This window comes from Phyllobates terribilis, unplaced genomic scaffold, assembly GCF_046119375.1.
Source record: "Phyllobates terribilis strain yellow unplaced genomic scaffold, ASM4611937v1 Scaffold_2__4_contigs__length_985480577, whole genome shotgun sequence".
Lineage (NCBI taxonomy): Eukaryota > Metazoa > Chordata > Amphibia > Anura > Dendrobatidae > Phyllobates > Phyllobates terribilis.
In genome coordinates, this window is record NW_027362762.1 from 848,645,090 (window position 1) to 848,766,985 (window position 121,896).

The 121,896-nt window shown below is 45.4% G+C and overlaps 2 protein-coding genes across 2 annotated transcripts; both read right to left on the reverse strand.

Moving 5' to 3' along the window:
• Positions 1-26,314: 26,314 nt before the first annotated feature.
• Positions 26,315-45,777, reverse strand: RSKR (ribosomal protein S6 kinase related). Its single transcript, XM_073670771.1, has 12 exons — positions 45,665-45,777; positions 45,147-45,395; positions 43,275-43,358; positions 43,124-43,192; positions 38,994-39,063; positions 38,665-38,772; positions 35,078-35,118; positions 33,145-33,172; positions 32,965-33,054; positions 29,335-29,423; positions 28,634-28,744; positions 26,315-26,884 (listed from the first exon to the last, which is right to left on the reverse strand). The coding sequence occupies exons 1-12, from the start codon at positions 45,689-45,691 to the stop codon at positions 26,660-26,662; spliced, it is 1,191 nt and encodes a 396-aa protein (XP_073526872.1). The 5' UTR covers positions 45,692-45,777; the 3' UTR covers positions 26,315-26,659.
• A 9,433-nt stretch (positions 45,778-55,210) lies between these two features.
• On the reverse strand, positions 55,211-121,451 carry BLTP2 (bridge-like lipid transfer protein family member 2). The gene is made up of 39 exons (XM_073667875.1): positions 121,236-121,451; positions 114,269-114,401; positions 111,671-111,720; positions 111,269-111,428; positions 109,721-109,839; positions 107,801-107,861; positions 107,346-107,559; positions 104,310-104,418; positions 104,100-104,224; positions 103,953-104,020; positions 103,620-103,765; positions 96,153-96,271; positions 95,857-96,020; positions 92,420-92,705; positions 89,447-89,652; positions 87,312-88,521; positions 86,005-86,196; positions 84,958-85,160; positions 84,751-84,869; positions 84,240-84,460; positions 71,777-71,967; positions 71,565-71,664; positions 70,256-70,437; positions 68,077-68,371; positions 67,812-67,969; positions 66,485-66,691; positions 66,256-66,355; positions 65,966-66,148; positions 65,339-65,460; positions 62,751-62,906; positions 62,478-62,599; positions 61,835-62,015; positions 60,290-60,376; positions 60,102-60,212; positions 59,417-59,552; positions 58,990-59,120; positions 58,787-58,888; positions 57,563-57,697; positions 55,211-57,035 (listed from the first exon to the last, which is right to left on the reverse strand). The coding sequence occupies exons 1-39, from the start codon at positions 121,301-121,303 to the stop codon at positions 56,856-56,858; spliced, it is 6,852 nt and encodes a 2,283-aa protein (XP_073523976.1). The 5' UTR covers positions 121,304-121,451; the 3' UTR covers positions 55,211-56,855.
• Between the last annotated feature and the right edge of the window lie 445 nt (positions 121,452-121,896).

A 121,896-nucleotide genomic window follows, 5' to 3' on the forward strand; every position in this document is an offset into this window, starting at 1 on the left:
TAACTCTAGGAACTAATGTAATTGAAAATTGTCTTGCAGAGGTGATTTTCCTTTTACAGCAGGTTGCCAAGAATGCCAGCTCCGGCGAGCAGCGGGTGCTCCAGAAAGAGATCCGGGCACTGATGCAACGGCAACAAGTGGAACTCTCCGGCGGTGAGATTGGTAGCGTAAGAATGTGTGACCCTTTTCCTATTGCCATGCCCCCAAAAAGTGAAATGATGATTTGGTGCCGGGCAGCTATTGGTCTGAGAGGTAGAGATTACCAGGCAATGGTAGAACCAGTTTACTCAGACAGTAGGCCCACCATTTTGACAGCACGGGGGGTGGTCAATGTACGCCATGGGAGGGTGCCCGTTCGCATAATAAATATCGGGGAGAGGGAAGTGTACCTGCCCCGGTATGCCACGCTAGCCAAATTATATACCACTAATCAAAATTCTATACAATCTGTGGAACCCTTGCCTCCATCTCACCCGGAGGAAGGTAACGGCTCTAAGAAAGACATGGAGGACTGGTGTCAGCAACTACATCTGGGTACTGACTCCACTCCCTCACACCAGAAACAAGGAGTCTATCGGGTGGTTCAAGAGTATGAGAGAGTGTTTAGTAAACACCCGTTAGACTTCGGGCGAGTCAAGGGGGTAGAACACCGCATCCCCACGGGAGATCATCCTCCCATAAAAGAGAGGTATCGACCCGTACCCCCTGCACATTACCAACACGCCAAGGGGATGCTTAGAGACATGAAGGAGGCTGGGGTAATCCGGGATAGCTGTAGCCCCTGGGCAGCCCCACTAGTTTTAGTCAAAAAGAAAGACAACACCATGAGGATGTGTGTAGATTACCGGAAAATCAACCGTATCACACATAAGGATGCGTACCCCTTACCAAGGATAGAGGAGTCATTGGCTGCTTTAAGATCTGCTAACTTCTTCTCTACCTTGGATCTCACTAGCGGGTACTGGCAGGTTCCTGTAGCAGAGGCGGACCGGGAGAAGACCGCATTCACCACCCCGATGGGACTTAGCGAGTTCACCTGCATGCCGTTCGGACTCTGCAACGCCCCAGGAACCTTCCAACGATTAATGGAGTGCTGTCTGGGCCACAGAAACTTCGAGACGGTCCTGTTGTACCTGGACGATGTCATCGTATACTCCAAAACTTATGAGGACCACCTGAAACACCTGGCGGAGGTGTTCGAAGCTCTGGCGAGTTACGGCCTAAAGGTGAAACCCTCCAAGTGTCACCTCCTGAAACCAAAGGTGCAATACCTGGGACACGTGGTGAGCGCTGACGGAGTGGCTCCCGACCCCGATAAGATCACCGCAATCAAAGGATGGCCAAGCCCTTCCAGCGTAAAAGAAGTGCGGCAGTTCCTAGGGTTGGTAGGCTACTACCGAAGGTTTATTCCCGGTTTCACCAAAAAGGCGGCGCCTATGCAGGACCTCCTGATAGGCCAGTCCCGGAAGGCCAAGAACCAGAAGCCGCCCTTCAAATGGGAAGAGCTAGAGGAAGAGTCCTTCCGCCAGCTGAAGATGGCCCTCACGGGGGATGAAATCTTGGCGTATCCGGACTATAGCCAGCCCTTCATCCTCTACACCGACGCCAGTAACGTCGGGCTAGGAGCCGTACTGTCCCAGATTCAGCAGGGGAAAGAGCGAGTAATCGCCTATGCCAGCCGAAAACTGCGACCCACCGAAAGGAATCCCGAGAATTATAGCTCATTTAAGCTAGAGTTCCTGGCCGTGGTATGGGCAGTCACCGAGCGCTTTAAGCATTACCTCGCTTCTTCCCGGTTCACCGTATACACGGATAACAACCCGCTGACACACCTGGACACGGCAAGACTCGGTGCCCTGGAGCAGAGGTGGATGGCCCGTCTGTCCAACTACGAGTTCACAATTAAATACCGGGCAGGGCGCTCCAATACCAACGCGGACGCCCTGTCCAGGATGCCCAACCTGCCGGACGGAGGAGAAGATCCGGAGGGACTGGAAGAAGTTGAACTCCCTGCGTTCCACCGTCATGGGACTATCCAGTATTCCCACCGGGTAAGAAGTAAGCAGGCTGCTACGTTGAACCCCTTACCTCACTACAACTGGGCGGAAACGCAAGACAGCGACCCTGCCGTCCGACTGGTGAAGGAGATGCTGACTCGCCCGGAGGCTAGCCTGGAATCAGACGCTCCAGAGGAAGCCAAACAACTATGGGCAGAGAAGAGTCGACTGTTCCTTTACAAGGGGAAGTTGTGCCGCAGAATGGTTAACTCCAGGACGCATGAACTACTCTGGCAAGTAGTGGTGCCACGAAGAGACGCAGCCATGGTGATGGAGGCATACCACGACGGAGCTGGACACTTCGGGTGGAAAAAGCTGGAGTTCCTGCTGCGCGAGCGGTTCCACTGGGTAGGCATGAGGGGAACCATCGAGAAGTGGTGCAGAGACTGTGGCCCGTGCAATCTGAGAAGGAAGGACCGGGCCAGCCAGAAGACTCCCCTGCAGTCCATCGTCACCCGGCAACCGTTGGAACTGGTAGCCTTGGATCATGTAAAACTGACCCCCAGCAGAAGTGGCTACGTCTACGCGTTAACCATCGTGGATCATTACTCCCGGTTTCTGGTTGTCGTCCCCGTCAAGGACTTAACGGCTCGAACAGCAGCTAGAGCCTTCCAGCAGCACTTTTGCCGTCCACACGGGTACCCGGACCAAGTGCTGACGGACCAGGGACCTGCCTTTGAAGCGGAGGTCTTCCAGGAATTCTGCAAACTGTATGGCTGCCGGAAGATAAGGACGACACCCTACCATCCGCAAACTAATGGACTTTGTGAGAAAATGAACCAGGTGGTAATGGATCTTCTAAAAACGTTGCCCCTGGAAGAACGCAGTCTGTGGCCTGAGAAGTTGCCCGATCTGGTGGACCTATACAACCACATCCCGGTAGGTTCCACCAACTGTACCCCGGCTTACCTAATGAGGGCAAGACCTGGTAAGTTACCTGTTGACCTGGAAATGGGAGTCCTGACGCCCGAGGACACTTCACCAGAAACAGACTGGGACACAGAGAGGCAGCAGCAGTACTGGAAAGTACAGGAGAGCGTGGAGCGAAGTCTCTGTCAGGCTAGGGAAAGACAAGAGAAGACTTACAACCAGTATGCTCCCGCTGTTCCCCTGGTACCCGGAGAGCAGGTCTTGAAGAGGAAGAGACGGCTCCACAAGTTGGACGACCAGTGGGAGAAGGACCCGTACACCGTACTGCCCTCAAGCCACGAGAACCCGAAGGTCTGTACCATCAGTAAAGACGGAGGGGAAACCACAGCCATTGTATCCCGGGACCACCTGAAGAAGTGCCCCGAACAACTGAGGAACCCTGAGGAGGAACAGGAAGACCATCGACCCGTGGAAGAAAGGGAAGATATGGTTAGTACCGTGCTCGGGGACTTCCCTCGGTCTTGGACTCAAGTCAATGGTGCAGTTGTGGTACCCGTACTCACCTTCCTCCAACCATCATCCCAAGAACCTACGGAGCAACGGGTAGAGCTGGAAGAGCAGCCGGTCCAGGAGGCAGAAGACTCCACCCAAGCGGAACAGGAGAATCCACCCTCTGCTTATAGTGAGCCTGCCGTACCCCTAGTGAGACAAAGAGCCGGTAGACAGCTGCCCAGTTTACCCTTGACAGCTCCTACACCCTGTAGTTCAGGGCCAGACAGTCAGCTCCGTAGGTCCACTAGGGCCACTAGAGGCCAGTTACCCGCACGTTGGAGGATCTAAATGTTTAAGTTGTTTTACAATGTTTACCTGTTTATTGTTGCTTGTGTGTAATTTTGTGTTTCTAGTTGTTTTTAGGAGTCTTCGGTGGATTTGCCGGGAATCCTTTGTATATAGTTGGAGCGTAACCCAGGATGGACTAGAGACTGTTAAGGACTCGGGGTAGGACAGACCCCTACCTGGTTACGTCTCCCTGTGTTGGTGAAATGGACACCTTTGCTTTTCTTCAAAGACTGCACCCGGTTGCGGACATCCGTGACCATCTTATTGTGTTTCCTTATTGTATTTTATTGTTCTTTGATATACCTTGTTATATTTTTTCTAAAAAGTGTTTAGTCCCGGAGTACTAAATTTCACTAGGGGGGAGTGTGACACCCCAGGGGTCTGGTTGTCACAGTGATAGAGATATTACGTCTGAGAGCAGGTGGGAGGTCCTTTGGTCAGGGATCCTGTGCATGCCACACCTCCTGCCCAGCCTTGGGAGGGGAAGAACTTCCCCTGTATAAACCAGGGGCTGAGGCAGGGTGAGTGAGTCCAGGAAGAGTAGAGACAAGAGCAGCATAGGAAGCAGCAGAGTCACAAGGAGTCAGGGGCTGGCAGCTAAAGAGCTCGCCCTGACTAAGAAGATTCTTTACCGGACCCGGAGTCCGAGGCTGTGGGGACTAACTTCTACCCAGCAGCAGAATCCGTCAGGCAGGGGATTTCAGGTCCCCTGGCCCAGAAGCCCGAAGGCCCGGTCACACGCGTGGGACCAGCACCGCCATCGTGGAGCGGAAGCCATTAGAAGGCCCCGAGTCACCGGCCATACGGGTGAGCACCACACGGTACACTCAGGGACGTGAGCTACTTACATCAGCTTCTAGCAAGGTAGCCAGAAGAGTACAGTCAGCTTGGGAGGCCTACAACTACGCCTGGCCAGGGGAGATCCCATCTGCTCAAGGACTGACCAGGCCCCGTTCGCTAGCAAGTACTCCGGGAGGGTCTATCGTTGTTACCAGTAAAGACCCTGAACGCTACCATACCGTCTCTGAGTGGTTCCTGCTACCCCCATCATCCACGTCGGCTGCCCTGAGGCCATACCCCTCCCGTTGGGGGTTATACTATCACGCTGCACCATCCTTCCACCGGCCTCAGCGGTCTGCCCTGCAGCAGCAGCCCCCTGGCTGCATTCAACGGGTGGCGTAGTCATCAACCATTTTCTACCGCTAACAGACTGCCGTCCAGTTTGACTCCCTGGGCACGGACCGGGTCACCGCCACGAGACTACAACCCTAAACAGATCCGGCTCCGGGTAAGCTCCCGCGTGCGCAACGCAGCGCGACACAGGCCCAGGGGCGCGTCAAATACACCCCAAAAGGTGGACGATGATGAGACACAATAGCCAGAAAGTCAGGAGGAGGACAAGGGTGCGGAAGTGGAAGACGTGGTGGTGAATGATATAGTAAATGACTCAACTTGGCAGGAGGACATGCAGAGCGAGGACAGCAGCACACAGGGGGAGGGAGGCAGAGCACCTCAACAGGCAGGAAGAAGCAGTGTGGTGGCCGCAGACAGAAGGCGGGCAACCGTTCCCCCCAACACCAACACGACGGAAGTTGCCAGTACAACTGTTAGGTCTTCCCGAGTCTGGTTGTTTTTTAAAGACTGTGCCGATAGCCCCAAAAGGGACATTTGCACCACCTGCCAGACCACAGGAGATGGTCCTGTAGTCTGGCAGCTGTGTTATTGCTCACACACAGTAAATTATCTATTGTATTTTCCTAATTTCACTTAGATAGTACTATGATGCAACACATGGGCACTGTTTGGTGTTATATGAGATATGGCCTTTTATAGCTATATTTTAAAGTGTGGGAAAATAAATGTATTGTTATATACTATAGTCATTATATTAATACATTTGTGACTTTATATATGCTACCCCAGCACCCTCTGGAGACATTTCTGCTTTTTAATAGTGTTTTTAATATGTACTAAATAAAAATTATTTTTAAATTTATATTTGATAAAACTTCATTTTTTCCAGACTATAGTCTGGGGAAAGGGTTATTAACTGTAGTTTGAAGTGCCATAATGATTGGTGAATCTGGACTACTTTATGTGAATCTCCAGCATCAGCAGGGGTGACAAAACTACCAGCCTGACCACCACCAGCATGATCAGGCACATGGCAGCAAAGCACCCGACTTTGTGGGTCGAACCCCAGGGTCCAGGAACAGTGTCTGCGGGTGACACCACTGCTTCTTCCGCTGTTGTGCGTGCAAGCCAATCAATGCGAAGATGCCTCCTGTGTGTAAACATGAAAAAACCTCTAAAAAAATATTTTATTAAAATTTTTCTTAAAAAACACCAAAAAACCCTTGTAATACACAAGTAAGAAGCTCCACGGTTATATCAAGAACCATCCAATATCCTTTAAGGACTATTTAGCATTGAATCAAAAAAATGGAAGTAGATGACCACAAATGGGCCAGTAAAGTCTTAGACATGATAAATATTCATATACAATATAGACTTAAAACTGCCCTATCTCAAAAAGCCTCAACTGATACTCCCTGTCACGGAGGTTGGCACCCTAATATACGGTGGCTGTCCCTCACTTTCTCTGCTATACCCTGATAATGTGAGTTAAACAGGTAATGAGTGACTGCCTGCTCTAATACTATTTTCATACTATACTAATCGATAAATAAAGAGAATGCAACATGATGGCAGACTTATCTCATATTCTGGAATTCACCCCAATGCGTTTCCCCTTCCTGTGGGTTCATCAGGAGGCCAAATGTACAGGACTCCAGAACATCATGTAAACAGATGCAGCTCAATGGAGGATGTGGCAGGCTATGCTGGTATATGCCCCAGCTGTGTTTAAAGATCGTGCTCAATCGTAGCCCCGTGAATCTCATACATCTACTTACAATAATGTCCTCCCCACCTTATGTTGTCTCCTGTCTAAAAATTAGAACTGCGCATGCTCAGTTCCCCGGACACTAGAGGTTGCGTCGTCAGCGAGCAGAGCGTATCCCTTTCTAAACCGGAAGTGACGTTTGCGTTCCATCGATGACCCCCAAGGAAATGGAGTCGGCTAAGCTCACGCCTGTATCCCATCGTCACTTCCGGAAATATCTCACTGCTTGCGTTCCAGGGTGGGGCGCAGAAGAAAATTGCTGCGTACACACCACCCTCTGCGTTCAACCTTGCGGCGATAAGAGAGGACTCCCCCGCCTATATTTTTTCTCTCAGGGCTTAATAACTATGATAAGAAATAACTCCCCATAATCCAATTGTGGGGAAAATAATATACTTATCAAGTATATTCATGTATATAGAAACATACATATCAAGCCCACTAAGGACCAGGGAAGTTCTTGTCCCTTTGGTGGACCACATATATAAAAGGGAGGGAAGGAGAGTAGATTTTATTATAGATCCACACAAGGAGATAAAATTAATCGATATGTAAATTTAATATATAGATAGTCATCGCCCAATAGGGAACCTCCAGCTTGGAGGTATAGAGAAAACATCCTTTCAGCAATATATCCTCATAACAGGACATGGGTGGAGGCAGGCCAAACAAAAACCAGGTCAGGCACTGACATGTGGACATATAGAGAACCATACCGTGGGGGTCTACAGGAAGCATGTATAGGAAAGCTGCTCATTTGGTGCCTTAGGGGCCACAGATTTTAATCTAAAAATCCATTTGGCTTCTTTTCTGAGGATTATCTTATTCATGTCACCCCCCCTTGTTTTTGGTCTTATGCATTCAATCATAGTGAATGATATTTCTTTAAGTCGTCCACCATGTGTCCCATTCATATGACGTGCGATGGGGGTGTCACGCTTATTCCTAATGTCTCCTAAATGCTCACCCACCCGTACTCGTAGCTCTCTAGTGGTTTTACCCACATAGTCCTTTGGACAAGTACATGTCGCTTTATACACAACCCCCGATGATCTTCAGTTGCCAAAATCCCTCAAGGAGAAATGCCTGCCAGTAGTTGAGCTAGTAAAGGTTTTGCAAACATCCATCCACTCACATCTACTACAGCTACCACATCTGTAATACCCACAAGGCTTTCTATCTAGCCAAGTGCCTGGTTTGGTTGGTTTCTGATACAGGCTATGTACCAGGCGGTCACCAATAGATTTACCCCTTCTATATGTAATACTTGGGACAGGGGGGATTAGGTCCTTGACGTTTGGGTCTGCTAACAAAACCCCCCAATGTTATCTAAGAATTCCAGACACCCTCCCTGATTGATTATCAAAGGTGCCTATTATTCTCAAAATGTCCTTCCCCTGGGGTTTATCTTTTTTAGAATTTACAAGAAGTGACCCTCTGCTCCTGCCCAAGGCCTCCGAATAGGATATATCCAGGACTTGGGACGGATATCCCCTTTCATGAAACCTGTTGTACAGATCTGTGGCCTGTTCTCTAAAAATGCCGATATTACTGCAATTTATCCTCACACGTAAGAATTGGCTTTTTGGATTGCCACGCTTTAGAGCCTCAGGATGGTGGCTATCCCACTTAAGAAGGCTATTTGTTGCTGTCGGTTTACGATATGTACATGTACTGATCGATCCATCCTTCTCCTTCCTTAATCTCAAGTCAAGAAAGGCTATATTATCAATCTAGCATTCATATGTGAAGCTTAGTCCCAGTCCGTTGATATTAATGATACCAATGAATCGTTTAAACTCAGCCTCTGTTCCCGACCAGAATACCAAAATATCATCAATATATCTGGCCCAAAGGCCGATGTGTGGATGCCACCATTTGTCATCCTCTCCAAAAATTATCGTTTCCTCCCACCAGCCCAGGAACAGATTGGCATACGTGGGGGCACATGGACTCCCCATTGCCGTGCCCCTGAGCTGGTGGAAGTACTTGTCATTAAAGAGAAAGTAGTTGTGAGTGACAGTAAAGCGCAGCAAATCCTCTATCAATCTATTATGGTCATTACATTCTACTGCCCTTGTTTTTAAGAAGTGTCCCACCGCCTGAATTCCTTCTTCATGAGGGATGCTACTGTACATGGCCACCACATCAATTGAGGCTAGATAGGTAGTCTTTTTGGACTTTGTGGGCAGAACCCCAGGGTCCAGGAACAGTGTCTGCGGGTGGCACCACTGCTTCTTCCGCTGTTGTTCATGCAAGCCAATCCCCTGTCCATGGTGCATGCGAAGATGCCTCCTGCCCTGCACCTGTCGTTGTACACTCTCAACTAGCACCATCAGCAAACACGTCCTTGTCCCAGCAAGGTCCATACCCTAGTCCTTGGAACGCAAGCGCAAATACGGAGCCAACGCCCCCTAGGCCACACTACTAAAATCCCACATTTCGTGACTGCTTGCGCTTGAAATGTTGCCTTTTAGGCTCATGGAGACGGAAGCTTTCCGCAACTTAATGGTGGTGGCCATTCTTCGGTACTTGTTCCCCATCGGCCACTATTTCTCCCAGTGTGCCGTCCCTGCATTACACAAGCACGTGTCCCACAACATTAGCCGTGCCCTCAACAATGCAGTTACTGGGAAAGTCCACCTAACCACGGACACGTGGACAAGTTCTTGTGGGCAGGGACGGTACATCTCGTTGACGGCTCACTGGGTCAACATAGTGGAAGCTGGGACCCACTCGGACCTTGGGACGGAACACATCCTCCCGACGCCGAAGATTGTGGGCCCTAGGTCAACCAGGGTTGCACCCACAGTCTACAGTTCCTGCACTTCATCCTCTTCAGCCTTCTCCTCCTCCTCAGCCTCCATCTCCAAAATGACCACATCAGTCTCAACCTGGAAGCACTGCAGCACTGCCTCAGCCAAGTGGCAACAGGCTGTGATGAAGGCAATATGCTTAGGTGACAAACCGCACAATGCTGAAGAGTTGTGGACAGCTCTGAAAGAGCAGTCAGATTTGTGGCTGACGCCGCTGAACCTACAGCCAGGCATGGTCGTGTGTGTCAATGGCTGTAACCTGGTGGCGGCTCTGAGGCGAAGCGAGCTCACACATGTACCATGCCTGGCCCATGTGCTTAACCTCGTGGTTCAGCAGTTTCTCAAAACCTACCCGGAGTTGCCGAATCTGCTTCTCAAAATACGCCGCCTGTGTGCCCATTTTAGAAAGTCAGCTACAGTTTCCGCCGCCCTTGTCGTGCTTCAGCAGTGTTTGCAGCTTCCGGCTCACCGACTGGTATGTGATGTCCCCAAGCATTGGAACTCTACACTGCAGATGTTGGGAAGTATTTGTGAGCAGAAGAGGGCAGTTGTTGAGTACCAGCATCAACAAGGCCGTCGGTATTCAGTTCAGACTCCACACATAAGACCACAGGAGTGGACATGGATGTCATACATCCTCCAAAACTTTGAAGAATCTACCAAGATGGTGAGCGGCGATGACATCATAATTAGCGCACCATCCCACTTCTCTGTCTTCTGAAATGCTCTCTGCTCACAATCAAAGAGGATGCATTCCAGGCGGAGCACGATGAGATGGAGCAAGGAACCATACAGGGTGATTACACACTGCCCAGCCTCATCTCATCCCAACGTGGATTGGGTGACAATGAGGAAGAGGAGGAAGAACAGGAGCCAGTTTCATGCTCTATAGCCGGTACTACCTGCACAACTGTCTTACCGTCTGTTCATCGTGGATGGCCTGATGACATGGGGGAGGAGAAGGTGGAGGAGGAGGAGAGGATGCTCAGTCGTCCTCTTGGTGAGGACATGGAAGTCTTGCCTGTTAGCAGTCTGGCACGCATGGCTGAGTTTATGTTACGCTGCCTTTCCCGTGACTTTCGCGTTCTCAAAATTTTGGGTGACAGCCATTATTGGTTGGTGACACTTCTAGACCCACGCTACAAGGAGAACTTTATATATCTTGTTCCTGAGGCGGACAGGCTACAAAAATGGGGCAGTACCAGAAGGCCCTTGTTGCGGAACTATTAAAAAAATTAATGGTTCTCAATCTTTCATTGTAGAACTTGATGCGTCGGATGTGGGGTTAGAGCTGTGTTGTCTCAGGGTCCATCCTGGAAGCATTTCTGACTCCCAGGTCACTGCTGTCAACAACTTTGTCAGAGTATTACGCCACTTTTACAGACTCACAATAAAACATACAAAAACAAAAACAAAATGGATTTTCCTGGGAATATGTTAATGAACATCCTTTCCAGGGTAATGACTTGTATATAAGGCAAAATAAATAGCCAAAAACAAAAATGCTCCTCCACACCTTGGGCTATGTTTACACGTAGCGTTTTTGATGCGTTTTTGCACTTTTGCATTGCTTTCAACCGTGACAAATGCATTCACCAGGAAATGTCATTTTAAAATTTTACAACCTTATCTGGCCATGTGGTGTGTGACACATCATCAGACACATCCTGTTTCATTTATGAAGGAGGGACTCTGAAAGTCACAAAGCCTATTTTTATAGGGCCATCAGGCGGCCTTTACTATTCTTAAAGGGTCAGCAGTCGGCCCTCGCTATTCTTAGAGAGCCATCAGCCGGCTATGCTTTGTTGTTCCCATTACTAAAGAGTGGGTCTCCTATACTGTTATTGCGTATATGCAGTGAGTGGCAGGGCTGTCCAAAATTTGTACGCACCCCAATATCCCTTTGAAAATTTGGACGCACCCCAATACCCCTTTGAAGAGACTTAGAGGAGGGCCTCATGAAAACAATGTTCCCATTATTAGGAAGTGGGTCTCCCATACTGTTTGCCTATGCAGTGAATGCAAGGGCTGTCAAAAATTTGGACCTACTCCAATGCCCCTTGGAAGAGACGTAGAGGAGGGCCTCCTGAAAATGTTTTTTCCCATTATTAGGAAGTGGGTCTCCCATTGTGTTTGCCTGTGCAGTGAATGCAAGGGTTGCCAAACATTTGGAGGCACTCCAATGCCCCTTGGAAGAGACGTGGAGGTCAGAGGGCCTCCTGAAAACAATGTTCCCATTATTAGGAAGTGGGTCTCCCATAGTGTTGGCCTATGCAGTGAATGCAAGGGCTGCCAAAAAATTGGGAGGCACTCCAATGCCCCTTGGAAGAGACGTAGGGGGCCTCATGAAAAAATGTTCCTATTAGGAAGTGGGTCTCCCATAGTGTTGGCCTATGCAGTGAATGCAAGGGCTGAAAAAAAATTGGGAGGCACTGCAATGCCCCTTGGAAGAGACATAGAGGGCCTCATGAAAAAATGTTCCCATTATTAGGAAGTGGGGCTCCCATTGTGTTTGCCTATGCAGTGAATGCAAGGGTTGCCAAAAATTTGGAGGCACTCCAATGCCCCCTGGAAGAGACGTAGAGGGCCTCATGAAAAAATGTTCCCATTATTAGGAAGTGGGTCTCCTATAGTGTTGGCCTATGCAGTGAATGCAAGGCTGTCAAAAATTGGGAGGCACTCCAATGCGCCTTGGAAGAGACGTGGAGGAGGGCCTCATAAAAAAATGTTCCCATTAGAAAGGAGCGGTTCTGCTATACTTGTAATGCCCATGCACTAAGTGTATGGGCTGACAAACATTTACCCCTGGGGGGGTATACGTGAACATACTGTATAAAAATTTTTTTTTACGGGCATCATAAACACTCTTTAAAAAATTATGTGAGTGTTGCATCGAGGACCACGGTCACCCTGGTGATATGGTGGTGGAGGATAAGGATGAGGAGAAGGAGGCGGACAAGAGCAAATAGCAAAAATCAAGAAGCGTATACCCATATGTGGGTGTAAAATGGTGCATGGGAATACATTGGATTTGAGTTTATGTTACGCTGCTATCATTCAGTGATGTTGAGAAGTCTGTCCCAATCCAACCCTTGTTCATTTTTATGAGTCAGCCTGTCAGCATTTTCAGTTGACAGGTGGATGCGCTTATCAGTTATAATTCCATCAGCGGCATTAAAAACCTGCTTTGATAAAACACTAGCGGCAGGGCAGGCCAGGACCTCCAAGGCGTAGACAGCCAGTTCATTTCACGTGTCCAGCTTGGATACTCAATAATTATAAGGCACAGAGGAATCACGGAGGATGTTGGTACGGTCAGCAAGGTACTCCCTCAGGATCTTCTTAAACTTTGCACTCCTTGTGAGAGTAATCCGCGCCTCAGGGTTTGTGCGATGGGAGGGGCTGAGAAAACTCTCTCAGAACTTTGACAGTGTTCCCCTGCCTCTGTTCGATTAGAGTTGTGTTTCTCTCTCCTGTATTCCTTGGTTGTCCAATGAACTGTGACCTCTGCTGCCAGCGTTTTCAGATGGGAATTTTTTTAATAGTTCCGCAACAAGGGCCTTCTGGTACTGCCCCATTTTTGTAGCCTGTCCGCCTCAGGAACAAGAGATATAAAGTTCTCCTTGTAGCGTGGGTCTAGAAGTGTCACCAACCAATAATGGCTGTCACCCAAAATTTTGAGAACGCGAAAGTCACGGGAAAGGCAGCGTAACATAAACTCAGCCATGCGTGCCAGACTGCTAACAGGCAAGACTTCCATGTCCTCACCAAGAGGACGACTGAGCATTCTCTCCTCCTCCTCCACCTTCTCCTCCCCCATGTCATCAGGCCATCCACGATGAACAGACGGTAAGACAGTTGTGCAGGTAGTACCGGCTATAGAGCATGAAACTGGCTCCTGTTCTTCCTCCTCTTCCTCATTGTCACCCAATCCACGTTGGGATGAGATGAGGCTGGGCAGTGTGTAATCACCCTGTATGGTTCCTTGCTCCATCTCATCGTGCTCCGCCTGGAATGCATCCTCTTTGATTGTGAGCAGAGAGCATTTCAGAAGACAGAGAAGTGGGATGGTGCGCTAATTATGATGTCATCGCCGCTCACCATCTTGGTAGATTCTTCAAAGTTTTGGAGGATGTATGACATCCATGTCCACTCCTGTGGTCTTATGTGTGGAGTCTGAACTGAATACCGACGGCCTTGTTGATGCTGGTACTCAACAACTGCCCTCTTCTGCTCACAAATACTTCCCAACATCTGCAGTGTAGAGTTCCAATGCTTGGGGACATCACATACCAGTCGGTGAGCTGGAAGCTGCAAACACTGCTGAAGCACGACAAGGGCGGCGGAAACTGTAGCTGACTTTCTAAAATGGGCACACAGGCGGCGTATTTTGAGAAGCAGATTCGGCAACTCCGGGTAGGTTTTGAGAAACTGCTGAACCACGAGGTTAAGCACATGGGCCAGGCATGGTACATGTGTGAGCTCGCTTCGCCTCAGAGCCGCCACCAGGTTACAGCCATTGACACACACGACCATGCCTGGCTGTAGGTTCAGCGGCGTCAGCCACAAATCTGACTGCTCTTTCAGAGCTGTCCACAACTCTTCAGCATTGTGCGGTTTGTCACCTAAGCATATTGGCTTCATCACAGCCTGTTGCCACTTGGCTGAGGCAGTGCTGCAGTGCTTCCAGGTTGAGACTGATGTGGTCATTTTGGAGATGGAGGCTGAGGATGAGGAGAAGGCTGAAGAGGATGAAGTGCAGGAACTGTAGACTGTGGGTGCAACCCTGATTGACCTAGGGCCCACAATCTTCGGCGTCGGGAGGATGTGTTCCGTCCCAAGGTCCGAGTGGGTCCCAGCTTCCACTATGTTAACCCAGTGAGCCGTCAACGAGATGTACCGTCCCTGCCCACAAGAACTTGTCCACGTGTCCGTGGTTAGGTGGACTTTCCCAGTAACTGCATTGTTGAGGGCACGGCTAATGTTGTGGGACACGTGCTTGTGTAATGCAGGGACGGCACACTGGGAGAAATAGTGGCCGATGGGGAACAAGTACCGAAGAATGGCCACCACCATTAGGTTGCGGAAAGCTTCCGTCTCCATGAGCCTAAAAGGCAACATTTCAAGCGCAAGCAGTCGCGAAATGTGGGATTTTAGTAGTGTGGCCTAGGGGGCGTTGGCTCCGTATTTGCGCTTGCGTTCCAAGGACTAGGGTATGGACCTTGCTGGGACAAGGACGTGTTTGCTGATGGTGCTAGTTGAGAGTGTACAACGACAGGTGCAGGGCAGGAGGCATCTTCGCATGCACCATGGACAGGGTATTGGCTTGCATGCACAACAGCGGAAGAAGCAGTGGTGCCACCCGCAGACACTGTTCCTGGACCCTGGGGTTCTGCCCACAAAGTCCAAAAAGACTACCTATCTAGCCTCAATTGATGTGGTGGCCATGTACAGTAGCATCCCTCATGAAGAAGGAATTCAGGCGGTGGGACACTTCTTAAAAACAAGGGCAGTAGAATGTAATGACCATAATAGATTGGTAGAGGATTTGCTGCGCTTTACTGTCACTCACAACTACTTTCTCTTTAATGACAAGTACTTCCACCAGCTCAGGGGCACGGCAATGGGGAGTCCATGTGCCCCCACGTATGCCAATCTGTTCCTGGGCTGGTGGGAGGAAACGATAATTTTTGGAGAGGATGACAAATGGTGGCATCCACACATCGGCCTTTGGGCCAGATATATTGATGATATTTTGGTATTCTGGTCGGGAACAGAGGCTGAGTTTAAACGATTCATTGGTATCATTAATATCAACGGACTGGGACTAAGCTTCACATATGAATGCTAGATTGATAATATAGCCTTTCTTGACTTGAGATTAAGGAAGGAGAAGGATGGATCGATCAGTACATGTACATATCGTAAACCGTCGGCAAATCCACGGGTGGCATAGTCGGACATCACTTAAAACTTATAAAGGGACTACCACTGGTCTGACCACCCTGAGCCACGGACCGGGTCGCCACTACTACCCCCATCATTCCCCTATTGCCCGGATCCGAGTGCCCCACGGCCCAGGGGGCGAGTCAGCTTTGACATAGTCGGCAGGATTTCGTGCCCGCTAACAACGGGTACTGCACGCCTGAAGAGAAAGAGACTGTTTTTTTGAGATTGACTGTGTTGGAAAATGGCGCCCGCCCCAGAAGAACGAGCGCCATAATGTGCGCGCCAAAAGACCACAGGAAGCCACCTCCCATCGTGGGCCAGGTCCCAGAATGGCGCCAAAGAAGGAGCCCACCCCCGACAGCCATGGGTGCGGCTGTGGGAATGTCCATAAAGGTGGGGGGGCTGCCCCTGAAAGTGATTTTTACCAAGTTGCCCCGGGACCACCCCCAGTGGGGGTGGGAAGAGAAGAAAACCGTGGGGCAGGGCGCTGTCTGGATCAGCCTAGACAGACCGCACCCGGGAATGGACGCATTCAACAGCACCAACCTGTTGGCCCGGAGACTGCTGCAAGCCGAACCACCCTGCAGCCTGGCAGAGATCTTGGCGCAGCTCCCGAGAGACCCGGAGCGTCCGCAAGCTGCACTGGAGGACCTGGAGCGGAGGATGGTCCGAGCGCAGCGGGGTGCGCTCATCGAGTGGAGGGAGGAACAGGCCCGGCAGGCCGAAACCCACCAGCGACAGGCCTCAACCGCACCCCGGAGTCTGCCTGCCTCTGAGGACGGCGCAGGAGGAGAGATGACCGGAGGCGACGCCGCGGAGGGAGCCGTGAGGACTGAGGCAGGTACAGGGGACGTCACCACCCCAGGCCCAGCAACCGCAAGCCTGCCCCAGCCTCCCGTCGCAGAACCCGAAGCCCCACTCACCGCGCCTGTTGCCGCGCCGCCACTGCTCCCAGCTAGGCCTCAAGTGGCGAGCGCCGCGGCCGCGCCCCCGCCCGACGCCACGCCCCTTGACCCCGGGCGCCGTAAAGAAGGAAGCGTCATCGGCCCGGTCGCAAGGCCTGGTTAACCCGGGCGCCGCTACCCCACCGACACCCCCTTCCCGGGCTGGGCCGCCACCAGACGTGATCAGAAGACCCCCGGCCTGGTCGCAAGGCCGAGTGCCCCCGGGCGCTGCTCCCAAACCGGGTCCCCCCACTATACCACCGCTGGGCGTGGACCTGTTTGCCCATCATACCGGTCCGGATGGACTGCCGCTGGAGTGGCCGGCTGAACTGACCAGCGGTCAGCCATGGAAAACCCAGCCCCCGCGCGAGCCTCTGATACCGGCTCTGGAGCCTGTAGAGGTTACCTCGCTCCCATTAGAAGACGCCCAATTTGAGTGGGACCCCGCCGGCAAGAACTTGATGGGGTTCACTCAGGAGACCCGGGCGGTCGTGGTCCGTCGTCTGGAGGTTTGTCAGCAACAACTGGTGACCTTCGAACGGGAACGGCGGGAGAGGCGCGTCAGGGAGGAGCGGCTCCAGGCCCGAAGCGCGGAGCAAAAGCGCAAAGCCCGTCAGAACCCCCGGGCCGCCCGCGGTCCCCGAATCACCGGGACCATAATTAAATTCCATATGGAGAACGGTTGGCGCTTCATCAGGGGCCCGGAAACGGCAGGCGACGTCTTTGTAACCCGCAGGGACGTTGAAAGCCACCTACCGGAGGGACACCGTGGCCGTGACCTCTACCCTGGTGACGTGGTCACCTTCACCCGACACGAGGGCGCAAAAGGACCATACGCCCTCCATGTCCATCGGCTTACAGAGGAGGAGCTGCAGCACTATGGCTATGAGGAAAGCCAGGAGGACCCGGACGGGTCTGAAGAACCGTATGAGGAGGAGGAAGAAGGAGCATATGGAGGACACCGCTACTAGTAAGTAGCAAAAGCATGTGTGTAAATAGTTACCCGTCGGGGTAAAAGAACTGTTTCCAGAGAGTGTGTGGTCCCCGTTGGGACTGTTAAGAGACTGTTACCTGTGTGCCCCTCATCCCTAACCAGGCTGAGGACTGTGAGCAGCCATTCCCCTCCCCCTTTCTAACCGGCCGAGGACTGGGAACGGCCAATCCCCTGTAAATAGTTGCGCTTCCTAAAGCGCCCCCTACTGGTTTTATAAAAAGACTACCACGTCTACCTCGGGACAGCAAGTCCCTCGTGTTTTCAAGTTTGCCAAAGTTCCTGCACTTACAAGAAGAATGCACACCTGGTCGCAAGTTGCACCGCGGCCATGATCCAAGAATACAAGAATGTGTTTTGCCTAAAAATGTTTTATATGAAGAGTTTAATATGCTGCTAGAAAATGTTTTACATGATCTTGAAACCGTTTTATATGACAAGTGACAAAAGAGTTCCAGTAGTGTTGAAAATATTTTATAATGCCTAGTGAAAGAAAAGTGTGTCCCATAAAGGGAATTCTTCTGTGTCGTCCGTTTCTAAATGTAAAAGGTTATTGAAAAAGTTTTTGCATGTCCTGTACTTAACTGTTTTTGCTCTTTTCCAGGGGGGAATGTAGCGCCCCGAGGGCTCGGCCGCTACAGGGGTATTGCACCTCTGCCAGAGGTGTGGTATTCCACTCCCAGGTAAGGATGGAGTATGGACCAGGGCTCAGTTAGCTGCATACAGCACACTCACCCCATTTCCAAGGGACAGCTCAACGGTACTCCCATTAGACAGAAATGCAGGTACGACAGACCATGTCCCTGGCTGGAGTGGGGAGGGGGGAGGAAAACCCAGTGATGTAGGAGCAGATAGGGGTTGGTTCCTGAGCGTAGATAGGAGCCCATTGGTTGCTGGTCACCTGGGCTCATGGCTAGAGGGAGGTATAAGAGGTGAGCACCATCTTAGCACACAGGACAGTCTGTGCAGAGAGAGGAGAAGACAGGGAGTAGAGGCTCTGTAGGAGCTCTACTCCAGACTGGGCCTAGAGAAAGGCCGAGGAGGAGAGTGGAGAGAGAGAGGAAGTGAAGGGGAGCTGTGGTTCCTCTCAGCCCAGCTCCACGAGAAAGGAGAAGAAGGAGGAACAGAAAAGAGGAGAAGAAGAGACAGAGGAACAGAGGGGCTCAGGAACAAGAAGGTGGAATGGACCCTAAGAACCCACGAGAATACCGGGTGAAGGGTCAGGCTGATTAAGGGTACCGGATCCCAAGTTGGTGGAGGAGAAACAACCCTCAGCCAAAGACCGGAGGCTGTGACCATTTATTGGTGCAGCACCTCATCAAACCTGCTAGGAAGGCACCATAAAGGACAGCGGGGAACGGGGCCCACGTTTACCCGCGCAGATCTGCGGCAGCTGGACAAAAGTGGGTCACTGGTGAGGCAGGCCAGAGGAAGGATTGAAGGGGGTCCTGAGCCATACTTCTGAGCTGCCTGTGAGTTGACCGAGCCCCACACCTGGTGGACGCAGCACTGCTCGGGCGGTCACTGCTGACAGAAGTGACCCGGAACAAATGAACTGTGAGTAAAGACCCTGGACAGTAACTTGTTGTCTGTGTGCTCCTTCGCGCCTCCAGCACTACCGGTACTGGGACTCTCACCACCATCACTCCCACCATTCACTACACTGCCCTGGGGCTGCACTCTTCCCGTGGGGAGTCACACCACCTCAGCTGCACCCACCATCAGCCCCAGCGGTCTGCCCTGCAGCGGCGGTTCCTAATGACCGCAAATCCACGGGTGGCGTAGTCGGACATCACTTAAAACTTATAAAGGGACTACCACTGGTCTGACCACCCTGAGCCACGGACCGGGTCGCCACTACTACCCCCATCAATCCCCTATTGCCCGGATCCGAGTGCCCCACCGCCCAGGGGGCGAGTCATAATGGGACATACACCTTCAAAAAAGTCCAACTTTTGTCTCGTCAGTCCAGAAAGTATTCTCCCAAAAGTATTGGCAATCATCGAAATGTTTTCTGGCAATGCTGAGAAGAACTTTTATGTTCTTTTAGCTCAGCAGTGGTTTTGGTCTTGGAACTCTGCCATGCATGCCAATTTTGCCCAGTCTCTTTCTTATGGTGGAGTCATGAACACTGACCTTAACTGAGGCAAGTAAGGCCTGCAGTTCTTTAGATGTTGTTGTGGGGTCTTTTGTGACCTCTTGGATGAGTCATCGCTGTGCTCTTGGGGTAATTTTTGTCGGCCGGCCACTCCTGGGAAGGTTCACCACTGCGCCATGTTTTTGCCATTTGTGGATAATGGCTCTCATCGTGGTTCGCTGGAGTCCCAAAGCTTTAGAAATGGCTTTATAATCTTTCCAGACTGATCGATCTCAATTACTTTGTTTCTCATTTGTTCCTTAATTTTTTTAGATCGCATCATAATGTCTAGCTTTAAAAGATCTTTTGGTCTACTTCACCTTGTCAGGCAGGTCTTATTTAAAGGGAATCTGTCATCCCCTGGGACTTATCTGACCTCTAATATGGGCATACAGGTGATAGAAATTTAATAGAAAATAATAGATTGCTTTATTAGTTCAGATTGATTTCAAATTAGATTTATTTCGTTACACATTTGCTTTTAATTGTTCAATATTGATTCCTCTGTGGTCTGTAATTTTGCATATATTGTTAGCGGGTTTACTCAAGCCTTAGGCTATGCTCACACATGTTGGTTTTTTTCATTGCCACAAATCTGTATCAAAACCCAACTATGGCAGGAAATCAGCTGCGTCAAAAATGCAGGTTTTGCTGCGCTTTTTATGCGTTTTTGTGCAATTTTTCAGCGTTTTTTTTCACTGTCCTTCTGTTTCTATTTATGCATGTACATAAAGTTCTGTGAAAAAAAAAAATCTTATTCTGGTTTTGTAATAGTGGGGGAGGTGAATTGTTTAGACACTGGCAATGCATTGAGTTTGTATGACACTATTTACTTTCACACTATGGGGTTCATTCAGTTGCTCAGGGCGTTGTTCAATTTCACACCTCACTAGGCCACAGGTATTGTTTAATCTCACAGGTAGCTCAGCTAATGTTTACAATGTACACATCACTAATTTAATTAAACTCTCCTAATACAAACAATCATCTCAGTGACCAAGACAAGATGGGAAAATCACCAAAAATAATAAGTTTCACATACTGCTGTACTTGCTTATTTTCACTAAAAACACAGCAAAACCTGATAACTATATTCACACATCATGTTTTTTCTGCGTTTTTTCACTACCCATTACTTCCTTTGGGTGAAAAACGCTGAAAGAAGTGACATGCTCTATTTTCCAAAAACCCAATCAAGGCACAAATACGCAACAACAAAAAAACAAGATGTGTGAACAGAGAATTTTGGTTTCTCATAGACTTTGCTGGTACTGCAAAACGCAGCTGAAAATTTGCATAAAAATCTGCAGCAAAAAAACAATGAAAAACCCAACATGTGTGAACATAGCCTTGCTCTGGCTAAAATTCCCACTTTCTACTTTTTATATATTTGTTTTAATTCATTTTTTTTAAATAAAATTCATGTAATTTTATTCTGGTGGTTGTAATTACTTCCCTTCTTCTTTGGTACTCTCTATGCACAGAGCGGTGACTGAAACTGCACCAGCGCCACCCCTATGAATGGAAGCCAAACGTTGCCAGGAGGAATAAATTTCATTTTCTCCTGGCAGCTGGGCTCTAATTGCCGGCAGCGGAGCTCTAAGTGCCGGCATTGGGCTGGTTCCGAACGCTATTAACCTGCAGATTAGCCCAGTTTTTTCATCCCACAAGTTCCTATTTTTTTCCTTTTTACTTTTGTTAGTACCCATAGGGAATCTGAACCTGCAATGGTTCGATTGTTTATGCTATACTTACTGGCTGCCATTGTAACCCATCAGCTCACTGTAATCGCAATTCATTGATTGAGGCATATAAATGGTAAGCAGCAGCCACAGATGGGAGAGGGCTGCACTTGTCTCCCCTCTCCTCAGGGCCGGCTGCATTATTGTCCTCCACAGACTTAGCCCACCCACCTCCTTCCTCTACCTCCTCACGATGCTGTGCATTCGCTCTGCACATGCACGGATAAATCCTCTTCTGTAGCTGGTGCCAAAGAGGAGGACCAGGGTGTGTGAGGAGGAGCTACAAGGTGATCACAGGGCGGTGTCAGGCAAATCCTGCGTGTGTGCGTGCCTGTACAGATTATAAAGTTTATTTAAATTAAAAAATAAACAAAAACTAACCACAGATTCGGGGCGGTGCACTCATGATCCTGGCCCTGCATCTAAGAGCCTACAAACGCCCCTGGTGAGCGGCCCCGCGCCCCGACACTGACTGACAGTCGGATCTGTACTGGTGCACTGCTGAGCCAGCTGTCAGTCAGTGCCGGGGTGTGTGACTGAAGTTGTGCCAGAACCTTTAATGTTCTTGATTGCTGCACCCATTAAACTAAGTGATACATCGCTGGAATCAGGGTATCTTTAGACGAGCTATTGCATCACACTCCCTGTTCCACCCAAGTTCTGCCCACTTAGGTTGAGTTGGGACAAACTGGTGTGAAAATGTCAAAAGTTGTGAATTTTCAAAGCATTTTGTCGAAATTAATTTGATGAATCAGGGCCTAAAAGTTCACCAATGTTTATCAATAGTTAAAAAATATTGCTAGTGGATACTTTAAATAATGCTAGGGGAAACTCCAGCATTTTTTTTTCAGCTCTGGAGTGGTGTTGCTAATGTAAGGTCCTTTCCCCCGATCTTATACTCATCCTCCAGTGTCTTCAGCTTATTTGAGGTGCTGCTCCGCTCCCGCAGTGCCATTTTGTGAGAGCAGCTTCTGACCGGCCAATGTACGTCTATGAGAGCCAGAACAAGGCTGTCATAGACTTGTATTGAGTTGTGAACTCAGGCGTGCGAGATGAAGCACTGGAGCAGCCTGCAGGTCACAAACTACAGCCAGAGATCGACGCGAGCAGCGGTGATAACAGATGAAGACGACGGAGAGTGAGTATAAGATAGGGGGCAGGGGACTTAGACTTAAAGATTTTTAGATTTCATTTATGTCTGAGCCAGATGGTAAAGGGATCACATACAATCGGAGAAGATGATACCTTTAAAGCACCACTCCAGTGGATTTTTTTAATTGTAGCTCTGGATTGGTGCTTTAAAGGCATTGTCTTCTCCGATTGTATGCGATCCCTTTACCATCCAGCCCAGACCTCAATGAAATATTCTCCTGGCCATGACTTTTCTCTGCAGAATTTGCCATTGCAAATCTTAAGCTTCACAGACAGATCTTCATGTTCTCTAAGATAATAGTGTGTGTGACCACTTTTAAAGGAGTTAGCCTGCTGCCTCTATTACCTTAACTGTTTCTACCCAGGTATTGTGCCTGCTGCTATCCCTAATACTATGATATGTCTGTCCCAATGCTGCCGGTTCATATTTATATAACATTGCTATAGTTTCCCCCAAAATAATAGTACCACATAGATGGTGTCCCAAAAGTATTAGGGCTACATAAATAGCACAGTACATAAAAAAATGGAAAAAATAATACAATACAGTTTTTGTCTCCCACACCCCAAAGGAAAAAAAATTGCATACATATAGGGGATAGGGCTACATATTGTGCTCCCAAAAATAAAATTACACATAGGCCCCAATTCATCATAGTGTTTTTGCCAGAAATCTGATAATTAGCCAACTGGAGTAAGATGTGTGGCAAGGCACAGATATACCCCAAAAATAGTACCATATATGCAATGTCACAAAAGGCCAATGGAGAGTAGCAGGTACGTCTCCCTTATACCTGCCAATGTAAGACTTTATTAGTGTAAACTAAGTGGGATTCTGTCTTCAAGAAACATGTGTGGATACATACCAAACAGGTGACACTTACAGTACATATGTGCCACAAATGCCTCACTCACCTGCAGGGCACAAAATACTGTACATATATGCCACTCACACCGATGACACTACATAGCATAAACCTGTTACAATATCACCCTGTAGCTACCAGATTTCATTTTCCACTGCTGCCTACCCAACAGGAAAGTAATGGCCACTTTTTCTATGAGCACATACCCCCTTCCAGATGCCAAAAATCATCAGCAACTTATCCTCTACAACGCTTGTGCATATTATTGTTCAAGGCCAATTTAACTAACTTTTCATTTGGATTCTGCTCTTCAGGTTTTACAGACTGAAAGAGGCCTCCCAACCTTTGATACCTGTTGTGACCGTTTCTTGGCTTCTAGGTCGGGCTCGATCCCTTCCCTTATGGATGCCGCCCTTTGCTGTGCTCTATGTCGAGCTTAACAAATTGCCTGGTGTGTGTAACGGGTCTGGGAGGCGGAACCTCTGAGCAACTTATACAAGGGGGTGGTCCTTGTAAGGAAGCGGGTGGCGACCAGGGAAGACAGGCAGGCAGTCACAGCAAGTGACCGGGACAGTCTCTGGGTAAACGGGCAGGAGGTCACAGCAAGTGACCGGGACAGTCTCTGGGTAAACGAGCAGGAGGTCACAGCAAGTGACCGGGACAGTCTCCGGGTAAACGGGCAGGAGGTCACAGCAAATGACCGGGGCAGTCTCTGGGTAAACGGATAGGTACGACCTGTGACGGCTGAGCCTCCAGGTAGGCTAGCAGGCAGATGGCAGATGAGTGCTCCCAGGTGAGCGGGCAAGAGTCTCTGGACTGGCAGGTGGTCACAGCACGTGACGGCGGAGCCTCCAGGTAGGCTAACAGGCAGGTAGCAGATGAGCGCTCCCAGGTGAGCAGGCAGGAGTCTCTGGACTGGCAGGTGGTCACAGCACGTGACGGCGGAGCCTCTAGGTAGGCTAACAGGTAGGTAGCAGATGAGCGCTCCCAGGTGAGCGGGCAAGAGTCTCTGGACTGGCAGGTGGTCACAGCACGTGACGGCGGAGCCTCTAGGTAGGCTAACAGGCAGGTAGCAGATGAGCGCTCCCAGGTGAGCGGGCAAGAGTCTCTGGACTGGCAGGTGATCACAGCACGTGACGGCGGAGCCTCTAGGTAGGCTATCAGGCAGGTAGCAGGTGAGCGCTCCCAGGTGAGCGGGCAAGCTGGTCCCTAGACAGACTGACAGGTGTCGGAAGGCAGACCGTCGGACCTCAGGCTAGCAAGCAGGAAAGCGGATGACAGGCAGGAATCAGGCAGCAAACTGGCAGGAGACTGGCAGGTAACTGGCAGGTAACAGGCAGGTAACTGGCAGGTAACAGGCAGGTAACTGGCAGGTAACAGGCAGGTAACAGGCAACGGGACCTGAGGGCTGAAGCAGAGTAGTGAACAGTGCAACAACATTGCTCGGGCACCTCCATTTTGGAGGAGGTGCCTTATATATGGAGGGATCCTCCGGCCATTGGCCGAGGACTCCTTAGGGCGACGCGCGCGGCCCCTTTAAGAGAGGGGGAGCGCGCGCGCGCCCTAAGCACAGTGACCGGGGGAGAGCGGGCGCTGCAAGCAGAGCGGGAGGAAGCCGCCGGGCACGGAGCAGAGAGGTGAGGGGAACAGCGTCCCTGCCTAGCAGGAGGCAGGGACGCCGACGCTACAGTGTGTCTCAGTGACATTATCTCCCTAGACCTTTTAAGGCACAGTTTGACACACCCTTGTGTCCGAGTATTAACACAGTGTTGTGTTCTTCTCTCATGTGTTTGAACTCTTTCAACATTCATTTTGTTCTGTTGCTATTATCTTATCAGACTTTGTGTTTTCTGCAACTAGCACCTCTGGCTCCACAAGATCTGCTTGGTCACCCAATTGTTTGCTGTAAGCATTATAAAGTGATATTTAGTATTAATATTATGCTACATTCATGCTTTCAAAGTCCTGTATTTTCTACAAGGTAGACCTACTGAACCTCAGACCTTCAAGTTAACCGCTGTTTGCTACCTGTTTGCTACCTCTTCATCTGCTGTACTGCTTCTTAGAGATTGTTTGGATTTTGTTGCTATTAGCACTAAAGTCATCTCCTGTGGTCTCTACATCTTGCATATTTCATAACTTATTTCTGATATTCCTTTAAAGGGGACCTGTCATGTAAAATAACGCTATTAACTTGCAAATATGAGGTTAATCTGCAGGTTAATAGCGTTCTGACACCATGCAGTTCTGACAGTGAGAGACACGCTGCCGGGAGGAAATGAACTTTATTCCCCCAGAGCAGTGGTCGACTTCCTGTCAAAGGTGAGCCCACTGTCAGACAGTGCCGGGGCACAGTTACAGCCACCGCTCTCTATACACAGAACAGTGACTGAAACCATGCCGGTGCCACCCCTATGACTGAAAGCTGAACAGTGTCTGAGGGAATAAAGATCATTTCCTCCTGGCAGCGGGGCTCTCAGTGTGGCGCTGCACAGTGTCAGAATGTTATTAACCTGCAGATTAAACCCATATCTATAGGTTAATAGCATTATTTTCCATGACAGGTTCTCTTTAACCTTGCATCTGCTCTCCTGTGTTAGTAACTCTTGGTTCTATGGTTTCTGGTGAGTCCTACCACTCCTGATTGCTTGCCAACCTGCATTGCCCATTGTCTAGGTCCTTGCTTGAGTGCCATAGCCCTCAGTCCTTGTGTTTCCCCCTGACCTGCAGATTAGTGGATTCATCTCACCAGGTGAACCTAACACCCCAATACACTACACACAGTCCTCGTCTGCAGTGCATAAGTGCAGGATCTCGGACATGGGACCATGAAGTAACTGAACATCCTGCACTCCTTGTAGTCACAGCTTAGTTGAGCTCTGTGTAAAGCTGATCTCGGAGCGTTGCAGTTCTGAGCAAAGCATGGCAAACCTCAAATTGTTGGAACACTTGTGTGAAAGATCCATTTTATTCCAGCATGTCTATAAAAGTAAACAGTATACATTTACACATTGATTAAAAAAATCAATGGTGTGTGCTACAGTGAAATATACAGCTGGAGATCTACTATGCAATTCGGAACCACACAGCTGATTTTAATGGCAACATAGTAGAAAAACCAGAGCAAAGAGGGATAGGAAGATTTGGGACATTTGTAGTGACTAGGGTCTGTCCTACTTAAAAAGGGACATTTGGGAAACATGTAATCAATTGGCCAGAGCTTCTACAAAGAGCAATTCCTTCTGTGAAGGACACAGCATGTCAGAGCACTACAGGGCTATAGCCCATTGATTTTAATAGACATTATGTAACATTCATAATCAGGCCTGTTAACTACAATTGAAAGTTACTGGCCTCATTGAGGTGAATGTTCTTGGATTATTTCAACCCTTAGGCTGGGCAGGGAAATTGAAGAGTTTGTGTTAAATCGCGTTCAAAGTCTTCAAAACCACCAAAGTCTGTCGGTACGGCAACTTCTGATTTCCGCATTGTTATGACAAGGTCAACTGGGAATTTTTGGAGCAGTGCAGGATCAAAAGTCATTCCTCTGAAGAAAATGTGGCTCTTGAATTGATGGAGATACCGGAGCCTCTGTCGTGGAACTTTACACAAGAGCTAAAGAAATAATGATAAAATTGTATGAATAAACTCTCAGGATTTACTCAATTTTAGCCATTTTACCGGACTACAAAAGTCATGGCCTTCTGTCAGGATAGGTCATCAATATCAAACTGGTGTCTGATACTTGGCTGACTGAAGAGATCGTGGAGCTCCAGCAAGTGCCAAGACCCCCTGATGGTAACCAGGCACAGATTCACACTTTTGGTAGTGGCTGTGCCTTTTATTCCAGCTCAGTCCCATTAAAGGGAGTCTATCAGCATAAAATGACTGTTCAAACCAAGCATAGGAACTTGGTACACTCTTGTCATGGCCCAACAGTTCAGTGCACCCTCCCACATAATTGTTTTCCATCTCTCCGCTCTTCTTTAGCGCCTTAAAGCTGGAATTGTCACTCACCAAAGAAAGGCCAGAGATAGACACAAAACCAAACAGGGGGAAAGGTGCACTGAAATGATAAGCCATATCTAGGATGCACAGAGCGATTTTGCTTGGTTTGAACAGTCATTTTGTGCTGATAGACACCCTTTGAAAGAAGTTGTCCAGTGAAAACAAGCCATCACCCATATATACACAGGATACGTGATAACTTGTTGATTAATACAGGTCTGACTATTGAGACCCACATTGATCGGCAGAATGCGAAACATTAACACCTTGTAAGGATTCACTCTCTCTAGTAGGCATTAGGCCTAAGGAAGCGTTCATACAGGCAATGCAGTTTTGGTTCGAACACGTGCCTTTTTTATTACTTTCCACCAGTTGCACAGCATCAAAACAAACTCATATACATAAATCCCTATCCTTGTCCAGGCTCCAACTAAACAGTGTAGACCCTGGCTACTCATACAGAGCTGTGTCCCATATCAACCACTGATACTTGTGGTTCTCTGCACACGGCCTGTGCATTCTCTTCTCAGAGAGGGATTCTAGCCTTTCTTCAGTTCCAACATGCATCCAGTCTGGTGCCCATGGTCTGTGCATTCACAAGCCAACATATTTGCCTCTACTAGATCCAGCAGACTGACTGACTCCTCAGTCACTCCATTCAAAGAGAGACCCCAGCACGTGTCTCTCTCAGGTATAGCTCACATCTTGGCTGGTCAGCTTCTCTGAATCTACTTTCTGATTCTTAGAGAAACCATGCAGGTGCTTCTAATCAAACACTGCAGGATTTAATCCTGTCCTTTCCAGCTAGGTTACAACCTGTTAGAATGAAGTGGCAGTGTGCATGCTCGACCTGCCACTCCAGTCATTGCCTATAAGGCTGCCGCATAGAGAATGAATGGAACAGAGGTCGGGTGTCTGATCTGCCGCCCTATTATACATCAGGGATAAAAGTTCCCCATTGGGGATAAATATCCCCCTGTTTTCTGATCAGTGCAGGTCCCAGCGGTCAGACCCATCAAGTTATCACCTAACCTATGGCTATCACACTGCAAGAGCAGTTGTTTCACCTGGAGATTGTCTGTAAAGACATCACCGGCTGGGGCTCATCAGACAGGACTACGTGTGTGATTTGGATTCTACCAGACTATACTGAGGATATCTAGGGTACTCATTGGCCACCACACACATTATACACCGGGACAACATGATAAAGGGGACTACTGATGGACACTGTCGGTTTCGCCATAGCATTCCCTAAAATTGTCAGCACTATGTCGAACAATGAGTTACCAAACATCGCTATTGATTTATGTTATCGCCAATGATTGGTGGACTTTTAATATTTGTTTGTAGTACCTCTTTTAAAAGATGTGATAGAGATTGGCTAACGGACTCAGGAACGTCATATGATGCATCATTAACCCTCTCCAGCATGCTCAAATGGTCTGTGGTGGAGGCTACCGGAAACTAGAAGGTAGAGAAGAAGTAGGTTAGCAAGAAGTAGGGGACAGATGACAGTATAAGTGTAGAATCAGATGATGCAGGGTGTGCTTGTATTCTGTTAAAGTGGTCCATTATTTGGACAACCTCTTCTTCATTGCTATATTCTCCCTTATACAATAACAACTGCCTATTCTCACCTCTATGGCTGCTGCCATTCCAAGGATGACATCACTGGTTCTCCTGTGCTTCCCGTGATGTTATGTCATGCGAGCCCTGCAGCCAATCATCGGCCTTTTCACTCTCACTTCCTTCGGAAAAACTGTCACCCAGATTGGCAGCAGGGCTCACGTGACATAGCAACGTAATGCGAGCCCCAGGGAGAACGAGTGGCGACATTGCTGGAATGACACTGGCACTGGAGGGGAGTATAAGTGTTATTATTTTATAAGGGATAGTGCACCAACTGAGAAGGGATTGTCCAAGTAATGGACAAGCCCTTTAACATTGAGACACATAGACCTGCACAAGAGCTGTGGGCACAAAACTATCAAAAATTCTAAACCAAAACGAATTACAAAGTTGTTTCAAGTTTCATTGTAGATTAATTTTCTTACCTTTCCAGCTGCGAGTGCAAATAATAGGATTCCTAAGGAAAACCAGTCAGCCGAATGACTATAAGGACCCCCAGACAGAACTTCAGGTGCTAAGAAACCAAATGCAAAAATCAGTCACTGCACCATATACAGTATATTGTATAACGTTATAAGTCTTATAGATAATGTTTAGGTTTATGGATCTGATTTTCTAGACAGTTACTGATCAGCACTATAATCATAGTATACCCTATATTTCATATGCAACTTTGCTTTACATTTATATATAATGATGGTAGGGTATGAGATATTTTTTGTCTTTTGTAGGTTTTGCATCTTTTTGCTAGTGTGAACATGCTCCTATTTCTTGCATGTGTACCATCTTAGACCTCAGTTCATATTGCTTGTTTTTTTTGTCTTGTTTGCATTCTGTGCAAATTAGGGGTGTGGCATCCCCCTTGTTGAGCTGGTTAGTATATATGTAGCTTACCACGGGCTTGGGTGGTCTGATATTGGGACCCGGTTCTATTTGTCTACCCTTTTATATGCATTACTTCAACTTTGATATACAGTAAGGTTTTTAATATAGACAGTGTAGGACCGTCCCAATTTAGGGTCACCTTGTCGCTGGTGGGACCGCTTGTATACTTTTTTTGATCAAAAATAGTTCACTAAGTACCCTATATTTCATATGCAACTTTGCTTTACATTTATATATAATGATGGTAGGGTATGAGATATTTTTTGTCTTTTGTAGGTTTTGCACTATAATCATAGTGTATAAAGCATGTGAGCAGTACAGGGCACATGAAGCCTTCAGTGTAAACTATTCTCTCATGGAAGCAATACATAGAGCATTTGATGTATTATGACACTATATATTGTAGGTGGAATTTCCTACAAATTCAATATACAACCCTGTGTTCTGTATGGCTATTTATGAAAGTAGAGGGTTACGGAGATACAGCAAATATTTAACGCACTCTGACGGTGACGGCTATGTGCAAATGGAGCATTATACATCCATGTACAGGAGGAAATCTTTCCCTAAATATCTTGATGACCTTTTATTTGTAATTTTGCCTATACAGTAAATTAGGAGCATCTATACTTTAGATTTTTCTATACCATTAAATCTGCAGTTTGGGAATTAAATGGTTAAATATTAAACATGTTTTCTCAAATTTCATCTTCAGGAGCACCTGCCTCCCAGCTTCCTGCTTATTGGGGGAAGGTAATGTGGCGCCCCTGCGGGTTCAGTCGCCACAGGGGTACTGCATCTCACCCAGAGGTGTGGTAACTCACTCTCAGGTAAGGAGGGAGTACTACCCGGGACCATCCACCTGCATCCAACACTACACCATTCCAGACCAGCAGGAGGGGCAAGATGCACTGATCCGATGCTGAACCCTGTCCCTGGTTGGAAGGGGGGGGACCAAGAGAGGTAGAACCATGTAGTGGGTGTGGGTGGAGCAAGCAGCTCAGGGGAGCACCGTCAATAGAAGTATAAGAAGAAAGGGAAGCATCTAGAAAGGTCGAGTCCTGCTCAGGAGAGCAGTGTAGGAGGTCCAGGATCTTGGCTCCAGTGCTTGGAGCAGGAGTTGAGAGAAGAGAGGAGAGCGGGTCTAGTCTGAGATGCCCAGGAGAGAGAGTGAGAGAGGACGAGAGCAGAGGGAAGGCTCCAGAGACAGAGGAGATCCCAGGGGCACGGGGAGTGCAGGAAGCCACCCGTGCGCCCGAAACTACGTGGACGTTGAGGGATCAGGCCGCAGAGGGGACCGACCCCTAAACTAGTGGAGAATAATCAGGCTAAGCTAGATAACCGGAGGCTATAGTACTTGCAAGGTGCAGCTGCCAACCACCACGATTACATCGCCGAAAAGGTGGCCGCATAGGGTCCAAGGGACAGCACGTCGCCCGACAAGGCCTGAGGCCACTGGCTTGGGACACTGATTGTGAGGCGCAAGGCAGGACGGCGAGAGCCAGCGCAGGGAAGACGACCGAGAAAGGAACATAGAACGGCGTCCCGTTTAAGTACTCCTGAAATACTTGAGAGCTGATGAAACCCTTCCTTGGTGGACACAGGACGACGTGGGCGGTTATAATCTGGAAAGTGTAACCTGAGGAACTTAACAACTGTGAGTAAAACCTGAAGACTGCACTCCACTGTGTCCTTGAATAATTGCAGTGGATCTGCACCGCAGCAGCGGCTCCATATAGCTGCACACCACAGGTGGCATCACGAATAGTGTTGAGTGAGTATATTCTATTAACCCTTTCGGCGAGTATGCTCGGGCCGAGCTCCGAGTATTTATAGCTGCTCGGTGATATGGTTGAATCGCTCCCGTGTCCATGATTTGCAACTGTTTGACAGTTTTATTACATGTGAGGAATGTCTATTTCTTGCACATTCCTCACATGTAATAAAACTGCCGAACAGTTGCAAATCATGCACACGGGAGGGATTCAACCATATCACCGAGCAGCTGTAAGTACTCGGAGCTCGGCCCGAGCATACTCGGACAGAACATACTCGCTCAACCCTAGTCACGAACATTAAACTCTATAAAAACTTTATTCCCCGTTTACTTTTCCCCTTTTATTGACCGCCCTGGGTCACGGACCGGGTCACTGCCACTGTGACATCCCCCAGCATCGACTGACCCGGCTAATGAGTACCCCCCAGGAGGTGCGTCAGTAACACCTGAAGATTAAAAGTTCTGAAAAGCTGCATGGTTGCACTGATGGTACAAACTGTGCTCTCTCCAATGCTGCAAACAAAGGCAGTGTTAACTCTTAAATCATTGGAGGAGTGCAGGAGCACTAAAGTTGGCTAAATTGTGCACTCCAGCTATCCGGCCAGCTTTAGATCAGTGCTTAGAAACTCTATTAAAAAGAGCTGGACTGCAGCAGTGGCCGGTAATCTACACAATGAGCATTAAACAATGAGATTAAAAATCTCTCCTTGTTTAAGAGCGTGAAAAGGAACAAAATGCAGATGAAATCTGGGAATCAAGGTGGTGTCAGTCTCAAGGGATTAAAATGAAGGCTGAATTGTAGGAAAGTGAGTGCATATATAAGTGAAGTGCAGATATTGATAGGCAATGAAATTAGGGTTGCAGGAATGGGGAAAAAAATCACTGCACTGCTTCTTTAAACATTTTGGAAACAGCAAATAAGCCATTTCAGTGGTCTCAAGGTTTGGTGGTTGATTTAGTTTCTTTGGAAAAGTACTACTAATGATAGAATTCAATGTTTTGCGTCCTGGTGCATTTAGGTCAAAGTAAAAACAAGTTTATAAAAAATTAATGTGACTAATTTTACCAACCGTTTTAATCAGTTCATTTCTTACTAGTGTTGAGCGAGTATGTTCTATTAACCCTTTCGCCGAGTATGCGCGGGCTGAGCTCCGAGTATTTACAGCTGCTCGGTGATAAGGTTGAATCGCTCCCACGTACATGATTTGCGACTGTTTGACAGTTTTAATACATGGGAGGAATGTCTATTTCTTACACATTCCTCACATGTAATAAAACTGTCAAACAGTTGCACACGGAAGCGATTCAACCATATCACCGAGCAGCTGAAAATACTTGGAGCTCGGCCGAGCGTACTCGGAACAGAACATACTCGCTCAACACTATTACTTACCCATGTAATGAAGGGTCCCACAGATGGTGCATGCACGTTCTCCAAAAGTAAGCTGTCTGGAAAGTCCAAAATCTGACAATTTCAAGTGTCCTGAAAAAAAGTAACAATTTTGTGGCTACAAACAGCAGGAATCAGATATGATTTGGTAAATTATATTAAATGTTGCCTAGTTTTACTTACCTCTCTCATCTAGTAGTATGTTTTCCATCTGAAAAAGGATCAGGAAAATGTATAAGCTGAACCCACACATATGAAATATTACATTACAAGCTGAAACATCAAAGATACAAAACAATAATATGACTGACATATCTGATATTAGTAACCTAAAATGTCCCACATATGTGTCTGAACCTTTTGTGGTCAGCAGGATTGTTACACCAGATAACTTGCCACTAATGACTAACCATAAAGTGGCTTTCAAAAGTATTCACCACCCCTTTTGGCATTTTTCATGTTTTGCTGCCTCACAACCTGGAATTTCACTGTTTTTTTTTGAGGGTTTGCATCACCTCATGTAAAGAACATGCCTACGACTTCTTTTTTATTGTGAAGCAAACAACAAATAGGACAAAATAACTGAAAACTTCAGTGTGCATAGCTATTCACCCCCCCTAAAGTCAGTACTTTGTAGAGCCTCATTTTGTGGCAATTACAGCTGCAAGTCGCTTTGGATAACTCTCTATGAGCTTTCAACATCTTGCCACTGGGATTTTTGTTCATTCCTCAAGGCAAAACTGCTCCAGCTCCTTCAAGTTAGATGTTTCCTCTGGCGAACAGCAATCTTCAAGTCTGACCACAGATTCTCTATTGGATTAAGGTCTGGGCTTTGACTAGGCCACTCCAAAACATTTACACGTTTTCCCTTAACCACTCGAGTGTTGCTTTAGCAGTATGCTTTGGGTCATTGTCTTGTTGGAAGGTGAACCTCCATCTCAGTCTCAAATCTCTGACAGACTGAAACAGGTTTTGCTCAAGAATATCCCTGTATTTCGCACCATCCATCTTCCCCTCTGCACTAACTATTTTCCCTGTCCTTGATGCCGAAAAACATCCCCACAGCATGATGCAGATAGAGAGAGAGCGAGAGAGACCAAAGTTTGGGTCCACATTGACTTCTATGGGGTTCGAGTTCTTGCTAAAGTTCGGGGATGTGTTCTGGTAACTGAACCAACTTTGGACTAAGTTCCAACCCGAACTTCGATGGATCCACTCATCCCTACCCTGGAGCAAAAACTGAAGCAAACCACAGCTTTTCCTGCCGTAGCATGCAGCAATGGACTAGTGGCTATGGAGATTGCATTTTGAAAGAGAGTTTGGCCAGATTGGAAAATTCCTTTAATGAAATTACATATGCATTAGATCCATTTTTACCTTACATGGGTTGTTTGGGATGTAAATGGTTAGAAAAAAAGTTTTTACTTCTCAGACAATTCCTTTAAGAAATTAAAGGGGTGGTCCAAAGTCAAACTAAATTTCATTCTAAATCCCTATTTATTTAGTGCCATCATCTAACCTATTTTCTAATATACTTTTATTAAAAATCTCCTAACTGTACTATTATAATGCTTTTCTATTTTTTCCCCTATTTTCTGTGTGATAATGCTTCATTTGAAAATCATAGTGCATCCTGGGATACTCAAACAAAGCATCATCAGAGCAGGGGGCATCTGCACAGTGACAGTGTGCGCTCTGTTGTTGGCTCATATCAGTAATAATCAGTTGGCAACAGAGCGGTGTGGGAATACCCGGCGTGCAGGAGACTAGTGCCGCAACCGCTAGTGACGTCACTGGTCTCCCGCATGCCGGGTATTCTGACACCGCTCTGTTGCCGACTCATAATATCGCAGGGAGGGACACAGCAGGGACAGCGTCATCACACAGGAAATAGGGGGAAAAAATAGAATAACAGTTAGACAGTGTAGTTAGGGAATGGTGGGGAATTTTTAATACAAGTATATTAGAAAATAGCTTAGATTACGGCACTAAATAGATAGGGATTTAGAAGGAAATTTAGTTTGACTTCGGACCACCCCTTTAAGTAATTCAATGTGAGCACAATTAAGTCAAGTAATATGGACAATAAATCTTTTGTGATAGTTTGCAATCTTACCTTAACATCTCTGTGTATGATACCCAAATCATGAAGATACGCTGTGGAGTAAAGCATACAATTTAGTAGTTGCTTTCTACATTACAGGGGTAAAAAATGGACAATTGTCTCTGGACTCAGTTTTTTTGGGGACACCCAAGGACTGGAAACCAAGGAGCCATCTTAGAATGGAACAAGTAAACCTTCACGGACCTGAACCACCTTTAGAAAGGTAAATTTCTGCTTATATTAGGAGCTTGTAGAGACTATTGTGGGTCAGGTAAGTGTCAGGCCTGGTTCAGATGGCCATATTTCATCATCTGTATACGGACCTCAATGCCCGGAACAACTGCGTGTCTCCTATACCTAAGAGGTTGTTGAGTTTGGATGAGGAGACCCATGGTCAGTATGGGTATTGTGGTACAATATGGCCGTCTGAACCCTGCCTTAGTCCTCCACTTGTTTTATTTGGTAAAGGTTTTTTTCCTACTAAACACATCTATCACTGGGGGGTTGACCAATCCTTACCGAAATCAGGAATAGGGGTCCCAAAGTACCCTGTCTGTCACATAGAAGGGAAAAGAACAGTGCTTGAGCATTAGCCACCACAGCTACATTCACACTGGGGATTTCGGAAACCCCTGTTCTTAGAATTAATGGTAAAGCAGAACAGATAAAAGTAAAAAAAAAAAAAGGTATGCTCCATCACATACCATATTACATAGGTATTTACCTCTAGAAATAAGTACTCAGTGTCCTGCAAAATAATATCTGTGAATGTGGCTTTGCCATGTGCATAGGCCCTTGGGCAGGGTTCACCTGGATCCCCCCTCTACAGTTACAACAATCAAAGCAAAAAAGTGAGAGGTAAACATTCAGGCCCTGGCTCACATGTACAGTGGGTACGGAAAGTATTCAGACCCCTTTACATTTTTCACTCTTTGTTTCATTGCAGCCATTTGGTAAATTCTAAAAAGTTCATTTTTTTTACTTTAGTACACTCTGCACCCCATCTTGACTGAAAAAAACAGAAATGTAGAAATTGTTGCAAATTTATTAAAAAAGAAAAACTGAAATATCACATGGTCATAAGTATTCAGACCCTTTGCTCAGTATTGAGTAGAAGCATCAATTGCCCTTAATCTTTGGTGTACCCAATTGAACTTCAGTAATATATTTTTTTGGAAATATCGCACCTCAGTTATATATTTGGAGGGAATTACACCAGTGCAAGTTTCGCAGCATGGTAGTACACTTCCCAGTGTTAGAAAAGAGCAGAAGATCAATGCGTCAAATGTTGCATATTAGTGAAGTATTTTGTGCAAATTGTGCCATTTTATGAATGTTAGTAATTGTTGCAACGTAAATGTATTTGTTCCACAACTTTTCCTTTAAGAGAGCTATCACCTGTCTAGAATAGGCCACTTTTTTGTGACTTTTACATAGAAATCCACTCATAAAGAAGTCATTTTTCACTCCAAAAAGTCCACCACTTACTTTCTTCTTGACATTTTTAAGTTTTGGCATAAGTAGTAAAGTAGTGTATTAAATTAGGTGAAACAGTAATACATTTTTCTTATGCATTTATTATAAAATGTTGCAATTAGAAAATTTGGGGAGTGCACAATCACCATCATAAAAATCCACCTCATTGTGTAATGCCATTTTTTCCTACAAGACATAGGTAGGGAATCAACCCTTTTTCTAGGGGGCGTTTGTAAGACTGGTGGGTGTGGACCCACTGCACCATGGGTCGAGCTTACCTAGGAGAGGCAGTAGGCATAACTAGAGCCTCTCATGGTTAGGATTGGCTTTTCTGCTGGTAGTCAACAGGTACAACTCCTGGGCAGTCCCCGCGTCAGCAGTGGCTGACTGTAGGGTCAGAGGCACGTTGCGAGGTACAAAGGGGCGAGGCAGAGGCATAGTTAAACGGTCCGAGGTTGGGGCAGGCAGCACAGAATCAGTAAATGCATCTGAGGTCCTGAACAGAGAGTTCAGTCAGGACAGATATCAGGGCCAGCGTCAGCACCCGGGCAAGTGCCAGGGCCCTGAACCATCAGGGGGGCCCAGTCGCCATCGGGGCCCTGGCCGCTCCCCCAGCATTGGTGCAGGACCACTGGCGCTGCTTGATTGCTGTCACTTTACCAGAAATGGCCACGCGCAGTGCGCTGTGCAGGTGTGTCTGGTAGTAATGACCGCAGGATCGACACTGCACCTTTAATTGTGCTTGTGTGTCGCCCCTGCTGTGTCATTACTACCAGACACAGCCGCACAGTGCACTGCGCACAGCCATGTCTGGTATAGTGAAGCCCATCAAACAGCACCAGAGGTCCTTCATAGATGCTGGGGGAGCGGCCCGGGCCCCTTTGGCAAATGCCCCCCCCTGATGGTCCAGGGCCATGTCTGTGATGGCCATCAAACACACGCCGCCGGCCATGCACAGCCACACGCCTTCTCCAATCCCCATATTAAAAATATTTCTAATGTGTCTGTGTGCATGTATGATATGAATGTCTGTGTATGTCAGTGTGTATGACTGTGTATATATATTTATGTCTGTTTTATATGTGTTTTTAAGAATTTGTGTTCAAATATGTATTTGTACGTATCTGTGTACTGTATATGTTTGTGTATGTGCGTGTCTGCGTATTGTATGTGTGCATATCTGTGTACCATGTGCATGTGTATGTGTGGGCATGTCTGCATTTGTGTGCAGGTCTGTGTACTGTGTGTGTGCACATGTCTGCGTACTTTGTGTCTGCATGTCTGCTTTCTGTGCGTGTGTGTAAGCATGTCTGCGTACTGTGCATGTGCATGTCTGCTTACTGTGTGTGTGTGTCTGCATACTATGTGTGTGTGTGTGTGTGTCTGCCTACTGTGCATGTGTGCATGTCTGCCTATGTGAAGGATGAGGGGACAGCCTGGGCCCTGTGTTGTATACCCATATTTCTCCGCTGTATCTGTGCATCATGAATCGTGGTATGTGTTAAAGGGACCACTGAGACTCTTTTGCCTGGGGCCCACGAAAACCTGGAGCCGGCCTTGATGGGTATACAAGCCGGATCAGTAACGGTAAGCGGAATAAAACGGAATGCATGAATGAGTGCTAACAGGATAGAAAACAGCGTTCGGGCAGGGAATGGTAGGTAGTAGTGATGAGTGAGTTGTCTAACAGCAGTGACACTTGCAGCCGCAGCGACAATAACATAAGTGCCAAGCACGCAGCAAATACTTGGCAAGCACCTGAGCATGCTTGCCGAAAGGGTTAACAGTACATACTTGCTCATCACTAGTAGGCAGAGCTGCCTAATTAAGGCCCTGCTAGCACGGGATAGGCCGGGGAACCTAATCTGTGCAGGATCCAGCAGTGTTAAATTCCTGCAGAGAACAGCCACACACTCCTAAGGCTAAATGAATGACACAAGCAGATGCAGAATTGCTGCAAGAAGCAGACGCAGTGTGATGGCCTGACAAGGGGAGAAACCGCACGGTGAGTAGAGGGGCGCTGAGAAGGCCTGCGAGTTACTGCCATGACAGCGTTGAACCATTACCAGCATTGTGCCCCCTTTATTACTTCCTATATTCTATGTTCAGACTATAAAACTTACCTAAAACAGACACCAGTTCAGCAGCAAATAACCTTATTGTGTCTTCATCAATGTGCTTGCCAGACATCCACAAGGAATACAAGTCCCCGTAGCTACAGTAGTTGCACACTGTCACAAAGAGACAGAACGTCATGTCTCAAATCATCTTTTAGAATATATATTTGAAACATTATTATTAATGACTACTTATTAATTTAAAACAGATTTTTGCTGTATTAGATGCGACATTGGTCATAACCTTCTTTAGTAATTGCACAAATAGGCAGAATACTTCAGTGCACTAAAGGATAAAATGAACATGATTTATAAACTGCAAATATGGCACTCACTGATGAAAAGATGGTGCTGACCCTGCCAGCTCTCTCCAAGACACTGGATGAATGGATGCTTTACCTGCCTCTGGTACCAAAGGAAAGAGCAGAATCAACAAAATCTCAATCACATAATCGTACAGAAATACAGTAGAAATATTCAGCAACATAATACACATAGTAGAAACATGTATTATGTGTTCTCAGGTTTAGAAAATCCTATTATGACATTCTGGTATCACTATGGCATCACCCAAAGTGGACAGCGGCTACAAAGGTTATCTGTCACTATGGAGAACCCACTGTGTCCGTGCACCATATGGATAGCCTATTGATTTCAATGGTAGCCATGAAATGGGGATCCAAGAAACTAGGCAACCTGCAAATTTTTTTTTTTTCAGGCAACCCTTCAAATAAAAAGGGATAGTTAAAAGTGGCTATTCCCTGTGGCTGTATTGTGTTGTCTCTATGTTGAGCCATTTCGTTTTCCATCTGTAGATTCAGAAATATTTTTTTCCCAAAAAAATGAAGAATAAATTCTCAAAGTAAATATAGATAAAAACAAGGATGAGTGTATTCTTTTCTATAGGAAAAAATATGGTCTTAAGAAATAAAGAATATGCTGCATGATTGAAGAAGTCAAAATTTCAAGTTTAACATCTGTCTGATTTCAGATTTGGATGAGCTAAAAAAAAAAAATATGAAGGTTTCTGATTCATTATTTTATTTTGTTGATATTGTGAAATAAGAACTTCTATTGAGCTCAAAAGAACTTGTTCATGTTCAGCCTTATGCGAAGGCACTTTAAAGGGAACCTATCACCAGGTTTCCCAATATAAAGTAACGCCATCACTTTTAAGCCCTCTTTTACAGCATTCTGGTATGATGTCTATAAGTCTCCAATCTGCTCTGTAAGACACAAAAAAGGGATTTTTATTATACTCATAGACGGCGTGGTCCAGTCTGATGGGCGTCTCTGATCTTGATCCAGTTCCTCCTCTCTTCCTGCGATTGCCACCCTGCCAGTGGCGCACCGCCAATGGCGGCAGGCCACGCCACTGCTATGGGGCCCAAGGAGGATAGGTGAGTATTCTATTTTCCTGGGGGGGGGAGGGGGTTGCGGTGGCGGAGGAGCGAGGCACATGCAGTAGCCGCTGCTGTAGCTACCACGTGTGCCCGCTGCTAAAGGGAAATTAATATTCCCTCTTTTCCACTCCCTTGGCATGGAGAAGAGGGAATTTCATTCTCTTTAGTAGCGGGCACGGAGGAGCGTTGAGCCGCGGCTCCTGCTGACAGTGCCCGCTACTAAAGAGAATGCATATTCACGCTTCTCCATGCCCATTGTCCCGGCGTGGAGAGGAGTGAATATGCCGTCAGCAGCAGCAGCTCACCTCGGTATCTGAAAGCGCACGCTGCTCAGATGCTGACATGAGCTGCCTGGCAGACAGGACACAGCAGCGCTGGAGCAGAGGTGAGGAAGGAAGGTGAGTATAAGTGTTTATTTTTTTGTGTGTGCAGTGATGGGGCCACACATACCAGGATTGCTGGATGAGGGGTGCCACACATATCAGGATTGGGGGGTGAGGGGGGCCACACATACCAGGATTGGGGGGTGAGGGGGGCCACACATACCAGGATTAGGGGTTGAGGGGGGCCACACATACCAGGGTTGAGGGGGGGCACACATACCAGGATTGGTGGGTGAGGGGGGCCACATATACCAAGATTGGGTGCTGAGGTGGGCCACACATACCAAGATTGGGGGTTGAGGGGGGCCACACCTACCAGGATTGGGGGGTGAGGGGGCCACACATACCAGGAATGGGGGATGAGGGGTGCCAGGCGTACCAGGATTGGGGGATGAGGGGTGCCACACATAACAGGATTGGGGAATGAGGGGTGCCATGCGTACCAGGATTGGGGGATAAGGGGTGCCATGCGTACCAGGATTGGGGGATGAGGGGGCCATACATACCAGGATGGGGAAATTTACCAGTAGCTGCTGCATTTCCCACCCTAGGCTTATACTCGAGTTAAAACATGTTCCCAGTTTTTTGTTATAAAATTAGGGGCCTCGGCTTATACTTGGGTTGGCTTATTTAAAATCTACGGTATTTTAAAATCAATGAGTACGTGGTGCCCATAATACTGCAGGACTGTGGGGAGCATTATACTATATTGGGGCTACATTTTACCCTATGGGGTGTGTAATATACTGTATGGAGGACTATGGGGAGTGCATTATATTCTATGGAGGACCATGGGAAGTTCATTATACTATATGGAGGATTGTGGGGGGGCGCATTATACTATATGGAGGATTATGGGGGGCGCATTATACTATATGGAGGATTATGGGGTGTGTATTATACTATATGGAAGGCTATGTGGGGCCATTATAATATTTTGAGGGCTATGAGGGGGCCATTATACTGTATGAAAGCAATTATATGATGTGAATGTTTGTGTGGGGTCCATCATACTGTTTGGTGGGCTGTGTGGGGGCCATTAGACTGTTTGGAGGGCTTTGTGGGGCCTTTATACTGTATGTAGGCCCATTATACTGTATGGAGGGATGTTTAGGAGTCACAGTTGGGGGATCATACTGTGTTAGGGTCAGCATACTTTGCCTTGGGAGTTGAAGTGGGGTACAATAGGGTCGTTATATTGTGCATGTGGAGGCTAATCTGGAGGAATTCACCATGGGGGTATCATACTGTGTTTGGCAGGCCCTTTTGTTTGCATAATACTTTATGGGGTAATGAAAGAGGAATCTAGGACTTCAGCAGGAGGAAAATTACTGAGTAAAGGCTGGAAAGTTGTGAGATCTGCTCTTCTGTGACACCAATAATAATTTTTTTTTTTTTTGGGGGGGGGGGCCCAATTAGAGCTTCTGCTATGGGGCCCCATGATTTCTATGTACGCCCCAGCTTAATATGGATGACGCGTCCTAAGTCATCCACAGTGTCCTCCATCGCGCTCCTGCGCTGGCACTCTTCTCTGCCCTGCCGAGGGCAGAACAAAGCACTGTAGTGCGCATGCAACAGGAAAGGCCCAAGACCGCTGTTGACCAGTAGATAAAGATGGCGCATGCGCACTACAGTGCTTTGTTCTGCCCTCGGCAGGGCAGAGAAGAGTGCCAGCGCAGGAGCGCGATGGAGGACACTGTGGATGACATAGGAAACTGTATGGATGACATAGGACGCGTCATCCACATGAAGTAGGGAAGGAGGACGGCGATCGTAAGATGAGAGGAGGCACAGGATCAAGACCTGAGACGCCCATCGATCCGGACTGCGCAGTCTGTGAGTACAATAAAAGCTCTTTTTTTTGTGCCTTGTAGAGGGGATTGAGGACATACATAGAGCTTACTAGAATGCTGTAAAAGAGAGCTCAATGGCAGCATGTTTAGTCTATATTGGGAAAACCTGGTGACAAGTTCCCTTAAAAAAGGAGATCTGTTCAAATCTACCCTCTGAAATGTCATATACATAATTGTGAGAAGATCATGTTAGTGTGAACGCTGTGACCTCACATTACCACGACTCTTTAGAATCAGGGGGCTCAATAGACAGCTTAACCCCCCTTTCACACTGTACAGAGATTTCAATTTCAGAAAATCTGGCACAACCTTCTAAAGCAAAGTGCCATTCAGATCCACACGATAGGTGATAAATATATGATCTGTGGGGGTCCTGCTACTGGGATAACAATTAATCATGAAAATGGAGATCTCGCATCCCCCATGTAGAGGTAGTGAGAATATGTGACCACCGCTCCATTTACAGTTTATATAAACAGCTGACTCCATAGACTTATACAAGTGAATAGAGCGGTGATCACACATGATCACTACTGCTTCATTCATTCAGGGGACTCATAACCCCTATTCTTGGTCTCAATTGTGGTTCTAAGAATTAGACAACAATTGATCAAACATTTATTTCCTATCCTGTGGATGAGTGATCAGTGTCGTTCATTCGATAACCCCTTTTTTCTCTCTGCCACATTATTTGGGGCATTTTCTTTAAAAAGTCAGTGGCGGTCACAGACTTCAGCAATGTGACCTTGTAATAATACTAAAATATGATTTTGATGGATTTCCCTTCCTACACTTCAGTTCCCTCCACCCAGAGGAGTAGTCGTACCTGTATGCTGACCTCCTCTTTACATTGTTTCAGGGTGTTGCGTCGGAGAACCTCCCCTTTGGGTAATACCTGAGAATAACACGAGTTCATGTGTCAACCATGAACATCAAGGTGTCAAAACATTTGGAAAATGTGAAAATTGGTGTCTCACCTTTAAGGCAAAGATCTTTTGCTCGGTGCAATTTAACACCTTGAGTACTGGACCAAGGGATCCTTTAGCAACACAACCTAAAATCTGTAACACATGAAATATTGGTTATTTCACTAAAAGGAGTCACAAAACTTATAGGGGTAATTTCACAAACCCCTCTTTAAGTATTTTTTTGTTTTTGTTTATTGACTATAGAAAAGTCATAAAACTTTTCAATGTACTTTTATTTATCATTTGCAGTTTTTTTTTATATGGTGTATGAAAATGGCGCACATAGTTCATGAAGTTTGCACAAAGTCAAAAATAGTCATTTTTTTTGTCTTTTCCTTTTCTGCAAGTTTTTTTTAGCTCAAAAAGTCGCAAGTTTGATAAAATGGTATAAAAATTGCGTGAAATGGCCAGGACTTCTGGCATAGATACAAATGCATTAATTTTCCATGATGGCTTCAATGAGATATAAGACATACTGTCAACTAATTCATTTTGTTGGTTTTATTTATTTTTTTATTTTTTTCGTATGTACTCAATTATTAGTTACATTTTGAAGAATTCTAGCTTTGATTTTGATCTGTGAAGAAAGATATTTCTGTTATACCAATTAAATATGTGAATAGAGGTGTTATAGGCCCAGTCTGTGTACGGGCACCCTTACCTCTCTATGTAACATTTAATGGATCTTGTGTATTTGTGTCATGAAAACTCAAATAAAAATGATGTTGGAAAAAAAAAATTGCGATTGTGATTTTTTTTTTTTTAAAAAGTTGCAAATGAAGAATCAGACAAAAACATTTGGAAACCCGAATTTCTGCCCACAATAGTGAACTAAAAAAAAGTACAGGAGGACACCTAAAATAGACTACAAAAAAAGATGAATATCGTGCAAATGAAAAAGATGCTAAAAACACCAAAATCCCAACAGAAAAAAAAAGGCACAAATGCAACAATGAATCAAGTGGAGCTACGGACCCCAATCCCCAGTCCCCCCACAACCTCAATTCCATGATGATCAGGAGCTATTCACTCTGTAAATCTCTATGGATGGTATGGCAATCAATGTTTCGATGTTACCGGGGTTGTCCAGGACTTTGATACTGATGGCCTATCCTTAGGGCTCGTGCAGACGACTATATTATTATCAGTCTTAGTGCGATTCAACAAAACATCGGTTCACACTCGGACCAATGTTATTCTATGGGGCCGTGCACATATCATATTTCTTACACGGACAGAGCTTGCCCTAAAATAGTCAAGATTTACATCCAACATTCAGATTGCACTCGCCCATGAAAGTTAGTGAGTCTGTGGAAAACATCTGATTGCACTTGGATGACATCTGAGTGCAGTCTGATTTTCATGGGATGAGAATGGAGAAAACGTTTCCATCTTCTCCTTATCCAAGAAAATCGGATCACAATGTGATCAAATTTTGATCAGAATGTGATTAGCATACTCAGCCCGATTCTCTCGAATGAGAAAAAATACGCTGGTGTGACCCTACCCTTAGGATAGGTCATCAATATCAGGTCAGTAAAGGTCTGACAATTAGTACCCCACTGATCAGCCGTGAGCAGCTCTATGCTGCAATCAGGAGAGGAGCACAGCTCCGTACTCTGTCTAGTGGCCATTCTTGGGTACTGCAGCTAAGCTCCTATTGAAGTGAATGGGTGTTGAGCTGCAATCACAAGAATGGCCACTAAGCAGTGTACACGGAGCAGTGGTATTGCAGCTCTGTGCCAACAGTTGATATGTGGGTGCCAGGTGTGAACCCCTTCTGATATTGATGACCTATCCAAAGGATTGACCCTCAATATCAAAGTCCTGGAAATCCCTTTAAACAATAAATGCTTATTCACATTTACATATAATAGAGACCTTTAACTCTGGCTGTGCAGTCGGAGACCAAACTGGGAACTCTGGCAGGAATAAGGATATACATTGTGGGAGACTCCGCTCGGCCACCTTCTCTTCTGGAGGGCTAGCCTGGTGCGCTGTCTTAAGCCTGTTCTTTACTGTACTTCCAGCGTCCCACAGCTGGTTCAGTCGTGATGAAGTCTGGATTTCCCCATTCCACAAACCCTTCCAGGGAGGAACCCAGAGGTTGGGTGAAAAAGAGGTGTAACTCTGCGGTACAAGAAGGGACATCACAGAAGACAGCAACTACCAGCCTCTGTTATACCCAGCCCCGCTGCCGGCCCTATATCATAGATATATATGGAAGAACACATTGAACCTTTCACTTTGTAGAGATGAATCATATTGTCAGGAATTCTCTAATCAGATTCCCAAACATTGCCACATCCAGTGGAACTTTTGGAATTATCAGTTTCAATATCACTTTTATAAAGAAAAGTAATATGTCTCCATTGTATAACTCTGTGTTGTTCTCCTACCTTGGCGTCGCTGCTTGCGGCTCCCATTTCATTACTCCTGTCAGTTTACATGCTTGGATGGATGTGCTTTCATGGCCCCCCCCCCGGACATTTTGTGATCTGTGTGTTGGGTCACGTGAACGGCTAATCCGCTTTAGTTTGACAAACAACTTTAATCTTTTTCTAAGCGCTGGTCATTACTTATGCATCCCTCTAGATTGATAATTCATGAGTGCACTCCACATAGATATCTGGATATCATAACATTGATTTTTTGGAATCTATGATTCTTTTTTTGTTACAGGACAGACAATTAAAAAGTAACTAAACTTGTATTATTATTATTTTTTTTAATAATTTTCTCCAGCATGGAAAGTTATGAAACTTTACATATCACTTTATTAGGGTATCTGTCTACATTCTTGTAAAAAATTGCATATAAGTGTCATCCAACCCCTGTTTTTCTCCAGTCTATTTGGCTGCCTTTAGCTGCATTGATATCAGAATGTACTCATTTGGAGTACAGATGATGGCAGTGAAAGCGTCAGCGTCTGTGCCTCAATAACTTTGGGGATAAGCTGCTGAAGGAGATTGTTCTAAGGGTCACACGGCCATCTATTCTCTCATGCAAGAGAATTGGGTTGATTATGCTAATGACATTCGGCTCAAACTCTGAGAGTCGCATGAGAGACGTCCACAATGTGGAAAGACGGGAAAGTATCTACAGACTTAGGGAGGGCAGAGAAAACAGGCTATACATAAGGATGAAAGCACAATAAGAGGAAATAAGTGCAAGTAAAACTGCGCTCTGATATCGGAGCTAATGAAGACAGCTCACACATCTCGCTGTCCATCTTTACTAGGCTTATGCGGCTGAAAAGTAAGTTTGACAGAGCACACTGTGACTCAGTCTGCATCACTACAGTTAATGGTCCCATTCAATCAGTCAGTACATATGCCTGAATCCTGTTTTGCTGCACTTCGGACATAAGCCCCAACGGAGCCACTGAACGTATGCTAAACTGCTATGTGAACATAGGCTTACTTTGTGGGTAAAATAATGCCACAGTCTTGGAATTCCATCAAATTTAAGATATAACACTGGTTTATAAAGTCACAAATGTCATTTAAAACAAAACATTAATCCTGCACCAAAGCAAAGCTCCATTAAAACTTGACCTTTTTGTTTTCTTTAATAGTTATAATATGTTATCCAGAGAGAAACCACAGATGCTGTATGCTCAACATGTATAAGCAGATATGCCTGGTCATGAATAAGTCAGAACTGCCGAGACCTGTTGACTGGATCTGTAGTTTCTGTTTGGATACCATGTTTTAATTATTTATTAAATAAAAGTTAAGTTTTAATGGAGCTTTCCTTTGTTGCTGGATTAATGTTGTGTTCCTCCTCATTACAAATCTGCTGAGCTAAGCGGATATTCATTCAACCTGCTAGTCGCCAGAACATTAGTGGTGAGCTGATTTTTTTTTCTTTTGCTTTCTTTACAAATGTAATTAGGTACAATTCATTGCACATGCAATCTGTCAGAATGTTTTTGTTATGTAATCCGAGAGCAACATGATGTAGGGTCTGATACACCGATTCCAGTGATGTGTCACTTACTAGGTTGTGTGCTGAGGTTTCAATAAAATCAATGTTTTATCAGCAGGAGATTATCACTACAAGACTAGGTGTCTCATACCTCCTAGTCAACTGCTCTGTGTAACCCCACCCCCACCACTGATCTGCAGAAAGTGTATACAGGAAGCTGTCAATCAGTGGGCTTATATAGGGCTCAGCATTATGAGCTCTGCTAGATCTAAAGCAAAAAAAAACCTGTGACTGTATCAAAATGACAGCAGGCAGCCCAGCAAGTGACACATAGCTGGAATCAGGGTCTCTGCCCCTACATCATGCTGCTCTCAGCATACATAGCAAAAACCTGCTGACAGATTCCCTTTAAGTATTTTAGCTGGGGAAAAAAAACAGTTACTGAAGTTTCTGAAGCTCGATGTTGAAAGAAGTGGATCAGTGGTCTGAGATGAGGACGCTTAAAAGGGTTTTCGAGATTTACAGATCTGTTACTTTAGTCTTAAAAATCCAAAATGTTGTTGTATGTACAATATACAGAGTCTGTTCTGGTTCCGATAGACTGATGCGCCTTCCCCTTCTCCAACAACACAATCTCCATAGTAAAGACACAGCAAATATGGTCAAGGACGATCAATGGAAAGCTGAATAATCTACCCTGTATTGCATGGGGTCGTTTTCATGATCATGCTGTATTGAAGTATAATCTGGAGGAAGAGAAAATAATCCAGCTCCTGGGACGCCATGTAATGGTAAAAAAGTTTGTTTCTTTATTTCAAATAAAAGCCACTATCTCTGGAACATATTTACAAAAGCAGAAGACTATAGTCCATGCTGTAGAAAAAAGCAGGGAGAGCACGGGAATATGGACGATAGCGACAACCTGACGCGTTTCGAACGTCAGACACGTTCTTAAACTTGGTATGAATGTTGAGGAGAGCCAGAGGATCAAATACTTAATTAACCTCAAGACATAGGAGACTGAGAGAAAAGACCCATAAAGTGTATTATTTCACCTTACATAAGGTTGTTTAGATCAAAAGATGGCTGCCATTCCCTGTTTCATCACACCATGCTCTGTTATACAAGATGGCAACTGGACAAATGACTACATCCTATTGTACATGTGGCAAAGGTGGAGACTTTATTTATGACTACATCCTGTCGTACAAGGAAGTTCGAAGAGGAAGATGAATTCTATAGAAGGACTAATCAATCACAGAGCGACACATCGCTTGGAGACACCCACCCTGATGACCTCATGGACCAACCCAACCTGATGACCTCATGGACCACGCCCCCTGATGACCCCATGGACCAACCCACCCTGATGACCTCATGGATCACGCCCCCTGATGACCTCGTTGACCAACCCACCCTGATGACCTCATTGACCACACGCCCTGATGACCTCATGGACCAACCCACCCTGATCAAGGAGAGCTTACATCCAACTGTGAGTGTGTGTCTGATGTTTTTCTTTCTTGCATGCACTTGATCATATCCTTTAGACCAGGAGCAGGCAACTAGTGAACATAGCAAAGTGTTCACCCTAACATGAACATGTGTCAACCAAGAGGGAGGAAACCTTCAATGTTGGCATTAATTACTGAAAAGGGCATTTTCAATGCACAACACCATGGTAGAAGAAAATTAAAGGGGAATAAAAACAATAAAGGTAAAAAGACAGAACAATCAATAACAAAGTAAGGCTATGTGCGCACATTCAGGATTTGATTGCAGAAATTTATGCAGCATTTCTGCATCTCTTGGCAGGAAAAACGCTGCAGAAAAAAACACGCGTTTTGCCGCGATTTTGATGCGGTTTTTAATGCGTTTTTTTAATCCATTTTTGTACATCAATGAATGCTTTTGGAAGCTAAATAAAGATATTTGAAAAAAGAAACGTGGGACATTGCTTTAATCCTTGGATTACCGTCAGACCTGGGGTGAGTATATTGGTTAATTTAAATTAGCGAATTATTAAAGAATGGGTCTGTTGTATTTCAAATAAAGTGTTTAATCTATGTGTGTGTGTGTTTATTTAACTCTTTACTTTAGTTTATTTAAGTGTAGTAATGAAAGGGTCTGATTGACACCTTTTCATCACCACACAAAAGGGCTAGGTGTCAGCTAATCCCATATACCCAATCTCCTTAGCATTTTCATTCATGTAATTTCGGGGGCAGCTGAGAGCTGCTATTTTTAGCCTAGGAAGGTGCCATTAGACAAGCATGTTCCCTGGCTATTAATAACAGCTCACAGCTGTTTTGTTAGCCACTACGTCCCCTCGATCAGCAACAAGCAGTGCTTTGGACGCAGCGTATTTTTGCTGCTTCCAAAACGAAGTGTTCTAATGCTGCACTTTTGATGTCGGTACATGTGAATCCACCGCATGTAATGACATTTCAATCGGTTAAAATCTGCAGAGATTGACATGCTGCGGGTGAGTTTGGGTACGTGCCCACGATCAGGAGCCGCTGCAGGTTTGAAGCTGCGTATTTAGGCGTCAAACTTGCAGCGGCCTGATGTTGCAGCATAGTGGATGGGATTTCTAGAAATCCCATGTCCACTATGTGTGCATCTGAGGCTGCGGATCACCCGGCGACACTGACATGCAACGCGTCCTTCAGGACCGCAGCATGTCAAATTCTCTTGCGGAGTCGCTAATCTCCGCAACAGATATTTGACCACTAGAATGTACTGAATGCAGTAAATCCGCATAGTTCAGTGAACACAGGGGATTTACCTGCATTTAATAGAAAGCAGCGTTTAGGACGCAGCAAAAATATGCTGCATTCAAAGCGCTGCTACGTCTGGCTCGTCGGCACATAGCCTAAAATAAAAAAAAAAAATGGTGTGGACTCCAGCGGCATTTTTATAACCAGTAGAGGGAAAGCCGACTGCTGGGAGCTGATAGTAGCCGGGGAAGGGGCCATTAGCCAAAAATGTTCCCTGGCTATTAATAACAGCCCACAGCTGTTTGCTTAGCCTTTACTGGCTTGATTACAGTGGGTCACCAGAAAAAAATTAACGTAGGGTCCCCCTATAAAATTTAACCAGAAAAGGCTAGACAGAATGCTGCGGGCTATATTAGTAACCAGGGAAGGGGCCATGGATACTAGCCATGAGGGTGCTGCCGGGTGATCAGGACGCCGGGGGACTCGGGAGGACGAAGGGGGACGCTGGACAGGTGAGAATAGGTGTTTTTATTTATTTTTATTTTTTTTCACAGCATGCACAGCCGTCGGCTCGGCTGCGGAGACTACTTCAACTCTCAGCCGCACCGCTCTTGCTGTTATCAGTGGGAGTGGCGGTCGGATGATGGGAGAAGTAGTCTTCCCCAGCCGGCCCGGATACCACTCATTGTACGTTTTTGCAGCGTATTTGACCTATTGACTAGTCAAATACGCAGCAAACAACCGCAGCAAATCCGCAAATATATTTATTTATACCTGCGGGTCTGGTGCGGTTCAATTGAAGTCAATGGGCGGGAAACGTTGCATTTACGCTACAAAGAATGGACATTCTGCGCATTTTACCGCAATGACAATCCTGAGCAGAAAATTCCGCATCATGTGCACAGCACATCAGGATTGTCGCTGGCAGACGGATTACATAGCGGTTTTGGTGCATTTCCGCATGGAAAAAACGTTGCGAAAATGCATCAAAAACGCACAATGTGCACATAGCCTAAGAGTGTAACATAAATTCTCTTCTAAAGTTTAGAACCAAGGGAATCCTAGTATCCAAGACAAAAATCCAATATGCCTCCCTGTTACGGAGGGTTTTTAATCTATTACCACTCCGAATATGCCATGGTATATGTTCTATGGCATAAGTGGAAACACTATCCATTTGTATTAATGTATTAATTACTATAGTTTCTAGAGGCATTTGAAATGCTGCAGTTTGATGGATGAACTACAGGTGCTTCTCACAAAATTAGAATATCAAACAGTTAATTTATTTCAGTTCTTCAATACAAAAAGTGAAACTCATATTATATAGAGTCATTACACACAGAGTGATCTATTTCAAGTGTTTATTTCTGTTAATGTTGATGATTATGGCTTACAGCCAATGAAAACACAAAAGTCATTATCTCAGTAAATTAGAATACTTTATAACAACAGCTTAAAAAATGTTTTTAAAATCCGAAATGTTGTCCTACTGAAATGTATGCTCAGTAAATGCCCTCAATACTTGGTCGGGACTCCTTTTGCATCAATTACTGCATCAATGCGGCGTGGCATGGAGGCGATCAGCCTGTGGCACTGCTGAGGTGTTATGGAAGCCCAGGTTGCTTTGATAGCAGCCTTCAGCTCGTCTGCATTGTTGGGTCTGGTGTCTCTCATCTTCCTCTTAACAATTCCCCATAGATTCTCTATAATAGATTCTCTGTGGGGTTAAGGTCAGGCGAGTTTGCTGCCAATCAAGCACAGTGATACTGTTGTTTGTAAACCAGGTATAGGTACTTTTGGCAGTGTGGACAGGTGCCAAGTCCTGCTGGAGAATGAAATATCCATCTCCAAAAAGCTTGTCGGCAGAGGGAAGCATGAAGTGCTCTAAAATTTCCTGGTAGACGGCTGCGCTGACTTTGGTCTTGATAAAACACAGTGGACCTCCACCAGCAGATGACATGGCTCCCCAAACCATCACTGATTGTGGAGACTTCACACTAGACCTCCAGCAGCTTGGATTGTGGCCTCTCCACTCTTCCTCCAGACTCTGGGACCTTGATTTCCAAATGAAATGCAAAATTTACTTTCATCTGTGTAGCGTCGGCGTCCCTGCCTCCTGCTAGCCAGGGACGCCGTTCCCCTCACCTCTCCGTGCCCGGCGTCCTCCTCCCGCTCTGCTGGCAGCGCGCGCTGCTTCCCGGTCACTGTGCTTAGGGCGCGCGCGCTCCCTCTCTCTTAAAGGGGCCGCGCGCGCCGTCCTAAGGAGTCCCTGGCCAATGGCCGGAGGACCTCACCATATATAAGGCACCTCCTCCAAAATGAAGTGCCCGAGCAATGTTGTTGCAAAGCCTTTCAACTCTGCTTCAGCCTTCAGGTCCCGTTGCCAGCTTGTTTTCCAGTGCTGTCTACCTGCTTGCAATCCTGCGGTCCGACAGTCTGCCTATGGATCAGTCCGCCTGCGGACCAGGAAGCACCTGCCAGATACCTGCCTGATACCTGTCTACCTGCTTGCAATCCTGCGGTCCGACAGTCTGCCTACCAGCACCTGCCAGTCTGTCTATGGATTAGTCCGCCCGCGGACCAGGAAGCACCTGCCAGATACCTGCCTGCCTGTCCAGAGACTCTTACCCGCTCACCTGGGAGCGCTCACCTGCTACCCGCCTGCTAGCCTACCTGGAGGCTTAGCCGTCACTTGCTGTGACCACCCGCCTGTCTAGAGACTCTTATCCTGCTGTCACTTGCCGTGACCACCCGCCTGTCAAGAGACTGTCCCCGTCACTCGCCGTGACCTCCTGCCCTTCTACCCAGAGACTGTCCCTGTCACTTACCGTGACTGCCTGCCCGCCTTCCCTGGGAGCCACCCGCTTCCTTACAAGGACTGCCCCTTTGTATAGTAGCTCAGAGGTTCCACCTCCCAGACCCGTTACAATCTGAAAACAACACCTTGGACCACTGAGCAACAGTCCAGGTCTTTTTCTCCTTGGCCCAGGTAAGACGCTTCTGGCGTTGTCTATTGGTCATGAGTTGCTTGACACAAGGAATGTGACACCTGTAGCCCATGTCCTGGATACGTCTGTGTGGTGGCTCTTGAAGCAATGACTCCAGCAGCAGTCCTCTCCTTGTGAATCTCCCCCAAATGTTTAAATGGCCTTTTCTTAACAATCCTTTCAAGGCTGCGGTTATCCCGGTTGCTTGTGCACCTTTTTCTACCACACTTTTTCCTTCCACTCAACTTTCCATTAATATGCTTGGATACAGCACTCTGTGAACAGCCAGCTTCTTTAGCAATGACCTTTTGTGACTTACCCTCCTTGTGGAGTGTGTCAATGACTGCCTTCTGGACATATGTCAAGTCAGCAGTCTTTCCCATGATTGTGGAGCCTACTGAAACAGACTATGGTACCTTTTAAAACGCATATAGGAAGCCTTTGCAGGTGTTTTTTGTTAATTATTCTAATTTACTGAGATAATGACTTTTGTGTTTTCATTGGCTGTAAGCCATAATCATCAACATTAACAGAAATAAACACTTGCAATAGATCACTCTGTAATGACTATATATGAGTTTCACTTTTTATATTGAAGAACTGAAAAATTAACTTTTTGATGATATTCTAATTTTGTGAGAAGCACCTGTATGTCATATAGATGTTCTCTTAAAGGGAACCTGCCATAGCCTTTGTACTATTTAAACTGCCCCCATTGCCTTTTTAGTGATGCAATGTGCATCACTAACGCTTTTTTCATTAAAATCGGCGCTAATAAGCTATACTTATATCATACCTGCTCGTTTAGTCATAGGGGTGTGATTCATCGTATTTAGTCATGGTTGGCGCCGCACATGCCATTTGAATTCTGTTCCCGGTTTGCGCCGACGTCACTATGCCGTGCTTGCGCACTGTGTATATAGGCCAGCAGTGCTTGTTGCTCTGGGAGCAGCGCATGCGCTGTGACGAGCGGCTCACCGCGCATGTGCAGTATGTAGTTCCCAGCTTAACGGTGTGCGGCCGGAGCTGCTCATTACAGCGCAGCACAGCCCCGTAAACAACACAATGTAACTCCAAGTCAATCACACTTCTGTGAAATCTACCTGTCCAGTTATGAAGCAACACTGATCGTGAATTAATTTCTCCTGCTGTTGTGAAAATGTAACAGACAACCAGTAGAAATGATAGGCAGTTAGCAGGACACCCCCTTATAAAGGAGCGGTTCTGCAGGTGGTGACCACAGACCATTTCTCTGTTCTCATCCTTTTTGGCTGTTGTTTTGGTCACTTTTGCATTTTGTCATTGCTCTCATCCCTAGAGATACAGTAACATGAGCTGGTGTCTACAACCCACAGAAGTTGCTCAGGTAGTGCAGCTCATCCAGGATGGCTTATCAATGAGAGCTGTGGCAAAATTATTTTTTTTTCAAATAAAATGGAAAAATATTTAACTTTCACCTTCGGCTCTGTGATCTATGTTCTGTTGTGAATAAAATATGGCTATAAGAAAATTCGAAGTCGTTGCATTCTTGTTTTCTTTACATTTTACACAGCGCCCCAAATTGGGGTTGTAAACTTTTTTTTTTCAGAATTTGTACAGAGTATTCAAGCATAAGCATAAAGACTTCTTTACATTTAGATTTGTCTTAAATAGTATCGCAACTTACAATTTTGCCTAGCATGGAAAGTTGTAAAACCTTCCAAATCACTTTAAGGGGATTTGTCTTCATTCCAGTACAAAAATTGCATGTAAGTAGCTACCAAAACCCCTGCTTTTCCCCATTCGATTTCCCTTCCTTTAGCTGCACTGATATCAGAACGTTCTCATTTCGAGTACAGATGTTGGCAGAGAAGGGTCAGCCACCTGCCTCCTCCACTGAGTTTTGTGCTTGTGATCCTTTCATTTACATGCCAATTTTTTTTTATAAGAATTTAGACAAATCCCCTAATAAATTGATTTGCAAAGTTTTATAACTTTCCATACTGGACAAAATTATGAAGGAAAAAAAAAAAAAAGTTTAGTTAGCACCACTCACACAGGAGTGGTGCTTTAAGACAATCTAACTATAAATAAATCTCGGGATAGAACTTTCCTGCCCTCTTCCTTGTGTAATACAGTATGAACTATGGCTTAGAAGAATCTGACAAATTCCTAGTGTTAATCAGTGAATGAAAAGTGGTTCATGAGAAGAACCCCGGCTCCTCCCGTTTTGGATACAAGATCTGGCTTCTGGATTTAGCTTTCTCATCCCCCTCATTGGGTTTATTATAATGTTATATAATGGAATTAATAAACCACTCTAAACAATTTTACTCATGTGTAATCACATGAGATTATCAGATTTACTAGACCGAGAACACAACACACAGTTGTTGTAAAAGTAACAATTTGCATTTTAATCATTGTTGGTGGAGAGCAATCCGTACCAAAAAGTGCAAATGTCTGCAGATGAGAGCAGGATTTTATACACCTATGTAGCAGCAACAACTGCACCCAGCCCGCCTCAATGCATATAAATACATATATACATTTATAAAAAGATAAACGCCACCTCTAGGAATCATCGGACACCAAAATCAATAGATGGCTTGTGACCAAACAAAATTCATTCCCACATATGTGGCTGAAAACTACTCTGGGAACACCCGACTCAAACCTGTCAAAATAAAAACGAGGAGGAAGGTGCATAAAAGTAGGAAAAAAAGGCAAAGAATCGTCAACTGAACATGTGGATTATAAGATACAAATGAACGTCTGGAAAAATAAATATTTGCTTTGTTATCAGGAAGCAATATTCAGATTTATGAAATACTTCTCATATGAAGATTTATCTTGCAGCAACAGAGTTAATTGCGAGGTAAGAGAGTCAACGTAACAGTAGCAAAGTGGTTTAAGTAAGAGCTTACGGATCACATTTTGGGCCCAAAGTACTTGTGTATCCCGGGTTCTTTCTCACCAATGAAATGATTAGTCTGTTGGGTGACCAGGACAATATGCAGCAGATTCTGTTACCTAGACCCTAGGAGGTCTGCATCAGCATCACATAAGATAAAGACCTTGCCCAGCATTAGTAAATCTATTGTTAAGAAACCTTTCTTGTCCCCTGCAGTTGCCGCTAATAGTTTAAAGTGGAAAAATCACTGCAGTCTTAGGCCAAGCTCACACTAATACAGAGCTCTCTATTGAGCACTAACATAGAGTTTCTATCAGACCCCCCGTAAAACTGGATTCCAACGTTAACCCGGACAGAGTCACTGTCTGATATCCGTCCTGGCAGTATTTGTCTTTATCCGATTTGCACAAAACGTGGCCATGTTTTGTTTATGATGAAAAAACACATACTGTCCGACCAGACAGTGCCTCAATCAGCTTAATGTAAATGAACGGATCTGTTCGGGTTCCCGTCGGAATTCACTTTTTTGAGGATTCCGATAAATACTCCAACGTAGTGCTCAACGGAGAGCTCTGTACTAATGTGCACTGGCTCTCCTGACCCTATACCTATATATCATACACTGTCCTTGAGATTAGCCTCAGCTTTTGGTCGGACAGTTGCCACAGGCACATGAAAACGGTGTATTGCATCTTGTATGCCCCACATCTAGTGTGGTCTCCGGTCAACCACCAATATCTGACATTCACTGAATGTACCTTCTAATTTACACACCGGGCAGATACGTGAGCTCTAGTTGTACGGTCTCAAGAAAGGAGTAGATCTACAGTAAGGCGCTGTCATCCTGTACCACCCCCGTCATCAGTACTGCAGCATAGATACAGACTTAATGCCCTACATTTAATTCACTTTTTGCCCTAGAAAAGAACAAAATCCTCAATGTCTTCTCACAGACAGCTAATCCAGTGTCCTGCCGGAAGTGCAGCTTCTAGCACAAATGAACCTTGAAGCTACACTTTTCTAACGTCTTCCACAAGGGCCTGGAAAAGTCCAATTTTCACAATTTCCTCCTGCTGAATATCGATTTCTTTCCAGTGTTCTTATCGCCAATGCCGAGTCCAATCAGCAGCCGAGCTTTCTCGTCCTCCTCCTGCTGATTCATGTCCGTCTTTGCCTCACTTTTGCCTTTTGTTTCTGCACCAGCGGCCGGTTTAAGACGTAGTTTCTCTTTAATGACCTGCATGATACAATATAAAGTACATGAGCTGATAGAGGGTTAAAGGAAAGCTATTATCCGATTTTTGCATTTTATAACAATTTTTGCCACTTCTTCACATGATCTTTATTAAAAAAGTGATAATCGCTGCATTAATTTTCACAATGGCCACTTTCAGAAAGAGTTTTCAACAGTTTCCTTATCATCAGAGGCATGATTACAATATCAGTAACACCTCTATATATACATCCACCAATCACAATAGGCAATGTACCAGCTGACCCTTCTCCCCCTCCCGTCATAATGACCTTTGCACATGCTCATTAAATACTTTAGTACAAAAGATAGGGTAAGAATCTCAGCTATGTACATGTGTTGTTTCCTAAAACAAAAAGGAACTTTTAAGAGTCTAAAACCGCCCCAGTGGGCAGTGTGAAAATTGAAAGATTTCTATATATATATTTTTTTAATACAAATTGATATGGAAAAATTCAACATGGAATGTAGACTTGATAAATGTTTAGACCATTGTAGCAATTAGTTCTCACCTGAGCCACAAGAGCCTTCCGACTGTCTCTCTTTACTGCCATTGCAAAGTCCAGCCATGTCCAGGTATTGTTGTGATACTCCAGACAGGGTAACACCAGCGTCAAGTCTCCCCAGTCCACACTGTTTTTCTCGCCCTGGTGGCAAATGGTTTATATAAATTACATTTTTTGCTTTTGTAAAATAAAAATAACAATTAAATGTCTTCAAATTGTTAAAAGGCCACTCAAATTATCATTTTCTTTATACAGAAGGTTCCCACAAGTTGCCTATCGTCCCCTTTATCAAGACAAACCTAGCCTGTCTAAATATAAGGGTAAGTTCACAAAGGTTGGATACGCAGTTGATTTTTTTTTGGCATGCAGAAAATCCTTGTCAGTAAATCAGATGAGACTTTAAGAAACTTCATCCATGTGTTGCAGAGAATATTTGACCTGGAAATTGACAAACGTTGCGAAGCAGAAATACGCAGCGGGTCAATTTATGCTGCAGATTTACATTGCATCTTTCACCCTTTGCAAGTAAAAGGAGGTCTTCTCTGATAAATCTGTCTTTTCAGTGGCGAAATCTGCAGAAGATCAGTCCCTTATGAACGAAACCTGAATTACAGTTTAGGCAGCAACCACATCGCTTGTAGAAGCAAGAAACGGGAAGCGAGGGCAACACAGAAATAACATACAATTCTAGAGATACATGAATGGCTGTATGGAAATTAATCCTGAAGGATCTCAGTGACATTTCGGCTATGCTCACACTTTGCTTTTTTGCTGCTTTTTTACTGCAGCCAAAACCTGATCAGTAAAAAAAAGCAGGTTCTGATGGCTTTTTTGCTGCATTTTTGCACTTACTCATTGCTTTCTATGGGTGAAAAAATGCTGCAAAAATGCTGAAAGAATTAACATGCTGCACTTTTCAAAAAAGCAGCAGTTTTCCAATTCAGTCAGGGAAAAAAAAAAGTGTGTGCATGAGATTTCTGTAACTCCACAGCTTTTGCTGGTACTGTAAAAAACTGTTTTTAAATTTGCATAAAAAAATGCAGCAAAAAAGCAATGTGTGAACATAGCCTAAAACATTGCAAATAATGGCCACTGTCAGCCAAAGGACTGATGCATTTTACCAGTCCAATTCCAGGAAATACCTGAAAATACAGAGGGACAAAGGAACCACTGGCTTCAGACATCTTGATGTCAGGTAAGAACTTTATTCCTGAGATTTCACTCACGTACCTTGTAGCTGACACATAGAGGCACCTGTGGGATTTTAATGTAGATGAATGAATTGTTCATGGCCGCTCGCTCTTTCATCTTGTCCAGATCATCCACCGGATGCTACAAAATGAGAAGAATATACAGAAGTCTGATATTATATGCTCACTATTAAGAGATGTGATTTTTTTTTTGTTAAAGGTGCAAACACCCCTCCAACTAACCTCAGGCGCTTTCCGAAATGAACGTCTGACTCCTGTTGTCCGATTTAAGCCCTGTCCACTACCCTTGCCTGGGCCCAGAGACACGGTGTCCTCGGCCACGATGAGCTGCCTGGGCTTTACCACTGGCATGCCTGGAGCGGAGACATTTAGGTTAATTCATTTTCATTTGTCAGTTTAGTAACCAAACACAATTAAAGTGCACAATCAATCATTCAGACCGTCACATTGGGGCTTATGAAAAGGAGGACTGTAATTACAAGGCACAGTATGTAGATTCACCCAAAAGAGAAGAGAAGGAATTGCTTACAGCAATTAATTAGGCTTTTGATTAGTTACAATGGATAATGCAGGTTTTTTTTCTTTCAACCCTAAGGCCCATACTGTATACTCCGAATACAGTATACACACTGCACATCCATATTCTCACCTGTGGTCACAAGTTTTGATTTATCCTCCTCATCCCCAACCTCTTCTTCCTCTACGCTGCGTCCAGGGAAGAAGAATCCCATCATCCTATGGAAGAACTGATGTGTCAGCTGGATGGTTAGAGGAACCACATTCACCTGCAAGCAGAAAGATAAAGTATACACAGGAATATATACAGTAGGTGTGGGTTGCCAGGTACATGCTATATGGTCTGATTTTACTCGCAATAAATATTTAATTTAAAAAAAAATCTATAAGTTGCACAACTTAAGGTTGTAGTCTGACAGCCATATAATAAGGACAACGGTCGCATTGCAATGCTCGGACTGGCTGGCGGCTCTCCTGTCCTGAGTGTGACGGCATGTATGTCTATGCAGCTGTCACGTTCAGGTCAGGAGAGCCGACAGCCAGTCCGAGCACTTCAATGCGATCGTTGCCAGTGTTATACAGCCGTCTGACAGCGACTCCAAAGTTGCTGCTAGTGATCATTACAGGTAATTCCCGACATGCTCAGAATGGTTATTTCATAGTTATATCAGAACCCCCAGGATGCCCATCAGCATAGATTGAAAAATTACACGTATTGCAAAAAACAAGTCCTCACACAGTTTGATCTACAGAAAAATACAAAAAGCTAGAGATTTAATTTCCATCATGAAATAAAAAGGAAGAAGAACGACTACTACCTCAAAGTGCTCCTTTATGGAGATGCCTCCTACCGGCGGACGGACTTTGCTGTACAGTCTCAGTGCAAGCTGCCTGCCTGACTGAGCAGGGCTCTGTGGTCTCAGCGCCACCTGGGGAAGAAAAAGACATCCAGGTAATGATATGGTGGGATTTACAAAGCTGAACAATTCATCTTAGATTCCCTCACCTTGTAAATGGCGTTAGGGAGCAGATTGTTCATGGTAAACCAGCCCAGCTCCAGCAGATGCTCAGCCGTGTCATCAGACTTATTCACCTACGTTACATGGGAGAACAGTATTTATTGCTTTAACGTCATGTCCACATTATATAATATTTCCATTTGCAGAAGAATTGAATTTCATTGATATCCCCATTTAAAGGGGGTGTTTCGTCAATGCAGCCCCTCCTTTATATAGCTATACCTGGAGGAGTTTGGAGGAGTGTAGCTACACACTGCAGACATTTAAGTAATTGGTTCACCCATAAAATAATGAAAGAAATGGGTTTAATGGGATTTTTCAGAATTTTATGATTTACAACAATATCGAAGCCTCTAAACATGTTTCCCCTAACTGTACTGAAAGAGCCCCACAATTATATATTCTTCAACCGTACGTATCACACCACATCCAGAATGCACAGGGCACAACCTGAATTCCCGGATGAGTTCCCCAAATGCAACAGGGGCACGAGAACATTTTTTTTTTTTCACCTTCGGTGGGATTTCACAAAGATTAGGGGATACTGGGCCAAGTGGTTCAGTTCCTACATGATCACGTGGGAATGCCCATCACAGATGACCCCAAGACTTGTCTACTAGTTATTGACACTGGACAATACCAAACAACAGTAGATAGATTATTCCTGACTGAAGTCATATTTGAAGTTCCAAAAATGAGTGGCCAGACATTGGATGTCATCAAGAGTACCAACCATCTTGCAATGAAAATCGACCGTAAACCTCTCCCTCACTTTAAAAAACAGTTATCTATATATGCCATAGATGCCTGGAAAATTCCAAAAAGTTTGGGGTAGATGAATTGAACACGCCATGACTTCTTAACTGGTGGGTGGTAGAGGGGAAAGAGCGGTGGAGGAGGGCTTTTGGGGCTACACTTTCTTCTCTGGACTCTTTGATCTCACCTATCTCACTAAACAGAAAGAAACAAGCCGCAATGACGATTTTTTAACTTAGTTTATTTAGTAGGATTTTCTGTTTGTGGTCGGAACCCAGTGAGATATGTTTAGGAATATTCTATTCAAGTTCTCTATATCTGTTCTACAATTCCTTACATTCTTTCCTGGTAATGATTAATTGGACATCAAACCTTGTTAGTTTTCTGTATGCATTATGTATAGGTTATCAATATCAGATCAGTGAGGGCCGGACGAGGCGAGTAATGCACACTCCACTGTTCATCAGTGAGCTCCATGCACCACGCAGTGGCTGGCCTGGTATCAAAGCATGTCTAGGCAGCTCAATCTCATTCGGGTGAATTGGAAAGAGGTGCAATACCAGACTACAAAATGTGTGGAAACTGTGCCATGTGCCAAAGTGCTCCTCCAATCAGCAGATCATGAGGATGCCTTGGCAGCTAGATCCCCACTAATTAGATAATTATGACCGAGCCCAAGGACCTAAAAACCCTTAGTTCAAATTACCCTCTTTGGAGTACATTTGTATTATATGTTCAGCTTTTTCTATACATTTCAATCAACTTGTTGTTCCTACCTTGCTATATAGGAACCTCTGTAGTTCTAGCTCTGCAATGCCCAACTGTCCATCCTGCTCCGTGAGCCTCCATCGTGCCTGTGCAAAGTAGAATTCAGTCCGACGGACCACGCTGACATCTTCTGGCTGCTTGCGCAATTCCATCTTATTTGCCCTTTGTAGCTGGAAGTCCTTAAAGCATCTGAAATAAGAGTCAATACATTTTATCTGGACTGCCAACATACAACAGTTAATAAGGAAGGTCACTAAAGCCGGCCATAGACATCAGATTGCTGTCGGGCAAACTATGTTTCGGTCGATGATTCTTCTGACCACTATCTCAGCAGTCTCTCTAATATATCTCCTTGTTCGGCCAAGTGCTCCTGTGTTCTGAGAAAGCTCCCGGATGACATGTTGGCCAACAATTTATCTCTGACATCAGACATGCCCAACAATCAGTCAACCGGCGACCCGATGGACAGAGTGTTGGGCAAACCTGTTGGCATCGGTGGTCTAGGTCAATATTAGTCTAATGACGTAAGGACTACAATTCTTTTTGTTTTCTGTTCTGTATAGTTTACACACATTAGGCAATGTAATATTAAACAATTTGGCTTCCGTCTCCATAAGATGGTTGTACAGTGTCATGTACGCAGGAGGTTACCTAATGAGGATGTTCAGTTCTTCGCTCTTCTGCTGCAAGTCCATCTTCTCCTGGAAGAGCTGCCCTTGTAGTTTGAGGTGTTGCACGTTCAAAGACTCATTCTTGCTCTCATCGTGAAGCAACTGGAAGATAATGTAAATGTTACAAGTGACAATATAGAATGGAGGTGCATCCACTAGAGATATCACAGGGTACGACATGACTGGAACTCAGCAAGTCGTACAATGTACTGTAAAACCGAAGTGTAAAAGTACAATAATGAAATGATCAGACCTTCACTACAGAGTACATCTGCTTCTCCAGCTGTCGGATTTGCAGCACGTGCTGTCGGACGGCTTCCTGGAGATGTAGGATGCTGCTCCGCTGCTCCTCAGGATTACTGGAGATCTCCAACTGGAAACGCACTCGCTGCTTCTTCTCACTGTGCTCCTGGTGATACGATACAAGAAAACACGTTCCACCCATGAGGTCTGAGTGCAATAAGTAAGGGGACACATTCACAAAGACGCTCCATTACTGCTGGTAAGGCCTTATGATTTCCCTGTATATTCATTGACGATCTGTACACTATTTTGCACGCTCTCTCTATACATCTTTATTCATCTTGGACCTCTTATCTGTGCTGCATCCACCTGGACACTATTCCTCATGTGCCAGAACAAATTAATATCTCCAATCAACTAATCATATCTATTTCCCAATAAAATCTAACTAATGCATCTACGTTTTCTACACTTACTATATAGTAAGCACCGTTTTCTTGTATCACTCTCCAAAGGAAATAATGGACTATGCTTTACAATACAGAGAAAAAAGATAATCCAATGATATGCTTTTGACATTACACTGGGTGCATGGAGTCTATGGAGGTTCCGAGCATACATCACTGACAGTCAAAAACTGGATGTGATTAGAGCCTTAAAGGGGTTTTCCCACGATCAAAAGAACATTTTAATCAATATACAGTACAGACCAAAAGTTTGGACACACCTTCTCATTTAAAGATTTTTCGGTACTTTCATGACTATGAAAATTGTACATTCACACTGAAGGCATCAAAACTATGAATTAACACATGTGGAATTATATACTTAACAAAAAAGTGTGAAACAACTGAAAATATGTCTTATATTCTAGGTTCTTCAAAGTAGCCACCTTTTGCTTTGATGACTGCTTTGCACACTCTTGGCATTCTCTTGATGAGCTTCAAGAGGTAGTCACCGGAAATGGTTTTCACTTCACAGGTGTGCCCTGTCAGGTATAATAAGTGGGATTTCTTGCCTTATAAATGGGGCTGGGACCATCAGTTGTGTTGTGCAGAAGTCAGGTAGATACACAGCTGATAGTTCTACTGAATAGACTGTTAGAATTTGTATTATGGCAAGAAAAAAGCAGCTAAGTAAAGAAAAATGAGTGCCCATCATTACTTGAAGAAATGAAGGTCAATCAGTGCGAAAAATTGGGAAAACTTTGAAAGTGTCCCCAAGTGCATTTGCAAAAACCATCAAGCTTTACAAAGAAACTGGCTCACATGAGGACCGCCCCAGGAAAGGAAGATCAAGAATCACCTCTGCTTCTGAGGATAAGTTTATCCGAGTCACCAGCCTCAGAAATCGCAGGCTAACAGCAGCTCAGATTAGAGACCAGGTCAATGCCACACAGAGTTCTAGCAGCAGACACATCTCTACAACAACTGTTAAGAGGAGACTTTGTGCAGCAGGCCTTCATGGTAAAATAGCTGCTAGCAAACCACTGCTAAGGACAGGCAACAAGCGGAAGAGACTTGTTTGGGCTAAATAACACAAGGAATGGACATTAGACCAGTGGAAATCTGTGCTTTGGTCTGATGAGTCCAAATTTGAGATCTTTGGTTCCAAGCACCATGTCTTTATGCGACGCAGAAAAGGTGAACGGATGGACTCTACATGCCTGGTTTCCACCATGAAGCATGGAGGAGGAGGTGTGATGGTGTGGGGGTGCTTTGCTGGTGACACTGTTGGGGATTTATTCAAAATTGAAGGCATACTGAACCAGCATGGCTACCACAGCATCTTGCAGCGGCATGCTATTCCATCCGGTTTGCGTTTAGTTGGACCATCATTTATTTTTCAACAGGACAATGACCCCAAACACACCTCCAGGCTGTGTAAGGGCTATTTGACCAAGAAGGAGAGTGATGGGGTGCTACGCCAGATGACCTGACCTCCACAGTCACCAGACCTGAACCCAATCGAGATGGTTTGGGGTGAGCTGGACCGCAGAGTGAAGGCAAAAGGGCCCACATTTGCTAAGCATCTCTGGGAACTCCTTCAAGATTGTTGGAAGACCATTTCCAGTGACTACCACTAGAAGCTCATCAAGAGAATGCCAAGAGTGTGCAAAGCAGTCATCAAAGCAAAAGGTGGCTACTTTGAAGAACCTAGAATATAAGACATATTTTCAGTTGTTTCACACTTTTTTGTTAAGTATATAATTCCACATGTGTTAATTCATAGTTTTGATGCCTTCAGTGTGAATGTACAATTTTCATAGACATGAAAATACAGAAAAATCTTTAAATGAGAAGGTGTGTCCAAACTTTTGGTCTGTACTGTATCTTGGAATAATAATAAGTTCCACAATTGGATGTGTTTAAATAAAATGTTCCTGTGCTGAGATAATCTTATAAATGTGCCCCTGCTGTGTACGGTGTAATGGCTGTGTCTGACCGTACAGGAACACGGTCTGATCATACCACATCTCCTGGGCAGGGAGGAAGCAAAAGAATATACAGATATTACAGCACAGGATCACATACATACATACATATACACACACATTATATATGTACATATAAACTCCATGTCAAAATGATCACACACCTTTCGTTTTGGCTCCACATGCAATAGCAAGTTGTTGACGATATCCAAGATCATGGCGTACTGTGCGGGGTTGGTGGAGATTTCCAGATGCTGGTGTTTTAAAGTAAAGGTATCAGCAGCAGCTGCAGAGAAGAGTATTTAAGTCAGTCATAATGTGTGCGTCCTTTAAATGGTTCTTTGTAAATGCCATAAAAGCAAATCTACATAGGGAATCTGTCATACAGTACAAGAAAATATTGACATTTTTTTCCCGTATCCAACTTTTTCTTAATGGTGGAACTCCAACTAAAATTACCAGTGGCACCTTCAGCAATAAAGTGGGGCGTTATATGCTTCGGCCCCAAACCTGACCCTAAAAGGCTATATCTTCTTACAGGTCAGGGACTGAGAATACTGAGCGCTCCTTTAAAGAACACATAGGAAATTTAAAAGAAAAAAATGTCTGCTTTATTCCAGACATAATGCTGTACTTTTCCAATGGTTGTGTCTAACACTGCAGTGAATAAGGCTGTGACCTGTGGATAGGTGAAGAGTTAAAAAAAACAGAAATGTCCTATGTACGCAGGTGACTATTTCCCCTGAGCATGTAGTAATAGGCAGCGGTATTCTGAGTGCAGCACTATGTACCTTCTTGTCCTTTTAGCAAGTCTTCCTTTTCTGGATGTAGTGGTGTTGGGGGAGGTTTAATTTGCAAAGCCAGCTCAGGGTCTATATCGTGACTGTAGCTGATGTAGTACATGTGGCAATTACAGCGGGAGATAATTCGCTGCACTTGTTGGCTTTGTTGAGCTTCTGCTGGCTGACTCCAGTCTGTAAAGAAGTAAAAAAAAAAAATATTGAAAAAAAAAATCTCAAAAATATTTATTTTCAATGGTAACCAGTCAATTCATTGGAATTAATTGTACACCGATTCTAACCTGTGGTGGTGCTGACCATGCCTCCAACTGCTTGGCCACTCTCCATGAGCTCCTGCACAGAGTCCAGGTTCCTGTGACGATGCTCCTCGATGTTCTTAACCTGAGTTGGCAAAGAAGTGATTTACGGTCTCCGCAAAAAAAAAAAAAAAAAAAAAAAGCACGGAAGACAACAGAACATAAAGGACACTTAATATTGTAAAGCAATGAGAAAGAATGGCGACAGACTGACCTCCAGCCAACATTGCCCATCCTCTCCGTCACATGGACTGCTCTCAGTGGTGGCAAAGTACTGCATACTGTCAAGTTGGCATGTCCATGAAGTCTTCTGCTTCAGGGTGTCTCCATACCAAGAAGGATGATGTTGGCACTGCAAGAGCTGGGCTTTTGCTGCAGACACAATCACACAACCTTCTGTTTCTGCTCCTCGAAGCACCATCTGTAGAGAAAACCAAGAGGTACGCACATGGGACCGCCGAACCAACGAGGACTGTAAAAATATGCAGAACACTGAAAAATGGCCCATTATTTGTATTATCATAGACCTGGAGTTCAAATCTAAAGATACAAATTAGCTCATGCTACATGGGTAGCCAGAGTATTAGATGTGGAGGAAACTGGGATTGGTCAAGATAGAAGATGTCCCTTAAAGCTTCATAAGATCTGTACCAAGTTCCCCTCACCTATGATTGCTCAGTTTTTCTGGGGGGTAACCTTTGGGCCCCCACAGCCTGGATGTGACCAATACCTCTAGGTGTTGGATTCGGACATGCAGATCTTTTCTTTCCAGTATGGTAGGCAACTACCTCATGTGTATGTCCAGCTTTATCTTCTGTAGCTAAAGGGATGTCATTTAGGAAATGTGAAGACCCAAAGTGCTCAGGTTTGTGCCTTTACAACTAAAAAGGCACAAGCCTCTAAATTTATTACTTTTTGAAAACCTCTGTCTTACTTCATGGCTACAGACATTTCATAGTATCTTCTTCAGTTTCTTAGTTAAAGGGGATGTCCAGGATTAAAAAGAACATGGCTGCTTTCTACCAAAAACAGTCTCCCATCTGTCCACAAGTTGTGTGTAGCATTTTACTGCTACACCATAAAATAACAGATACTCATCTTTCGGCACCGGCACTATTCCAAGGATGTCAGTGCTAAGTCTCGCATTACATTGTTCGGCCATGTGAGCACGGCAGCCAATGAGCGATTGCTGATGGGCTGCTTCACTCGCACTTCCTTCGGACAAACTGAAGGAAGTGTAAAAACGTCAGCCCATTCTCAGCTGTTGATTGGCTCCAGGACTCACGTGAAAATGTCAAGTGAGCTGGAACTGGTGTGGGAGGTATCTGTTATTTTTATTTTACACTGGGAAATACTGTATTTAAGAAGCTGTTGTTCGAGTAGTGGACAAGGCCTTTATCTTCCATAGAGCTGAGCTATAATACCAGATAAAACCTGTGGATGAATGTGGCACTGTTTTAGTAGCCATGTTTTTCCTCCAAACGCTCTTCATTTCCAACTTTCTCAACAAGCGATCCCATGATTCTGCCAGCAATCCCTACCTGGCAGTTCACCAGCTCTATCAGCCAGTTGTGGTTGTAGATATCTTGGTCTTGGCAGGCGGCTTTTCCGCACAACTGCTCGCTCACCCCGGACTCCTCTTCTGTGAACACTACAAACTTATCAGTCTCTTCAATCAGCTTCTGCAGCATGTCTGCTCCTAGAGAACCATGGGGACAAAAGCAATCAGCGGGTAACGCAAAAAAGAAGATTCCAGCAAATGTCCCGTTAACATTAAAGTAAAAGCAACCAGGCAACATTTCGCACCTCCTGATGGAGATCGCTCCGCCCGTCCAGTAACCACCGGTGGTGCGACTATTTTAGGTGGAGGAAAGCTGCGCACGGAGCCACGTTTTATCTTCTTAGCCTGCAGCTGAGTGTCAATTTTCAGTCCTTTTAAGGCCTCTGTGGAAAGATTGCGCTTCAATATGGCGGCTTTCTTGTAACCATCATACAGTCCAAACGCGATGTCTCTGTTTAAAGTTGTCCATGACGCACGAAGATCGACCAGGTGCAGACGATGGGTATAGGTCGGGTTTTCCTCGCCGGTGGCAGACAATTCCTGGCAGAAAGTAAAACAGATCTTAGAAAAATAGTCATGAAATAAAGATACAATATTACTATTTTTTTTTTAATGAACAACCTTTTATTTAATTGATTATCAAATGAACATCCAACACTGGAAAGCACGAAGCCCAAATATCACAGATGAACAGACAAGAATCACACTTGAGATCCTCTGCAGTTTGTTTATCGTTAAAGGCTTATTCCACAAGGTAGGAGATAAATTGATGATTGCTGGGGGTCCAAAATCGTGGACCTCGGCAATGCCAGGATCACCAGCCTTGGGAAGGTGAGGCTAGAGGCTTCGAAAACACTGGGATTGGGAGGGGTAGGAGTGGGAGCAGGGTGTCGGGCTTGGGAATGCTTAGATCAGGGGGAGTGGGGCCTCAGGAATGTTGAGATGGGGGGCCAAGTTCCCTCCAGAACACCGAGAACGTGGCTATGCAGCTCAGGCTTAAATAAAATGTAGGAATTCATGCTCGACCTCTGCTCCATTCATTGTATATAAGACTGCAGGAGAAAATCGAGCAGAGTGTTTAATACAGCGTTCAGATCAAACCCATGATGAGCGTGGAAAAACCTCACAGAAAAAAAAAGCAGGCGTACTTACCAATACCAGGGTACAATATACTGCAGGATACACCTGTCTCCTCCATGAAGTGGTTGTTCATTAGTATTTTGCACTTGAACCCACGCAGCCCTTTATCATGGAGGTCTGCTGCATCCAGCAGTACATTAGTTTTGTGACCATCTATTGATAAGTACAGACTTATTTTTTCTGTGATGTTTTTTTGGATATGATTTCCTTTTCAGTGAATTCCCTGCAGAACGCTGAAATAAGGTGGAATCTAAAATAAAAATTAATATCCATCTGTACAGCTGAGAGGAGTCAACAGGAGGGAAAGTGGCACATCATATACCAGAGCCTCGTCATCCTAGCAATTGGCATGGGCCCTAGATGTTGAATCAGGCATTGATAGCACACGTCTACAACTTCTATACCGAGCCAACTCCTTCAATCCACAGTTAACCAACTTGCAACACAAACTAAATTCAGAAAACCACTAGACCAGTTTTATAAGAATCATAATGGGGGACATTTAATCAACAGCAACATTTCATACACCATTCTTTGCCTGTTAGCATTTGACTGGATATGCAAATGAGGCTGAAGGACTATTTGCAGATCTGAAGACTCTGGTCACTCCAGCTCTATTCCCTGCCCAGCGCTGCCTCCTCCTGATTGACTGACAGCCTCTATGCTGTGTGACTTCAGACAAAAGGAGCTGTCAGTTAAGTAGGAAGAGTCAGCGCTGGGCAGGGAATAGAGCTGGAGTGACAGAGGCTTCAGATCTACAAATAGACCTTTGCTTCATTTACATACCCGGTCAAATGCTGATTTCTTAGTTACAGAGGAACGAACAGGCCATGTAAAGGTATGGCTGGACTTGTCTTTGAAAGAGCTGTATGTGCATATATATAGTTTGGGAGTGAAATCTTGCTGACAGCATCCCTTCAAGAGCTGAATGAAAACTTTTTTAGGTAAAACACATGAGCACCAGAAATTGTAACTGCTCTAAAAATGTCTCCTTTAATGCTTAGTACATTGCTTATTGTGCTATGCAGTATCTATAACTCCATTCATTTCTATGGGAGTTACAGAAATATAGTAGCTCACCTCCTTTCACCTGTTCCTGTAGCTTCACCTACAATGGTCAGAGCCTAAAGGAAGTTATTCCTGCTTCAACTATTACTGTGTGTGCACACTTACCAATTGAATTAGATACTATAACTACAATAATCTTCCCGGGGCAAATGGAAGTACTATTGGTAACGGATAAGCTTTGCCAATATGTCCGCAGATCCTGCCTTCTGTACTTACCTGCCTTTCATAACTCAGTGAGGACAGGCTGAGCAGATGGGTTTTCTGCACAAGATTGTCAATCTGGTGGTCGGCATTCTCGTCACAAGCGGAGGCCATAAGATGCACAGTCACCAGGTTTAATTTGCTGGTCATCTGCGGCACGCTCCATTCTGAGATTAGGCGACGCATTACTGTGCCAGCTGTGAGACGGGATCAATGACAGCACGGTTAGAAAAACACCACTGAATGCCACATTTTACTAAAACATAATGAGATCTTGCGAGTTCTGTTTTACTTTTTAAAATACTTAGTGTCTTAAAAGACCAAGCCGTAACTTTTTTGTTTTTCCATTGATTGTTTCAGGTTTCTATGTTAAATGATTTAAAAAAAAAAAAAAATGCGTTTTTATATTATTTTTCATATTACTATCTACATTGAACAACAGAAATTTTTTTTTTTCAGAATTTTCCATTAGGCCAAAATTGAGACTCCCACTTCTTGTGGAGCACATGGACATTTAGCAGCAATGGAACGACTGAGATCCTATTTATACTAAAGCCTTCTCAGCTTCTAATCTGGAAATGCCCTGATCTGGGATAAGATATGGGAAGGTAGGGTAGGCAGATGAGCTCGGACAGCACCAATTGTGGATCTTGTGTTAACCACTGTATATAGATGTGTTACTTATGGAAATTCTGTCTGTGATGATAATGAGGCTGCTGAAAAGTCATATTAGTAGGAGTCTAATATTAGGCCTAGTGGTCAGTGTCAATAATTGAAACATTATAAAAAAAAGATTGTAATCAAAAAATACATTTAACTTAAAACCTGATTTAGATATGCCATTTTCTGATGACACATTCCCATTAAAGGGATTATCTAGGATTAAAAATATTTTTTTACTATGGGCCTAAGAAATAAGAGGCAGGTATTTGCTAAGTACCTGCCTATTCTGCCCGGCGCCGATCTGTGCCGGCACAGAGCAGTCACAGACCGCTCCTGCAGGTGATAGAACCGATGATGTCTAGTCGTCAGAGCAGCGGCTTCTCTTCCACTTTACTCTGTTGAGGGGTGTCACTGAAGACGTCATGCTGATTAACCTTTGGCTCCCTGCTGCTTAGCCGCAGAGAGCCAGCTGTCAATCAGCAGGACGGTGGCCGTCGTGCCCCATCTACAGAGCAGCCTGGAAGAGGAAGAGCTGCTCTGTTGACGTAGAGCAGCTGAAAAGCCGACAGTGACTGATGTGAGCCGATAATTGCCTTTGTTATTAAGGGTTAATGCGTTATAATTATGAGTGATGTAAAACATTCAGGATCCTGTGACTTACCCTGAGGGATCAGCCTCTGCACTCCGCGGGTGAAGATTTCTCCTTGACTGCACTCAACCTGAATTCCTCGCTGTTGCGCAAAGGATGCCCAGTAGTGGATCTGGAGACAGCACAGGTTGTCACACGCGTACGTTGTGTTACGTTAAGTCACTTCTTACATTATTTATTTTTTTCATTTGTAGATTAGGCGTCATTGGGTCCAGACTACTCACCTGCAGCTGTGGAAATAAGGCAGTGTATGAAAGCTGCTTATAGTGCTGTCCCAGCTTCTTCTTCCCTGGCTTTAAGTTATTAAATAGCTTCCCACGGCAGATCGGGCGACTGACGCTGCTCCATGTCGCCCAGAAATTCTGCATCCATCGTAAGGTACTGCTATAAACCAAAATGCGAGGCTGGCAGATTTCTGTAGGAAAAAAAGGTTTATAATATAGAAAAGTTCTTGGAATGGCTGATTCAAAAAAAAAAAAAAAATCAAAACCTTTCTTATTCAGTCCTACCCTGTCCCAACCCTCCCTACTCTGTACTGATGAAGAGAAAAAACTCAGAAACATTGCTGTCCTCAGAAGGAGCCTCTGGTTTGGCCGATATCGGTAGTCATGATTCAAGGGTTGGACCTTCACTTACAGGGTAGTTATCTACAGCTGGCAATAGACAGAGATAAATTGTTTAATATGGAAATAGTGAAGGACATTTAACCCCTTCCTGGTTTGTGAAACAGCTAAAAAGTTCTCAATATCGTCTTGTCACGAATGTGTTGTGGACGTTTCTTGCTCACCACTGGCTGTTCTGTTTTCCTGCACCTATATACACACGTGGTCAAAATTGTTGGTACCCTTCGTTTAATGAAAGAAAAACCCACAATGGTCACAGAAATAACTTGAATCTGACAAAAGTAATAATAAATTAAAAATCTATGAAAATGAACAAATGAAAGTCAGACATTGCTTTTCAACCCTGCTTCCATTGAATTTTTAAAAAAATTCAACTCATGAAATAGGCCTGGACAGAAATGATGGTTCTTCTTAACTTAATGTTTTGTTGAACCTTTTGAGGCAATCACTGCAATCAAACGATTCCTGTAACTGTCAATGAGACTTCTGCATCTCTCGACAGGTATTTTGGCCCACTCCTCATGAGCAAACTGCTCCAGTTGTCTCGTATTTGTAGGTTGCCTTTTCCAGACGGCATGTTTCAGCTCTTTCCAAAGATGCTCAATAGGATTTAGGTCAGGGCTCATAGAAGGCCACTTCAGAATAGTCCAATGTTTTCCTCTTAGCCATTCTTGGGTGTTTTTAGCTGTGTGTTTTGGGTCAATATCCTGTTGCAAGACCCATGACCTGCGAGTGAGACCAAGCTTTCTGACACTGGGCAGCACATTTCTCTCTAGAATCCCTTGATGGTCTTGAGATTTCATTGTACTCTGCACAGATTCAAGACACCCTGTGCCAGATGCAGCAAAGGAGCCCCAGAACATAACAGAGCCTCCTCCATGTTTCACAGTAGGGACAGTGTTCTTTTCTTGATATGCTTCATTTTTCCGTCTGTGAACTGAGCTGATGTGCCTTGCCAAAAACTTCCATTTTTGTCTCATCTGCCCATAGGACATTCTCCCAGAAGCTTTGCGGCTTGTCAACATGTAGCTTGGCAAATTCCAGTATGGCTTTTTTATGATTTTTTTCAACAATGGTGTTCTCCTTGGTCGTCTCCCATGAAGTCCACTTTGGATCAAACAACGATGGATGGTGCGATCTGACACATATGTTCCTTGAGCTTGAAGTTAACCTTTAATCTCTTTTGAAGTTATCTGGGCTCTTTGATTTGTCATCAATTTTCCTCCTGCGGCCACGTCCAGGGAGGTTGGCTATAGTCCCACGGATCTTAAATTTCTGAATAATATGTGCAACTGTAGTCACAGGAACATCAAGCTGCTTGGAGATGGTCTTATAACTTTACCTTTAACATGCTTGTCTATAATTTTCTTTCTAATCTCCTGAGACAACTCTTTCCTTTGCTTCCTCTGGTCCATGTTGAGTGTGGTACACACCATGTCACCAAACAGCACAGTGAGTATCTGTAGCCCTATGTACAGGCCCACTGACTGATTACAAGATTGTAGACACCTGTGATGCTAATTAGTGGACACAACTTGGTTTCACATGTCCCTTTTGTCACATTATTTTCAGGGGTGCCATAATTTCTGTCAAGGCCTATTTTATGAGTTTAATTTTTTTTTAAATTCTGTGGAAGCAGGGTTGAAAAGCAATGACTGACTTACATTTGTGCATTTTCATAGATTTTTAATTTATTATTACTTTTGTCAGATTCAAGTTATTTCTGTGGCCATTGTGGGTTTTTCTTTCATTAAACGAGGGGTACCAACAATTTTGACCACGTGTGTATATATTAACCCCTTTACGACATAGGGTGTATTAGTACGTATCTGTGCCCTGGGCCTTATGGACCAGATACGTATTAATACGCCCTGGCGATTTCGCCCGCACACAGGCTGTGTGGGCGCGATCGCCGCCGGGTGTCAGCTGATTGTCACAGCTGACACCCGGGGCTATGAGCAGGGAGCGGTCCCGCACCTCTCCCGGCACATTAACCCCCGCGATGCTGCGATCGAAGTCGATCGCAGCATTGCGGTGGCTAAGGGGAGGTGATCGGTGTACTCACCTCCTCTTCCGGCCTCCAGCGCTGTCTGCAGCGGCTTCCTGGATGTTGCCATGACGACCCGATGTCGTCATGACAACATCCAGGTCACCAGACAGCAGGAAGATTTTTTGGACATGCGCAGTGCATTTCCAAACTATCTTCTCCCTGTCCAGCGTTGACAGCCTGCATGGCACAGGGATAGTGCTCCATTCCTGTGCCATGCAGGCGATCAGAGGAAAAAAAAGAGAAAGTCCCATAGTGGGACAAAGTAAAAAAGTAAACAAACTGTCATAAAGTGAAAAAAAAAAAAAAATTGTAAAAATATAAAAAAATAAATAAAAAAATAATCCACCAAAAATAAAAATATAATGTACCCATCAATAAATATTATTATGAAAAAAAAAAAAAAAATAAAATAAAAGTACACATATTTGGTATCGCCGCGTCCGGAACAACCTGACCTATAAAACTGTCCCACTAGTTAACCCCTTCAGTGAACACGGTAAAAAAAATAAATAAAAAACGAAGCAAAAAACAATGCTTTATCACCAAACCACCAAACAAAAAATGGAATAACACGTGATCAAAAAGACGAAATCTAAATAAAAATGGTACCGCTGAAAATGTCATCTCGTCCTGCAAAAAACAAGCCGCCATACAGCTCCATCAGCCGAAAAATAAACAAGTTATAGCTCTCAGAATAAAGCGATGCTAAAAAATAATTTTTTCTATAAAATTGCTTTCATTATGTAAAAGCGCAAAACATAGAAAAACTATATAAATGTGGTACCGCTGTAAACGTACTGACCCAAAGAATAAAGCTACCTTATCAATTTTACCACACGTGGAACAGAATAAAAAAAAAAAAAAAAAAAACAATTCCTGATTTGTTGGTTTTTGTTTATATTGCCTCCCAAAAATCTGAATAGAAAGCGATCAAAGAATGTGACGTGCCTGAAAATGGCACCAATAAAAACGTCAACTCAACCCGCAAAAAACCAAGCCGTCACATGACTCTGACGGCCAAAATATGGAAAAATTATAGCTCTCAAAATATGGCGATGCAAAAACTAGATTTTACAAAAAATGCGTCTTTTAGTGTGTGACAGCTGTCAATCATAAAAACCCGATATGAATCTGGTATCGCTGTAGTCGCACCGACCCGAAGAATAAAGTCGTCTAATCACTTATACCGCACGAGGAACGGCGTAAAAAATAAATTCTCGGGTTAGGGTTGGGGTAAGGGTTGTGATGGGGTTGGGATTTTTTTCAAAAGTAAGAAAAAAAGATGACGATATGGCGACTAGTGTTGAGCGCAAGTGCTCGCTACTTGAGTTTGCATCGCGTGCTCTGGTATGCATGGAGTATCGTGGGTATTTGAGTGACTTGCTCGAGTCTCCGCCCCATATGCTCCGCGGCCAAAAAAAACTTTGCTGGGATTGCCTGCCATGCACGAGCGATCCCCGCATGTTTTTTTTGGGTGTCTAATAACCGTGAAACATGCGGGGCAGGGACTCGAGCATGTCACTCGAGCACACGCAGTACATGGTGCATACCTGAGTACCCGATGCAAATTCAAGCAACAAGCACTTGCGCTCAAGACTAATGACAACTTATTCAATATGATGACCTAATGTTATCATATTCTGTGTCGGACCTCTGGGTTCAAAATGTTCACTATACCCCTTGATAAAATCCTTGAGGGGTCTAGTTTCCAAAATGGGGTCACTTGTGGGGGGTTTCCACTATTTAGGCACATCAGGGGCTCTCCAAACGCGACATGGTGTCCGCTAACAAATTGAATAGAAAATCGGCTCAAATTGTTAGCGGACACCATGTCGCGTTTGGAGAGCCCCTGTGTGCCTAAACATTGGAGCTCCCCCACAAGTGACCCCATTTTGGAAACTAGACCACCCAAGGCACCTATCTAGATGCATAGTGAGCACTTGGAACCCCCAGGTGCTTCACAAATTGATTCGTAAAAATTAAAAAGTGGAAAAAAAAATACTTTTTCATTTTTACGGATTAATTTGTGAAGCACCTGGGGGTTCAAAGTGCTCACTATGCATCTAGATAGATGCCTTGGGGGGTCTAGTTTCCAAAATGGGGTCACTTGTGGGGGAGCTCCAATGTTTAGGCACACAGGGGCTCCCCAAACGCGACATGGTGTCCGCTAACAAATTGGAACCATGTCGCGTTTGGAGATCCCCTGTGTGCCTAAACATTGGAGCTACCCCACAAGTGACCCCATTTTGGAAACTAGACCCCCCCAAAGCACCTATCTAGATGCATAGTGAGCACTTGGAACCCCCAGGTGCTTCACAAATTAATCCGTAAAAATAAAAAAGTGTTTTTTTTCCACTTTTTTTCATTTTTACTAATCAATTTGTGAAGCACCTGGGGGTTCCAAGTGCTCACTATGCATCTAGATAGGTGCCTTGGGGGGGTCTAGTTTCCAAAATGGGGTCACTTGTGGGGTAGCTCCAATGTTTAGGCACACAGGGGCTCTCCAAAAGCAACATGACGTCCGCTAATTATTCAAGCAAATTTTACAATCAAAAAGTCAAATGGCAGGAGTTCACCCCTAATCTCTGAATCTGTACTTGCTGTTTCCTTTTGTTGCCTTCCGGCACGGGAGTACGGTCTTGACAACCTCGGTTGTCCTCTTCTGTTGTGGCCGTGCTCTTTGAATACCCCCACTCAATAGCGTATATCCAGATGGTTCGCTATCATTTGAACGTTTATTCCATATATGTGTTTTTAGTTGCTCTATTTTATTTTTTCCCTAAATGTGTTTATGTTTGGTTAATTAACCTTCAACCATTGGGTCCCTATTCTCCAAATACACGATATTGTATTGTTCTATTTCTCTCCATGTCAGTAATATGTATTGATGTTCAAATGCTTTATTCTTTGATCATATTCGAGAACTTTGAGCTCCACCATGGGTATTAAGATCTTATCTCTTAATGTAAGGGGTTTAAATTCCCCCTTTAAAAGGTCTCTCCTTAGGAAAGAGATAGGATCATCCAAATGCGAAGTTATCTGTTTACAGGAGACCCATTTGCTTTCCCAAGACGCACCTAGATTATCCAACATGCACTTCCCCACAATAATTCAGGCTAATGCTCCACATAAAAAAGCGGGTGTTGCGATACTCATAAAACATACCATAGCATACTCCATGTTGTCCCTTTACACTGATCCCAGAGGGAGATATATAGTCCTATCCTGTTTACTAAATAATTCCAAATACACGATTGTGACCTTATATAGCCCTAATGATAAGCCCAAAATTTTCTTCTCTAAAGTTCTTAAAAAAATTTGTTCCGTTTCTCAGGGACCATTGATAATTTGCGGAGATTTCAAAGCCCCTGTATCTAGAGATTTAGACACGGACTCGGTTCGAAATACGGGTCGGGAGGAGTTAAAAGGTATTATATCAGAAGAAGCTCTCCACGATGTCTGGAGATATCATCATGCCAATGAAAGGGACTATACGTACTTTTCCCCTAGATTTTCATCACTTTCTCGAATAGACTATTTTTTTGTAAATAAAACAGCCTTACCATTATGTAAATCCTCACATATAGGTTCGATAACCTGGTCTGATCATGCCCCAATTACATTGGAACTCGCTGATGGCGGCCCTCCACCCTCTGCGTTTACTTGGCGTTTGAACACTTTTCTTTTAAAATCTGCTCATAATAGGGAATATCCCTCTAATGCACTGAAACATTTTTTGGAAATTAATGACAATGGAGAAGTTTCCGATGAGACTTTATGGTTATCGCAAAAAGCATTTATGAGGGGTTTATGTATAAAATTGGCTTCACGAGAAAAGAGACGCAGAGAGTGCGAAGTGCAATCGGTCATAAATAAAATTAAAATCTTGGAGATCAACCAAAAACAAAACAAGACCCTGGCAGTTAATAATGCGTTGCTGGAGAGTAGAAATGACCTTCGGAAACTCTTATTATTCAACTATGAACATAATCTAAAGCGGGTCAAAGCAAAATACTATGCTTTGGGTGATAGAGCAAGCGCTGTACTGGCCCGTAGAGTGAAAAAACTGACTGCTAAGGGGAGGATTGACCATTTGCTACAGTCAAACGGGGATACAATTTAGGACCCAATAGAGATTGCCAACGCATTTGCGGACTATTATTCTCATCTGTACAATCTGAACTCGGACCATACCATCCGTTACCCCTCGACTCCACATATAGAACAATTTCTAAAATCTATAGACTTACCGAAAATCTCACAATCCCAACTTGAATCTTTGAACTCGCCTATACAGATTGGTGAAATAAAAAATGCAATTAAAGCGTCTAAACTACACTCAACTCCAGGGCCAGAAGGCTTTGCTAACGAATTTTATAAACTGTTTTCGGAGCAGTTATTCCCATACTTGCAGCGTCTATTTTTACACTGGAGAAACAAGGGTAAAATCAACCCATTATTCTTGGAAGCAACTGTTACCCTCCCAAAACCAGGCAAACCCCCAAATAGACCTGAGAATTTTCGACCTATTTCGCTACTGAACTGTGATCTTAAATTGTATTCTAAGATCTTAGCTCAAAGAATTAATACGGTCCTCCATCAGCTGGTAGCGCCAGATCAAATGGGTTTTGTGCCGGGGAGGCAAACCAGAGACGCCACTCGACGGGTTCTAAACCTGATCCACAGAGCAGAAAAATCTGGGGTCCCCAGTGTGCTCGTTTCGTTAGACGCAGAAAAGGCGTTCGATCGAGTACACTGGGGATACCTCCAAGCAGTCTTGACTAAATTCGGGTTAACTGGACACATACAGAAGGATATAATGGCGTTATACTCCTCCCCGAGTGCGAAGGTATTAGCAGCAGGCTTTAGCTCAGACCAGTTTCATATCTCGAATGGAACCCGCCAGGGGTGCCCGTTGTCGCCTGCAATTTTTGCATTGGTAATGGAACCCTTGGCGCAGGAAATTCGTACTTGTAAAGAGATCTTTGGAATAAAAATAGGGTCTGTGGCTCACCCAGTTGGTCTGTATGCAGATGACGTAATTATCTCTGCAACACACCCCGAAACTTCCCTCCGAGCACTGCTTTCCATTCTGTCTCAGTTCTCAGAAGTTTCCCTTTACAAATTTAACTCTGCGAAATCAATGGCCCTTCCAATTGATTGTCCCCCAGAATTAATTTCAAATTTAAAAAAATCTCTGCCATTTACATGGGCTAAAAACTCTATTATCTACCTAGGAATTCACCTAATCTCCCCCTCAAAAAACTTAGTCACTAAAAATATTTCAGAGCTACTAAATTCAATCAAGCCAGAGCTCAAAAGACTGAGCACCTTAGAACTTTCTTGGATGGCCCGTATACAAACATGTAAAATGACCTTTTTACCCAAAATTCTATATCTTCTAAGATGTATACCACTTCCCATACAAAAAAAACTACTAGACGAAATCCAAACTCTACTACTTCGTTTTATTTGGGGTGGCAAAAAATCTAGATTTCAGAGCTCCTTGATGTTTTATAAATTGGGAGAGGCAGGTTTGGGACTACCGAATATCCACCTTTACTATAAAGCATGCACGATTGATGCTCTTAGAGAGTGGTGGGACACTAAGTCCAATCTCTCTTGGGTTCAAATGGAAAAATTGGATACCAAATTTCATTCCACTAGACTCATGTTAGAAGCGGAATTTCTGCTCCTGAAGTCTCAATCTTGCTCCCTCCCTACAATGACACATGCTCTTAAAATGTTGAGAGCGTTGATTTTTAAAAAGATTATACACATTCCGTTGAAATATATCTCGCTTTGGAGCGTTGATTTGGTGATCCCATTCTCCCATTTCCGCCGTTGGGAAGATTACGGCATTCCTAATTTACAATCTATGTTCTCAGCTAGTTCTATCAAAGCGCTTGACGAATTATCCCCGGTAATTTTCACTTTTCCTATGTTCAACTGAAGAGTTTTCTATCTTCTTCTCCAACAATTGTGCCACGGCTAGCTCCATCCACAATACAACACTTTATTTTTGGGAAGAAAGGATTCTCCAGGGGTGTTTCGGTAGCATATAACTTTCTCAATTCTCCCACTAATAATACTAAGCTCTCGTACATGGTTAAATGGGAATCGGATTTGGGCACTTTGTTTACTCTTGACCGATGGCAATTAGCCTTATCATGGCCCCTTAAAAGTTCATCATGCATAAACCACCTAGAAATTGCAAAAAAAAATCCAACTCCATTGGTATTTACCACCAAACCGCATAGCTCACCTTTCTCAGGGAACATCTCCCTTATGTTGGAAAAAATGTGGAGGAATGGGTTCACTTTTGCACTCTTGGTGGTCATGTCCTAATCTAAAAAGCTTTTGGAAAGATGTATTTAAGATATTATCATCCTGCGCGGGAAATGAAGTCCCAATGAATCCAGCATTGGCCCTACTGAACATTGGCATTACCGACCTCCCGTACAAGAACAGATGGCTTTGCTCTTTTGTATTAACTGCGGCCAGACAAGCCCTCGCTTCCAAGTGGAAATCCCAATCTGCTCCATCAACGGATGACATCTGGTGGAGAATGGACTCGTATAACTCTTATGAAATGATTCTGTCATGGGATGCTTCGAAAAAAAACAAGACCCAACAACGGTGGTGCGCATGGCCGGAAGTTAAAGCATTTTTTCTAGGCCAAAAATCTTAGGTGTAATTTGCTCTCTGTTACTGGTATACCATATTTTGCTTTTCCATGGAAACTAGTTCTGACGGTATTTATTTTGGAGAATATACCCTTTCCTGGTCTTCCCCCTCCCTTCCCTCCTCCTCTGCTGAGAGGTTGACGTACATTTTGTCGCCTTTCCTCTCTTGTTCCCCAGGTTCATAACTCTAGAAGTTTCTTGGTATTTTCTCTCAAATGCGTTATTATACTCTAAATGTCACATGTGATGTACCTGATACCCTTTTCCCATGTTATGTTGAAAAACTTCAATAAAAATTTATTTTTTTTTTAAAAAAAAAGTCAAATGGCGCTCCTTCCCTTCCGAGCCCTGCCGTGCGCCCAAACAGTGGTTTTTCCCCACATATGGGGTATCTGCGTGCCCAGGGGAAATTGCACAACAAATTTTGGGGTCCATTTTTTCTTGTTACCCCTGTGAAAATAAAAAAAAATTGGGTCTAAAGTAACATTTTTGTGAAAAAAGTTAAATATTCATTTTTTTCTTCCACATTCCAAAAATTCCTGTGAAGCACCTGAAGGGTTAATAAAGTTCTTGAATGTGGTTTTGAGCACCTTGAGGGGTGCAGTTTTTAGAATGGTGTCACTTTTGGGTATTTTCTGTCATAAAGACCCCTCAAAGTGACTTCAAATGTGATGTGGTCCCTAAAAAAATGATTTTGTAAATTTTGTTGGAAAAATGAGAAATCGCTGGTCAACTTTTAACCCTTATAGCTCCCTAACAAAAAAAAATGTTGGTTCCAAAATTGTGCTGATGTAAAGTAGACATGTGGGAAATGTTATTTATTAACTCTTTTGTGTGACATATCTCTCTGATTTAAGGGCATAAAAATTCAAATTTTGAAAACTGCAAAATTTTCAACATTTTCACCAAATTTCTGTTTTTTTCACAAATAAACGTAAGTGATATCGAAGAAATTTTACCACAATCATGAAGTACAATATGTCACGAAAAAACAATCTCAGAATCAGGGGGATCCGTTGAAGCGTTCCAGAGTAATTACCTCATAAAGTGACAGTGGTCAGAATTGTAAAAATTGGCCTGGTCATTAACGTGCAAACCACCCTCGGGGGTAAAGGGGTTAAAGGCAACCTGTTGCCAGTGCCTCTCCTATGGAGAGAAGTCCCCGGCGCCTCTCCTATGGGGAGAAGTCCCCGGCGCCTCTCCTATGGGGAGAAGTCCACGGCGCCTCTCCTATGGGGAGAAGTCCACGGCGCCTCTCCTATGGGGAGAAGTCCACGGCGCCTCTCCTATGGGGAGAAGTCCACGGCGCCTGTCCTATGGGGAGAAGTCCACGGCGCCTGTCCTATGGGGAGAAGTCCACAGTGCCTCTCCTATGGGGAGAAGTCCACAGTGCCTCTCCTATGGGGTGAAGTCCACAGTGCCTCTCCTATGGGGAGAAGTCCCCTCTGTCACTGATGAGGGAAAAGAAAAAAAGTGTGACAAACATCAGGTGGCAGCTGCCCTCTTGGCCATTCAGCAATATTGTGAGGGCTCATATGACATATGTCTCCTGTGTGCCACTCAGGAAGAACAGAAAAGACTTGGGTATTCTCACTATCGACATGGTGGTCTTTCTTGTACCACCCCTGATTAACAGATTAGGGGGTGGATAAAGACAAACAGTGACTTGACTCCATGTTCAATGTTTCTGTGGCATTTGGGTGAAGGAATTGGTGAGAAGGTTCCTTAAATGCATGAATTTAACTCATCATCAAAATGAATAGAAACCTATCAGCAGATTCAAGCAGCTTTAATCTCAAGTTCAAAGAACTAGGCTTTATTCTAAAACCTGGTTTTAAAAAAGAGCTGGTACAGGAAGAAGTGTCCACAGGGCGGATCCTTCCACCTTATCCCCGCCCAGCATAGTTTAATTGGCAGGTCTCTCCCTACATGCAAATAGCCAGAGAGGAAGCAGCTGAAGAATACCCGCCCCAGGAACACTTCTTCTTGAAACTGATTATTTTCCAAATAATTTTTTTCAGAGTAAAACTTAGTATTTTGTAATAAAGGAGACTGGCAGTATTTCACAATGTCCGTGGTCAGAGCCGCATAGTTCTACTGAAAAGTTCCCTTTAAAGTGGACTTAAAGCCTTTAAGAAATTGATGGCTTTTCCTTATGCACTACAGCTGCTCCAATGTTTACAGAAGTTGCAGGCTGGCTCGTATTTGCCTGCGCCGTATATTTTTCTAGCAGCTGTTTAAGATTCGGTAGCATTTTTACATTAGCGTCAATGGCCGGATGAGTGCAGCAGCCTCTTCAAACAGATGGTTAGAGGTGGCACTGATAGTCGGACCCCACCGAACCAGTACTGATGACTTATCCTGAGGGTTGGAAAACACCTTTTACTCAAACTTGCTCCCAACTACCCTAGACAATTATGCAGTTTTAGTGGGGTTTTTTATACTCAAACTATCAGATAGAAAGAAGCATCGGAAGAGTTAAGAACACATATTTGTTGCAATACTTACATAACCATTAAAGACCTGAGGACCCTTTGGAGCGCAGGAGGCGCAAAACGGCCGTCATCCTGCTACTGTCTACACCATTCTCCTGCCTGTATGTTTTAATTATAATGCAATAAAGGACTTTTAATGGGACAGTGAGTGCAATCTCCTTTCCTCTTATTTTTTGGATAACCATTAAAGGGGTTGTCCGGGTAAGAAAAAGTTAGCAACTATCCTAAGGATAGGTGTTAACGTGCTGATCGGTGCTGGGACATGCATCAAATCAGCAGATCGGGGAACTTTGATCGACGTTACAAAATGGTGCGGCAGGTCGGATGCCCAATCCATTCATTCTCTATGGGGCTGAGGGATAAAGCTGTGCGGAGCGCTTGGCAGCCCTAAGGAATGAATGAAGTCGCAGGTTGCACATATACACTGCTGCTCTATTCTAACGCAGATAGAAGTTCCCCATTCCACCGATCAATGGCGTTCCCAGCAGTCGGACCCTGACCAATGAGCATGTTATCACCTATCCTATTGATAGATGATAATTTGTTTTCACCGGACGAGCCCTTTAACTAAGGTGTAACTGTTGTTCTAATGACATGTGACGGCGAAGATCAGTGCAACAAGGTCCTCCCTGATCAGTAGAAGTGGTATCTACGATCTGCTAAACCTCACAGATTCATCCTCCCTTACCTCCACATCAGTGAGGTCAGGGCAGATTGTAAATTCTAAGGAAAAACTCGGCTAGGTGAGAAATAATAGGAAACATTACACTTTAATGTCAGAAGTAAAGACACTATTCAGAAAACCGATATGCAGAAGCAGACCGATTACCTACCAGTATGGGACTGGGTTAAATCCATTTTGATGGAGAGTATGAGGTTCTCGGAGCGGAAGGCACGATACGAGTCATGAGGCTGAATGGCCGAGAACTCAGTAATGACGTCAGGGGAGCGAAGAGCAACACTGTGGTGATCGTGTGGGTTTCCGTGGCATAGCCACTGCAGATCGAAAGTCATACAGAGGTCGGGCAGGTGAAGGAAGCAGCAGTCATCATACCTGCAGATTATAAAACAGATTTATGCATCATGTTAACATGCAAAGTAGTAGATGGAAGCAGCACCGAGTGCAAATGGATCACTTATTCACCGATCGCAATGATGAATGGCAAACTATGAACCGACAGTATCAAGTACAATAGGCAAATGCCGCCCAGAGGCTTATGGTGCTTTACACTTATGATAGATTATGTCTATGAGTAAGCCATAGGACTCTGGTGGCAACTGCAAGTGTACCATGTGGCTACTCATGTAGGACATGTGAAGGAGACCTCCGCTTCACCCACTCACTTGGAAGCGGTGCGCACATTCACATCCAAGTCTCCTTTGAAGATGAATTGCCCAGGATTCCAGGCAAACTTGAGCCGGTTCCACTCCCAGTGCATGTTCTCAGTGGTGTTATATGGGTCCTAAGGGAGGGAACATTGAGGTATTATATCAATGGACTTTTACACACACACAAAACTTTTCCGGCATTGTGGTCGCTGCATCCTTTACCTCCGTTGCAAGTTGATGAAGATTAGCTTGCTCGATGTCCATGCTGAAGTGTCCATGAAGCAATAGTCTGCTCTTGTCCCACCATGGTAATGGGGCGCTGGGATCCACAGAAGTTTTGGTAAGAAGGTCAATATATTGCCCTACCAGGGTCCAGGCTGGGTCCCAACATGGTCCCCAAACTATGGTGTACAGCTGTATTTCGGCTGCAAAATAAAGTCACAGCTAAACAGAAGAATCTGACAGATCCGATTTCTCAACACTTAGAGAGGTAATCTCATATAAGGCAGCTTCAGCACATCCAAAACCTTTGGGTGAACATGAGTCATGAAAAACATCCTTCACCAATATAAAGTAGCTGGGTATCAACAGAAATATGTGCATTGTACATAAGGAGAAATGCGGGTGTGCAGCGCTGCTGGGCAGAAATTCACAGGGTTCAGATGAAAAGAAATAAATCATAGTTAAAGATCTTTCATAATCTTTATTGTGGTTTCCCTGAGGAAGAGGTCCGTTCAACCTAGAAACGTGTTGGGAATAAACTACAATCTATATCTAGTCATCTGGATACTGCGAATTCATTACCAGCAGCGCAGCACACCCGCATTACTGCTTTTGGTACATATCAACGTTGGTCTATCCAACCAGCGGAGCTAGCGAAGGCTATTCAATTGCACCATGGTCATGACATCACTAAGACAGAGGAAGAGAACCAGAATTGGACCTGGGGAAGGTGAGTACCATCTGTGATTCTTGAAAAAAATAAGTCAAAGGGAATCGGTCAGGAGTTATAGAGTTGTAAAACTAATTACACTGTCAATTAAGGTAGTAAAAGCCAAGTTCACTTACAGCCTCATTTATGTGATCATCTTGTACTACCCTGCCCAGGATTGTAATGAGTTTACTGACCCTAAAGCTGCTGACTGGCGCCTTTTATAAAACTTATACCTTAAACTAAGGTAAGCATTAGTCATAGTGACACATAGATAACAAATAAATGGACATTTGCTTTATCCCAAAGGAGGAGTAAAGATAATTCAGAGCGCTTACAGTGAAAGTCATGGAAGAATTTTAGTGGTGGCATGTTCCTCTCCACTGTGGAATCCCCCCATGGTGCCCCTAAGTGTACAACTTGCTTTCTGCGTGCACTGGCTTGTCCAGTCTGCTCAGCGCCAAGCAGACGCCCAGAAAGATGCCAGTCCCGGATCTCAAAGAGATATCTGGGATAATCACGAATGCGCACTGAAATAAAAAAAAGAAAAAGAACGGTTTTAGGCAGACAGATGTACGGACACAATATTGAATAAAAACAGGAGGCTGGTTAGTTTCCTCCTCCATTTCTCTGACACGTTCCTGAAGAAAAGTGATCTCTGACCAGGTAATACTTCACACTCTACAGTATCTATGCGGTGGCAAAAATGAGACGGTTTCCTGATGGTTATTGACTGCCAAGGAGAAAAGGAGGGCAGAGAACCCGCCGGGTGAAAGCGGACAAAGAAATTAATGTCTGAAACTAAAAATGGCTGTCAATGCAACGGACAGCTAAAATTTTATACAATACAAAAAAATTGCAAAAACTACTGCAAAGACCATGACAAAACCACTGCAGAAATGGCATGAGTGAGCATAGCCTTCACAAGCGAGCAGAAGAATTTAAATGGTCTATCCAGCATCACTCACTTTTCGCAATGGAAGTGAGCGGTGCCGATGACGTTACGGACTCACACACCTGAATAGACGTGTGCACGATCGGCAGGCATTGTGCCTGTGTCCTACTCTAAGGAACAAGACAGGTGCACAATACCTGCCATTGGTGCACACTTATGGGGTCATAACGTCATCAGCATTGCTCACTGCTGTCACCGAATAACCCCTGTAACATATAAATATGCTACATATAAGTAAGCCAAAACCGGATGTTCAAACTAAAGACAGAAAACTATCATGGAAAGATTTGCACCTCTTCCATGTTTTGGACCCACTCCTGGTTTTGATTTACAAAAACTGATGCATAATACTAATGTGTATGGGGTGTCCTGACTTTCCCCTGACAGCAGATGTTGTAAAAAAAGAAGGATCAGGCATATTGGATTTTAACATGCCTAATCCTTTGTTTTTTTGGGAGACTTTCTACTGTCAGGGATCTAGCAGCAGCATGTGTATGGTACAGCCAGAAGGAATATCCGGCAGCTAAGGTTTATGGTCACAATTCAGACCCAACCTGCATGATCAGCGAGTTGGGAAAAAATACAATATGCCAATATCTGATATTGGATCTATTCTGCCTTACTTACTAATGAATTTTTGGTAACATATTTAGAAAAATTGGATTCTCACGATCTTCAGGGTACACTCACCATAAAATGTTTTGAGAGAGCACTTCATCATGCGGCACCACTGGATAATGAGTGGAAGCCCCTCAGAGGGGAAAGGGCTGACACTGTCAATGTCCTTCATGTTCTCCAACACTTTGTCCAACCCATGCAGAGACTCATCCGCTAAGGCCACTATTTCCAGATCGGACATCGTCCACGTCAGGAGAGACTTCCGCATGGGAGTATTGCTGTAAAGACGACGGGAGCGTTGGATGTATATCTCAATGTTTTTCTTCTCCAAGGACGTGTAAAGCTCTTCTATTTTTCGGGCTGGTAGTAACTCTCCATGCTGTTTGCGCAGGGCGGTAACCTTGTCATCGAGCAGCCGTAACCTTTTAGCGCTCTCCTTACTCTCATCCTTCATTAGCTCGTAATTATCTCTCAGTTTCACTTCAAAGACATCATCCAAGAAGGCAAATGAAAACTGCTTAACTCTGAGAACGAGATCTGGAGGGAGAGGCTCCGGCCGAGTCCGTGGCGAGCGATGAAGACCTTTTAGCCACTTCTGCACAGCTATGGCCTCATCAAGGATGTAGGAGAAGTCGTAGCGGTGCGGAAACTCAATGGAAACGCTGTTAATATCCAGGACCCATGCTCGGTTTCTCTCCGTGAGAAGAGAGTTAAAGTGGCTTCGATGGAGCAGCATTTCTTCCAGTTCGGGCATTCTCTGCGCCTCCACATCTTTAAACAGAAATATATTGTGACCATCAGCATTCACGGATACTTCAGGCGTTCGGAGCTGGAGAGACCCTCCATGCTGACTGAGCCAGATTCTCTGAGCTCGGAATAGGAAATAATTCTCCTTGCAAACCGCAGCGTGCAGCTTAACCAAACTGAACTCCACCGTTATCTGCATTCCCTTCCGACGAAGGCCGGGACTGTCAGCCACCGTGTTCTGGTCGGGACTGTCAGCCACCGTGTTCTGGTCGGGACTGTCAGCCACCGTGTTCTGGTCGGGACTGTCAACCACCGTGTTCTGGCCGGGACTGTCAACCACCGTGTTTGGTGACTGCAGGTGTGAATGAGGCGAACACTCTCCGGACATGTGTCCGTCTGACTCTGACGGCCGGGATCTCCTGTGTAAGGTCGTGATCAGCAGATCCCTGCACTGCAGGGTGGACAATGTGTGCTGATACATATACATATGATCCCAGGGACTCCAGTGCAAGACCAGCTCCTCCACACACTGCACCTAATAACAGTGCAGAAAAAAAGATGACAACCCAGTATCACATAAATCACAAATAATAGAACTGCAGACACATAAGCAGGTTATGGAGCCAAAGCAAAAGTGCATCTAGCAGGAAGGAGAACTGAAAGGCTTTCACTTATATTTCCTATCAGCTGAGAGGAGCTAAGTAAAATACAGACAAAATGATAAAAAGCAAAAAAAAACAAACTATTATATATAATGAAATTGAGCCGACTGACAGAATAGAGAAGTTATAGAAGGCAAACAGTGCAACATTTTTAACGAAACCTAATTTCAAAAGGTGATCTGAAGGCCAATATGCATGCATTTAAAGGGGTTGTCCGGTCTAAAATTACTAGATTAGACGAGACTGTTGTTTCCGGTGCGCTCAATGCAAGAGTACTGCGCAAGGCTGGAAACAGTCTAGTAGGGTTTTGGCCGGGAGTATACATATCGCATACTTGTGTTTACATAACAGTTTATAGAGTTATTCCCAAAAAGTCAAGTTATTCCCTATTAATAGGCTAGAAATAACATGATGATCACTGGGGGGTCTGACTGTTGGGACCACTAGTGAAACCAAGATTGGGGCTTTGAAATCCCAAGAACAGGGCTCTGCACCCTGATCCTGAATGGAGCGGAGGTGTATATGTTCGACTTCCACTCTATTCATGGTCTATGAGACTGACGGACATAGCTGAGCGCGGTACATGGCAGTCCCATAGACAATAAATACAGAGGAGGCTGAGCATATGCATCTCCGCTGCATTCAGGATGGGACTGCAGGGTCCATTTCCAAGGGTTAAAGAGCCCTGATATCAGAATCACTGGGGGGGGGGGTCCCAGCTGTCGGGCCCCCTGTGATCAGCAAGTTATTGCCTCATCTACTGACCCTTTTAACATTATAAATCATTTCAAATCTTACCTCTAAAGCGTGAATAGTGGTGTAATAAGACAGGGACAGAATAGAGAAGTAGAGCAATGGGTCATTATGGTCCGGAGCCGTATTGCATGGTTCCATTTTCTCAGTGATGGACTTTAGCAGAGAAGTGGCCACACCTTGCAGGCTCAGACTGAAGCTCTCTGCGCTTCCTACTATGGTAAGGAGGTCTATCCGCACCTGAGCAGCACCTAAAAATAAGACAAAAACATAATCCCATTACAAGACATACAGTACACACCAAAAGTTTGGACACACCTTCTCATTTAAAGATTTTTCTGTATTTTCATGACTATGAAAATTGTACATTCACACTGAAGGCATCAAAACTATGAATTAACACATGTGGAATTATATACTTAACAAAAAAGTGTGAAACAACTGAAAATATGTCTTATATTCTAGGTTTTTCAAAGTAGCCACGTTTTGCTTTGATGACTGCTTTGCACACTCTTGGCATTCTCTTGATGAGCTTCAAGAGGTAGTCACCGGAAATGGTCTTCCAACAATCTTGAAGGCGTTCCCAGAGATGCTTAGCACTTGTTGGCCCTTTTGCCTTCACTCTGTAGTCCAGCTCACCCCAAACCATCTCGATTGGGTTCAGGTCTGGTGACTGTGGAGGCCAGGTCATCTGGCGTAGCACCCCATCACTCTCCTTCTTGGTCAAATAGCCCTTACACAGCCTGGAGGTGTATTTGGGGTCATTGTCCTGTTGAAAAATAAATGATGGTCCAACTAAACGCAAACCGGATGGAATAGCATGCCGCTGCAAGATGCTGTGATAGCCATGCTGGTTGAGTATGCCTTCAATTTTGAATAAATCCCCAACAGTGTCACCAGCAAAGCACCCCCACACCATCACACCTCCTCCTCCATGCTTCACGGTGGGAACCAGGCATGTAGAGTCCATCCGTTCACCTTTTCTGTGTCGCACAGACACGGTGGTTGGAACCAAAGATCTCAAATTTGTACTCATCAGACCAAAGCACAGATTTCCACTGGTCTAATGGCCATTCCTTGTGTTCTTTAGCCCAAACAAGTCTCTTCTGCTTGTTGCCTGTCCTTAGCAGTGGTTTCCTAGCAGCTATTTTACCATGAAGGCCTGCTGCACAAAGTCTCCTCTTAACAGTTGTTGAAGAGATGTGTCTGCTGCTAGAACTCTGTGCGGCATTGACCTGGTGTCTAATCTGAGCTGCTGTTAACCTGCGATTTCTGAGGCTGGTGACTCGGATAAACTTATCCTCAGAAGCAGAGTTGACGCTTGGTCTTCTTTTCCTGGGGCGGTCCGCATGTGAGCCAGTTTCTTTGTAGCGCTTGATGGTTTTTGCAACTGCACTTGGGGACACATTCAAAGTTTGCCCAATTTTTCACACTGACTGATCTTCATTTCTTAAAGTAATGATGGCCACTCGTTTTTCTTTACTTAGAATTTGTATTATGGCAAGAAAAAAGCAGCTAACAGTCTATTCAGTAGGACTATCAGCTGTGTATCCACCAGACTTCTGCACAACACAACTGATGGTCCCAACCCCATTTATAAGGCAAGAAATCCCACTTATTAAACCTGACAGGGCACACCTGTGAAGTGAAGACCATTTCCGGTGACTACCTCTTGAAGCTCATCAAGAGAATGCCAAGAGTGTGCAAAGCAGTCATCAAAGCAAAAGGTGGCTACTTTGAAGAACCTAGAATATAAGACATATTTTCAGTTGTTTCACACTTTTTTGTTAAGTATATAATTCCACATGTGTTAATTCATAGTTTTGATGCCTTCAGTGTGAATGTACAATTTTCATAGTCATGAAAATACTGAAAAACCTTTAAATGAGAAGGTGTGTCCAAACTTTTGGTCTGTACTGTACCTAAAATGTATGGAAAGAAAAGGTCTAGGTGAAAATCAAAAAGAAGTCACTGCTCTTCTCTGGTAGGTTACCGAAAAAGAAGTTATCGGGCAACAAAGCAACCAGCCACGATCTGTGCAATTTACTGTTGCTTAGGCATTAAACGCCTTAATAGAATTTTTTTGTTGCAAAACTTCCAGAAAGGAAAAATGAGGAAATTTTGAAATTGATATTAATGAAAACTATTAATTTTGCTTTATTTCTACAGCTCCTATGCAGACTGTGTCCTTGTGGTGACTAAACCCCTCTTCAGTGGGGCCCCCAAGGGTGGTAAGGATGACAGTAAAGACCCCCCATACACATGACATGACAATAGAACGATGAACGATCATTCACCATACGCACTTCCCATGAAATTGTACAATGAACCTCTGAGATGAGGCCATACAGTTTCAATGTATAGCAAAAAAAAAAGGTCAATAAACTGGGGGTGGAGGGATTATCAGGTCTACACCCACAAGTAGACCTGATAATGGCACAACTCTACTCCACTCCTCCCTAAAATGATGATATATATTTGTCAGAAATTTTTGGCGTCTAAGGGATTACGTCTTTTCTTGTGGAGTGTAACATGCCAATGTAAAGAGGCTTATAGGCCATGCAATGCTCCTCTGGGAAAACTTCCAAATTGCCTCCTTAAAAAGGAAGAGGACTTAAACGCTAGTGCTGCCTATTGGAATTGTCTGCAAATGGAGATTCTGGTTTGACTTTTACCCCAAGTCATATGACAAGGCTCGTTAAAGGGTCCATACTGACTTTTAGTATTGCTACTTCCAATAAGTGGCAACAGAGCTTAAGTCCTCTCTCTCTGAAGAGGCAATTGGCATATGACATTTTTGGCAAATTCTGCAACGTGACTTTTTGTGGTAAGTGGTTGCAAAAAAAGTCAAAAGAAAAAAAAAATAAAGATTTTGCGCAAATTTTTTGAAAGTAGAGCGTCATTTTTGAAGAATGCATCAACAAATACCACAAGGGAAAAAAAAGTACAGTGAGATTAAAAAAAAACAAAAAAAAACCACATGATAGATCGAGCCCAAAGTGTATATAAAGGACTTACCCACTAAAGTGGACAATGTAAACAAGTTAATGTCTTCCACTCGGGCATCCACCTTCCAGAGAAGGGCCAACGTGCTGACATGCTCCCCACTTGGGGAGACAGGAGAGTGGGGGTCTTGTGAGACTGGCACAGGCTGTTTAGATCCCGCGGGCATCAGACTCAGTACTCGCGAGAGACACTCTGCACACGTATCTGAGAACTCGGCCTGAAGCCCTTGCACAGTGGATTCTATGAAGAGTGTGTCGGCTTGCATGATACCAACACCTATTGATTGGTTGTAGCTGCCCTAAAAAGGCACAAAGACAGTAGTTATCTCACCGTGTAGAAGCTGAGCAACACTACATTGTGCATTACTAAGTAAAAAAAAAACAAAGTAAAAAAAAAATACAAAGAGTTAAGTTTTAAAGAAAAAAACATTTTTTTTTCTTCATTAATTTTGTCAAGCAAGGAAAGTTATGAAACACTGTAAATTTCTCTTCATTCCTGTGAAAAAAAAAATTGCATTTAAGTGGCTTCAACTCCCCTGCTGTTCTCCAGTCTATTTTCTTGCATTGATATCTGATTGTACTCACTGGAGAACAGATGCTGGCAGTGAAAGGGTCACTTTCACTGCCATCATTTGTACTCCAAGTGAGTACATTCTCCAGCTTTTTGTAGCTGAAGGCAGGCAAATAACCTGGGGGTTAGAAGGACCTCGCATGCAATGCAATAAATTGATTTGCAAAGTTTCTTACACTTTTCATGCTGGACAAAAATAAAAAAAATTTATTTATATATATATATATACATACACACACACACATATATAATACTTTTCATGCTGGACAAAAATAAAATAAAAAGAATAAACAGATATGTATGCATGTATATATATATATATATATATATATATATATATATATACACACACATATATATACTAGCTATTGAACCCGTTCTACGCCCGGGTGGCGAGCATTTTTATTGGTATATGGTCTCCCATGCTGGTATGTGCTGCCCCCATCCTGTCCCCACCATCCAATCCCAGTATGCGTGGCTCCCCTCATCCCCGATATGCGTGGCTCTCCTCATCCCCGATCCCGGTATGCGTGGCTCCACTCATCCCCATTTGCGGTATGCGTGGCTCCCCCCCTCATCCCCATTTCCAGTATGCGTGGCTCCCCCCCTCATCCCCATTTCCGGTATGAATGGCTCCCCCCCTCATCCCCATTTCCGGTATGCGTGGCTCCCCCCCTCATCCCCATTTCCAGTATGCGTGGCTCCCCCCCTCATCCCCATTTCCGGTATGCGTGGCTCCCCCCCTCATCCCCATTTCCGGTATGCGTGGCTCCCCCCCTCATCCCCATTTCCGGTATGCGTGGCTCCCCCCCTCATCCCCATTTCCGGTATGCGTGGCTCCCCCCCTCATCCCCATTTCCGGTATGCGTGGCTCCCCCCCTCATCCCCATTTCCGGTATGCGTGGCTCCCCCCCTCATCCCCATTTCCGGTATGCGTGGCTCCCCCCCTCATCCCCATTTCCGGTATGCGTGGCTCCCCCCCTCATCCCCATTTCCGGTATGCGTGGCTCCCCCCCTCATCCCCATTTCCGGTATGCGTGGCTCCCCCCCTCATCCCCATTTCCGGTATGCGTGGCTCCCCCCCTCATCCCCATTTCTGGTATGCGTGGCTCCCCCCCCTCATCCCCATTTCCGGTATGCGTGGCTCCCCCCCTCATCCCCATTTCCGGTATGCGTGGCTCCCCCCCCTCATCCCCATTTCCGGTATGCGTGGCTCCCCCCCTCATCCCCATTTCCGGTATGCGTGGCTCCCCCCCTCATCCCCATTTCCGGTATGCGTGGCTCCCCTCCTCATCCCCATTTCCGGTATGCGTGGCTCCCCCCCGCATCCCCATTTCCGGTATGCGTGGCTCCCCCCCTCATCCCCATTTCCGGTATGCGTGGCCTCCTCAATCCCCAAATCCTGGTATGCGTGGCCTCCTCAATCCCCCATTCCTGGTATGTGTGGCCTCCTCAATCCCCCATTCCTGGTATGTGTGGCCTCCTCAATCCCCCATACCTGGTATGTGTGGCCTCCTCAATCCCCCATTCCTGGTATGTGTGGCCTCCTCAATCCAAGTATCCTGGTATGTGTGGCCTCCTCAATCTCCTAATCCCTGGCATGTGTGGCCTCCTCAATCCCCCATTCCTGGTATGTGTGGCCTCCTCAATCCCCCATTCCTGGTATGTGTGGCCTCCTCAATCTCCTAATCCCTGGCATGTGTGGCCTCCTCAATCCCCCATTCCTGGTATGTGTGGCCTCCTCAATCCCCCATTCCTGGTATGTGTGGCCTCCTCAACCCCCCCAATCCTGGTATGTGTGGCCTCCTCAATCTCCTAATCCCTGGCATGTGTGGCCTCCTCAATCCCCCATTCCTGGTATGTGTGGCCTCCTCAATCCCCCATTCCTGGTATGTGTGGCCTCCTCAATCCCCCATTCCTGGTATGTGTGGCCTCCTCAACCCCCCCAATCCTGGTATGTGTGGCCTCCTCAACCCCCCCAATCCTGGTATGTGTGGCCTCCTCACCCCCCCAATCACTGCACACATAAAACAATAAACACTTATACTCACTTTCCTTCCTCACATTTGCTCCAGCGCTGAGTCCTGTCTACAGCAGCTCATGTCGGCATCTGAGCTGCGCGCGCTCTCAGACACAGAGGTGAGCAGCTGCTGCTGCCGGCACTTTCTCTTTAGCGGCGGCCACTGACAGCAGGAGCGGGAGCTCAGCGCTCCTCCGTGGCCGCTACTAAAGAGAATGAATATTCCGTCTTCTCCACGCCCATGGGAGTGGCCTCAGAGGGAATATTCATGTCCCTTTAGCAGCGGGCACACGTGGTAGTGTGCGCCGCTCCTCCACTGCCGCAACCCGCTCCTCTGCCGCCGCCACCTCCTACTCACCTATCCTCCTCGTTCCCACGCTGCTGAGGGCCCCCTCCAGCCACGGGCCGGGCCCCATATCAGTGGCTGTCTTACCTGTAACGGCTGGATGCGGGTCTTCTGTCTGGAGCCAGACTGCGCGTCATGCATGCGCAGTCTATCGAGGCTTCGGACAGAGACACGCATCTCCCGTTATATTATATATATATATATATATATATATATTTATATATTAGACGACTTCTGCCCAGGAGTATGCATATCGCATACATCAGCACCGTTCTCGGCTCAGAAACTGGCGAAGTGCGTGCGCTGGGGGGATTCACAGGTCTGCAGTCCGCAAACAAAAAAATAAATGCAACTTTTCAAACCTTTTTTCGCCAGAAATCCCCAATATGATGTTCTTACTTTCTAGTTAGAGCTATAGATTTTCCTCCGTAATGATGTCATATATAGTAAAACAAGAAAACCGGAATAGACACTTGGAGGATGCAAACTTTCTATGTCTTGCTTCTTTCTTACCTGTAAGCTAAAGGAATCGAGCACAAAGGCCTCGCCCCACACGTGCGTATTTGGCGGATGCAGGGCTTGCTGGATATGAGAATCTTTGCCCACTCTCCAGCAGAGATTGCTGACAGCGAGAAGCGCCCTCTGGTGGAGATTCTGTGTGCGCAGATGCTTGAACTCTGCATGATAAACCCAAAATTAGTAACCTCATCAAACACTTGAGTCACTCGCACTACATATTCTAGGATTTTACATTTGTACTGTAAAGCGGCCCACTAGTAAATTAGGATCTGCCACAAAACAGGACGTACCCAGTGAAACGGACGAAAATCCTACAGCAAAAGGCTGCGCTTCATCAAGCTGGACAGACACATTGACATTAGAGATGTTGGAGTTGAAAACTATTGGGGCCAATATCACAGGAAGCGGTCTGCAACACAAAAAGGCAATAATCATGTAAAACGTTTAGCCTGAAAAATTTAGTAATTTTATTTTACAAATAAAATTCAGTTCTTACAATTAAAGAGGACAAATAAAAGTTCATATTAAAGGCATCCTTTATACGTGTATGGGGGATTCTGACTCCCCCAACAAATAAAAGGTAGGGATTGGGCATTCACTTCTGAGAGAGGAGGGAAGAGGTGAGTTCAATCACTGAGCTCTGACCTGGCAGATTCACCCGCAGGCACAGTGCAACCTCTCCTGGCACAAAAACATATTTTAAAATATATTTAAAGGGGTTTTAAAAACAAAAAAACAAAAACTGTGCTATACTCAACCTCCCCGGTGCGGAGACTCCAAGGCTGCACTGTTGTCTGTAGCGCTGAAGTCACATTGATAGCGCTTCAACCAATAACTGAGCTCAGCGACTTGTGCATAATAGCTGAGCTCACTGATTGCCTGCAGCGTAATCGATGAGACATCAGCGCTGCAGACAATAACAGTCACCAAGAGCAGCAGTAGAATCTCAGCGCTGAACATGGGAAGGGTGAGAAAGAGGGATTTTTGGTACTCACCGTAAAATCTCTTTCTTGGAGCCTTCATTGGGGACACAGGACCATAGGTGTATGCTGCTGTCGCTAGGAGGTTGATACTAGGCAAAAAAAGGAAAATAGCTCCTCCTCCGCAGTATGCACCCACCTACAAGCACCAAGCTCACCAGTTAGTGGCTAGAGCAGTAGGAGAAGCATAAAATAACCAACTATGCAATGCCCAACGGGGCACAACCGTGAAAACTAAATGAGATGCCCAACAGGGCCAACTGGACATATGTCCAAAAACAGGGAGGGTGCTTGTGTCCCCCAGTGAAGGCTCCAAGAAAGATTTTACGGTGAGTACCAAAAATCCCTCTATCGCTTCATTGGGGGACACAGGACCATGGGACGTCCCAAAGCAGTCCCCTGGGTGGGAGAACAGAAGATAGTCACAGACTAGGTCAGACTGCGGCAACTGCCGCCTGCAGGACCTTCCGTCCAAGACTGGCATCAGCCGAAGAATAAGTGTGGACCTTGTAAAACCTTGAAAAGGTGTGATGAGAAGACCACGTTGCAGCCTCACAGATTTGAGAGGCCGAAGCCTGATGGCAGACCGCCCAAGAGGCCCCCACCGCCCTGGTGGAGTGAGCCCTTACTCCGCGAGGGGGAGGTTTGCCCGAGATGCGATATGCCTCCAAGATGGTCGAACGTATCCAACGGGCGATGGTTGACTTGGAAGAAGGGAGACCCTTGCGATGCCCCTCAGGGATGACAAAAAGGGCATCCGAGCGCCGAAGGGAGGCCGTTCTAGAAAGATACACACGTAGAGCTCTGACCAGGTCCAGTTTGTGCAGGGATTTCTCCCGAGGGTGCACTGGGGCCGGGCAAAAGGAAGGCAAAAACGATGTAAACCACCTTTGGCAAAAAGGAAGGCACCGGCCTGAGTACTACCTTGTCCTGATGGAAGACCAGAAAAGGCGACCGACAAGAGAGGGCTGCGAGCTCTGCGACCCTTCTAATAGAGGTAACAGCCACCAGAAAAGCCACCTTCCAGGAAAGGAGAGGCTGGAATGTCCTGAATGGGTTCAAACGGAGGCTGTGGCAGGACGCTTAGGACCGTATTAAGGTCCCATGGTTCCACTGGAGGGCGATAGGGGGGTGCCAGGTGGGCCACCCCTTGTAGAAACGTCCTGACCTGAGGACGGCTAGCTAAGTTACGTTGGAATAGAATGGACAAGGCCGAAACTTGGCCCTTGAGAGTGTTGAGAGAGAGTCCCGCCTCTAGGCCAGACTGAAGAAAAGCCAAAATGACTGGCTGGCAAAGAAAAAGACATAGGAGTCAGCTGATCCTGTTCGCAGTGACGAAAAAAGGCTCTCCAAGTTCTGTGGTATATGCGCAAGGTAGCGGGTTTTCTGGCGTTAATTAGGGTCTGAATGACGTTGTCAGTAAAACCCGCCTTCTTCAACACCGCGGCCTCAACGGCCATACCATAAAAATCAGAGAACGAGAACTCTGATGAAGAATAGGACCCTGAGAGAGGAGGTCCGGACAGTCTGGTAGTCTCCAGGGGGAGTCGACAAGCAGATTTACCATATCTGCGTACCAGACGCGTCTGGGGCTACTAGGAGAACTGGTACTCCCTCTGTCTTGACCTTTTTGATGACTCGAGGGATCAAAGGTAGAGGTGGAAAGAGATAGGGCAGTTGGAACTGTGACCATGATATGACTAGCGCGTCCTGAGCGATTGCTAGGGGATCGCGGGACCGAGCTACAAAGGACGGAACCTTGTGGTTTAATCGGGATGCCATGAGGTCGACGTCCGGCGTGCCCCACCGTAAGCAGATTTGGTGAAACACCTCGGGATGGAGAGACCATTCTCCTGAGGCGAGGCCCTGCCGACTGAGGAAGTCGGCCGCCCAATTGTCGACCCCTGGAATGTGGACTGCTGAGATTGCCGGGACCGTCTTCTCGGCCCAAAGTAGCACTCTTGCCACCTCTTTTAAAACGGGCTTGGTGCGTGTTCCTCCCTGATGGTTTATGTATGCCATGGCCGTGGCATTGTCCGATTGTACACGGACTGGGAACCCTGCCAGGATCTTCTGCCAGTGACGCAACGCCAGGTAAATAGCCCTTATCTCCAGAATGTTGATGGGAAGGGAGACTTCGTGGGGACTCCACCGGCCCGGGACCGTGTGATTGTAGAAAAACTGCCCCCCAACCGATGAAACTGATATCGGTCGTAACCACCTGCCAGAGAAGCAGTAGGAATGATCTCCCGGGTCTGAAGGAAGAAGGGCGGGACCACCAGGTTAGCGACCGTCTTACTTGACGAGGTAACTTGATGCGTCGATCTAGAGATGACGGATTCTTGTCCCAAGCTGAGAGAAGGGCTAGTTGAAGAGGCCGGGTATGGAACTGGGCAAACGGAACTGCCTCCATGGCTGCTACCATCTTTCCCAGGACACTCATGCATAGGCGAAGGGAGTGTGGACTTGGGTCGGAGAGGATGTGGATTCCTTGTCGTAGAGAGTTTATCTTTTCCCTCGGAAGGAGGACCCGGGCACGGGTCGTGTCAAACTCCATCCCTAGGAAGGTTAAGCGTTGGGATGGGACCAGGGAGGATTTGTCTGTGTTGATTAGCCAGCCTAACCGGGAGAGTGCGTTCAAGGTGATCTGGAGACTGTGGAGACAGTCCCTGAACGTGGGGCTTTTGATTAACAGGTCGTCGAGATAGGGGACGATTACAATTCCCCTTGTTCGAAGAATGGCCATAACTGTCGCCATCACCTTCGTGAAAACCCTCGGGGCTGTGGCGAGGCCGAAGGGGAGGGCAGTGAACTGGTAATGTGCGTTCCTGAAGGAAAAGCAAAGGAACTTCTGATGTGACGCGCAGATTGGGATGTGAAGGTATGCATCCTGAATATCCACTGAACATAGATATTCCTCGGTTTCCATCGAGGCTATTACCGACCTGAGGGACTCCATCCTGAACTGCCGGATGCGTACTTGTCGGTTTAGTTGTTTGAGGTCCAGAATCGGACGCAGTGAGCAGTCCTTTTTTGGGACGACGAAGAGATTTGAGTAAAAACCGGAAAACCTCTCCTGAAAGGGAACCGGGACTATGACTCCTGAGAGCAGAAGGGAGGTGATGGCTTGAAGGAAACCGGGAAGCAGAGATGGTTGTGGGGGGCGGGACCTGAGAAAAAGTGATAGTGGGCTGGAGTCTAACTCGATTTTGTAGCCGGAAGTCACAATTTCTTTGACCCAGGCATCTTCTATTGCCAAGAGCCAAGAATCTGTGAACAGAAGGAGACGGCCGCCCACCCTGGGGGAAGTCCCAGGTGAGAGTGACCCGTCATGTTGAGGAAAACCTGTTGGATCGTGATCCAGAGGACTTGGAGGAGCGACTCTTTGGGCGCCAGTTAGGCGTGGGCCTAAAGGAGGGCTTACGACTGTCCAACTGTGCTGGAGTACGGTCCTGTTGAGAGGAGGGGTTCGGTTGAGCGAACTGATGAAAGGACCGGAACTGAAGGGGGCGTCTCCTAAGAAAAGGGCGTTTGGGTCTGGGCTGGGGGAGAGAGGTGCTCTTACTCCCAGTAGCATCAGAGATGATCTGGTCTAGCTTGGATCCAAACAGCCTGGAACCTTGAAAAGGAAGATTAGTTAGAGATCTTTTGGAAGCCGGGTCGGCGTTCCAGGCTTTAAGCCAAAGAATTCTACGTAAGGCAACGAGATTACTGGAAACCCGGGCTGAGCATGCAGCGGAGTCGAGGGACGCCGTAAGTAGATATTTTCCAGCGTGGCCGATTTGATCAGCTAAGTCGGCCAGATCGTCCGGGGAGGCCCCTGCTAGGATGCCCTGTCTGAGCTGTTTGGCCCATGCGGACACCGCTTTTGATACCCAAGTTGAGGCGAAGGAAGGGCAAAGGGAGGTGCCCGCGGCCTTAAAGGCTGACTTAGTGAGGGTCTCAACCTGTCTATCCGTGGTACCCTTAAGGGAGGAACCATCCGGAAGAGACAGTACCGTCTTGGCGGAAAGGCGAGAGACGGGAGGGTCCACAGATGGGGACTCCGTCCATTTGCTGACAAGGTCATGGTTAAAGGGGTATAGGACGTTTAACTGTTTCTTCCCTGTAAAGAGCTTTTCTGGATGCTCCCACTGCTTTTGAAAAACACTGTCAAATTCTGCATGGTTAGAAAAAGTGCGTGCGGGGCGCTTAATCTTTTTGAAGGAAACTGAGTAGTCCCGGGAAGGGCTCTCGTCTTCTGTAACATGCAGAGTCTGATTTACAGCCGTTATAAGGCTGTCTATCATATCCTGGATCTTGGAATACTGGTCTGAGTTAGAACCAGAGTCTGAATCTGAAGCAGAGTTAGATCCCGGGGCGACCTCCGGGGAAGAGGTGTGATACGCAGGGAGCATCTTGGAGTCTTGGAGCTGGAGGATGAGCTTGTGCGAGTCCGTTTCTGAGAACGTGCTGTCAGTCTGCCCCTGTGAGGAGGGGGCAGGGGAGCCTGCGAATCGTCTGTGGGGACGTTCGGAGCGCTGGTGGCCGTGGATAACATAAGCAAACGTTCTGGCAAGCGTTCAAAGACCTGCACAAGAGATTGAGAAACCTTGGTGAGGTCAGAGACAGACTGTGACATAGCAACAGCCCACTCCGGAGGGGAGGGGGTTACCTCGTCCTGAGCGGCGAGGGGATCTTGGGGTGCCAGTATGGCGGGAGGTTTGCAGGTCGAGCAGAAGGCCGTAGTGAGACCCGCGGGCCACTTAGTACCGCAAAGAGCACAGGCGTAGTATGTGACAATGTGAGAGGGACGGACTGAGAGCTCCCTGGGTTTGGGCATATGTGCCTGACCAGGGATACTGCAGAGGAGGGCGCTGTGGGCAGGAAAGGGTGGGGGTCGGTGTCAGGAAAGAGCCTACCCGATCCTGCAGAGAAGCGGTCCCGTGTCCCCCTGAAGGGCTCCGAAGGTGAGGCTGGAGCGGGTCACAGTAGGTGCCGACGAGTAGGGAGCTGCGTGCGGCAGAGTGATGGCGTCGGTGTAGGGGGAGGAGCAGAGGACGCTGCGTTGATGACGGAGCACGTCGAGGCTCCGATAGGCGGATGGGAAGGGGGGCGGGCTTGAAAGGCCCCCCGTTGATAGGTCCGCGGAAGGCTCGGGGGCGTGACAGAAGCGTCACTATGCTCCTCAGCCCTGGTTGGTCAAATAAGAGAGGGCGTGTAGCCATTGGAGCGGGACCGCCCACTGGACACGCCCCCCGACGGAGAAAAGCGCGGCAGATTTGCCGCGCATAATGAAAGAGAAGGAGGAAGTGGCCCAGGGAAGCGCTGTTAAGCGCCATGCTTGGTGAGAGTGGGAGGGGGGAGGAAGGCAGGTAACGCTGGGGGACTGGGACCTACAGCTGAAAGACAGGGAAGTACCTGTCTTAGCGGGTCCGGGAATCGTCTCTTCCTTTCTCCTTCTGAGGATGGTCTCAGGATGCCTTCCTGGATAGGGGGAGATCCTGGCTTTTCCTCCTTCCCGCACTGTCCGGTCCTGGACAGTGCAGGAGACGGTGTCAACCCCAGAAAACTGGGGGAAGGTCACCTGCAGGGACCACCGTCTCCCTCCCAGGCCGCTCCGAGGAGGGGGCTGGGGTGGGGAGCAGGCTAGGACTGGCCACCGAAATCACCCTGAGACACCCTAAGGTGACAGGGAATAAGTCCTGCTCAGCGGGTCCGAGAGTGGGTGATGTGGGGGTAGCCACATTGCTCTCTCGGTCGCTAGTGGGTTAACAGGGGACGCAGTGTTCCCTGTTAGCCTGAAGAGCTGTATCTGAAAGAGAAAAAACAAACATTAATAAAACACAATAGAGTTGGATCAGTTAGGATCCAGGTCTACCTCCTACAGACACTAAGCTTAAACTGGTGAGCTTGGTGCCTGTAGGTGGGTGCATACTGTGGAGGAGGAGCTATTTTCCTTTTTTTGCCTAGTGTCAACCTCCTAGCGACAGCAGCATACACCCATGGTCCTGTGTCCCCAATGAAGCGATAGAGAAAAGGACACATTGATTCTTTAAAGGGGATTGTCTAGATTTAGGGTACAAGTCTGCAGTCACTTTATGCAACTGCAGACTTGAGAATCCTCACATCATGGCAGGTGTGTGACCGCAAGTATGTGTTTTGAATACATGTGGTCATATGCCAACTAAACGTGCGTGGCCTCGCTCAATGCAAGTGTATTGAGTGAGGCCGCACACGTCTAGTCGGAATGTGGCCAAAAGTATGCAAACCGCTCCTGGAAAATCCTTATAGCACACTGTGCACTCATAAAGTGACTGCAGACTTGTACCCTAAGGCCGGACAACCCCTTTAAGAAAACTGCAGCTGGGAAAGAGGTTTTTTCCGAAAGCAAAAAAGCCCTTAAATCATAGGGACACATATGCTATAAAGGGAGAGAAGGCTACAAGGCTTTAAGAACAAACCATTCTATTACTGCCCTGCAGATTTAATCACAGGTTATGGAAATAAAATTGCATTCATGAAGAGCTTGTTTTATCCCAGGCAAAATCATGGACAAACCAGATCTCATTATAATCCAATGGGGCAAGTCATAAAAAGCAGATGGTAACGGAGCCAAAAATACATATATTTGTGGTTTAAATATTCAGACAACCCAATGAAAGAAAGAAATGAAACAAAGAACTTGTCAATTTAACACCAACTAAACCAGAATTAAAATGTTCAAGTACAAATTAAGTCTAGAAACATAATTAAAAAAAAAAAAAGCCAAGCATTTCCTACAAGGTCTAATCTTACCGATTATTTTTGGTTGAGGCTTTAGAGACCCTATGCATTTGGCGATCCAGTGCCAGCAAGCTGAACCAATGAGAGAACTCCTGGTGGCGGTAGTGAATAATGCAAGTATTGAGAGCCACGTTACTCTGGATATCGATGGAGGTGACCTAATGGGTGCAAGGGCAAAGAAGGTAACAGTAAGCCAACGTCAGGCCGCAAGAACCAACGTCAGGCCGCAAGAACCAACGTCAGGCCGCAAGAACCAACGTCAGGCCGCAAGAACCAACGTCAGGCCGCAAGAACCATCGACATTGCACTCAGATTATCGGGGTAGGCCGATGTTTTACAGCTCACCTGAACACCGGCCTTGAGATGATTTAGGCAGAGGATCCTTTGCCGGCTCTGTGACAGTAGCAAACCATCTGAAGACAAAAGCCAGAATTATCCTTCATATTTAATCTGCAATTGAATTAATTTCCACAGTTACAACTCTCCACATACCCTCTATTAGGAGCTCAGAAGTCATCTGTGCCAGTTCGGAGGTGCCTATGAACTTTCTCATGGGCAGCTGATCCTCCTCCCGCATATAAGAAAACTTCAGAAGTTTCAGAGTCCAGTTCAAGTGCCTGAGGAGTCAACAGGGAGCCAAAACATCAGCTAGAATTCAATCTCCTATATATTTCTCCGTTCATTATCTCACACGGGAATTACCTTTGCTGACTGTTCATAGACAGGACCACGGTGCTGCTCTCAAACCCCACATCCAGCTTACAAGGTAACCGCTCTACCAGCTGCAGCCACTTAGGAGCCGTGATGTCTCCTGCGAAGGGATAAGGAAAATAGTAACGAATCTGGACTTGTTTAATACCTGATCTAACGTATGATTTGTCCAAGTAAAACAATCACATTTTTGGCATTGTGACTAAAATATGTATTCAGATTTTACTTTGAGAGAGCCACATGGCAACAATTAGCCAGTGTGTAAAGTTAAATGGGTCATCAATATCAGATCACTAAAGGTCCGATACCCGGCACCTCCAATAATCAGATCACTAAAGGTCCGATACCCGGCACCTCCAATAATCAGATCACTAAAGGTCCGATACACGGCACCTCCAATGATCAGATCACTAAAGGTCCGATACACTACACCTCCAATGATCAGATCACTAAAGGTCAGAAGCACGGCACCTCCAATGATCAGATCACTAAAGGTCAGAAGCACGGCATCTCCAATGATCAGATCACTAAAGGTCAGAAACACGGCACCTCCAATGATCAGATCACTAAAGTTCCGATACCCGGCAGCTCCAATGATCAGATCACTAAAGGTCCGATACCCGGCAGCTCCAATGATCAGATCACTAAAGGTCCGATACCCGGCACCTCCAATGATCAGATCACTAAAGGTCCGATACCCGGCACCTCCAATGATCAGATCACTAAAGGTCCGATACCCGGCACCTCCAATGATCAGATCACTAAAGGTCCGATACCCGGCAGCTCCAATGATCAGATCACTAAAAGGTCCGATACCCGGCAGCTCCAATGATCAGATCACTAAAGGTCCAATACACGGCACCTCCAATGATCAGATCACTAAAGGTCCGATACACGGCACCTCCAATGATCAGATCACTAAAGGTCCGAAGCACGGCACCTCCAATGATCAGATCACTAAAGGTCAGAAACACGGCACCTCCAATGATCAGATCACTAAAGGTCCAGTACACGGTACCTCCCATGATCAGATCCAGGGCTGTGGTCAGAGTCGGAGCCCATTTTGGTGGAGTCGGAGTCGGTATAAAACGGACCAACTCTGACTCCTAAAACAAATTGGGTACAGTAGTTCAATGCAGTTTCTGGGGAATATTTTTCATAAGAATTTGGGAAAGTTATGAAATGCCCTATAAATGTCTGTCCTATTCCTGATCTAAGGGTCTAGACTTTTTGCTGAGATTAATCTGTGTTACAGTAAATTTATCACTTAAATATCAGAGGTTTGGCTTACTGACTCAACAGCCCTGATCAGATCACTAAAGGTCAGAAACACGGCACCTCGAATGATCAGATCACTAAAGGTCCAATACACGTCACCTCCAATGATCAGATCACTAAAGGTCCAATACACGTCACCTCCAATGATCAGATCACTAAAGGTCCAATACACGGCACCTCCAATGATCAGATCACTAAAGGTCCAATACACGGCACCTCCAATGATCAGATCACTAAAGGTCCAATACACGGCACCTCCAATGATCAGATCACTAAAGGTCCAATACACGGCACCTCCAATGATTAACTGCTTTTAGCTTCGGCAGCGGTTGTATATTCTCTGAACATTCTCCTATTTGTTCTTTTAACTAGGAGCTGATCTGCAGGACTCGGCAGCAGACACTACACATTGAATCGAGCTGTGATGCTCAGATCTGTTCACCACCAGAGCTAAAAGCAGCTGATTGATGGGGCTGCCGGGTGTCGGACCCCCACGTATCAGATATTGATGTTCTGTCCCAAAGAGGAATCATCAATATTATAAGGCCGGAGTGCCACTTTAAGGCACCATAAGTTGGCCATCTAATGTGTATTGTGGTCTCCTGAGATATAAGAATATGTCGGAGGAGATAAGGATCAAGCAACGTGAATTTTAACACTGGATCCTTTTGTTCTACAGGCAGATAAGATGGCAGTAGCTTACTCCGCTCTCCCAATAGAGAACATGGAATGACTGACCACCTAATGTCTATGGGGCCTTCCGACTATTCTCAGATAGATGATGTCAGGGGGAGAATGGAATAAGGAATATTCACAAGTTCCTAATCAATTATAGACACACACACATAATGACACCTGATACTACACTCTCTGAAAAGACTATTGTTAATAACTTCCATTATATTTGTTACTAGAACAACCGGTTCCAAACATCACTAAGATTGCAGTGAAACTAGAGAAAGACACTTGGGGGGCAATTCATCAAAGTGTTTCTTCTAGTAAAGTGGCATAAAACACTTTGGAAAAGTGCTCTGCCAAAATGGGAGGAACTATGGAGAAGCCAAGGCAGAATGAGGCTCAACTATGCCCGCCTGTCAATTCAATAAAAGTGGCGTTTCTTACGGCAGAAATACTACTCCAGTCCCGGACCTGAGAAACATTTCTAGGGAGGTGCACGCCACTGAGAAGATATGCTGAATTCATTAAATGGCTTGCTCCTCGTAATGAATTGAGGGATTGCATTGCTGACATATGCCCTAATGAAAAGGCCCCTCAATTTCAATGTAGCAAATATGCTGTAGGTTTTTTTTTGTCGCAGATTTGAAGATGGAAGATCCTGAGCGTATTAAATTGCATCATGGTGGATGAGATTTTACCAAAATGTATCCACATGCAACATAAAACATTAGCCGAGTAAATTCACCCACGCTGTGGATCTTCACGGCTGCAATCTGCGAAATTTCCACAACAAAATCCATGTCCCATGTAGACATCCCCTTACATGAAAATTGCATCTTATAAAGTACGTGCCTCAGTTGGTAAAAAAAACAAAAGCTTCTAAGACCATGTTCACATCTTGCAGTCATAAGGCATTTCTTTATTACAAAAATCAGAATGAAGTGTTTTGGAAGAAGTCACTTTTTATACCAACCATTCTTATGCCCATAGGAAAATACTGATAGTGATTGATATGGAGCAGACATGTTCTAGCCGTGTCAACATTTAACTTTTAATTCCTGTGGCGCCAACCTGAGTTTTCTTGTTCTTCCGTGCTGCTGTTCTCTTCGGTGTTGGCCTGCACTGCTGAAACCAGCCTTTTCTGCAGCAAGTCACTGTGGAACAGACTCTCGTGCATCTCTGCGCTCAGGCTCCGCACCCGCAGACCGATCGCCTGCAGGCTCTTCTCATTGATGCTGCACTCCAGAGTAAGAGCCAGAGAGAGCTCCGCCAGACAGGCATCATCCTGCAATCACAGGGGGCAAAACAGTCAGCAAAGTGACACATCTCATCTAGGGATGGCATTGCATTTTTATATTTTTTTTATTTTCAGATAGACAAAATGTGATTATATTCTGGAATGATTCACATTTTTGCTTAACGTGTACAAATAATCCACTAGGAGAGGTAGGAAAGGATTGGAAAAGCTGTGGTTAACATTGAGAGTTTGGGAGCCAAAAACCCTAATGATTCTGTGTAATACGGACCTGATTACTGCTCTTCAGTAACTTGCTGGTCAGCTGGGTGAGGTTCAGGGTACAGTCCATCCTGCACGGAAAACAAGAAGTTAATAAAGCATTTGTTGGTACGATTTAAGCTTTAGGCATGCACAGATTATATATCTACAAAACAGAACATACAGTTATACTAAGAAACAGATACAGGTCTCAGACTCTGTTCACACTTGAGATATGGTTTCTGTAAATTACTGAAGTCTCAGGGCTCTGCTGAATCTACCATATCTTCCACACCACTGGCATTGAATCCTAATTGATTGTTAATGGGTCAATCACATCAGCGATGTATCTCATAAATCTAAAAGCCCCCCCATACAGATTAGAGTAAAGTCGTCTAAACCCAACAATATCGACAGGGCCAGAGAGAATTATAGAAAGTTAGAATTGGAAGGGACCAACATGTCCAACCCCCTGCTCAATGCAGGAGTCACTAAACCATCTCAGACAGATGTCTGGCCAGCCTCTGGTTGAAGACTTCCATTGAAGGAGAACTCACCACCTCTTGTGGTCGCCTGTTCCACTCATTGATCACCCTCACTATCAAAAAGTTTTTTCTAATATCTAATCTGTATCTTCTCCCTTTCAGTTTCATTCCATTGCTTCTCATGTTTCCATGTGCAAATGAGAATAAGGATGATCCCTCTACACTGTGACATCCCTTCAGATATTTGTAGACAGCTTTTAAGTCTCCTCTAGCCTTCTTTTTCGCAAGCCAAACATTCCCAGACCCTTTAACCCTTCCTCGTAGCATATAGTTTGCAGTCCGCTCACCATCCTGGTAGACCTTCTCTGAACTTGCTCCAAGTTTTTCGATGTCTTTTTTAAAATATGGTGCCCAGAATCGGACATAGTATTCCAGATGAGGTCTGACCAAGGAGGAGTAGAGGGGGATAATTACTTCACATGATCTAGACTCTATGCTTCTCTTAATACATCCCAGAACCGTGTTTGCCTTTTTTGCTGCTGCATCACACTGCTGACTCATGTGCAGTCTATGATCTATTAGTATACCTAAGTCTTTTTCACACTTGCTGTTGTTTAGTTCTATTCCTCCCATTCTGTACATGTAATTTTCGTTTTTCTTGCCCAGATGTAGAATTGCATTTCTCGGTGTTAAACACCATTCTATTAGTCGCTGCCCATTGTTTCAGCAGCCAATTCTTTTGTCCATCCTGGATACAAGGAGCCACCAGAGAAATCTGCAGTGGCTCTTTCATAGATAACAAAGGAGTGCTTGGTCAGGCTGAGCATTGCAAGTTTGGAGGAGTTCAGAGAGATAGCTGACACCCACCACCATTTAATGTATATGGGGGCGGGCCTTATGTTTTAATGTAATGAGCTTACATAACTGAAGTACAGGAGTACGGGGAGTAAATAAACTTTTTTTTTTTACCCATGCAGCGGCACAGGTTCCGTCACCGTTCTATGTATAGAGAGTGGGGGCAAAAACCGCGCCCCTGGCACTGACTAACAGTGGGCCCGAATTCTGAGCTGCTGTCAGTCAGTGCCAGGGCGCGGTTACAACCGCCACTCTCTATACACAGAGCTGTGACTGAACCCGTGCCCGCGCCACCCTCCTGATTAAATGCCGAACGCTGCCGGAAGGGAATAAAGTTAATTTCCTCCTGGCAGCGGGGCTCTTAGTGCAGGCGCCGGGCAGGTTCAGAACGCTATTAACCTGCAGATTAACCCCATATCTTCAGCTTTTTTCACAGGACAAGTTCCCTTTAAGGGTTTAATAATATAAACTGGAAAATGTATGCCATTTTTATATGCCATTTTTATATGCCACACAAGGGGTATACAAAAAGATTTATACTAAAGTCATACCCTGACATTTTTACAATTTTTGCATTAAGGATATCAGTTACCTATCAGTTAAATGCTTACCTTTTTCCATCGCTGTCCAGTACAATGGCCGTCTTTGTTAACGTCATGTGCCACAGAGACTCTGAGACGGCCACATTGAGAACCATGATATTTACCGAGTCCAAGTGCACAGACAGCAGCTGCGAATCAAACAGAGGAGTGTAAAAAACGTCATTGTATGATGGCAACACATATAAGTCCCAAATAGGGTACATTCACATGCCGTGTAGTGATCAGACTGGGATAAACGCACTTCAGCAGACGAAACTAAGAAAAAAAAAACTAATTTTCAAGATTTAACTTTTTGCTGCACTTCTCCCCCCCTCCCAATTAACATACACTAGTCCAACCACACAGAACACATATGCCTCAATACATGAAATTACTTTCATACCTCCAAACGATGATTGTTTTGAAAAGTCTTTCCTGAGGATAGGATAGGTGATAACTTACTGATCAGTAGGACCAGCAATGATCGGCAACAGGATAATGCTCTATTCATCCTGTATGAAAAGCGCAGCGCAGCACTCTGTAGCCCCACAGGGAATGAATGAAGAGGAGGTCACAGAGGTGCACAGCAACTCCAGTCTAAGGGGAATAAAGTTCCCCGCTCCGCCGATCGCTGCAGGTCCAAGTGGTCGGACAACCACCGATCAAGAAGTTGTCACCTATCTTGTGGATATCTGACAACCCCTTTAAAGGGAACCTGTTGTGATCGGAAACTGCCGACAGGGATAGAACAGAAATCTGGAGACCTGTCTAACCACAATGGTGTGGAGCCTTTCGGTCATAGCGCAACTTTTGGAATGAGTTTTATTCTGGTGGCAGCTGATCCAACAAATGCACCAGGGGCAGTCCCGAATCCTGACATGTTCTTCGGTGTCTGTAGTGAGTAGTCCTTAACCATTCCCCTCTGCTCTTGATTGATGGCTACAACAGGCTCTTTTTTGGATGCAACAGATATCAATCAGGAGGAGCAAGAAGGGGTTTTGGAGCGTTAAGAGATCTGATAGCACTTCAGAGTTGGCCTATGCCTCTGCTGGACTTGTGGGTAGTGTTGAGTGCAAGTGCTTGTTACTGAAGTTTGCCTAGGGTGCTCGGGTATGCACAGAGTATGGCGGGTGCTCGAGTGACATACTCGAGTCCCCACTGCTGCATGTTCAGCAGCTGTTACACAGCCACAAAACATGTGGGAATTGCCTGACAAACACTGGCAATCCCCTCATGTTTTGTGGCTGTCAAACAGCCGTGAAACATGTGGTCGCAGGGACTCGAACATGTCACTCGAGCACCAGTGATACTCGATGTATACCTGAGCACCCTAGTCAAACTCGAGTAATGAGCACTTGCGCTCATTACTACTTGTGGGCACAGATGGCACCAGAAAACGTTATTTCAAGAATAAAGCTGCAACTCAAGTCCTCCATGCATGTATAGTTTGGGCAGGTCTCCTACCTATTCGTGTCAGCAGCTTTGTACCATCAAAACTGCTGGCACTTTCCCCTTTAAGCACAACTGGAAAATAGACAAAACATGTCAAAACCGCAGAACTGAGCAGAAGTTACGCACCTGAGAAAAGATCTTCAGAATTGATGGGTTAAAGGCCGTTTTCCCAACATGTTCTGATGTGACGTCAGAAGAAGCATAGGGGACCTGTGTTTGTGGCGGTGAAAACCCTTGTAGATCAGTTCGGATGCGCACTTCTCCAAAACACAGAGCAAAATAGTGACTGGAAGCAAATTAAAAAACATGGTGAGCTTACTGCCATTGCCTTGTAAGAAAGCACATCCCTGGATTATACAGGTAGAAAAGCTATTGAAATATTGCATGTCTAATCTAGTACCAGACTAACCTCCAAAATGTGAGACCTGTCTGCTAACACCTCCAATATGGTGCACAGTCACCCATCAGTCATGTCAGAACCCCAGGACGTTGCCGGCACCCTGCCCACCTATAGATCGCAGTACTTACGGCAGCTCATGGTTCAGCAGCTTGCTAGATATCCAGATACTGTCAATTTCCTAAAATAGGCAAAGAAATATTCATTAAAAACATTAAAAGGATCATTTTTATTTTAGTATTTAAAGCAGCAGGAGGGGACGCCTGGACGACGTCCCAGAAAACTAGTTCTTGCATAGTTTTCGCACGCTCCCGTCAGACACACAGCACCCATGTCAGGCCTGCAAGTTACTGCTCGTCTCAGCTGCGGAGGAGCGGCATTTAACCAGTTGCTGACTGGCCCTTTTCCCACAATCATGCCCACGGACATCTGACGCTTTTTTTCTGCATGCCGTTTTAAGACAAAAAAATTCACAATACCTGAGGCTTAATTTTTATATTCAGATTTTTTTTTATTTTGCCAATTATTTTTAATAGGACAAAGTTCCACTTAAATTACTTTCAAACTGCATTCCCTTTCCATGGCCATTATTATATATGGGATATATAGTTTTTTTGTTGGGGAGTGGGGCAAGAGCCTGCAGTTTAGAATAGAAGTGACTTTTTATTTTATATAATTTTTCTTGTTTTGTGCTCATTTATTTTACAATGGTGTCCCCTCATAAGTTCATAAAACATCTTTAGGTGGCATTTCACCATTACTATATATATTTTTATTGCCAATTTCATATATAAGTGGTGCTGGCATATTAGCCCCAGTTACATGTGACTACACTACGGAGCTGATCGGGGTCTCCCAAGTCCCAGCTATTCCTGAAGCTTCCTGGTACACAGTGATCACATGAATGCTGGGATGGTGGCAGGAAGCCTCGTTTCCTGAGCACTATCCACAGTGTTAATTCAGTGCGGTGCATACAGCAATCAGGGTGAAAGGGAGGGTTAAAAAAAATGTCTCTACCTATATGGGGAGTCTGGCAGAATCGGATAGCGGCTCCCCACTTCTGCAGCTGCACGATCTCCACGCAGCTGCTGACTCTGAAAGGACCTCGAAAATGTCATTGCAACGCTATTTGCAGATGACATTTTAACATTTTGGCCAGTCAGCAAGTAGTTGAAAAAAAACAAACAAAGCGCACCTGTCAGCAGGATTGTGCTCAGTAACCCACATACACTGTCAGGTGGGAGACATTACACTGAGTAAAATGATACCTTGATTGATGAAATCCGTCCTGTGGTTCTTGTGTAATCTTTACTTTCAGTTTGGAGATAACGATATGCTCGTGCTCCGGAGCGGCCTGTGGGAGGCGCTCTATTTGGTGCTCTGCTTACACATTCATCTGTATGCTCTTATGACAGCTCACTAACCTGCCTCCTATTTTACATAATGCAGGGGCTAGGTAAAATAGGAGGCAGGTCAGTGAACAATCAGTGAGCTGTCATAAGAGCATACAGATGAATGTGCAAGTAGAGAACCAGATAGAGCGCCCCCCACAGGCCGCCCTGGAGCACGAGCATATCATTATCTCCAAACTGAAAGTAAAGATTACACAAGAACCACAGGACGGATTTCATAAACCAAGGTATCATTTTAATCAGTATAATGTCGCCCTCCTGACTGTGTATGTAGTTTACTGAGCACAATCCTGCTGACAGGTGCGCTTTAAAGGAATTGTTCGGTTCCACTCACTTCTGCATCAGGTAAACGGTGCCAATGATGTTGCCTCTTACCATAGCTGCTGGGATGTGAGCACAATATTCATTCTAATGGACAGGACACAAGCACGATAATTCCTGATCGTGCAGACATCCCAGCCAGTGCAAAAAAGAAAAAATAATCATTTCAATAATAAAGTGCATCTCTACGATGATTTGAGCTTCAGTGGATACTATTCCAACTTTCAAAGCAGAGGCAATAAATCAAGTGTAAAGACTCCCAGCAACATCTTTTGAATAACGCAAACACAGAAACACAGTGCTAGGACCACCTTACAGGTATTTTGTGTGTTCATTGTTAAAAGGGGTTAGTGCAATGGCAGATTTCCTTAAAATTGATCTATGTTCTGTCAAAAATCTAGGATCCTCCTAGACTCTTGGATCTTCCTTTCGAAAAAAAAAGCCAAGCAAGTCTCATCAGCTATGTTCAGAACTCAAACAGAAATGTATGCTGCGCGCTGTGCATGCGGGGCCACTCTTTCATTATCAGAGGTGCAAGACGGGGGCCTATTCCAGGTATGGGCGAGTGTCCCAGAGGTGGGTCCGACATCCATCAGACATTTATGGCATATATTGTGGTTGCTCTATGAATGTCTGAGATGGAAAAACTATTTTAAAAATCTCTCCTTAAAAAATGGCCGTAACAGTGTTCCTGTCTATATTTACTCCAAATAATAGTTCTAAGCTGCATTATAACACGTATATATCCCGTATATAGCTGCGGGCTACAACCCTAGGTCTGGTGTAATGATCTGCAGCATTTCAGAATGCAGGTGGTTACACCGCTCTATACAGATCCAAAGTACAGAAGGAAAACAAGAACATTCACGTCACAGGAAATAAGGAAGCATCAAGCCAAGTCCATGAGAGATGTTCCTCATCGACTGAGCATTCATGCAAATGTCTTTAGGAAGCGCAGTTCCTGCTCTCCTCACATCTCCGGATTCACCCGCTCACCAGGGTTTGCTGCTGCTGCTTTCCAAACTTCAAACTGATGTTCTGAAACCAAAAGAACCCGAGGCTTCCGATCCTCAGCTCCGCTCCAAGCCTCCTCTGACACCAGCTACTGGCCAGGCGATAGAGCAGCCATCTACGGGTGGGATACACTGATTATTACACGTCATTCATACCACAAGGAATACAATGTAGGACGTCCTTCCACCTACAACCTCTACATTAAATACAATCTTGATCTGTTACATTATGCCAAATCGTAAAAATACATTCATCTGCCTTTTTCTTAAAGGGAACCTGTCTCGTGAAAAAACGCTATTAACCTGCAGGTTGATAGCATTCTGAATCCGCCCGGCACGTGCACTTAGAGCCCACTTTATGCCCCCGGCAGTGTTTGGCGTTCAGTCATGGCGGTGGCAATGGCATGGGTTTAGTCACTGCACTGTGTATAGAGAGTGACGGCTGTAACTGCGCCCACTGCACTGACTGACAGCCGGCCCTAATGATGAGCTGCTGTCAGTCAGTGCCGGGGTGTGGTTACAGCCGCCGCTCTCTATACAGAGTGGTGACTGAACCGCGACGGTGCCGCCCATGTGACTGAGCACCGAACGCTTCCGGGAAGAATAAAGTTAATTTTCTCCTGGCAGTGGGGCTCTCAGTGCAGGCGCCGGGCAGGTCCAGAACACTATTAACCAGAAAATAACCCCATATCTGCAAATTAATAGCGTTTTTTTCCCAGTACAGGTTCCCGTAAAAAAAAAAAGTTTTTCTGTCCACAAAGATTGCAGGCTGCCGAATCGTGACAGTGTGCAATGCACACACTGTCACAACTCCCCGTATTTGCAGCGTGAGTGGATGGTTACATGCATACTTGTGGTTAGGTGCCTACTAGATTCTCCTGCATTTTTAACATTAAGTGCCATACAATCATCTACGCCATGCAAATAGCGTATATACGGTCACATGACCGTCCACTCATAAATAGGGGAGTCGTGACAGTGTGCGCATTTCACATGGTCACAACTCTGTAGTCACATAAAGTGAATGTGGACCTTTTTTTTTCAGCCCGAAAAACCCCTTTAATTATATCTTTTACTTGGAAAGCTGAGGGACATCCAGTACAGCTTCCAAAAGTAATGAGCACTCGGCTACATAGACATATCAATGCCTAAACAATAAAAATAGAATTAAAGCATGTAACTTTTATGCTTATCTTTATCAACGGGGGTCCAACCACCTACAAAAAAACCCCCGTAAATTGTAGCTCACAGGAAACAAGTTTGTTTCAGCATCATGGCCACTTTTTTTTAGCAAATGTCGGCATCACAAAGGTTGGTGCCTCAATGAGTGGATATTTATATGGCATCGGTAACTTTAATGGGGTGACTTCTTTGGATTAGCACATGTAAAATCAATTAATGTATGTCATCGAAAAATTAATGGGGGCACAAGAAAAAGTTCAAACCAAGTACAGACGCTCAGTGCACCCTTGATTTGCCATAAGGATTCATTGCACCTTTCCTCCTTATTGTTTCCTTTCTCTGCCTCCTGTAAATCCATAACTGTCAATCAAGCAAGGGGAGGACAGAGATAAAAGGAAAACAAGGAGGTGGGAAGGTGCACCGAGCGCTCGGTCAGGACAGACATTTTGTGCTGACAGATTTCCTATAAACCAACTGTATAGAAAATTAGGAAACAAAAAAACAATGTAAGCTGCAAATTCAGTTTCCAGTGTAATTACAATGGAAGCCAGCACCATGCACCTCCTATCCATCAACTCATACAATGTAACCACTTTTTATATCATTCCTTGGTGTAGCAATGGGCAGATCAGGGGGTTCCCACAGGGGTCTCCGCACTGCGGCCACATTACCCGGGTCAGTGGACCTGGGATTTTGCAGCTCTGGCAAATGCTTTGCTATTGAAGAAATAATATACGAGGGCTGGACAAAATCAGCTCTAATAAATGGGTTTGGCTCCTTGGCTGGCACTGACAGCATCAAGCGTTAGTCCTGTGACTACCAGGAGAGGGGGCGGCGAATCCATCTGGGGCTACTAAGGAAGTAAGGGGCTGAAGTACTGCTAGGACTGCATATAAAATAGGGGCCGATGCAGGGACAACCACAGATGTAGGAGGGCTGAGATTACTGTGGAAAAAAAGGGGCTACTGTGACTTCTGGGGATCTGGAAGTAACTGCTGTGACTACTAGGGAAGAAGGAAGAGCCTTATAGAATACTGGGATAGTGCAGGAGACTGCTGTGACTACTTGGGAAGTATGAAGAGCCTTATAGAATACTGGGGTAGTGGAGGAGACTGCTGTGACTACTTGGGAAGTAGGAAGAGCCTTATAGAATACTGGGATAGTGCAGGAGACTGCTGTGACTACAGGGAAAATATGAAGAGCCTTATAGAATTCTGGGATAGTGCAGGAGACTGCTGTAACTACATGGAAAGTAGGAAGAGCCTTATAGAATACTGGGATAGTGCAGGAGACTGCTGTAACTACATGGAAAGTAGGAAGAGCCTTATAGAATACTGGGGTAGTGGAGGAGACTGCTGTGACTACTTGGGAAGTAGGAAGAGAAATATAGAATACTGGGATAGTGCAGGAGACAGCTGTGACTACAGGGAAAGTATGAAGAGCCTTATAGAATACTGGGATAGTGCAGGAGACTGCTGTGACTACAGGGAAAGTATGAAGAGCCTTATAGAATACTGGGATAGTGCAGGAGACTGCTGTGACTACAGGGAAAGTATGAAGAGCCTTATAGAATACTGGGATAGTGCAGGAGACTGCTGTGACTACAGGGAAAGTAGGAAGAGCCTTATAGAATACTGGGGTAGTGGAGGAGACTGCTGTGACTACTTGGGAAGTAGGAAGAGCCTTATAGAATACTGGGATAGTGCAGGAGACTGCTGTGACTACAGGGAAAGTATGAAGAGCCTTATAGAATACTGGCATAGTGCAGGAGACTGCTGTGACTACAGGGAAAGTATGAAGAGCCTTATAGAATACTGGGATAGTGCAGGAGACTGCTGTAACTACATGGAAAGTATGAAGAGCCTTATAGAATACTGGGATAGTGCAGGAGACTGCTGTGACTACAGGGAAAGTAGGAAGAGCCTTATAGAATACTGGGATAGTGCAGGAGACTGCTGTGACTACAGGAAAAGTATGAAGAGCCTTATAGAATACTGGGATAGTGCAGGAGACTGCTGTGACTACAGGGAAAGTATGAAGAGCCTTATAGAATACTGGGATAGTGCAGGAGACTGCTGTAACTACATGGAAAGTATGAAGAGCCTTATAGAATACTGGGATAGTGCAGGAGACTGCTGTGACTACAGGGAAAGTAGGAAGAGCCTTATAGAATACTGGGGTAGTGGAGGAGACTGCTGTGACTACTTGGGAAGTAGGAAGAGAAATATAGAATACTGGGATAGTGCAGGAGACAGCTGTGACTACAGGGAAAGTATGAAGAGCCTTATAGAATACTGGGATAGTGCAGGAGACTGCTGTGACTACAGGGAAAGTATGAAGAGCCTTATAGAATACTGGGATAGTGCAGGAGACTGCTGTGACTACAGGGAAAGTATGAAGAGCCTTATAGAATACTGGGATAGTGCAGGAGACTGCTGTGACTACAGGGAAAGTAGGAAGAGCCTTATAGAATACTGGGGTAGTGGAGGAGACTGCTGTGACTACTTGGGAAGTAGGAAGAGCCTTATAGAATACTGGGATAGTGCAGGAGACTGCTGTGACTACAGGGAAAGTATGAAGAGCCTTATAGAATACTGGGATAGTGCAGGAGACTGCTGTGACTACAGGGAAAGTAGGAAGAGCCTTATAGAATACTGGGATAGTGCAGGAGACTGCTGTGACTACAGGAAAAGTATGAAGAGCCTTATAGAATACTGGGATAGTGCAGGAGACTGCTGTAACTACATGGAAAGTATGAAGAGCCTTATAGAATACTGGGATAGTGCAGGAGACTGCTGTGACTACAGGGAAAGTATGAAGAGCCTTATAGAATTCTGGGATAGTGCAGGAGACTGCTGTGACTACAGGGAAAGTATGAAGAGCCTTATAGAATACTGGGATAGTGCAGGAGACTGCTGTGACTACAGGGAAAGTAGGAAGAGCCTTATAGAATACTGGGATAGTGCAGGAGACTGCTGTGACTACAGGGAAAGTATGAAGAGCCTTATAGAATACTGGGATAGTGCAGGAGACTGCTGTGACTACAGGGAAAGTATGAAGAGCCTTATAGAATACTGGGATAGTGCAGGAGACTGCTGTAACTACATGGAAAGTATGAAGAGCCTTATAGAATACTGGGATAGTGCAGGAGACTGCTGTGACTACAGGGAAAGTAGGAAGAGCCTTATAGAATACTGGGGTAGTGGAGGAGACTGCTGTGACTACTTGGGAAGTAGGAAGAGAAATATAGAATACTGGGATAGTGCAGGAGACTGCTGTGACTACAGGGAAAGTATGAAGAGCCTTATAGAATACTGGGATAGTGCAGGAGACTGCTGTGACTACAGGGAAAGTATGAAGAGCCTTATAGAATACTAGGGTAGTGGAGGAGACTGCTGTGACTACTAGGGAAGAAGGAAGAGCCTTATAGAATACTGGGATAGTGCAGGAGACTGCTGTGACTACAGGGGAAGTAGGAAGAGCCTTATAGAATACTGGGATAGTGCAGGAGACTGCTGTGACTATAGGGGAAGTAGGAAGAGCCTTATTGAATACTGGGGTAGTGCAGGAGACTGCTGTGACTACAGGGAAAGTATGAAGAGCCTTATAGAATACTGGGATAGTGCAGGAGACTGCTGTGACTACAGGGAAAGTAGGAAGAGCCTTATTGAATACTGGGATAGTGCAGGAGACTGCTGTGACTACAGGGAAAGTAGAAAGAGCCTTATAGAATACTGGTATAGTGCAGGAGACTGCTGTAACTACAGGGGAAGTAGAAAGAGCCTTATAGAATACTGGGATAGTGCAGGAGACTGCTGTGACTACTAGGGAAGTAGTAAGAGCCTTATAGAATACCGGGGTAGTGCAGGAGACTGCTGTGACTACAGGGGAAGTAGAAAGAGCCTTATAGAATACTGGGAGAGTGCAGGAGACTGCTGTGACTGATAATCAGGGCGGATCTCAGCGGTCGGACCCCCACCGAACAGTAAGTCATCACCTATCCAGCAGATGGAGGATTACATGTTTTCATTGGACACTACAGTGAGATCACTGCCATTTATATTGACTTCTTGGAGGTTCAGCTACTGATTATCCAGAACCAATCAGGATTTATTATCACCAGAATCCAGAAATTATACAGAGAATTGAGACATTTACAATTTCTGTACTTTGTGAGAAAGGAAATAATATAATCTGCCAGATAGGTTTTATATAGAAACGCTGCGGCTTTTCAGAGAAAACAGTTTGAGAAGCCGACTGAGGACTAGAGGGGACTTGACGGGTCTGATGACGTCCTCTACACCGACAGGTCTCTTATACTCTCACATAGGGGGAGACCTGACTGTCATCACAGAAGAGGGGTGGGGGGAAGCTGCTTCGGATCCCTGACACTTTTCTCTGAAATGCTTTTCAGCATAACACATACCCAGCTGCCATAATGCAGACAGTGTCTGGTTCACACTGCCCATTCAGGCCTCTGATGACAGCTTCCCTATACGGCTTTGTTCACACAGTTTTTTTTTTTTATAACACACATTGATACTGATTTTGAAGCAGCTCCATTTCAAAATCCACATAAAAAAACTCAGTGTGAACATAAACTAATGGTAAAGAAGCAGAGAAAAGTCCTACAGTGATCTATGTGCGCAGCACAGGTGACCAGTAGTAAGGCCCTGTGTCAGCAGGAGGCGCACGGCCCGGCATTGTGCGGGGTACAGGAGTACACCCATATCCACAGCCCAAAACAACTGCAGCCCTCCACAATGCAGGATACATGGGAAAACCACGTGACAGTGGGAAACTGGCTGAGGCCTGGTCAGAAACTGCCGCTCACTGCTACCTCGGCTAGGTGACGCGCATAGAGGCCGGGCGACACAGAGGGAGAGGTAAATAGAAGTGGGAGGATAGGGCAGAGGTGGGCGATACATAGGAGGGATAACTAATATATATACAGCAGGAAAGGGAGACGTGCCTACAACGGGACAGTAACTATACCCCATATAAATATCACTTATGTATACTGGGTTACAGGTGATATATAGAGGAGAACATGTCATGTGTATACAGGATGACAACATATATGTGTGTGTGTGTATATATATATATATATATATATATATACATATACACACACACATATATATATATGGAGATCAATAATATTTATACAGCAGGATAGGAGATACATATAGTGATATGTGATGTGAATATGGGGGGGAAACATGCTATATAGGGGGGATATGCATTACATGTGGGGGATACATGTAGTATATGGGGGAAGGCATTATATAGGGGGATACATGTTATATATGGGGTATACGTTACAGTTGGGGGATACATGTTACATATGGGGGTAGGTGTTATATAGGGGGGATACATGCTGTATAGGGGTGATGTGTTACACATGGAGGGTACATGTTACATATTGAGGTAGTTATCATATAGGGGGGATACATGTTACATATGGGAGTAGGTGTAATATAGGGGGATATGTGTTACACATGGGGGTACATGTTGTATAGGGGAATATGTGTTACACATGGGGGACATGTTGTATAGGTGGTAGGTGTTACACATGGGGGTACATGTTGCATATGGGCTGTACGCTCCGTGGGTGTGAGGCATCTTCCTGGCATGTAGCCTGCGTGCTCGGACAGTGCAGATGTCCCCTGGCCGGGGCTCTGTGTGGCAGCAGCAGTGACAGCTCAGCGCCACGTCTGACAGCTCCTCCCGGCAGCCCCAGGCCCCGCTCTGCCCCCGGTACCCACCGTCCTAGCAGCAGGGCGCACACCGCCAGCAGCAGCAGCGCCAGCAGCACCGCGGAGAGGATGGGCATGGCGCCTACCCAGGGACCCGGGCCACCGACACCGGCCAACCGGCGCCTGACACTGCCACACCGATCCGGGGGAGCATGGAGGTCCCTCCTCCTCCGGAGCTACTATCCCGGGAACAGGAAGTGAGAGGGGGCCGAGCGCGGATCATGTGAGGAGGAGGCGGGGAGCGGCCGCGGTGTCTGCGCTGTCACACTGACTGCGCCCCGTGCTGCGCCGGGCACCTGCGGATCGCGATAGTGTCTCTATCACCTAGCAGTGATCCTTATCGTGACTGTGTTCTCGTGCTAGATAACTATCGTGATGATCCTCCCTCCGATCGCTGCAATAACCAGGATGCCTCCAGCACAGGCGTCTGACGGATCCGATCTGCATTTCCATCAGGTCACTTTTTGGCTGGAGAGACTAGCGACAATTACTGATGGGGCCACAATAAGGGCTTGGTCACATACGGTGCTTTTGCTGCACAGAAATAAAACGCATGTAATAGTAGCAGCATAATAATGCGATTTCTAGGTGTGTTTTTTCAGCTGCAGTGCTTTTTTTTTTTTAACCTGCAGCATTGTCAATTTATTCAGAGTTTTTTTTTTTTACCCAT

What these genes read in the sequence shown, in the direction of transcription:
- RSKR (XM_073670771.1), bottom strand. Translation starts at nt 45,691, where the DNA reads ATGGGAGCCGCAAGCAGCGACGCCAAG. An exon ending in TCATACACAGAGATGTTAAG is followed by an intron (nt 33,173 to 35,077) that starts GTAAGATTGCAA and finishes ATCCTTTTTCAG; the next exon opens with ATGGAAAACATACTACTAGA. An exon ending in TGGGACCCTTCATTACATGG is followed by an intron (nt 29,424 to 32,964) that starts GTAAGTAATAGT and finishes TTGGTTTCTTAG; the next exon opens with CACCTGAAGTTCTGTCTGGG.
- BLTP2 (XM_073667875.1), bottom strand. Translation starts at nt 121,303, where the DNA reads ATGCCCATCCTCTCCGCGGTGCTGCTGGCGCTGCTGCTGCTGGCGGTG. An exon ending in CTCTCTCAAAACATTTTATG is followed by an intron (nt 86,197 to 87,311) that starts GTGAGTGTACCC and finishes TTTTTATTTCAG; the next exon opens with TGCGCATTCGTGATTATCCC. An exon ending in GAACTGAACATCCTCATTAG is followed by an intron (nt 62,016 to 62,477) that starts GTAACCTCCTGC and finishes CTCTTATTTCAG; the next exon opens with ATGCTTTAAGGACTTCCAGC.